We start from the raw sequence: 131,112 nt of genomic DNA on the forward strand, positions 1-131,112 counted from the left end.
GAGAACATGCAATAGAGATGTCCAAGGTAATAAGACAATGGACTAAAGTATTTGTTGCAAATTAAGGTCCCCTCTTTTGAGCCCACATTATGAGATGATGGGTTTTGTTCTGACAAGAAACTGCTAAAAGGCTTCTCTTGATTTATGATGGACAGATGTCAGTGTTGTCATGTTGATGATCTGGGATATGAGCTGAGTCGACAAATGGGGAGTGAGGAGTTACAAGACCTTCCTTCAAGTGAGAAAGGTGGTGTCTAATGAAATGGCTCCAGAAAGAAAGAAAGAAAGAAAAGGCTGAATTTGAACATGTCTGGAGAAATAACTAACCAACAACACAGCTAATGAAATGAATGAGTTATGTGAAGACAGAGATAAGAAAGGTAATTTCTTAGAGGAAGAAAAGATTAGAGATCACACATTTTAGAAGACAAATTGTGTTCAGAAAATCAGTGAGAAAGAAACAATCCTGAACTCTTTAGACAGTGGAGATTTTGATCACAGAGTGCTGAAGCCAAACTTACAGAAAACGTGAAAGTTGTTGTTTATGTATTTTCTTTAGCTGTTTAGTATGTCATTTGAATTTGTCATTTGAAGTTTGTCTGCAGGGGTAAAGCACTGAAATGAAGCACTCATATGATCAGACTCCTACAAAACCTGGACTGCAGAGATGAGACATGGTCCCTGAGTTATGGGGCACCCAGACCATGGAGCCCTGTTAACTAGCCAGGAATTAAAGAATATTCAGAAAAAATTCAGCTCAGAAGTCCCATGAGTCAAGGATCTAGCAGGGGGAACACAGGTTGTCACAATCCTTGCAGCCTTGCCATTTGAGACTGTGAGTAAACAAATGAATTGGGGCAGGTAGTGCCTCACTGGCTTTGGATAGCACAGTAGGTCCCACATCTCAGCTGGAGACTTCAAGCACTACAAAAAAGGCAAATAAAGAAAATTACTTCCTGTACAGTTACAGAATCCCTGACTCTCTTCCAAGGAAGGCACCAGGATTATTAGTTCCTGGCTGGGCAACAAGTACAAACTTTCATCATTTCTTGTGCTCTCTTTTTATTTGTTTATTTTATTTTATCTAGTTATTTTTAAATATAAAGCTGGTCTGTTTTCAGTTAACTAAAATAAACTTCATTTTATTGAAGAACTTTTATGCAAGTAAGTATTGAGTGGAGCTTTTATTAAGAATGAATTAACTAAATCTATCTTTACCTCAGTTATAAATGAATTTATTCAAGGTCAAAAATTCTAAATAACAAAACTTGGCACTTTTTTTTATGAACAGAGAAATGCAAATGACAATCTAGCTGCACATGCCTGAGTGAGGACTGAGCAGACTATTCTGTATCAACATTTTAAGCTATCTGAATCAAAGTGGTTTATCGGCTTACATCCAAGTAAAGGTTGTCATGGATTTTAATGTTATGCACAATTCCTTTTAGTGCTTTAATTTGGAAAGCAATCTGTAGATATTTTTGAAACAGTTATTTTAAAAAGCAGTCTCTTCTTCTGAAGATACGCAGCTTATGGGCTACTAGCTGTTAGCACTATAAAGATAAATGAACTCATTTCTGAAAATTGGGCTATTTATTAAATATCTAAATACGGACTTTGGTGTATGAATGTAAACATACATTTCAAAATCCTAAGCCATTTAGCCTTTTCAGATGCAGATAAAAATTCAGTCATGTCACATGCTTCAATTAAATTCAGCACTACATTTGGGCTTAAATGATCCAGTGTGTACATGGGGAGGGAGGAGAGAGGCTGCACAGGCCTTCGTACCTTGTGTCATAATCTTGTCTCCTGTTAGACTGAGTTGCAAATCTGCAATTAATTCAGTGACTGGGCACGCGTGGAGACTATCTATGGACCTGCCAGTATGACAGTTAAATGCTTCTGAATGGAATCATAGACCTGTAGAATTGAGTCGGAAGGAATCTTTAGAGGTCATCTAATCCAATCCCTCTGCAATGAACAGGGACACCTACAGATACATCAGGTTGCTCAGAGCTCCGTTCACCCTCACTTCAAATGTCTCCAAGGACAGGGCATTCACCACCTCTGTGGTCAACCTGCTCCAGTGCCTCACCACCTTTGTCATGGAAACTTCTTGCTTATATCCAATCTAAATCCCTCATCTTTTAGTTTGAAACCATTTCCTCTGTGCTATTACAACAGACCCTGCTAGAGACTCTGTCCCCATCTTTCTTATAGCTTCCCTCTAGATACCGAAAGACCACTTTCAGGTCTCCCTGGAGCCTTCTCTCCTCTGGGCTGAGCAGCCCCAGCTCTCTAAGCCTTTCCTTGCAGGTTGATGTTCAATCCCTTGGTTCACTTTCTGCGGCCGTCCTCTGGATGTGCTCCAACAGCTCTGTGTCTCTCCTGTACTAAGAGAGTACTTCAGATGAGGTCACACCAGTTCAGAGTAGAGTGGCAGCATCGCTGCCCTCACTCTGCTGGCCACATATCTTTTGATGCAGCCCAAGGTACGGTTAGCTTTCCGGGCTGCAAGGGCACATCATTGGCTCATGTCCAGCATGTTATCCACCAGTACTCCTATGTCATTTTTGGAAGGGCTATGCTTTATTCTTTTGTTCCCAGCTTGCACTAATAGTGGGGGTTGCCACAACCCACATGCAAGACCTCACATTTGGCTTTTATGGACCTCAAGATGCTTGCTTGGATTAGCTGCCTGAGTCTGTCTATTTCTCTGTACAGCATCCCATCACTTGGTTTTGTTGACTGCACCATTTGTTTGCAGCTTGGTGTCACCTGCAAACGTGCTGAGAGTGCACTTGATCCACTGTCAGTGTCACTGGTGAAGATATTGGAGAGCATTGGTCCCAGTACTGATTTCATAGAATTGCTCAGGTTGGAAAAGACCTTAAAGATGTGAGTACTCGTCACTGATTTCCATGTGAATCACAGAGCCACTGACCACCACTCTCTGAGTAGTCGTCCATTCATTTTCTCCACCATCAAGCAGTCCACTGTCGATTTCATTTCTTCCCAATACAGAAAAAAAATTTTAAGTAGGGGACTATGTCATAGATCTTACTAAAGTCCATAGAGATCATATCAGTGGCTCTTCCCATGTCCATTGATGCAGGTTGGTCAGGCAGGACTGGCCTTGGTGAAACCTACAGACTTATAAGTCTCACCTCAGTGCCAGAGAAGGTTATGGAATGGATAATCTTGGGAGCCGCCATGCATCAATAAAAGGTCAACCAAGGGATCAGGCCTAGTCAGCATGGGTTCATGAATAGCAGATCCTGTTTGACAAACCTGACTGTGTTCTATGACAAGGTGACCCGCTTAGTGGATGAAGGTAAGGCTGTCAATGTGATCTACCCGGATTTCAATAAAGCCTTTGATACTGTTCCCAACATAGAGAAGCTGGCTGCCTGTGGTCTGGATGGGCGTATGCTCTGCTGGGTGAAACACTGGCTGGATGACTGGATCCAAAGAGTTGTGGTCAGTGGAATTAAATTCAGTTGATGCTGGTCACAGGCGGTGTTCCCCAAGGCTCCGACTGAATAGACTGGATTGATGGGCCAGGGTAAACTGTATGAATTTCAATAGGGCCAAGTGTTGATTCCTACATTTGGTCACAAGAACCACAGGCAACCCTACAGGCCTGGGGAGGAGTGACTGGCACAAAGGGACCTTGGTGTACTGATGGACAGTCAGCTGAATATGAGCCAGCAGTGTGCCCAGATGGCCAAGAAGGCCAATGGCATCCTGGTTTGTATCAGGAATGGTGTGGTGAGCAGGACTAGAGAAGTAACCCTACCCCTGTACTCAGCATTGATGAGACCTCACCTTGAGTACTGTGTTCAGATTTGGGCACCTCAGTACAGAAAGGACATTGAGATGCTGGAGAAGGTCCAAAGAAGGGCAACAAGACTTGTGAAGGACTTGGAGAACATGCCCTACGAGGAGGGACTGAAGGAAGTGGGGCTGTTTAGTCTGGGGAAAAGTAGGCTGAGGGAGACCTTATTGCTCTCTTCCAGTATCTGAAAGGTGCTTACACTGATAGCTGGGTTGGTCTCTTCTCACAGGTGACAGGATGAGGAGAAATGGTTCAAGTTGTGCCAGGGGAGGTTTAGGTTGGATATCAAGAAAACTTCTTTGCAAGAAAGGTTGTTAAGCACTGGCATAGGCTCCCCAGGGATGTGGTTGAGCCACCATCCCTGGATGTGTTTAAAAACAGTTTGGATGTGGTGCTCAGGGACATGATTTAGTGGAGGGTTGTAAGAGTTAAGTAGTGTCTTAAGTAACAGTCTTCTGCTGTAAGAATTCAAATGTGCTGCACTGTTGCTAGCACATCTCTGGGTGGCAGGTTGAGAACCCACTAGCAATTTGTCCCTTTTGCCATGATGCCATGGGTGTGATTTTGGTGTGATTTATTCTCATGTCATTCCTCATTCCTTAGGACATATCGGAGAATGAACACTTCAGCATCCAGTGCTCTTAAATTCAGAGAGCTGCAAAGCCAGTTTTTCTCATATCATAAATCCAAGAGATAGAAATAGATATTTGCTATTGGGTGCATCTCACTGACAATTTCCAGTTGTCAGAACATCTAGCTGTTGTCTGAAAAACTGCTGTTAAGATGATACCTTTTTGAACTAATATAAAATTTTCAATATTTTTCTGTGGGTGGGGAATTAAAGATGACATTTTGAAAGCCACAACACTGTCTCTATTTTTCATCCTGTGAAAGCTGGAAAGTTGCTTTTTGACGAGCACAAAATAATAACTCATGGTGACTTTTCAGCAACATGTCACTTCTATTACTGGTCAAGCGGTATTATTTTATCCCATTTAATTTTCAAGCACTTGATTTAAGTACTCAGGATGAGTGCAAACTCTGTTTCATGTTTCAAGGCATACAAATACTCTTGGAGAAGAGAAACACAAGGCTGTCTTCATTTTGTGGAGTAGGTTGGCTTGTAGACTTTTAAAGAAATAGTTTTTAAGTTATAATTTACATCACTACAGAATTATTGCTGCAGTTCTTGTAGCATCAGTGGGCCCTGATTTAATGTAAAGATGCAGAAAGACTGGCTTGAAGAAACCCAGATATGTACCTAAAATTTCCACTGCCAGTCACTGCAACAGGAGAAAATTCCTTCATAACATACTTAGACTGTAAAATTTCTTGCTGTAAGTAGATCATTCCTGTCAAAAGAGCTGGACTTAAGTGAAAAGAACAAACATAAAAGTCTTTCATGTTTTGACATCCATGCTAGATTACATTGCTTTCTTATATAATAAAGCATTTAAAATTAATCATAAGAATTGCTTATGGCATGGTTTGTAGTTGTTAAGACTTTTACTACAGGAGCTCTTGTATGACAAGATTCTGACAGCACTTACATTTTTAAAAAGGCCTTGTGTGCGTTCTGTCCGCAGTTTGAAATAATGCTCATTGCTCAATTTCTTTACTAAATTCAGAGAGAGAAAATGTTTAACAGTTTTAACGACATTCTCTGACCAATCAAAAGATGCAAACCTTCAATGGGTATGAATAAAATACACTCTTACATCACTGTCACTTTTCTGTTTTGTTGGGGTTCAAATTTGCTCTCCAAAATGTGGGCAAGAACATCCCAAATTTGGTAAACTTGTGCTTGTTATCAGAGCAAACAAGTATGCAGAAGTGATACATGTAGTCTTATGAAAGGTAAGAATCAAACCTTGAATTTGCCTGCCTTCTGTCTCCAACTGTATATTTTTGTTTAGCTATCTTGGTATTTCGTAATCTCAAAGTCTGCGCTATTTGTGCTGTGTTCTCTCCTTTTCTTTCTCCCCTACATTTTGATTTCATAGAATAGCTTAGGGAGTTGAATGCCTGCAGGTAACTTGTCTAAAGGGAGTATAAGATGAATAGCAGAGCACAGCGCAATCACACAATCCTGCAGCTCAACATAAGCCCCTAGTTTGGAAGGCTAACCTATTTTGTCTGTAATTAGTGCACAGTATCCTACCACTGGTCATGATGCTCTTGCATCAGCCTTGCATCCACAGCATCATACACGTTCATAATCTTGCACATCTTGCACCAGATTTTCTCATGTTCAGGTTCGCAATTCCACAAGAATTTAATCTGAAGTGTAATTTTGTAGTAGATCAAATTGAATGTGCTTCTAGATAATTTTTCATTGCAGAAATTTGTTTTACTCCAAGTGAAATAAAGGGTTAATAATATTTCATCATTCATGCACATGACCCTAACCCTGAGAGCAACTCTGCTCCTCTTGGCTTACAGCTTCTAAAGAGCCTGTTACACATGGGGGCATATGAAGTCCTAAGCTGTGCTTTCATAGGAGCTTCAATCTGGTGAGAGCGATGAGTTGCCTGAAAGATAAAATAGCTTTGAAATACCAACTAACTAAGCAGCCTTCAAATCAAGTTAAAGAAATTCAGATATAATGCATTCTGTAATCTTTCAGGACATGAAAATTTAAGTCCTATCACAGATTCATAGACAATTGTAAAGGTTTTTCAGGGTAATTAAACTCTGCATATGCCTATTTGTTAATTACTTCCTGCAAATAGGAACTTTCACAGCCAGCCAAGTAATCCATCCAATGTTCCTCACACAACAGGACATCAGATGGCATTCAAGTACAGATACGACTATCAGCACCAGCTGGTTTAGCTCTTTCCAACAAAACAGATTAGCGATGAGACCCGCTGTAAACTCCATCAGTATTTTACAAAGTGCATCTTGGGCAAGTGTCAGATTATGAACTTTGCATTCTTTTTTTCAGCCAAGCAGGGTATGTTACATCTTGAACAATTACATTACTATGTAAAGGACTTCTACTTAGATTAAACACCTCTGCCTTCCCTTTGTCTATACTCACTCGTTCCTTCATGTTTTTCAAGGAAGATTACCCACTCTCTGCCTTTAATGTGTCATAAAAATATGTTTTTACACTTGTTCCAATGCATATTTTATTCCAAAGTTTGTAATGAAAATGAATATCCCCTTACCCTTTGTCCATGCCCCAACTGTATCTGGTATATGGTGGAAGAGAAGGGCTGAAGCCAATATAGTCTTCCAATAGCACTCAGTCAAGGCACCCCATGCTGTGCAGCAGCAATACGCTGTAAGAACAGTCTGATCTTATACAAATTGTAAATTCCTTTCCCTAAACATAATGCTTTTTCGTTCATTAAACTGCTGCAAAAAGAAAGTGTTTTTGTGTTGCTCTGGAGGAAAAAAAAAGTCCTTCTTTGATTATTTTATTTTTCTAGACATGAAGATAATTATTCCCACAGTTTTTGGTTGGGGTAATTGTTACAATGAAAAAGAAGTTGAGAAGAAACAGGCATTAAGCCTGAAACATTCCCTGCTATGTCAAAAAGCCATACATGGTTTGGCAGAAAATAAACCACTTAAATTAGGATCCAAGCCTCTTTTTCATAAAGTTGTTTCAGCCTTTAATAAAAGTACTCTGTTGATGCTACGACTGGAGCAACTATGGCACTCCCTTATCTAAGTGGTACACAGCAGGTTAGATGACAGTAAGTACCAGTTTCTGAATACAGTGCTACTGATGATACCGCTTCCTGCACTCGTGTCCCATATAGAAAGACTGCCTCTGCTCATGACCATTCCTTGGCCTCAGTCTGCCAGGTTCAATACCTTTTACTTTGTATTTTCAGAAATAGTTATCACTGACTTTTCTCTAAAGTTTTACTTAATTGACCATCCATGTATGAAGATAAAAAAAGAAGAACATCAATAGTTATTTAAATGAATCTGTAAAATGCTTTTTAATAATTTTCCCTGTTTTTCTTACCTGTGTTATTCAGCATGTCTCTTTCATAGTTTCTGAATAGGTCATAAAAATGTACAGAGCTTTGAATGCTGAAAATAAGTGAAATCAAAAGAAAACTCAGCCTTTGTGTCAATAATCTTCCCTTCGGTTTTAGAGAAATGTGATGCTACAGACATATTCTGATCACTGGCACAGGTTTCCTGGAGAGACGGATGGGCCTTGCACCCGCCAGCATTCAAGAGGCATGAATATACTCAACCTTATGAGGACAGGAAGCCGGATTTGGTGATCTCTGAAAGTCTCTTGCAACTGAAATATTCCATTCCATTCCATTCCATTCCATTCCATTCCATTCCATTCCATTCCATTCCACTCTACTCTACTCCATTCCACTCTACTCTACTCTACTCCATTCCATTCCACTCTACTCTACTCTACTCTACTCTACTCTGCTCTGCTCTACTCTACTCTACCCTACCCTACTCTACTCTACTCTACTCTACTCTACTCTAATTTTTCTTATGTTACAGGTTCTGAAAGCATATTGATGAATCATAACTGAAAGAATAATTGAACTCTGAGTGTCCAATTTGCATCTATGAAAGTCAAATCTTTAAGTGCTAGGTATGTGAAGCACTGCATCTATATGGTCATGATGCATCTTCTCTTTCTTCATCAGCTGTTGAGTCCCTGCCAAATTTCTCTGCTGGCAGTTTTACATTAAAAAAAAAGATTTGAAATAAGTATGTGGCTGGCAATAATCACAGAAATAAGTTAAAAGATCCCAGTGTATTATTTATTTTTAAATTGTCTGGACAGTTTTCTTTCTCAAGTTAGTAGCAGAAATCTCCTGTTTTGTTCTTTGGGCTGAGCTTCATCCAACTGCTCTTTCATAACTACAGTTTCACAACATGGAGGTAACAAAGTAGTCTTTCTTGGTGACAGCTGTTGCTGACAGTTTACATTTCATTTTAAATACTGCTGGAAAATTAGGGTGGAAGGAGTTTGCTAAAAAAAATAAAAGAAAAATAGTATAATTATAGTATAATTAGTGTTGAGGTAGAGAGGAGACTAACACTTTGATAATATTGCAAGAAATTAGGACAAGTCATGATCAATAAAGGTTGGTGGTCTTTTAAGCATTTTCTCTGCAAACGCAGGAGATCGCCTTGTGGGTTGCAGGTGGGATAGATCAGGTGATGGGTGCAAGCTTTGCTGACAGTGGCCATATCATTAAGATGAAATTCCAAAGGAAGGCATGTGCTGCTGGAAAACACATATCCTCTTGCTGTTGTATCTGCCCTGCAAGTGGCTGCATTTGTCTCATGGTTTCCAGGAGCAGAAGGCCTGAGGTGGAGAGGTCACCTGTGATGTCAACAGGTACCCATCTCAGTTTGCTATCAGTGCATTAAGTGAAAGGACTTGTCCATCATCTGCCTGTGCCCTGCTGTGAGCTATGCCAGCACTTCTGGCCTTGCTTCTTCTAAGGACAGCCATGCCTGTCTCCCCAGCACAAGCAGGTATGATGATCTGTCTGCAGACATTAAACTGTTTTCTCATTCTTTTTATTTGCAGATAGCAGCATTTTAAGTCACGGATATGAACAAAGCTGTGGTGACACTCATCTGTAGTGCCTTCCTAAAGTCTTTTTGATGTTTCAGTCTCAAATAAATTAATTTCCTCCATGCAACATGTCTTCAAGTCAGTAAGACTCTGAAATACATTTAAATATGTGTAGTTGCAGCATTTATTTATGTGGTTCAGATGACAAGGAAAGAGCAACACTTCTGATTTTGTAGGCTCTGGCACTGTACTGCTGAAACTCTGTACATACAGTATGCACGTGACTGCTTCATAAAATGCAAGCAGATTCTGATTCTCAGTTTCTTAAGCCTGTTTACTGGCCCTTGTGGTAGGCAGAAGTAGATTTAGAAGAGCTTGGGCAGCAATGATGTAACACCTCAGTGTCCCACTGCTCTCTTGCAGGGTGAACTGGGCTGGGCCCAGACCTTCTGCCAGCCAGTGTTGGCTTATGTCTCTACAGAAGCAATAGGCATGGGTACTTAACATGCTCCATGAGAGCACACCCTGCCCACCCAGATTTCCATAGCATGGCAGCCACAGCTGACAGAGCTGGGAATCAACATTTTGAGCTACAGTCTCCCCTGTGAGCATGAAGGCTCACCCTGATGATTTCCTACTGGGCTCCACTGGAATGTGGTTGTGTCAGGGTCTCCTGCATGTATGCCATCCTTTGCACATGTGTGCTGTGGGCCACAATGAGGCTTTCATTGCACAGATCACCCCTGGAGGCTGGAAATGCTTTGTAAAGACCATCTGACTAAAGGTTACATTATCAGGTTTAGGACAGCTGGGTATATCTCCCTGTAGATAGCAATGATTGAGTATGCATATTGGCAATAAATGGCCAAAGAAGTGAGCAGTTGTGATAGAGTGGAGCTGTGGCTATACATCAGGATCTTGTCAAGAGAGAATGCAGCTTTAGAGGTTAGAGGCTATGCCCACTTGTTGCTGCCTCCTGGGCTAGAAGCTGCTATCTCCTCTGTCATGCCAGTAGCTGTTGCTGCAGTTGCTTTTTAAAATCATCATGCTTATGATCTTGCACAGAAAGAGCAAACAAATAAAAAGAATGACCTTTAAAAAGGTTCTGATTCATAAAGGGGAAAAAGCATGCCTAAGGACAGCTGACCAGATGATTATTGAAAATTTTATTTGTTCATTCCCCAGATGCAGGCATGGCTGAGATGTACAGCTGAGGTGCTAAACCAGCGTTATTTACAGCAAAATGCAAAGGTAAATGTCACAGTGTAATCTGCAGTTCTTCAGCAACTGACCTGTGAGCAGCTCAGCTTCTGTGCGTGCAGAGAAGTGCTCTGAGTCACAAGCCTCAGCCATGCCCTGTGTGCTCAGGTGTCGGCACTTTGGCAGAAGCTGTAAGGATTAAAAACAGGGTCACTGCACAGCTTTAGTTTAGGCAAATCATAGAAGATATGGAAAAGACACAATTGTGGGGACAGAAACTTTTTGGATATCAAGACCAAGCTGCTTGGCTCATAAGTTTGGTATTGTTTTGAATGAGTCTGCTCCCAGCAGTGTAGTCTTCTGTAATGCAAATCCAGTTTGCACACAGAAAGTGTGGGATCCAAATGTGACACAGCCTGCAACTCAGAAGGATAAAAAACCAGGAAAATATATGTGTTCTCCAGTGCCACTGTTTGGATCTTTATTCTCCCCAAATTCTGTTGCGGTTAGTTGTGTTTTTTGTGTTTTTTGTGTTGTTTTTTTTGTTTTTTTTGTTTTTTTGTTTTTTTTGTTTTTTATGCAGAGAAAAAAATATTACTGTTCATTAGAAAATGAAAAAAAAAAAAAGAAAAAAAAGAGAAAACTTAAAAACTACTGACAAAAAACACAAGTTTGTTTAATCTAAGATAAAGGCACAGAAGATCTTTGTTCATACACCAGCACTTAAGGAAATGCTAGACGTGAACAGTTATAAACCACCGGCCTATTCCTGTACAAACTGCCTTATAAGGTTTATTTTCATTTCTGGTACTGCATTCTTCTTTAAATAGACATTGTCACATAACCTGTACATCTGTATTCCTTCTGAAATTATTTTGATGTATCTTTCAGAATTTTTAACAAAAATAAGATTATTGAACTTGTAACACAATGTCCGTTTTTCTGGAAGCATCAAGCCCTGTCAGATGCAGGAACTAACAGCTTGCCAGCTATTCTTCATCTGAGGGTACTACATGTAATTACAAAAATTAGCAGGACCCTTAGGGTTTACAGCCTTAAAAAATGCCTAACACATATCTGTTGCTAGACACTTAATTTTATTTTTCAGCACAAAAGTAAAATAACTTTGTGTATGCTTTCTTGTTAACATCTTGCTACTTTTCTATCTGATGTAATAACTTCTAGAGCTGTAAAATAACCTTAATGATTCCACGTTTGAGAAGAACAGCAAAGCAGGCAAGTTGAGGCTGTCTGCTTGTGACTTTCTGTTGATGTATGCATATTTCTTCCAGTAAGATATTCTTCTGTGAATGAGCTTATCAGGAGACACTGAATAAATACTATTGGCTTTCACTTTAAGCAAAATAACTTTGATAGCTTTGATAAATGTCTATCCTAATTTGGCTTTATTTTTGCTCCAGAAACTGTTCATCATGCTGACTAAATTCTCTGGGAAAACTGAGCAACACACGAAGATTGTTTGCAGTTGTACAGCAACAGATAGAAATGTTTGAAACCCAATATATTTTGGGTGTCTCCAAGTAAGTATGCTATTTGCTTAAAAAAAAAAACAAAAATTCTCCCATACGCTATGATTATGTTCAAAGTAAAAACTCCCAGTGACTTAAAGGGAGATGAATTTCCTCATCTGTAGGTGATCTCCAGATGCTTGTGCATGTAACAGATATGAAAAAAGGAATTCTGTCTGGAGGAGGATTTATTTCTTCACTTCAAAATCAGGCTCCCTTATGACTTGGATTTTTTTTTTAAGTGAAAAATCTAAGGAAAAAATTCAGCTGTAATCAACACAAACAATTTTTTCAGAGGAACGTTTTATTTCAAGGGTAATTTCCATGTGACCAGTTTACATACTGTATAATAACATAGTTCAAAATGCACCGGAAAAAAAATTCAGAAAACAGTAGTACATTTAGACATTTAGACCTTATCACAACCCATGTAGATCTGCTTCACTTAAAAAAAAAAAACCAAAACCAAAACCAAAAAAAACAATGAAGTATCTCTATGCTAGACATTGATTTGGATGTGATCATACTTCTCGGTAGAAAATGGTTCCCTTAATTATTTCTGCCTGGCCCTAGTTAGCATAAAGCATGTATATATGTAAAAATGTTAGCATCATATTAGCCATGCCCTACATAGTGTGTAAGATGGATGTTTGTACATTTCTCTTGATCTAGCTTTTCCCGATGACCAAACAGGAAAAAAAAAAAAAGAAGTCTTCCCAGTTCCAGTAAAGGTATTGATGATAAAACGACTCCAAGGTTTCTTTCTCATCTCAGGCTCCTTTTGTCAAACTAGTACTCTTCAAAAGTCCTGGACAAAGGATAAGATAAAGAGTTACAGATCACAGTGCCTGTGCTTATCTGCAATTTTCCCTCAGTTCTTTTCTTTTTTCCTAAGGGAAAGAAGAATGCCAAAATCCAGAAAAGGACTAACTATTATTTGTAACAAGAACACAAATTGTTCATCTGTAAAACTGGGTTAATGACTGTGACCTGTTCATGAACTGCTTCAGCATCTCCTTCTACATAATATTGGAGTTAGCAAATATGAAAAACTGAATGATTTGCCTCCTAATATAACAGACAGCAAACCACAATAAATCAAGTGTTTCTATTTTACCAAGATCAAGAATTTTACTAACTTGGCAATCATGCAGATCATCCACTCTCAGCCTTTTTCAGACACAAGAAGCCAATCCAAATGTAACACTGCTTGCATGCACACCAATTCTAACATTGTAGGGCTGTTGTTTGGAGGGTTCTCTTGAGGTTTTCTCATCCAACCTCCTGCTCACAGCACGACACTTGCCAGCATTAAGCCTGGTCAGCTGTCTGTCTTGCTGTCCTGAAGGATGGAAATTTCAGTGGACCATGCCCTGTTCCACTGACAAAGAGGGTTTAACAGAAAAAAATATATATACCTGCTAGAAGCCCACTGCCTGATAGTTCAGAATTGGGGCTAAAAGTAAACTAAACCTGTCTGGAAGGGAAGCATTCCTACATATTCATTTTTATTGTTTCTTGTTAAATCTCATTCAATTTGTTGTATGCTCATTCTTTTGTTGATTTATATGCTATTACAGTGCTGTAGTTTGGCTTTTAGATGTTTATTCATCATCTGAACATAACTTCAGGGTGAATTTTCTGTGGCCTGAATATGGTGTAGGGAGAGAAGCTCTGGACAGATGCATCCAATACTTGTTACACTGGCAAAAAATAAGTTCTGAGAGATGGAGGCTTTATTAGGAGCCATTGTATAAAAACACTTAAAAGTCCACCAGATAAGACCTATTACGCTGTGTGTGGCTTTTTATTTTCTGAATTGATTCTGACTACTACAAAATTGCTGGTACATCATTACAAGGTTAGCCAAAATGTGATCCTCAAAGCACATCCACAGCAGGGAAGCTTGGAAACCCCACGTGGCTTTGTGGCTGAAGCACTGAAGTGGGGAGAGGCAGGTCTTTATTCCCAGCTTTTGCCCACAGTAGGCAAACTATTTCATCTGTTCCCCATCTGCAAACCAGAGTAAATGGCAGTGACCTACTTTATAAAGTGCTTTGAGATTCACTGATGGAAAGAAAAAAAATAATAAGCAAGAGACTTTGCAAATGCTAAATAAAAGGGTTTATTTCTGGGAAATTCTTGTGCTCCAAGTGTTCATACAAAAGATAGCTCTGATTTAAATATGTCCCTTTAGAAGCCAATTCAGTTAAATAGTGAAACTTTTGGGTACACACAAGCCTAAGGAAAAAGTCTGAAGCAGTAAGTACAGGGAAAAGGGAATGTACTAGTAGGCAGATCCTGCAGAGCAGAGTAAAATCCTCTGAAGTTAGGTTACACTGGCTTTGACCTCCCCATTTAACATTGGATCATGGTAGAGAAATGACTGGAATAGCAAATGAGAGCCAGTCTTTTTACCTGGAGCTCACCCACATTATCCTGTGCTGTACTTGTAACTTTACTCTGTAGACTGTGTGGCCATGGAGGACAAACAACAAAAACTGAGGAACAACCTGCGCCAGACATGGACTTCCTAGCATACTTTAAAGTAGGGATGTTTCTTTTTGGCAGCAGTCCAAAGCCTGCAGGGAACTCAGCCTGAAGGGTGGTGCTGTTGTCATCCTTCCTCATAGTTCCGTCTGGAACAGCTTAAGTGCCTTTTCAGCAGAGCATGCTGAATCAACTCATTTTTGGCCAGTTCAGTTTGGTTTTTGCTGAGCCCAGTGCTGGCAGAGGAGGGTGTGACCACTACAGCCTCTTTATTCTGCAGATTGCCTACCCCATTGTCATGGTTTCTACTTACCTGGATCCAGCTCAAATTGAGCTAGATTCATTGTCCAGTGTGTATTGTACTGGAATTGTAATTTCTGTGTGGGTTCTTGAAGGCTATGTGATTCACTGTGACACAGTCACAAAACTTCTTCTGTAATCATGCTATCAAAAATTATTAGAGGTTAAAACAGGAAGTAAGTGAAGTAGAAATTGATGGACTAGACGAATTAATTTAGTCCTGGGTGATTTTTCTATTAATTTTGGGGGAAAGTACACATATTTGCAGAAAAGGGAGTTAAACACACTCTTCATTACGTGAATCTAAAAAAAAACTTCAGCAAGATTGTCTCAGCACTTGAATCCAAGAGTAAAATATTTAACCAATCTACCTTAATTGTAATCAATGGCATTTTGACCTAAGAAGCACTGCCTAAAACATTAGATCTCTCTCTTCAAAACACTCATCACGAGGGCAAAGAGACAGCCCATGCCACAGCATGGAAGCCCCATCTTTTCTGTCTGCACAAGGGGACATGCATGTGTCTGCTGACCAGAGCAGAAGGTCTCACACTATGCTGAGCTTAGGCCAAAGATTTTCTGTGTGATAGTAAATTGTTTTGTTTGGTTGTGCTTTAGGAATTGTAGTTGTCCACATAAAGCCTGAATATTCAAAGAATAACAGTATTAAAGTTGTGGGGGCAAACTTAATGCTTTTCCTTAAAATGAATATTTTGCTTCAGTAGGTCTTCACAACAGTACTAATATGTAGGCTGCTCTGAAAGTTATGCCTCCTATTTTATTATGTTGATCCATGGTGTTAAAGGGTGGCTTGGTAGTCGGGGTTGAACAGCCTCTATCAATTACATGTTGTTGCTGTGTGACAGTTAGCAGCAGAGGGACACTGACAGAACAGTGCCTGAGGTGGAAGTGGGTATGAAGCAAAAATGTTTCACTGAATTCTGGAAGAATAGCACCCATCGACATGGTGCTTAACATTGGTGGAGCCCAGGCAGTGGATGTGAGCACAGTGAGGTGGTGGGTGGTGTGTTTCAGCACTGGTTAAAGTGACGTGAAAGACAAGTCACATTCCAGACAGTCATGCAGATTTTTTACACTTGTAGCATGAAGGCTTCTGTTCATTACTGGTGAAAATCCACTGCTAATGGTGGTGGTGATGCTGAAAAATATTGTATTGAAAAACTGAGAATTTGCTCTACCAAATAGCGTCATTGTGTTCTTTGTATTTGTTGCAGTCTCCATAGAAGTAAGGTGTTACATTTGAAGCAAACTAGATACAATATGCCACATGCCCTTCACTAGGAACATGGAATGAAACACAGTATTTTGAGTTATCCTGGCCTCATTAGGAAAAATAACTTCCATTTTTGAAGAGGCTTCCCTAAACTTGAACTTACCAAAGGGACGAAATCCAGAACACTTAAATGTGGGGTCTGAGAAAGAGAGGACTTTAGGGAGATGTTGCTATCAGTGATCCCAGGGACTTCAGCAACAAAGGTAGCAGCATTCTTCCCCAAGCATCTGGATCACCAGCTTAGCTGAAGGAGTGCTAAGTAGAACTGGACAGACTTTCTCTCTTCTCTTTAATTTCAAAGCCTTCATCTGTCTTTCTCTAAACCAATGAAAGCCAAAATAAATCATACAGCAGACTTAGGCTTACTACCAAAATTTTCATTCATGCTTTCCCATCTTCTGCAGCTAGACTAGAATGTGAGACATCACTGGAATTCAGACCTATGACCTTCCAAATATTCACAATAAAGCTGCTTTGAAAGCATCATACGCTTCAATCTCAGGACAGCTTTTGTTGTCTTTGGTGTGGTGCAATTACTAAAATAATGTGGTCAGAAAGCCCTTCCATGTACCCTTCCATAGACCACAAACAGTCTCGTGTACTTCTGTAAATTTGACAACATATCTACTTTTGTCTATAGTTTTAATAGAAAATAATTTACTGGCTTGTAAAGGTAGTCTAAATTTCATATATAAATCTTCATTTTTCTAAGTAGCAGCTACTTACCTCACGCTTTATTAGGAGCTGGAGAAATAGAAAGGTTTGCTATTCATAACTACAACTTTGGCTTTCATAACATCATCAAATGAAATTTAGCTCCTCTTCTTTCAGTATATTAAAAAAAAAGAAGGAAGGAGGAAGAAAACTGGAGTTTCTGTTATGTATCATTCAAATATGCCATCATTAGTAATAGATTTAGAATGAAAAGTAAGAACTAAAAATCATTTTAAGGCAGAACAAAAAACAACAACAAAAAAAAAACCATACAAATACACTGCTCACACAAGTGAGAGAAATACATGTTTTATTTTAGTTGCTTTACGCATTCATATTAGGGTAAATGCTAGGTTTAGAAAGCAGGATCTTTGTTTTCTGTGGGCACTTCCAATTGATCATGCTTTTCCTTCGCAGTTTTTCTGAAGCGTTACTTTTCTGCATCTTGCTTCATACACTGAATAGGATGGAAAAATATCAGCTGTGATGTTCTGGGGTATATTTATTATGCAAACCTTTTAGCATAATAAGAGAGAGAAGCTTCACATGCACACATGTAGTGGTATCGCAGAAGCATGCGTCTGCCCAGCGTTTGAGGCTGAAGATTTTCCTAACCAAAGTTGAGGATTGAAAATCTCAGGAGATTTTTGGAAATGAATAAGAATTGAGACTCTACTAGCCAGGGAGCTAAGAAAAATGGCTGTTGATTAATGATGCAATGAGTGGCAATCTATTAAAATCTAACTAGTATAATAAAAAAGGATTAAAATGAACTACAAGACTGCTCCAATACACAAATATAAAAGTATCTTCCCTTAGGACATAGGGAGTTTAATGACTGTCTGTAGCTTAACTGATATGAGAGCTGAGCTTTCCTGACACTGAAAATAAAATACTATCTCAATTATAGGTGAATGCTTTTACTGGACTAAAGCCAAATAAATCTGAGTTAACTGCAGTAAAAGGGTGAAGGAATATATACTGCTACAACTGATAGTAAACATAAGAAGTTATAATATACTAAGGACTTTGGGAATAAATCAGTTCTTTTAGGAAACTGAAAATAAGAGGAGATGCTATTTTCTTTATTTAACTTCTTTACACCGTATTTTATTTATACAATTGATATTTTTTCCTTTTTTTAAAATGCACATGGGCATGACCCACAGGGTGCAAGAAGTTATTTGAAGAAGTCCTGCATTTGGTTCTCACTGTAGGTTCAAAGGTATGTTATTGTCATGAGCAGGATCATTTGTTCTGGTTAAAACAAGCAGTTTTAGAAATTAAAAGGCAGATGGTTCATGCAGCTTTCTGATTAGGATGTTGGAGACTACATTAGTATAATGAAATTGGTGTTAACATCAGTAAATAAAATCACCTCCAGATTTCATGTCTACAGGATTTCATGTCTACAGGAGAACCTAAAAGTGGCAGCTCAGTTGCGTTCATTTGCTAACAAAGCTCAAGAGAAAGTAGTGCCATGTATTTTTGAAATGATCCAACTCACACTGTCCATCAGTAATATGCATGATAAACTTGATTAGGGAACCATTCTTGAAAAGCTGTTACATAACTCACAGGAAGTGGTTTGCACGCTCAATACATTCAACAGTAAACTATTACGTTCTTTGCAAGCTTTTGTTCATAACTTGAGAAGTTCTGGTTTAAACCACAAGGAATGTGGAAGAGAGGCAGTAAGTAAAAGATGTATCCCCCTGTGTCATGAGCTAAATGAACGCCCTCCCCCACATTCACACAAACAGTATCTATCAAGGTCATTCCAGGATTTTCAAGGCCCTTCCATAGTCAAAATATGCAGAAAGTGAAGTCAGCTCAGTTTTATACTCTGACAGTGTTCTGAGGTTTTATCAGCAGGATGAAATGAAATCAAAAGAATTAAAATTGTAAAGTATAAAATGATCTATCAGAGAAGAAGTATATATTACACGTGTATTTATATAGACTTACATATATATACATACATTTACAATACGTAACCGTATTTCCCTCATACGCCAGCTACCTCTGTGGATGCCAAAGATGATCAACTAGTACAACATCTATTTTCTGTGATTTTGAAAGCAAAGTGGATTTATTTACTTAGCATTTATTGATAGGTGATATTGATAGGTTCATTAGTTCCTCTAATTAGAAAAAATGTAGATGAACTGAGTATAACAAAGGAAGCTATAGCATAGAATGGCAGGAGCCCAAAGAATGATAAATGAATTGTATGAACAGAAAAAAAATTCAGAAATTAGTCTTAAACTGTGCAATCACTGAATCATAGAACGGGTTAAGTTGGAATACACATTATATTTTTTGAAACATCTTTTTATCAATAAATCAGATCTCAAAATTCATTTGTCCTGCGAAGATATATTTCATTACGTTATATTAATTTTGGAGGTAGCTACTCATTCAATGAAAAGATAAGATGTTTAGTTTTAATAACAATGAAACAAATTCTTCAAAATTCTTTAATGCATATTTCTTCTTCCAGAAACTTCCTGGGAAATTTCTCATGACTTCTGGGCTGTTGCCTTAGAATAGGCAAATGCCTACAACTCATGTCCAGATCACCTTTGGCTTTCAAGGATGTTTAATATAGATAATAGCTTGGGACACGTAATAAAGTGGTGTTGAAAACATTCTCAGGACTGCACCTGGCACAAAAGCAAGAAAGTAGTCTTGTACCTACTATAATTGCTGGAGGGAATACCTTAATTAATAGCTTGAGATAAATACCAAGCTGCTTTTTTTCTAAAAAAGGGGCAGTAATAAAGATTTGACTGTTCAGACATAACAGATCCCATATAACTATTTTTAAGGTCTGTAGACTCCCTGACACCATCAAAGCAAAAGGCTGTTTGATTTGATTTTGCCAGTGCCAGAAAATGGACAGGCTTGGCAGGAAAGGATCACATGATGAACCAAGCACTAGTGTCACTGCTGAGTTTTGTTATTCTCTCTGACAGCTTTGAGGACCTTGGCAAAGCATGCCTGCTGGATTTAAGAGGAACAGCACTGCCATCATGCTAGGCATCATGAATGAAAGCATACAGATAGCATTACTAGAGGGGCTGGGTGGAATGGACGGAAATAAATAGGAGGAAAATAATGTTTCAGGCAGGATGCCATTCCTGTACCCAGAAATGATTATTCAAGTTATGCCCTGGCTCTGGAGAAAACAAGTAAGGTACTCTACAGAGGGTGTTCTTGCCAATTCCTTCCCTGTCTGATGATTATTAAAGGAGGCAACTACCCAGACAGAAGGTAGCTGTCAAGCTGTGTCTCTCCAGTCTGCTTCTCTTCTACAGCTGATCCTTGAACAGCTTTTGTGGTATGTGCTGAATATTCCCATCATGCTAGACTGTTGGTTTGCAGCCCACATTCTGCGACACACTCATTTCTGTTTTTGCCAGTAGTTGGATGTTTTTCCTGTTGTCCTGTTACTGTCCTTTAGTAACTGCAGCTTATTGTTGGTGCTGTACAATTATGCTGTTGGCAGAAGAAAGATGAAAGAACTGCAGGCAGAGAGGAAGAATAACCATGGGGTCCTCTTTGGTAGGAGTGAGGAAGTGGTCCTTCTTCTATCCTGACCCTTCACACTCCCTTTCAGTAGGTAGCTATACTGATCTTAAAGAGAAAAACAAGAGTGAAGCTCTTGCAACTATTGCCTTAAAATTTGGAAATCTATAGCTTCCAATAGAGAACAGCTTTTTTGGTAAATTAGTAGCTGTGTTTATTCTCTGTGCCTTTGTGTTACAGAATAGAACAGTAAGGAAGTAGACTGGAAGCGATGTAACCACCAATAGCAGCAGTAGGGTAAAGAAAAACTAAGCTATTGCCAGTCTCCTGAGTCTAAAATGATACATTTGATCTACTCTACTGAGGGAATAGATAGTAGTGCTTAAAAGAGATGTAAGTGCTGATTAGGGTGAGAGTTACATTGTCAATTCAGTGGTAGGGAAAAAATATAAGAAAAGGAGCTGCTGGCTGCAATGATTTTGGTAGTTCTACTCAAGTGATGTATGAGGTTTAACAGGTGTTGCCTATTTCATTGCTGTATTTCCTTAGAGCAAAGAATCACCTGGAAACTCTGTAATAATCCCTCACCCTTTTGTCAGGTAGATGAATGTTCTTGTTAGTTTCTTATAGTTGGGGAAAAAAATATAGCCGTTGAAGGATAATGATTTAAGGTAAAAAAAAATCCTCAGTAGCACAACCAAAAAGAATATCCAAATCAGGTGTCAAATTGTTAATATTTCAAAAACTATTTGAGATGACAAACTGATTTTAGTAAAAGGTACTAATTAGTGACAAAAAAATGTACAAGGCAACAGACAGACTACAGCTGCATGAAGACAGCAATCTAGCTTGCTGATTACTCCATTTCTTGTCTGCCTTTCACACTTAAATTGAACACACTTAATGAACAGTTCTCCTTTTTACTTTGGACAGCATGGTTCACAAACTAAAAAGTGCACTTGATCATGACTACAACTACAGGAAGAAAACCAATAATTGTGATGAATGTGACTAGACACTACACAGCAAAATATCCTTATTAATTCATCGAAAGAAACAGGGAATTGTGAATATGTACTTTGGCAGAAAAGGAAGGCTGTATGTACAGCTATTTTCTTATAGAATGTGTGTGGCACCTAGGTCAAGACGTAATCTTAGGTTTTGTGGATCCAAAGTACATTTTTAACAGTTGTTTCTGAGCTGAAATGTGACACAAAATCTTTAAACACATTTTTGCACAGAAATCAATGTGAAAATTAATAGGTAAACTACACATAAAAATAACAGTAAGGCTAGATATTCTTGCTGTCCAAAATAAAGCCAGACATGCCTATAACAGATTCTGTTTCTCCTCAGCTTTCTCTCACTTGAAAAGTGATATAGCGTCCTGATCTAGAGGTAGAATTAGTTCTAAAAAGCACACTTATTACACTCTGAAGTAAAAGCTGAGCATCTGCAAGATGGCAAAGCATTTCTAAAGGCAACAGAGATGCCAGCAGATTCTCAGCAGGTCCATGGAAACAATGGAAAGGACATCAGCCTCTATGTCCTCATTTAGTTGCTTGACTTCTCCATTACACATAGAAGTAAACAGAAAAGGATTGCAGCTTGGGAGGAGGTTTGCTTTCTCTTTCTTGCAGTGGGAAGAATGAATGGAAGACTGAGGTAGCAATATGTTTTTTCTAAACAGAAGAATAATGCAGGTACTACAGCACTTTTTGCGTGTTTAGTCAAGACCAGAAGCTATGGACTGTGTTATCTTTCAGATTAATTTTGTTTGTGGATGACTATGCCTACTTTATACATTCAGAGGCATGGAAGATTCCTATCTCTAGCATGTTGAAAATTGTTGGTTATTCATGACACAGTTACAGGTTTTGTGCAACAAGGAAACTCCTTGGCTTGCAAAAACTTAGTGCATTCCCAAACAGAACTTTCTTTGTGTTCAACAGTTGATGTTCCAAATGTTGCACGATGCTAATTCGAGGCCAAAGGCTTCTGTTTCATAACAAACACTGAGTGCCACTACTTACAGCTGAGGGCAAACTGGCTCACTGAAAACTGCTACGAGTCTCATATTACCCTCCAGAACTGTATTTTCAACTGGAACACTGAAACTCAGCAGTTTGATGAACTGAGAAAGAATATGTGCAAGAGGTAACTCAACAACTCTCTTGGTTCCTCACTAAGTTTTATGTTTTTTACAGTCAGGTCAACTGGTGTTCTTAAATATAAAAGGGTATTTAAGAGCTGATCACAAGAAAACACAGACCGCTGAATATTCAATCAATGATTTCAGAATTTGAAGGCTTCTAAGAGAGCCTTTGCCATGCAGTGTCTCTGTCTTGTGCATAAATCCACATTGCATACAGGCACACCATTATCTAGCACTCTCGGATGAGGCATGGCAAGTGTCTTCTCATTTGCTGCTGCATCCCTCTGGTTAAGGCAGAGTGAAGAGACATTCGTTTGCAACAGCTGGTAAATGTAAGTATAATTGGCAACAAGCATTTCATTAATTAGATTTAACCATAATAAGGGGATAAACCCTCATAAGGCAAGACATGTATTGATGAGTAAATAGTAAGCTTCCCATCTTAACCAAAAAGTAATTCAAAATCTTGCTGGTGCAGACCTTCCTCAAATGGCAAAGCAAGGCCTGAAGATGGATAGTGACAGCACTTGTCCACACACTGGTGGCTTCCGCTGCCTCTTATTTCATGTTTTGCCCTGTTTTTCCTAGCTGCTTTCCAGAAACTGTTTCACCTCACTGCACATGCACATTCTTCAGCACCTCATGACCACTCTGACATTTTGCCTCAGGTTTCCTCCTCCTTTAAGCCATGTTGGAGCTTTGGCACTCTGGGAGAACTGTCCCTTCAGATTCTGTCAGAACAAAAGGATGTGCGTTGCACTGTTACCTCCTAGATTTAGTGCTATCAGAAATTTACTCTTTTCCTTTTCCACGTTCCTTTCTAACAAAGAGATTACTATTCAAGGCTGTTATTCTTCTTGTGATGAATGTTTAGTAAATTCATAAAGCTTTTTGCTTTTTCCTTTTCAGAACACCGTAAAATCAGATTTTTTTGTCAATGTGATTTTATGGCACAGAGGAATACATAGGTATAATTAGGAACTGTTCTTTTTTTATGTTGAAGAGTAGAGCACATGCAGGTCACAATACCAACAATTGGTAATAATTTGGGTTCATTTCAGTCACCTGCTTCAAAATTTACATGCAGCTAAACACCTGCTTCTGCAAAACAAATTCTGTTCTCTGTTCTTTACCACACTCACTGACACTCTCCTCAGTTCGATAATAAGGCTTCATTTAGGAATCTCACAGAAAACTGTTCCTCCTTTACTTACAATTGAGACTTTAAATAAGAGAAGTGTCAAAAAATATTGTATTTATAAAATGCAGAATGATTTTCTCTTTACCTGTACATCTCTAAGTTGTACATTATTTAGGACATTTAGATGAACATTCATCCTTGTGAGAAGTGCCCTGCTTAAAAGTTGACAGTGAATGCTGTTAGCTTTCTCACGGTATCTTTCACTGGAAAATTTTCACACAGATGGTGTGGCATCTTGGTCGACCATCTAAGTGACTCACATAGCGTGACCTTGAGGCCATGACCATGTTGATACTATGTTGCAATTACATGAAGTACCATTTGAAACTTTTTCTTGGAGTTGTCCTTCTGCAAGTCTAAATAGAAGTAATTTCCAATTTGTCCATCGTGTCGTTAAGTAACGACTCAGTTAGGTCAGCATCCAATCATAGACATTAAGGAAGGGAAGAGCATGTTTCTGTTAGAGGGCGTTTCTCATTCTACTGGTACTTCAGTGTAAAGCAACAATCCAAGCAAAATGACCATACAAAATACCACTGTCAAGCTGAATGGTGTGATATTTGGAGGATGCACAGCAAATTCTGTGAAGCAAGTCTAAGATGCTCAGCTATGAAAAACTGGTTAAAATTTGGCCCAGTGGGCTCAGCAGAAGCTGAACCATTTGTTGAACCATGAGATTCAACAAATCCAAGCACAAGGTCTTGTACCTGCGTCACGGCAACCCCCAATATCAACACAAGCTGGAGGATGTAAGGATATAGCATGGCCCTGCTGAAAAGCACTAGGGGTTGTTGTGGATACTGGTGGATGGGAAGGTAAACATGTGCTAGCAGTGAGCTCTTGCAGTCCAACTGTATCCTGGGCTGCACCAAAGAAAGCATGGCAAGCATGGTGAAGGTGATCCTTCCCTCTGCTCTGCACTGGTGAAGCCTTACCTGAAGCAATGTGTTCAGATGTGGAACCCTCACTATAGGATGGACACAGACCTGTTGGAGCACATCCAGAGGGGGGACACAAAAGTAATCCAAGGGATGGAACACCTCTCCTTCAAGGACAGGCTGAGAGAGCTGGGGTTGCTCAGCCTGTAGAAGAGAATGCTCTGGAGAGACCTTTGAGCAGCCCTTCAGTATCTAAAGGGAGGCTGTAAGAAAGAATGGCACAGGGCCTGTTGTAATAGGACAAGGGAAAATTGTTTCAAACTAAAAGGGGAGATTTATATTGGATATAAGAAAAAAGTTATTAACGATAAAATTGATGAGGCACTGGAACAGGTTGCCCAGAGTTAATGGGTGTCCAATCACTGGAGATGCTCAAGGCCAGGCTAGGTGAGGCTCTGAGCAACCCGATCGACCTGTAGGTGATGCTGTTCATTGCAGGAGTTGAACGAGGTGACCTTTAAAGGTGCCTTCCAACTCAGACAATTCTATGATTCAATGAAATTGTATGTCCTGCTGTATCCAAAGTGACAGCAAACTGAAAACGGCCAGGTATGCACAGTGACACTCAGGTTTCCTTTCCTCATCTCAGATTATATCAGCACCCTGACAGGCAGGAGTGCTTAATGACAGAAAATAGCACGTTTGTGAGAGCGATGCATGCCATTCCGATCTTGCAAAACTTGAGTCCCCGCTGCACAGCTCGGAGGCTGAAAGAAAAAACTTCCAATGGCGGAGGCATCCGAGACCAGGCTGGATTTGCTCGGGCCTCCCCAGGCACGCACGGCCCATGTGATGCCTGCCGCCCGCCTGCCCCGTCCCACCCCTGGGAGCCGCGGCAGGAGGTGCGCGGGGCGGGCTGCGGCGCAGCGCATGGGCGGGCGAGCGAGCACATGGAGGCGGGTGCGCCGCCAGCCTCTCAGTAGCTGCGGACATGGAGTGGATGGGTGAGGCGGCGCCCGCCGCGTGAGGCGGCACGCAGGACGCTGACATCCCGCCGCGCGTTGGACTGCGGAGAACGAGCAGGTAAACGGGGCGGGCTGGGGCACCGGGCACACGCCGCGGCGCGGCGACTTTCTCCTCCCCTGCCGCTCGCGGACAGCTGCGCGGCGCGGCTCGGAGGAAACGAGGGGCTCCGCGCCCCTCGGCTTCTCCCCGCGGGGCGGCTCCCGCTCCCGAGGAGGGCCGCCTGGGGGCGGGGACGCCCTCGCGCCCGCGCCTCTGGGGCGCGGCCCCCCTCGGCTCTCCGAAGCGCGGGCGGGCGGCCGTGCTCTGCCTCTCGTTCTGCCCGGCCCCGCCGGGCGGGCGCGGCCCTCCAACGGCCGACACCTGCGCGGGGGCGGGCGGGCGGGGCGGGACGGCGGCGGGCCCCGCCCCGCCGCACCTACAGGCGCTTGCCCCGCCCCGCGCCGCCCGTTCCTCCAATGGGCGCCCGCCGCCCGTCCCCCTCCCTACGCCGTTTGCGCAGGCAGCGCCGTTTCCGCAGCGGGCGGGAGAGCCGGCTCCCTCCTTCTTCCCTCCCTCCGCCCCCGCCCGAGTCCCGGGAGCCCGATGTGACCCGCCAGAGAAAATGGCGGCGGCGGCGGGGAATCGCACCTCGTCGTCGGGATTATCCTCGGGCGGTGGCGCGGAAGGGGCCGCCGCCGCCGCATGCGGGAGCCCGAAGGGCGGCGCGGGCGAGGGAAGCGGCGCCGGGAGCGGCGGGCTGCTGCGGGAGGCGGGCGGCGGCGTCCGGGAGCAGCGCTCCGACTGGCGGCGGAAGCAGCTGCGCAAAGTGCGGAGTGTGGAGCTGGACCGGCTGCCCGAGGCGCCCCTCTTCCTCGCAGCCACCCCGGCCGCCACCTCCTCCTCGTCGTCCTCCTCCCCTTCGCCGGAGCCCCCCGAGGCGCTGCTGCTGCACTACCTGCCCGGACCCCGCTCCGGCCCCGCCAGCCCCGCCGCCTCCCCCGGCCGCGGCGCCGAGCTCCTGGAGCTGCCGGTGGGCAGCCCCGCGGCCGCCGACCCCACCGCCGAGAGGAGGATGGAGCCGTCCCCTGCCGCGAGGTGAGCGCGGCGCCGCCGCGGGACCGGGGCAGCTGTCAGCGCGGGGCCGGGAGCGCCGCGGGGCGCAGGAAGCTCGCTGCCCGCGGGGCTGGGAGCGGGCGGGCCGGGCGGCTGCGGGCTTCTTGGGCTGGGGCTGTCCCTGCCTTGCTCCAGGGCGGCCGGGCATCCCGCAGCTTCCCGTGCTGTCCCGGCTGCGCCGAGCTTTTATTTGTTTGTTTTGTTTTTATTAAAAAAAAAAAAAAAAAAGTCTTGTGTAGCCGGTTCCGGTCTGCACTGTTCACAGTACTGCAGAATGCGTTTCTCTCGTTCTCATTGAGAGAGGAGAGAATGGCTCTGGAGCGGAAATGTTCGATCTCTTGTTTCAGAGAGAAATCAAAGTTGTTCTGTAGTGGTTACTGTAGGTAATACATCTGAGTGACTTCATTTAGCCCCCGTGAGCTTGTAGCTTTGGCTTGCTGTCTCTGTGCTTGGATTGGTAAATCCAGTATATTGAGGTGTTATAGAACTGCTCACATGCATGTTTTGCCGATTTATGTGCAGACTTTCCGAGTGCAAGCAGTTTAATTGCCTCCGACTTACGCTGGGTAGGGTGGTACACGGAGCATTGCAGTGTGCGGGCAGGAGGGCACAGCAGTGCCGTGATGATGTGCAACTGAGCTCCTGCGGGTATCTGACTGTGCAGGGAAGTGCATCTGCACTTCTCCTTTAATGCTGCCTCTCTGTTTATTTGGCTAATTGAACCTTCTGAGAGATCTGTTCCCTGTTTAAGTGGTGACATGTATGCGTTTTAGCTGTGCCCTATACCAGTTAAACCTCACTGATTCTGTTTTCAACTTTAGCTTACCTTGGGAGTACTGTGTTGAGAGTTGGCTCCTAAAGCTATGTCCTGTTTGTGTGAGTTCTGAGAAATCGTAATGGGTTTGGGGCTGTTTCTAGGGCAGTGCAGAGACACTTGAGATGGTCTGGTCCCAGCAGATAAGAAATCCTCTGTTAGTTACAGAAGGATTAGCAGAAATCTGAAGTATTCAGGAAGGGAAGAAAATCATGTGGGTATAAATTCTCTGACTCTTAGCACCATCATCTCTGTCAACCAGGAAAGTGCAATGTGCTGTGTCTTTTAATGCAACTGTAGCTAGATCTGTAGCTTTCAAAGAAAATGAAGAATTAGTGTCAGAACACAGAATAGGCTGGTGTCTCATGATGATATTAAATGTGATTTAGGCTGGGTATCAGGCTCAGGAAGTTCTGTGTACATCACATAAGTGCTGAAGCACTGACTGTCCATGCTGGCCTGTCCCACGGCAGCAATGACAGAGCAGCTATGGAATTTTTTCCCTTTACATGGACAGATTGCTTACTTGTTAAGTACCTGCACTCACAAGTTGCTGTTCTGAGTGCGTGTATGGGTTAAAGCCCTTCTGCCCCCCACAAATTCTTTCTGGTAAATGAACACAAAATGTTCACAAATAATGGAGAAAGTTATGTGGCAACTGCTCATCTCCTCACTGTATCACTATGATGAACTCTAAATAGCCTATCATGAAGTATCTGGCAGCTTTAATTGTAACTGTCCTTTGGAAATACTCTAGCATATCTCAGCAATTCTGCAGGTCCTGTTACTAGTTAGCAGATGTGGTCTAGCAGAGGAATAGATATCCAACATCAAGAAACATCTCTTCTGTCACTGTGATAATAACTTTCTCTAGCGGGAGGGAGCTCTTTGTACTTGAGTAGCAGTGAGCATGTTATATGTTAAATATTAAGTCATTGTGTGGAGTTGTTGCCCAGACGTTTATTAAAAAGCAGGCTGAAGGATGCAATATGCAGAGTTTTTCTTTTTTGTTCTTAAACAGTAGTTATGCTTTCCCATAAGATCTACTACTCATTAAACGGTACTGTACTTGCTCCAAAGTCCCCCTGTCAGTCTCCTTGGTATTACAGTCTCTCTCTAAACAGACCTTCTATTTATGCTGGAAGACATGCACAAGCTTTAGAATGAAGCTGTAAAGTGATTTTGACTCTTCTGTGAAGTTGTAAATATCACCCTTTTCATTTACTCTTTTAAGCATTGTACTTGTCACAGGAGCAGATAACGTTTTTGCTAAAAGCTGTGACACTTTTATCTCTTTTTATAACACTGTAAGGGAAGGGAGTTGTGCTACTGGGAAATACAGCTGTGGCATAAAACACTTCAGACTTTTTATTCCTTCTCTGTACTGACTGTATATCAGTTTGGTTTATATCAAAAGATCATAGCACTGAGGTCAGTGGTAACTGTATTATGATTTCTTCTTGTTGTACTGTAACATCTGATTTGGGCAGAAATCCACAACAGGAATATGCACCTCTTTTAACAAAGTTTTAAAACACTGAAAGTTTAAGTGATGTTTGTTTGTGTCTGAAATTGGTGTGGCTAACGTACTGCATTCCTGACTGCAGAATGAGTTGTACTGCCATAACTCCTCTTTTAAAGAAACAAGCAGGAAGTGCTCTGATTTGTCTGCTCTGTATACAGTGACGTATGACGTGCATGAAAATGCAGCGTTCCAATTTAAAAATGAGTGTGCAAATACAGCAAACGTGTCAGTTCAGCTGCAGGAAAACCAGTGAAGGTATCTGTACTGTTTTCTGCAATTCCTCTTTGGCGCCTGCTAGAGACAGTAAAAACACACTGTGAAACCTGAGTTCTGACTACGTACGTGTGAGTACTTGATAAAGCTTGTTAGTTTGGGATCTGCTTGTAAATTCTAGCACCTTTGGTGACTTCTAAATGAGTGCATGACTACATTAACAATCTGGATTTGGGGCAGTGGACTGGGGACAGCGAGAGCAAGTACAGTTACAACACAGCCAACGTCTGACTTGTGGTTTTTTCTTTCCTCTGAAATGACAACATTCTTGTTTCATATTCTCGAAATGTACCTTCAGTAAATATATATATATATAGAGAGAGAGAGAGAGCGAGAGAGAGAGAGCTTTTTTAACTTGACTATTTTCAACTAAGGTGAAATAAAATTATGTGTGTTTAACTGCAGTTTGTAGTGCTAGGTATTTTTCACTGTTTGCTTAAGTAAGCCAGCACGTTCTCTGCTTCTGATTTAAGCTGAATCATACAGTGAGTGGAATTTCACCTCCTATCTCTACAGCTCTGAGCTTGAAAGTATTTCGGGAAGAGGGTCACCCTCACCCATGTCTGATTTTTATCACTCTTAGTTATTGCAAGTGGTGGGGTTCTGCTTAAATGGCTTGATCTGCTATGGCAGTTTCTTTGTTCCTATGCAAAGTAAATAGATTGTAACTAACTAATCTGGAGCTTTCTGTCTGGTTGGATTTAGTGATGCTGTAGGTTCAGTCTTTGCTGTCATTGGTGGAGTCCAGGTACTGTTACGGAGATACCTGAGTGTAGATGTATGCACCTCACCTGAAGTTTCAGCACCCCAATGATCCCTTTTTTTTTCTGCAGATGAAGATCTGACTGTGCTGAAATACTTGTTTTGTTTGAGGTCAGAGTGAAGGCGGCAATGCAGCTGTGCCGGAGCATATCCTGGAGTGTGGAGGTGGAAGCGAGCAGCTGGGGTGGGGTGGTGCTAGGAAGGCTGCTGTTAGCTTTTGCTGCCTTCCAGTATCTGTGAAATTTGGCTCCAGTTTGTTTAAAATAGAAATTATACATTGCCACATAATTGCCTTTCAAACAAGCTTTCAAAGCTTGTACTTAGCAGTGATGATAAGAGAATGGATCTGCTGTGAGCTCTGGAGTTCCTAATGCTAATATTGGTGTTCTCTGAGAGCTCTCTGTGAAAACCCAAGGGTCATCTTATTTTACTTTGTCGACTCTGCTCTCACTTGAAACTGAAATAACAGTTTATTCTTCTGCTTGAGGCATAGTGGACAGAAACCCTTTAAGGAGGGCTTCATTACTTGTCTCTAGGTGACTGCGAAAAGGCTGTTAAATGGTACATCGTTTCCTGTTGCTTCCGTCCCATTTCATCTCAAACTTAGCATCTGCATATTGCCTCAAATGCTTCCTAGTTCCTGCCTGATCAGAACTTGAAAACCCTGCTCTGTGGTGAATCTTGTTGGGCTTTTTTCCCATAAGATAAGCTTGAGGATTCTCTGGGGTTTTGGGTATGTAGTGTTTCATTTGTTCGGTTTTTGAAAGATCTGTTCTGTTAGATCTTGACTGAAAAATGTCCTAAACCCTACCCAGTATCTCTAATGGTTAAGAATCATCTTGAAATTGGTATTTTTTTTTACCCTTTGTCCGGGGTCTGAAAGAACTTTTGAATTGTTTTAATAACAGGTATTTTTTTGCAGAAACATTTTCTCATTTTTCAGTGCTGCTTAGCATCTGACTTCAAGGTGTTTGCAAAATGTTTTTTCCTCCTTTTTCTATGAACTTAAAATGTCACTGAGTATTTCCATTTTTTTGCTATGAGGTGAAACAGGAATAGCAGTATGAGTATGAGGTGAAACACGAATTACCGTGTCTCGTAGTATCTGAGCATATCTTTTGTGAAGTGTGAACTGTTTGCATAATTCATGTATATTTTTCATTTGCCTTGTCCTAATATTCTGGATTGTAATGGAACGGCCATTATTGCACCAGGGGACTTCAGTTCATTCCTAGTGCCTCACCCATGTTTTTGTGCAGCTTTTATTACTGACCTTCTGCTGTTGATGCCTGACCCACCTGCCCCTTAACATATTGGGGTCATTGTGGAAGGTGGCACTGGAGCACTGGAGAGGTGCATTGTCTCCTAGACTGGACTGACATCAGACCAAATCTGATGTCTTGTTTTCTGAGCTCTCCTCATCCTTTTTTGAACATCCTGTCATTTTTCTTTTGAGCAAACTGAACTGATCCTTTGCTCAGCTGTCAGCAGTGATGATGAGGGCCCTTTGTGAGCTGTTAGTTAAAGCTCAAAGGAATGCAACTAATATTCCTCACTTTAACCACAAATATGCATTGCATCTCACTAGTCATTTCTGTCAAATACTCTCTTACGCCCTGAAGGCTTTTTTTTGAATATCCTATATGACCATCATGCTTTGTCTGCAAGATTTTTCCTCTTGGATACTGAAAGGAATTGGAAGTACTGAAGGAAATAAATCAAAATTGTGAAAATAGTATTTTGAGAAATGAATTTATTGAGTTTTAAAACAAATTATTAGTGCTACCTCCCATTCTGCTAATAATAAATGCGTATAGAATTTTGTTTTCATAGTTCTTTAAACATGGAACTTCATAAGCTACTGAATAATACAGTCTCCCCAGTACCTTCAGGTAATATTTGTCTGAATCTGAAGAGTCATAAAATGCAAATATCTGCAGTGTGTGATGATTCGTGCCATGACCTCCCATTTGTGGTTCATATAGAGTTTACTGACCTTGTCAGATTAATACACTGTAGCAGGCAAGTGTTTGTTTATTGTCATGGCCAAGACAATATTCTAATTGCTTTGAATCATGACAGAGTAATTTCTGTTCACTAAATGTTGTACTTTGAAAGCTCATTTGTAGTCAGGGACAGCTCTATCAATGTATTACACTATTCTTTTGTAATTTTTTCCTGTTTTTAGACTGCTGAGTTGTAATGTCTGGCACTAATATTCAATTTTTTTTTTCTCTTGTTGCAAGTTAAGTTTGCCACCAGATATGTAATCAGAATTGTAAATGTTCCTGTAAAATACATCTGAAATGTTTTTTCACTAAAGTAAATATCGATACAGATGCCTAGCTCCTGACTAAGGATTTGTTTGCTTGATCTGTGAAAATATTGCAGTTGTGATTAGCGTGGAAATTCACTTTAATAGTGTTAATGTGTTCTTAAAAATTTGGGAAGTATATCTGCCGTCTTAAGGATCTGTAGTTCTTGCAAATTATGCTGATTTTTGATAGAAATAAAATGTGTGATGGTGCCTATGATTGTGTGAGGTTCTTTCTGAGGAATTTCGATCCTGAGATGGAAATGCGAACAACTGGCTTTTAAACAGCGGGCCTGGATGGAGTTTTCCTTAGAACTCCAATGTAAATATGAATATGCGTAAGTTAATTTTTAAAAAGCTCTATCAACAGCATCTTGTAGTTCTGGAAAACAAGCCTTTCTGTGCGGAGCAGGCATGACATTGCTGTGGTATATTTAGCTGTAAGCCGTGCGTTCATTTGCAGTGAACGGTTCGATGCACGCTGCACTCTGTGGGAACACCAGGTGCCCCAGCCTGCAGGGAGCGCAGGGCTTCCAACCAAAGTGTGGAAACACGTTCTTCCATCCTGCAGAGCTGCCTGCCCTGCAGCTGTGCCTGCTGGAACATGCTGAGCAGGCTTTCTCTTCATCTCAAGGATCTTCCTCTCCCACTTCTCCCACTCCATGTTGCCTTGTTCACGCCACCAGGCCTCTTCCTAAAATTAACTGGGATCTCCTGTGGTCCCCTGACAAAAACTTGTTCAGAGCTAGAGCTGTGTGTTTCGTGTTCCTGAAGAACAAGGGTATGGTAGGAAGAAGTCTTGAAGCCACACAGATTGTTTTCTGTATTTGTTTTAAATCTGCATTACAGGAAGGAGGGGAAGGAGCTCTCTCCCTGCCTTGTGTATGAAAGCACAAGACAAATCTCCTTAAGCCACGCAGATCTCTGGCAGACAGTAGTGTAGATAATCCGCAGGGCTGTCATTGTAGGAATGTGTTGTGCCAAAACTGATACAGAAAAGATGGAATGACTGATGGTTTTCAGTTCTCTCACTGTGAAATTTGATGTGCAGACTGACACTGAAACTGCCCTTTTTTTTTGGGGGGGGGGGGGGGAGCAGACACTCAGTCCATATCAGTGAATTGAGTAGTAAAACATTTTAGATTAAACTAAGAAGCCTCCCATCTGTGCAAAGTAGGAAAGTGCCTTCATGTAGGAATGTGTTAAGTATCGTAAACAGACATTCACTGACATCCTTAGCTTGCTGAGGGGAGAGAAATGTTAAGGACTGGCAAAGTGTTTAGTTCAGGTGACACAGATTCAGAATTGGTGATGTGCCTGGTCATCTGGCTTCTGCTGGAGGTTGATGTGCCTTTCTGTGAGGGAACAGCAGGTATTAAGAAAGCTCTCCACTTCTAACTCAACTTGGAAATTCTATCGTCTGGTTGCTGTCTCAGATGCCAGAGAACTTCTTGGCTCCACTGAAAAATGTTACTGCTCATTTCAGCTTTACTGTTTGCAGTGAAAGATTTGATTCCTAGCAGAAGAAAGCTTTTTCCTTGTACAGGTATTACAAGGGCAGATATGTCCAAGTGACTGTCTTGGAACTGGAGAGCATGGCAGAAGAATTCAGAGGGAGCAGAGAAGTAATAAACAGGAGCTAGTTCCACGCACCTGAGACCCATACTACTTTATGCCAAGTTTTTTTTCTGTCCAAATGAGAAGTAAGTCAAGGTTTGCTGACTGCAGTCCTAATCTATCCTTCAAATCCTGTTTCACCACCTCAGAGGGAGATACACTTCCCTTTCTGAAAGGAAACAGAAATGTGAAAGCTTTTAGCTGAAAGCTGCCCAATGAGATGTCTATGACAGAGGTCTTGATGCCATCTTGTTCAAGTGCTTGCACTTTGTACTCTCATACTGATGCTAGTGATTTTCCCTGCCCATTATTCTGTCTATAAAGCAGTTTTAGTAAGAATGTTATGGGCCTTTAGGAAGGCTGATGTTCCTCAAAAGGGCACTGTCTTTACACAGATCTGTTCTATTTTCTCAAATTAAATGAAATGAAACTAATTACATTGTTTGATAGTCATCTTTTAAACTCATTTGAGGTATAATTACACTTGGCCTTGAAATTACCAAATATAATTGGTAATTTACATTGCAAAATTCTGAAGTATAGATTAGCTCTGTACAGTATGCTTGCATATTATAAGAAGAGCAGGATTGCTGAATCTTCACTCATCTCTTCTATGCATGTAGCTTAGTTCCTGCATGTTCAGGTACAATGGTAAACCGTCTTGTCCCAGCAAATATGCTGAAGCATATCATTCCCCTTAGTACCTCAGCAGAAAATTAGTATGCTGTGCTGTTTGCTTGTTCTAACTTGTGTGTGTGTGATGGTATTTTAGTTCTGCTACCAGTAAAGGTGCTCAGTGAAGCCAAGTGGGGAAAAACAATGGCTTCAGTATTTTGAAATCAGCTATGTATGAATTGCATTGATATATTTTAAAAGTTACTGCAAGTGGAATAAATATCCAGTGCCAGGGCAGGCCACTTGCAGACCCTGGGAATCAAGACTGCTGGGAAGAGCACAGTCAGAGATTTTAGGCTTTTGGCTTCCTTTCAGCCCACAGAGTAGACTGCTGAGAAGCTAGAAAGGGTAACCAGCAGGAAATCTGCCAGCTTCTGCCATGTCAACTAAGTTCCTATGGAACTTCATCAAATTGGATATCTGACTTTTTTGTTACTTGATAAATATCTTTTTAAAAAGGAAGTATTTCTTTCCAGGCTGCAACTTAGCTGTTCTCATAAGTATTGCCATTGCCTTTAGCAATACTCATGAATGTAGAAATATATTAAGAGCTAAATAACTGTATGCAGCTGGGACTCGAAGAAAAACACAGGTTTTTATCTTATGATCAACCTCCTAGTTAAACCCCGATGCAATTGTGGTGCCCTAGAGGCCCATGTGGGATTCATTGTAAGCAAGTGTCCTTGTGTTGTGTATCTAAGTGGTTTGTGATACTGGTGCACTAGGCAGAGGTAAAGCAGTGTTTGTCACATAGTAGGTGATGCTTCTTTAATCTGGGTTTCACTCAAAACTTGAATCCCAACTCAGGGAAACCAGGACCCAGGTTATCACCGTGTCCACCATGGAGTTGCATTTGATGCTTGCAGTGCTCTAAGTGAAACTTCTCCGCTCATCAGCGCCATCAAGCTACTGTCAGCAGGGCTCTGCTAGCATGACGCTTATTGTGTTTGCAGTAACCGCTGTTCATGTTGTGCTCCCCAGCTGCATAAAAGCTTTGTATGGAGTTTATAAGATTTATCAGAGGTGCCTTTTTATGGCTTATCAGAGGTGACAGAACTTTGATGCTTCAGGTGTCTTTCAGATGTTTCTTGGTGGCTGCTATCTGAAAGTGAGAACTTACGGTGGTAAGAGCTTTGTGTGCTCTGTCTGTGGTTCAGACAAGAATAGCTCCAAAGAGCAGAGAAGCAAAGGCTTGAGTACAGAAGCGTGCCTGAAAGAAAATGAAAGGAAGTGGAGGAGGTAACACGTCAGTTAATGGGATACTAGCATGAAGAAAAAAAGGGACTGAAAAAGGAGAAGCTGTTAACTGAAAGCCAGGGAATAAAGGAGTGTATAAGTAAGCTGAAAAACAGCAAAGTAGTGAGTTAGAGAGAGGTGGCAGTAGCACAGTTGGTTATCCTGAGAGGAACTGAAAGTGGAGGAAAGGAGCTAGAGGATATGGAGTGAAGGCTTAAGGACTGAGAACACAAGTACGCAGAGTCTTAGAGGAGATGGAAGTACACACAAAGCCTTGTGCATCTATGACTGGGGAGCTGGGAGAGTTTTCAAAGGGTGCTTGAAATAAGAAAATCTGAGAGGAAAGCACCTACAGAGCTTGAAGGAAGGAAGGATGCAAGATGTTGCTGCAGCATGTATTACGAAAGCAAGCCCTCCTTGTCTAGCAGAATCTCTGTGAGTAAATGAGTATTTAAATTTGAGTGTATTTAGCACTTACAGATGGCTGTCTAGTTTTTGTTAGTAGTGTTTGGATACATGGTGATTTGAGAACAATCTATAAATTGTGTATTTGTATCACAGTTAAAAACCTGAATTCAAAAGTTTTCAAGTTTTAGAATTTCAAAAAGTTTAAAAACTTTTTTTAAGTTTGATATGCCTACAGCTTCTTTAACTACTAGTAATTATACTTTAGGAGTCATAGGATTTTTGAGAAAACACTCTATTCCAGTTCAGGACTGTAAGGGAAAGACCACTGAACACACTAATTTTCCCGTTTACTGTTTTTACAAAATATATACTGAGTTTCTCTGATCTTAAAGCTGAAGCACCTACACATCTCTTTGATTTGCACATCTGGTGAATTGGCTTAAAACAAAGCCGGAAATAGCTGGGAGCCCAATATAAGCAAGTGCTGCATGTTCAGGTCAGAGAAACCGTCTAGGCAGAAGAGCTGTGCTGGTTCTACTGGTGGGACCAGCTGAGCTTTGTCTCCCCTCCGTGGGGAGAAATACAGCTCGTGTTACAGGAGCTGGTACTTCAACAGGGCATGCCTTTTTAATTTCTGTTTAATCTTTGGGACAGAAGATGCCATTGTCTCTGGATTTCAAAATACTTTTATGTAGCCACTGCGATGACAAATTTATGACTTGATGGAGGCACAAAGCAGGCCAATGGATCTTGCCCTGAAGAAATGCTTAAAACTAGATTTTCTTGTTTGAAGCCGCAAGTATCTAGCAGGTAAGCATAAATGCAGTTGAATTTCTCATTGCAGTTATTATTAGCCAATTTAGATGGTTATTTTGCTGTTTTTCAGGGACAGTGTGTCTGTCCGATCTTTTCGTTCTTTACAAACAGTTTTAGATAATAGAACAGTCATGGATGTGGCTCTGGGCAGCCCGGTTTAATGGTTGGCGATCCTGCACATGGCAGGGTGATTGAAACTAGATGATCTTTGAGATCCTTTTCAACCTGGGCCATTCTGTGATTCTATGAAGACTTGGTCTTTCTTTCTTGTGAGCTCCCTTTGGAGAGCCAATATGTCACTTTTGCTCCTGAATGTTCACTGTCTGCTTTGTTGCATTTCTGAGCCTTATTGTGGTGAGGTTGGCATTTTGATACCTAAGAGGAAGTAGAAAATGATACAATCTAGGTCTAGCACTGTTACTCCTTTCCATGTTCAAATAAATGGCATGTTTTTATAACTGGGAGGGGAGAAATTTTGCTCTTAAGCAGGAAGTGGCCAGTATAAATAGTTCTTACCATTTCAATTTTTGATAAGGATTTGTTGGGATACTGTATGTTTCTTTGCAGTCACTAAAGTAATCTGTAATTATGTGATTTACAACGCTTAACTCTTCTGGTTTCAGAAGTTATGAATGGACATCGGTATAAGTTGTGAGGACTGTGCTATTCTGTAATCATATGGTATCTTGCGTTAATTTTTTTGTAGATGAGTGGCTGGCTGGCTAATGTTTAATCCAGACATCCTCAGCAAGTAGATGGAAAAGCTCTCTTTTGAAGGTGTTGGCCTTTCCTGTTTGCAGTGGTCAGAGATGCAGCTTGGGTCTTGTTTGTTGTTAGAAATATAACTCAAGCTGTCTGTGCTGTTGTTTTCCAGCACATAATTGTTTGACAATGCAACCTTCATTTTTTTTGTATGATCTGGACTGAAGTCAGCCTCGCTCCAGTTCAGTTTCAAAGACTACTTCTTCCTTCTGGTATCTGAGTGGGCTTGGGGTCAGTCACATTAGTCTTAGATTTAGTGTAGCAGTTAATCCAGTCGGTGACATCAGTCTTCAGCTTCTAGCTCACGGTCAGGCCACTTTCAGCAACTAGTGTAAGATTAACCTTTGGAGGAAAGGTATTTCTGTAAACAATCCACTGTCGAGACACCGGAGCATGACTTTGCTTCATGCACAGACTTCCTCAACTCTGGCTCCAGTAGTATTTCCTGGAAACTAGCTTTTATTTCTGCTCTTATATATGTGGTGTAGTTTTGCGTTGATCTGGAAAGTTCTTGTGCACCTGTTAAGAGAAATGAGCCTGCTGCTTTCTCAATTATTATCCCATTTTTGAGAGGCTGCTGTTGTGGTACAAGTCCTCAAGATAAGTAGTAAAGTGAGTTAAAGCTGTCTTTAGTCATAAGAATGGTTGCATTAGCTTTGAAACCTTTACTAAATCCTAACAAATAATCTACTTTGTATCAAAGAAATGTTTTTGTATCTTTTTTTGTACACTTTTCTCATTTAAATGTCTTTCAGAATAGTATGTTTTTGAGTGATTTTATTATCAGCATATTTCAGAGGTGCTTTGGTGACAGTAAATGTTTCCATGTTCTATTCATGCATTGATTTATCAAAATTCTTCCTGTAGTTGCTTAATACTAAAGCACCTTCCAAAGTTGTAAGAGATGTTTATTTTTTGCACTTCTTTTAACAACTTCTGATATAGAACTTTTGTTTCGTAGCAAAGTATAGAAAATGAATAATGACATTCTAATAAGAGCCTTGGACAAATGATGGGGTAAATCTCTTGATATATCATGATAACATGAGTTGCTTTTTTAACTCTAAGTTTGAAAGTCCTTTCAGAAGAGTCATAACACAGCAGGGTGGTCACAGACAGAACTACAGTAATAGAGCTGCGAACACCCCAGAGCGCTCCGTAATCCAATGTTTGGTTTGTTGCTTCTTTATCCTTTCATATGCTGAAGCACAGCTGAGTAAAAGCTGTCTTTATGGCACCTCTGGAAATTACTTCAGATTCAGTTGTTGGTATTAATTTCTTTCTTTGTCTCCCCCAAAAATCAGATAGTATACTTCATAATTGTAAAAGCAGAGAAGGACCATCTGCGTAACGTCTCATAGTCTTTTGCACTGTTTCAACAGGTAATGAGCAATTCATGCTTAAAATTTTTGTTCTCTGTTCCCAGGTTAATATGTTATGTACCTGTGGCACCACTGAAAATCATGGCAAAACCACTGGTGATCCCTCTCTGTTTGGAAAACTTGCCCCAAAGAATATTAATAGCCAGTTTGATTTCAGTGGAACATGAAGCAGTATCGCATTTAAAAAAATAATTTAAATGCTCCACAATGTGTAACTTCGGAATGAGAACAGCTACAATAGATTTTTCATCTTTGCTATGTTTTCTTTGAGTGGTTGCACTGAAGCTAGTTTATGGTTTTAGTTGATGTTTATTAAGGAAATGTAATAGATAACTACCTAAGAAGTCTTCTCCTATATTGTGGAAGTGTCTGTGTGACATATTAAAGAAACTTTCTGGCTAACTTCTAATCTTCAGTCTGCTACTGAGTTTTACATGGGTTCTCACATAGATTGTCCAAGAGTGGGCAGCATGCTATGCACTGAGATACTTCAGTTCTGTTCCCTCAAGAAATGCTTATGAAACTTCTGGAGGAAAGCTTATAAGGCAAATCTGAAAACTTAATCTTTCCAAACAAGAGTGCACGTTCTTGAAAATAAGTAGCTTCTATCTCCATTTTCCTTAAGTAAAATAGCTATGGCTGTTTGCTGCTGGCCACTAAAATCTGGGTGTTGACTTCAGGGTAGAGTGAGCTGGATGTTGTGAAAGATAATTTTTTGTAACAGATTTGTTGTTTTGGTAATGGTGGAGGTCCACAGTATTTCTTCTCCCTAAGAAGTGGTAAAAATGTTTTGCTTTCATGTTACTCCCTAATAAATATAACTTCTATGAGTTAATGCTCCGTGTTTCATTTTATTCATATCCAGTTGGATTTTTATGCACTGCAATGTCATTTACTCAGTATCTCAGCTTTTTGCCAAGTACCTGTCATGTTCTCCCCCACATCAGTACTGTCATTTTTAAAGGCGGGTGTCATCCTGGAAGATGGCAGTCAAGGATATAGCTAAAGGCTCATGCAAAATAAATTGCTCAATTTACATTTGGTTTGAACTTAGGTTTATAGTTCTGCAGTTCTGTTGCTGATAATTGAGCTATACGTTTTTCTCGAGATGAATGAATTTTCCAATGTTTTCTTTTTTGAGCACTATTTAGAATTGCTTATGCAGAAGGTGAAGGTTAAGATTTCAAGTACATCTGAATGGTACAGTTAGTTACTTAAACCTGATAGAGATTTCAAAAGCTGTTGGTGCTGCTGAGGGTTCCACTGAAGTGACACAGGTTATTCTGGATTTTTGTGCACTCAACTCTAAGAAAATTAATGTGCTTGCACTGAATTTGAAGTTGGAAGTGATTAAGAGCCTTCCAAGAATAATGGCAGAATCGTACTTGTCTCAAAATGCGTAACTTGCTTGAGATGCCTTCTGCTAACCTTCTGTATTTGGAAAGGGACTAGATAGCTTTTTGTTCACATGCCAGATTATTAAAAAGTTATGACATGGCTTTGAACAGACATACAAGATTCAATCAGCATTAGTTTAATTTCTGTTAGACCACTGAATTAAGATTAATCAGAGTAATTTCAGAAGGCAGACTAAGACACACTTAGAAGCACAGATTTCAGTCTTTCTAGTTTTATGATACCATGATGTTTAAACTACTAGGAGTTTTGATGATAATTTGTTATTAAGTGGAAACAGGAACGTACTGCAGGAGCATATGCACTAGCTTCAGAAAATCCTCTTAAAACAGCAGTACAGAAAATGAATTATTTCATGAGTTTTATGTTGTGAAGTGGTTGAGGAACTCTTTCAGCATACTAACAAAGTGAAATGTCAAAATCTACAAATTACCAGGCTAATGTACTTCCTGTATGAGATAGTGGTTTCACAGACAGCCTCTGAACGTATACTATGCAGTTATGCGTTTCTTTCTGACAGCAGGATGTGGAATCACAGAATCACCCGGGTTGGAAGGGACCCCAAGGATCATGTAGTTCCAACCCCCCTGCCTAGCAGGGCCACCAAACATACACATTCAGATCAGGTTGCCCAGGACCCCGTCCAACCTGGCCTTAAACACGTCCAAGGACGGGGCATCCACAACCTCCCTGGGCAGCCTGTTCCAGGGCCTAACCACTCTCCTAGTAAAGAACTTGACTCTCTCAAGAACTTCTCTCTTGTGGAGAGAGAAAGAAAAAGGTCTTGGCTTTACTGAAACTCTGGAGCTAGATCAGCATTGTCCTTTATGCTCTATTCTCTTTTTGCCTTTATTGTAGGCACACATTTCAAGTGTGTTCCATCTGTTATTCTTCTTATGTGAAACAGTAGGGTGAAAGTTGAGGGTAGATATTTCTGTAATTGGGATCTGTATTAGATTTTCAGAGGATAGTGTTTTTTCATGTTTTTTTCCATTTCCTTTTAACTGGAAGTACAGACCCTTAAGGAATACATTTTTTTAATTAATTCTGTAGTTGCAAGATGTAATTAAATCTTATTTTGTGAATGCAGTCAAAATAAACTGAAAACTTCCTTCTAATAAATGAAGCCCCTAGATGGAACCCATCTTTATTATTTTGAAATGTGAGATTTAAAAAAAAAAAAAATTTTCTTCCTTAATTCTATTAATTTCTAGGCTTAGTACCTGTCATTTTTAATCCCTTACCCTTGAAAATATTTTTAATAGTATCTGCTGCCAGGAGATGTTATAAAGTATCTGGGTTTATTTTCGGGGGTGAGTTCTTAAATTTTTAGAGTTGAAAAAATTGTGGGATCATAGTTTGCTTTCATTATAGATGTAGAACTGTTAGCCTCCAGGTTGCTGTGTGACTTTGATCAGATACCATTTGCACTGTATTTCATGTCTGAGTTAGAAGGGTGTCCTGGCTATACAAGCATGAAAACACAGCATTTGCCATTAAATGAAAATTCTAGAGGCCACTTTTAAACAGTAAAGGTTAAAAAGAAAAGTGGGAAAGAAAAACAGTTTTTAATTTCCATTGCTCAGTGGATTCAGCATTGTAGTTCCTCTTTTTTTTTTTTTAATCTTTGAGAAGTTTAATTGCAATCAAAATGGCTAGAGAGGAATCAGAGTGGATCTCTTGTTCCTGAGCAATGACATAGTTGATATCTATCAAGAAAATTTCAGGCTCAGTTAAGTAAGGATTGTCTTTTAAACCTGTGGAGTAGGTTGTTTTCACAAGTGGTTCAGCTCCAGTTCAGAGGAGTGAATGAAGTTGTAAGAACGATGATAGGGTGGCATACTTGCCTGTATTGGCAATTAACTTCACACCAAAAAAAGCTTCTATGCTTCTGTCTCCTACCTCAGCTTATTTCATTGCGTTATTAACAAGCACGAAGCTTACCGTCCAGCTTGGGCATGCATCGCTATGGAACTAGTGACAGTAACAAGATAGTTCAATAATTTGAAGACCATTTATTGTAACCTACTATAAGTTAGAAAGTGTGGGTGCACTTTCATGGAATAACATGCAGAGGAAGAATCTGTATAGGATTTTGAACAAACTGATTTGACTGATTTCCTTTAACTTTCTCTGGTATTTTTCCATATTTAGTGTTTTAGTATAACATATTTAGTGTTAGTATATTTAGTTTAGTATAACATATTTAGTGTTAGCATATTTAGTTTAGTATAACATATTTAGTGTTAATTGTTTGCTTAGAAAATTGCTTAATTGCTTTGCAGGGTGTATTAGGATAGCTCTGTCTTTTGATTTCATTACAAGTCCTATATATGTTTTATATTAGAAGACTTGCTTTTGATGAAGAAATCAGTTTGTGAAGTGCTGAAGGAAATGATAATTAATTTATCGTATTGATCACTGTTTTTGTTGCTTTGGCTAAATTTCATCCTGCTTTGTTTGTGATAATATTGAATTTAAGTTGATGCTGTTACGTAGATATGAATGCTTCTGTTTGCTTATGGGGTCTTGGAATGAGGATGGGGAGTGGGGGATCAGTGTGTGTAGTTTGCTCTGCATGTGATGTCCAATGAACCTAAAGGTGGTGGTTAGCACATGGAAGCCTGCTGCTCCTTGCACTGTAACTCGCATCTCTCAGATTAGCTAGTGTTTTCCTTTGCCATTTTTGTCTGGATGCTTTGGACACTAGATTTCTTCTGTAAAGAGGGTAATTTTGTAAGGTAAATGTTTGCATTTTATGAACAGTGAAATAAGTCATCCTTCTCCACTGAAAAAAAAGCAGATCTGAATTTCTTGTTCCTAAATGAGCTATTAAGAAAAAAAAAAAAAAAAAACACAAACACTCTAAGTCTCACAAGATAAACTGCAGACAAGAAGTGCCTTGTACTTTGAGCTCTCCTCATGCAGCTGAATCTTTTAGTTCCTGTTGAGTTTGCCATGGAGTTGATGCAAGGGGACTGAAGGCTTACTGTAAAGAACACTTTCCTATGAATGTACTCTGTGAGAGAAAACAAAGAGCGGATCTCCATCCTAATATTTCCTGCTGTTTTCTTAATATCTCTGCTCTAGTAAACTGTTCATCACTTAAGCAGGTCTTCAAGGAGAAGCTGGAGTGCAACAGATTGTGCCGTATAGCAAAACACAGGTCTGTGCTGATCGTATGTATTAACTTTATTAAACTGGTTTGTACTTCGAGTCAGCTGTGTACTGTGCAGTTCATAACAATTCAGTGTAAAAGTCACGTAATGCTGTTTGTCACACACATTTCCCTTCTTATAGTTGTTAAAACAAACAGCTGTATTTCTGCATTGTCCAGACCAACCACTTTGTTGTTTTGTTTTCTGTTGTTGTAGTTTGAATGTAAGAATCCATAGAAAGGGCACTGCTGCGTAAAATGTGCTCGGGCATCAAGGCAGCCGATAAAAATAATGACTGTTTCCCAGATTTCTGCCTCCCATAAGCTGAGATCTTGTGTTACACAGGAATGAGAGGGGGGTTTTCTTAGTCAGGAGAATCTGAATGAGTGCAGCTGACTCCTGCACAGTGAGCTTTCATTTCCCACTTCCACAAGGTGGGAATTCCTTCTGAAGCCTTCATTAACTTCCACTAGTAAATCTGTCTTCATGCTTTCTGTATCTGAAGTACAACTTTCGTAGGTCTATCAAACCTTCTGCATTTGTCCTTTCAATATTTATGTTTCACAGAGAGAATTGACATTCACCAGGAAAGATGCATTTAATCTATTCTGTTCAGGCCTTGGGAACAGACTGCTTTTTGTTATTTATGCTTTCAGGAACTTGGGTTATGTTTTTGATTATCTTTAATTCTGATGTACACTTTACTTCATAATTGTGGTACCATTTTCAGGGTGATAATGAAACAATATCAACATCCAGGTACATTAATCTATTCCTGTCAGCCTATTACATGTTGAGAAAGTGACTTAATAGTTTAGATAGTTTTGCAAGGCAGGAAATTACAGAGCTCTTATGCTTTGTCAGTAACTTCAATGCCTACAGCAGGAAGAATTGCTAAGATCCCTAAGAATGTGTTCCAAGGGAAAAACACATGGTGTCTCTCTTCTAGTTTCAACACTTGTAAGGAAACTGGTTTAAGTGGCTTAAAAATGCAGTAAACTTAGCAGCTCCTGTAAGCTGTCAAAAATACACATCTTCTGATTAGTTCAGGTATGATGTCTTTTCAGAAGCCATGGAGCAATGAAACCTTCTTTTGAAGACTACATTGCTATAGTATAGTTACCATAGAGAAAAGCCTTCATGAACTAAAACTTGTGTTCCTTGCTCTGCTGTTTGGAGCTGTACATATTTGCTCCCCAAAAAGTAAGGAGAATTCCTCACTGCGAGTTTGATCTGTTTTGTGAAACATTCATTGGATTCAGAATGTATGAGATGCCCTAAGTGTAAGTTCTGTGTGTCTCTTCATCCACCTCTGCTTTACAGGGAAAAAAACTTGGAGGAAAACTAAGGTGGTCAGATATGCGTGTGTGTGTGTATATATATATATGTATATATATGTGTATATATGTGTATGTATATATATATATATATATGCACACATATTTCTGGGTAGTGCTGTCTGTATGTCTTCTGGTAATATAGTGTGGAGGACTACCAACTCCAATGAGTTAACTATGTTGTGGGTTGGTTTTATTTGTTATTTTGGGATAGTTGGTTCTTTGGTTGTTTTTTTTGTTTGTTTGTTTGTTTTTGTAGTTTAAATGTATTTGTGCTTAATAGCTTTTCTGAGCATTGAGGAAAGCAGAGCCTGTACCTTATGTTTTCCTCCCCAGAGCTATCTGGGAGCTAAGCTGTATGTGTCTGTGGAAATTCTTCAAAGTTACTGCATCTGCAGATCTCCCATTTTCTGTTTTCTGTCTGTGGGGTTTTGTTCTCCAGCCTTCACTTGAATGCAAACCATTGTGTAAACTGTGTGAAATAATAAACAGTGTGCATACGTATCTAACATATCTTTATGTACTACAATTAATCTTGGCTAACAGCAATCTTTGTGTTCTATGGTGTGCGAAGTAAACTTTTTTTTTTCCCCTGAGGTCAGCTTAATCTTTTAACATCTTGGGTCATCACATGTGATGTGCTGTGGGTTTTTAGCATACAGCCTACATACATACAAGGAGGTGAAAGTTTATAGCAGATCGGAGATCAACTGGGCAAACTCATGCGGAGGCATCCTCCTCTGATTCCCCTCTGGAGCCACCAATTGTTGGTAAAGGGGGCGATTGCTCCAAATTTTCGTGATTTTAGCATTCTGTGCACAGGTAGCTGCTCTTTGATGTAGGATATTGGGCTGAGGGACTTTGTTGGCTCTTATAGAATAGTTTTAGTAAAAATGCTGTCATGGGAGGCCCTGTGAAGTCACAGGCTGCAGCTGTAAGCCCTGTGAATTTGCAATAACTATAATTGCATGTAAGCAGATTCCTATGTTTGTCTTTAGATCATACTATCACGCTTCCTTTCTGCCCTGAGAAGGAGTTCTTCCTACAGTTCTTCCCTTGCATTGAGCAAAGAAAAGAGATATTTTTAGGGGTGATCTGTTGAATAGAAATGTAAGAAATAAATAAATAATAAATTATATTTTAAAAATATCTGCTTTCAGAATGTTTTTCACACTCCGGGGCCTCAGTGTCTTTCTTGTATTATTGTCTTAGAATACACCTAACTTCCTGACTGCAGGTTGCAATCCTGCTGTCTTGTGCAATAAAGACAGGCTGAAAGACCAGTTTTTGGGAGGGGCTGTTATATCTGTTTTTACAGTTTCTCTATTGTAATAAGACTTTCTCCATCCAATGAGAAGAGTGTTCTCCAATTTGCTAAATTCAGTTGCTGTGTTTGGGGCATGTTATCTACTAGAAAGTGCATCACGGTGTGTACATACTATGTGAAAACAGAAGAGTAAGAGATTGTATCTGCAGGTATAACTGAAGCTTGTTGATCGGAAACAACATTGTTTTCCTGGGAAATACTTACAGGTAAATTACTTGGGAGAGTAAATGATGTTCAATGCTATACATTTTTCCTTTTCCCACTCCATCTTCAAGTTTGAATGTTTTTTAAAGTCTTATCCACAGCAGTGGAAAGGAATATAAATGAATAATTGAGATGGGGAGCAGGAAGTGCTTAAACTGATATTGCTGTTGAGAAGATGGTGTAAGATTGGTCATTATGTTACCTGCCCATGTTAGGACAGCTTCAGACCCCTTCTTCCTCTGTTTATTCTGAGCCTAGGTATTTAATTACCTGGTATGTTTCCATGGTTATTATCACTCATTCTGACTTTGGTACTTGATTTAAGTATTCTGGCAGATATACAAGCAGCAAATTTCTACCAGCAAAGATACTACTTATGTACGGTATTTTATGGACACTCTACTGTTTGATCTTTAAAAAAAATACTCTTGTTGCTTTTTGTATTTAAAAGCATCTTAAACACTTCTAAGTTTTGTAGACTGTAGCTGACATTGAGATCTGTAACGAAACTGAAAAACCTAGAGTACCCATAGCAACAGTATATTTTCTTCAGTGGATATGGTATTGCAGATATGGGAGTGATAAAAGATGAAATGTAAGTCCCTTGGTTAGGATATTAAAGTGAGATGAAATAAAATCAAATCCAAGATGAAGCAGACTTGATGGAATTGATCTTGCTATTTGAGTCTGCCAATAACATTTCACTACAAATGAGAATTTACCAGTCCAGATCATCTCAGTCCCCTGTGGTGCATGCAGCCACTAAATGCATGTTTTGTTTAAGCCAATTCTGTTTAAAGGTCATAACTGACTTATTTTGTTCATCTGCTGAAGTACAGATAGACTTGTCTGACATCCCTTTTGTTGTAACACCCATTAGGATTATATGGCAAATAATGTCTGCTTTATTTTAGAGGCAGAGTTAAAATTCAGTATTTCTATTCAGCTATTTTTGTATTTTCTAATGTGCTGAGTAGGGAAAATATTACATCTTTGGTTAAGCTTTGAATGGCAGATTTCTTGAAACGTGTGTTATACAGAGATTCTTCTTTAACTGTACATTAATATTTCTTAATAAATTGATCTTTATGAAATCAAATTTAAAAACTGTCATCAGGAAAGTAGTTTTCTTGAACTGAACTGTGTAGAAAGCAGTTATCACTTGAAGATTCTCTTTGAAATCTACTTGCTTGTACTAAGCTGACTGCCTAAAATGTATCACAGAGCCCCACACCTGGAAGGAACAGAGCACTCCTCATCCCTCTGAGTGCCTGATGGGCTCCACTGCAACTGTATTTTGTCATTTCATTAAGGCATTTCACAGAAGCAGGGACCCATAGCATTGGCAGCTTCTCTAAGAGGAGGTCATGCAAAGGCTGCAGTGGTATTTCCCTGCAGATCACGTATGTGCGGCTGTAAGCAATACGCAATTTTCTTATCTTTTGTCCTTCTATAAATAGGATTTGTAGCATTGATTTGTGTGTATTCAAACTCACTGAAATCCTGTGCTGTTGCAGTGTTGTAGCATTAAAGTTGAATATGTGGGCAATTCTATGAGCAGAGTGTATCTGTTAGTGTGTTGTTCGTGTCTGAGCAAAGTCTGTTCATCAGGAGGGATACACACAGTGTATGATGCTGCTTTACAGCAGCATCTCTGATTCTTCTGTCTTTTTGGGGAGCTTGCAGAGTAAGGGGCAGAGTAAGAAAATATTGGCCTTTACACTGAATTTTGTGTAGCAGGCATGCTTCTTCGTGATCCCTGGGTAAACAAAACGTGCATCATACAGAGACTGACATTGTCAGCTTACTCACTGCATGTAGCTTTAACTTGCCCTGTAAGCTGCTGCTTTAAAAACAAAAAGTAAAAAAAATCAAAAAAGGCTGTGCATGCGAAACTGAAAGTCAAAGCTGATGCTTTATAAGGATAAAAGCATGCAGGGATAATTTGAATAAAATGTCAGGATCTAAGTTTCTCTAAAGCTTTTTAAGTATAATACAAGAATATCTGTATTTTGGTTTTACGTCTTTATCACATGATTCCACAAAGACAGTAATTGAGAAGGCTGTTTTTTAGGGAGGCGCAGTGAGAAGTGGGAAAAAATTATAACAGGAACGAAGATGTGCTTCCAGTTGAGTGTGTTGTTAACAGTGGACATCTGTGCTAAAGGCTTCAGGTGTCAAATACAAATGAGCAAAATGAACCACAGAAGCAAAACTCCTACTTACTGATGGAAAATGCCTTTTTTTTTTTTTTTTTTTTTTTAGATAAAGGATAGATGTGAGGTAGGGGGAGCTTTGTGTAAGAGCCGTTTAAAAATCTGAAAGCACATCTGTGTTCATACCTTTTCTTTGATGCTGTGGACTTCGCTACTTCACTGAATGCTGCTGCTGTCACAGCTGAAGTAATGTTTGAGGACGCTGTGTGGTTTATAGCTATTTCTTATCCAAACCTTATCGTGGGTTGGCTGCATGGCCATTCTTAAAACCATTTTGTTTTCCTGATAATGTCACTGGTCTTAAATGATAATTGATAATTAAGCAATAACATACTGGATATTAGCTTGAATGCTGATAAGTATCTGACTAAGGGTAAGAATTCTAAGTATCTTTGCAATATATTCTTTAAACATGGACACTTTTCTCAATTCAGTGTAAAGCCTTGGTATTATGTTCACAGTTGTGAACTGTTGAACCATGCATGTAAAACACAGGACGTAATAAATCCACTGGATAGCTGACAATATTTCAGAATGGACAAAGAAAATACATTCCCAAAAGATGTTCTGCAGAGGTATAAATGGTGATTTGAGAAATTCTGAATAGGGAAGTTTTATTTTACTGCTTTATCAGAAGTTTGGGTTTGCTCCTTTATGTTTCTGTGGGAGTGTGAATGGGCTCTAGTAGGCAGCTTTGCTTACGATGTCCCCATGTGTGTCTGCCAGCACTGGAGGCTGTCATCAGCCCATGGCAGCATGAATGGGAAAGGAAGCACATTTATTGGATTATCCCAGTTTACCCCTATCTAATATCCTTCTTTTACTTGCCAGTTAAAATTGATTTTGTATTGTTAATTGTCCAAAACAAACTATCTGTTCTATTGAAGTTATGTGACTGCATCATAAATACAAGTACAGGTATGAAGTAGTACATGTTATGAGGAGAGAAGGTAAATGTAATAAAAAACTGACAAAGGCAATTATAATGAAAGCATTTATGCATTTGTAGTGGAAGCCAAAGATATGTGACAGTACAGCAGCAAAATGGATAAAAAGTAATGCTGGAGACAGATATACAGTCATCACTTGCCCTGAATATCTTTTCTAGTACTAATGAATCAGGATCTCCTGAAATTTAAGATATGGGATTTCATTATAAGATGGAATAACGCTCTGTGAATCTTAAAATATGAGGTTGCTTACAGAATGATTGAAAATAGTCTATCATACTCTATATATGAGTTTATGGGCAGGTAATTTGAGGTAAGAATCTCACAAATGTTTCTGTACCAGTGCTCCAAATGTCTTAGACACTTGGTGTGTATCTCACTGAAAATACCCTTGCTGCTTATCTTATAAACAGTTCTCTCAATAAGCAAGTAAATGCTTTTTTTTTTTTTTAAGTTATACATGGATGTAGTTTCAGCTTCTTTTTCTAAGACAGAACAGTCATTTCTTTTTTTCAGTTGTGGGTTAGGCTGTAAGAAAAAGCTTCCATACAAGTCACTTTACTGCTGTAAATTAGTATCAGATTCAAAAAAACTACCTGAATGCTGCAGGTGAAATAAGTGTTTTTGAGATTTCTGTCAAAAATATTACTTGCAATTATTTGACTGTTTTCCAGTTACACAGTTTTCTGAACACTCTTGTATGTCCAGAGAACCTATGTTCTTTGCTTGCCTGCTTGTTTAAAAACTTCATTTTTTTCACAACTCTCTTTTTTTGAATCAGTAAAAAGGTAACATCTGTAAATTCAACTACTCTGATTTTATTTAACAGTAAAGTATCTGAAAGTTTGAGTCACTGCCAATACTCTCCAGTTCTGAAATACTTTCCTCCATTCCTATTCAAAGAGTTTTTTGGGTAGCCATAAGAAATTGCTCATGGTTCTGCCAAATGTTTCTGCAGTGGTCACAATCTGAAGTTTATTACTTATTTACATCAGTATTATTTTCAGTATATTTTATCGCCTTAAAATTCCAGATGAAATTAGGGACAGATCTGATCCAACTTTCGTGTAGATATATACACCAGAATATTTGGGTAATATAGCAGCTGGGAGGCAGCATTTTGCTCCACATCATGGTTTGTGTTGTTGCACTGGTCATGTATATCTGTACTTCCTTAGATACAGAATTGTTTTCAGTGTTCAGAATAGTGTGGTGGCTTAATCAGAGTGGTGATCCTTCACAAGATCTTACAAAATGAACACTACTCACTGTTGATGGAAAGATTTCTTGTAGCTGGAAAGCATGGAAATCTTGAAAAAGCCATCTTTAAATTAGAAATTGCTGTTTCAAAAAGCTTCAAAAAGAAAAGCAAGAAGTGAGAAGCAGCCAAAGTGTTTTCTGGTAGACAGACAGAACTGAAAACAGTACTGCACGGCTCAGATCATTGCTTGAGTCCAACCTGTTATCTGACTTCTTGCAGCACATGTAGGCTTGCTTTTTCTGTTTGTTTGTTTGCTTGTTTGTTTTGTTGTTGTTGTTTTTCCCCCATGTACAACTTTCCCTTAGTTCACAAGCCTTTGGTCTGGACAAACACAGAGTGTAGAGCCAGCATCAAGAACCATACCTCTACTGAGCAGAGTGTCAGGAAGCAAAGGGATGATGAGGCAATTGATTGCTCACAAGACTTCTTGAATGTTGGCAGTTATCCATTGCAAGTCACTGTCTTAACCTAAATCTGAAGGTAATGAGGGCATTTTTACTTACAGAAATTCGACTAATATCTTCTTTTAAACAGAGGCATGACACTTTCATGTCGAGTACTAATGCTTTGTCATGAATGTAGATGTAGTATACATTTTGCTAGATAAAGAAATTGTGCTTGCTGCATTTACTAATGTTGTGTCACAGCTAAGAAAAAAAAATTGCAGTCAGCTGACCGAATGCCTCTGACTTCTTAAATCCTCTATCAATTTCTCTGAAAGTTTAATACTGTTTCTAGTTACTGTTGCACAGTATGTCTTCAGGGAGCTAGACTATTCTTCATCTGTTAGTGTGCTTTTCGTAAGTGCAGTGTATGTCTGGGCTCATGCATCTTTCTAGATGTATGTAATGTTACTTCCATAGTGAAGTGCCCGTCATTTGTGAAAGTTTTCCCAGGTGCTTAACTTGCAAGAAGATGTATTATGTTTGGCATCCTGGAAGGGAGTGGCTTTTCTGAAAACTGCATATAGGGCCTTTCTGATCAAGTTTTCTTATATGGATCACTGTGTTGCTCCTCAAGTTGCTGGAACCATTGTAAAATGATGTTTCTATAGTGGTATGCTTTCACGCCATTTTATGAATGCTTTGGCAATTTTCTGTCAATTTTTAAGCAAGTCCTGAAGATACACATTTGTGCAAGCCTTTGTGGAAGGGATGTGAACTCACTGCATTTTTTAACTCTGACAGTATGTTATTTACTCTCAAGAGTTATATTTCTAAAGAAGTCTGCATACAAAAAAAAATTAAAAACATAAATACATTGCATTCCTATGCCATTTTAATAGCAAAGTTTCTAAATAAAAACCTCTGTCAGAAATGCACTGAGGATAAGAAAAAGCAGTGTGTTTTTGGTGAGGAATGGTCCAAGTACTTGCTGTCTCATAGTTGACTTCCTTGGTTTATTGTCATTGGTGTATTTGGTTATTGCTCTTTTCTTTATTTCAGTTGCTTGAGTTAACCTTGCTAAGTATTCTCATCCATCATCTGGTAATGTTCACGTTCTTATTTTCTTTTTATATTCTGGATTTTAAAGAAGCTGAGGAGTTACGGAGACCATAACCATTTTTAGCCATAAGCCTGCAGAAGCTTTGAATGCCTTTTCCGGTCATTTTTTGTCATGCTTGCTTGTTGTTATCTTACCAAAATAAACATTTTTAATAGCAGCTGCCATTGTTAGAATGGGTGTAGTTACTGTGTGCTTGGCCTGTGTCTAGACTGGTTGACAGACACCCCCAAATTGTCCCTCCCTGTTGCATAGCAAGGTAGTGCTCTTCTCATATAGCACATGGTATTTTGTAGAGCATGCAGGATTTTCAGAACTGAAGATCCTCAGTCTTCATGGCAGGAGCGCATTTTACCTGTGACTTTTTGCTGATCAGAAATAAGAGGTCTGTGATGGATTGAGCATAAGGATGTTCAGTTTCCACAGGCATGCCAGTGTTTCTTCACCTAACAGTTACCCAGAATAAACTGGCAGGGAATTTTGTAATTTACTTCTGTGCTCCAGGAAAGCTTTTTATGCCAGAGTCAGAAACATGTAGTACTGTCTAGTGTGCTTTAGATATTGGAGGAAAGTTCAGCGTATGCACAAGTCTTTGCAAGACAAGAACATTTGAGTAGCCTCTGATGGTAGGTGTTGGTAACACAGGCAGCTCTTGGCAAGTTTTAGGGCTTATTTAATGGAAATTAATACTGAATTCTTGTATAAAATAGAAATAAACTCAGTGATAGTAATTCCAGTGTAACTCATGTTTTTTTCTTCTCTTTCGTATTTCTTGTCCCTATTCTACACAGACTAGAGCATAAGCTTGAAAAAGATGAATATCAAGAAACGAAAGCAGCACAGGCAAATTATGTAAATAAGAAAGTGGGGCGATTAGCATAATGGAGTTCTTCATGCCTCCCAAATACTGCTTTAGACAAACTAGTAGATAACAATTTGTTACGACCGCCAGGAGAATGTAACCATGAAACAAATATGACTGGATAGAAACCTCATTTTTGCTCTGGAATCATGGAGTTCAGATTTTTCTTCATGGAAAAAAACAAACAAGAGTGAACTTGTTTAGGTCTTTCAAAGTATATTGCCTCCTTCAGCAAGGCCTGGGTTAGGTTTTTTAACTTCATGAACTTAGCTTAAAGTCATTTGAAGATTTGTTGTTTTTCTTCGGTTCTCCATTTGCCTAGCTTACCATTCACAGCCTAACTAGCCATTAAGACTTATAAAAGTTAGACTGTTACATTTCTTTGCTAGATATAACATGTTTACATGCTTTTTTTTTTTTTTTTTTTTAATTATTTGCTGTCTCACATGATTTATTTTTATGATCTTTTGCTGAGAGAACCTTAAAATTCTCGTTGTAGCAAAATCTTGGAATAACTGATACCATCTGATAATTCTGCAGTGCCAGAATGGTCTGAATGCCCTTTCTTGTTTATAACTCCTCCAGAAATGATTTAATAGGTTATATCTTTGGAAAAATCTGTGAAGCTCATCCTATCCAAGTTACTTACACGAATGCTTTATTTTCCCAAAACATTTGGAGGTGGGAATGTATTATTTTCCTACCCCTATTATCTTAAACTGATTCAAAGTATAGCTTTTCTTTAAAAAGTCTGATTTTGTTGTCTGTTGGGGTAGGGATGCAAGGTTATCCACTAAACTTTGTACAGAATGCATGGGATAGCCATCAAACTCACAATAAACAATCTCAGCTCCAAAGCAGGACCAGTATGGACTCAAAACAGAGTGAATGTTCCCATGAACTTCATATATAGACATGTAATAAATGATGTGCATCGAGAACTTTGATGTCTGTTTTCAGTTTTCATACCTTTTGTGCCATCTTTCCGCTAATGATTTCAGACTTCTACATTAACAAGGACCATATATGCTCTGAGCTGATGTTTTCTATGTCCTAGCCAATTACATTTCACCAAATGCATTTCTTGGTTAGAATATGATGGATTTAAATAATTTGAAGCTGAAGTTCACTTTAGTGTTTAAGAGATTAAACTGTAACATGAGCAAATAACCTGATAGTCAAAAGTGGATTGGTGATGAGCAAATACTTGGTTGTATTCAGCAAGAGAGGCTCTGGAGGACCGACATAGGGGAGAATCCCTTTCTGATACTCTACGCTTGCAAACCTATAACTGTATATAGATGGGTCAATTGCATAGCTGACTGTAAACTTCATATTATGATCTTTGTTCTCAGTGTTTCTGGGGTAATGCCTGCTAATATGTTCTGCAGGACTCACTCCAACCTAAACCATTCTATGATTTCATGATTCTCTTTTGCTGCCCCAATATGAACTAGGCATGAACTGGATCTTTCTTGCTAAGCATCTGGAGTTTGTTGTATAATTATGTCCAAATATATACTTTTAAGTAAAGAATTAAGCTGCACAATCTAGTGGCCTTGCATCTTGACCAGTATACATAATTGTGTGTTTCCCACTACAATTGTGTGTAGGTTCTAGAAATTGTGTTCAATCATGGAATAAGCTTTTTGTTGTAGAGACTAAATTTGCTCTGCAAACCCACTGGTATGAAAGCAAAAAGTTTTAGAGATAATGTAACAGAACTGCTATTTTTACATTTTGAAATTAGCACAGCATATGCCTTCATGTGTCCGAGTTGGTATTGTGAGATTGAATAACTGCAGAAGGGATGAGAGACCTTTGAGCTTGTCATATTCACATCAGAAGTTGGTGGCTTTCTTAGGAAGCCTGCAGAAGAGGAGCCCATTTCATTACCTTTGTGGCAAGCGTCTGTTTGAAATAGAGGCCAGTATTTCCTGGCTTGTTTTGTAGGATTTGTTTTCAGTGATTCTGAATAGTTCCTATGACTAGGTGGCTTCAGAACATGCAGTCCAGCCATTTTTTTTTTGTCCTCTCAACACATAGATTTGACTTTCCACAAGTTAGAAAATGTAGGCAGATAGCATACCTCCATAGCTTTAGACATCTGAAGATCTGAGTCTTCATCACTGATTCTTCTTGAAGAGGCCTTGTGAAACTCAGCTGAAGTTGATGGCTCAGCTGTAGAGTTCTGTTGTGAATAGTATCCTATCGGCAGTGAAATGTCTTCTTCAAGAGATGCGTGTTTTTGACATGTCAATCAGAGATATGTTTGGCTGTAGTTCCCTTTGAGAGCAAGTGGATTTGGGGGGGGAGAAGATGAGGGTCTTGTGAAACTGAGTAAATCATGAGTATTGCCAGACTAGGGGAGGCTTAGCAAAATATTCATCAGTGATTCACACAAACAACAAGAAGAAGAGACATTCTTGCTAATGTGAGAGGAAGGCAAACCTTAGATACAGCATACCACTCAATACATTCTTCTTGTGTACTTCAGAGGACAGTGTGTTGGCCAAATGAAGAGAGTCTGTATTGTTCTCAAGGGAGAACAGCTATTGGAAAGGCCAAGGCAGATAGGGGGAAAAAAATAATAAAAAAAAATTATTGTTTTTCCTTCTGTGTTTGTCAGCTACGCTAAGAGAAGAATAGAAGTTAATTTCACGCTTAAATAACATTTGGCTGAAATCCCCATAGCTATTCTCGGAAGCCAGATTCATTAGTCTCTGTGACGTAGTGTGTTTATTGGTGTCTTGTGGCAGTTGTCCTTTAGTGTCAGGTTGAAAAAGTTCCCTGTGAAGTTTTTCAGTTCAGTGCAATGTGCCATACTTCATTTTTTCCTTTGTTTAGATTGCTCTCTGGTAGAGATGCTGCACGACCACTTCTTTTCTTAAATATTTTACTACAGCTGTGGTCATCCATCATTTGGCTGTGCTGGTATGCAAGTTATATTTGATAATTTACTTCAGACAAATATTAAAATAAAAAAAAAGTTACCAGCTTGTTTTTTTTTGTTGTTTTTTTTTTGTTGTTTGTTTGTTTGTTTTTCCCTCCCTGCAATTTAGATTTGTGGATACAGCAGACAGATCTTTCCTTCCAGACCTCTTTCCTGTTTCACGAGTACTGCTGATGAGAAAATCTGGTCCAGTGTGGTTTCTGGATAAAGTCTCACAAACAAGATAGCAGGGAAGCTACGGCTTTTCTAAGTATTGAGAAGCCCAGGAAAATTTACTTGAGTGACAGTTCAGCTGGTTGGGTTTTTTTGTTTTGTTCCTTTGTTTTTTGTTTGTTTGTTTGTTTTGCATTTTCATATATGCCCTTTGCAAGAAAAATACTTGCAAAGAATTAGTGTGAAATTCACTGATCTGTTCAGAAGTAAAACTTGTGTATTTCACAACAGTTTGCTGAATAGCATGTGCTGCATACTTTGTGTTAAAATACTGAATCATTGATCCATAGAGATCTACTTGTTAATAATAATCTAACTGTTCAATTAGTGTTTGCAAGGCTTCAAAATCAAGATGGCAGCGAAGGACAAAGTTTTGCCTCCTGTGCTGCACAAAGCGTTACATTAGTCTGTTCCCTTACAGTGCATTAATCTCACTGTCAAGAAATGTCAGGCTCCCCAGAGCAACATTTCTTGTAAAATGAAGATTTACTTTTTGACTGCTCCCTTGTTTGTCCTAGCTATTCAAATCAAGTACCACCTGGCAGTCAGGTTTTGTTGTTTTCTTGTATCAAGAATGGGTTTTTCTATATGAAGATCAGGGTACCCTGTGCCTTGAAGTCCTCTGTGCTGTATATAGTGTGGTTTTTTTTACTGTTTGTATTTTGTGCTAATATGCATTGATTTGGGGACTGACAACCTGAGTAACTGTCAGGTTCAGCTGGACTGGAATAGATGAGGTTTTGTGTTAGGTTTGAAAATAAATAAAAGAAAAACAACAACAGGAAAAAAAACAAAACAAAACAACCCTGTACGTTCAAGCTGCAAAATGAGGATGTGCTGCAGTATGCAATGGGACTTTATGAAATAAGTATTTTTTTCCCTATGACTGCACAGATGCAAAAGTGTAAGAATATTTAAATGATAATATTAGCCAAGCTTGAGTTAAAATATGAATACTTTCCAGAACACTTTGTAAACTGCCAAAAGATAATCTCAGTTTGCTAAGCAAGGGCTCTCAGACTCTGTTGGTCTTTCCCACCTGCGTGGAGGAAAAGCACAAGAGGTCTTTGTGCAGACAAGAGCAGATTGGTTTAGCTGTCACATGAGAGGAAGATAGCTGCTTCTGCTTTTGGAGAACAAGTGCAGATTGTGAGGCCTTCACTGTTGTGTTACATTGTTCATGAATTCGAGTCCAAGGGCCTCTAAAAGACTTTTTTTGTATCTGTTGGGAAGTTAATCGTGCCTATATAGACAAATGAAATACTGTGCCATTCTTTCACTGCTGCAGTAGTGTTTTCTCTCTTGTATACAGTGTATTCATGCAAGTGAAATGGTCTCCAGCTCATAGAAAAAAAACAGACTATATGTTTTAAATTTGTAGATATATATGTGTGCATATTACACGTATAAATAAATATATGTGTGTATATATTCACGTTTGGTTTTTTTTAGCTTTGCTTTGGACTTTATTTATTTACTTATTAGGTGAAGATAAAAATGTGAAATCAGCCCTATGAAAGATGAGACAACAGTTGTTTTTTCCCCTGTTCTAAGCTTTTAGGCACATTTGGACTCTTCCTTCTGCTGTGATATCTCTCTTGTTAATCATGAATCACTTCTTATGCCTCTTTCTTGAAAACAGTAGCATTATTTCAGTGCAGGAACAAACATAATTTGTATGTCACTTGCTTTAGTTTTGAATGTAAGGCTTGCCACTTGTCTTGGGGATGGGGAGTGGATTCTTTGGCGGATTGTTTTCCTACTTATAAATACTTTTAAGTCTTTAATCATTAGACACAGTTCTGTGTCTAAAATCAGTTTTTAATGGCAGATTGAGGTGCTGCTTGAAAGCAAATGTACTTTGTTTACAGTATCCATCTGCTTATTACATTTCAGCACTGAACAGGAAGAGTTATTTCCTGTCTCAGAATACTTTGTTTCCTTTGTCTCTACAATAAGAGGAGAAAAAACAAGAGGGTTCTCTTTCTCACCAATAAAACATTCTCATTCTTCTAAGTCCAAATTTATAATAAATGAAGCTCATAATGTACTGCTTGTGAACACATCTTTTGATTCCAGGGAATGTCGTAGGGAATGTGCTGTAGGTCACGCGTTATGCAGTACATAAATGTAGTTTTGGCTGCACAGCTAATTATTTTAGATGTTGAAGACTGCAGGTGTGAAAGCAGCAGTTGTAAATATGCAGCTGCTTCTCACTGCAGCTAAATTATCTAGGGCTATCTTCCTCTTCAAGTTGACTTTATTTTTTGAAATGAAACTTCATCCTGAGAATTGGCTTAATAAAGCTTGCATAAAAACAATCTAACATCAAGAAGGTGGGCAGGGATCATGTGCTACTGCTTAACAGTGTGGTTTTCTGGGTGATTTAGCAGATAGCTCAACAGAATCAGGAAATCTTCTAGACTGCTCGTGTTTGTTTTTCAGTGGCTGAGATAATTTTTTTTGCTTCTTTGTTGTTGCAATCACAAGTAACTACGTTGCTGTAGGTCAAAAAAGTACAATCCAGATGAATTACGCTTTCATTTTACAGATACGAACTTGTTGTGAATTTTGTTGTAATTATAGTTGACTGGCAGCACTTTTGAGTCATTAGTCACTGAGAGCAACACTCAGGGGCAGTAGCCTTACTTTCATGACTTCTGTGCCTGGCTTAAACATACTTTGTGTATTGCTTCACAAGCTCTTTTTTTGAGGAGGTGTTTATGTATGGGAAGAGGCACTATGAATTGCATGCTAGCACACCAAGTGAGGATGTAAGTTTGTCAGTATTCACTTATATCTGTTTTGTAAGCCATTTTAAAAATAGAAGTGGCAAGTTTTGAATTGTCAGTGCATGCAAGAACCATCACAACACTTCTGAAACAGTTGCATAATAATCTGCAGGGTTGAAAATAATGTTTTAGAAGGTGTGTTGAAAGGAGATGGAGAATAGGATGGCACAATATTTAAGAATGCTATGGTATTATAACTTAAATAAAAATAACTGTATGACTGTAATTTTTTTTCTTTGCTGTAGTCGTGACATGGAGAATAAAGAAACCCTCAGGGGTTTGCAGAAGATGGATGACCGCCCAGAAGAGCGCATGATCAGGGAGAAACTCAAGGCAACGTGTATGCCAGCTTGGAAGCATGAATGGCTGGAAAGAAGAAGCAGGAGAGGGCCTGTGGTAAGTGATGCTGAAGGAGGGACATTGTCTGTAACTTACAAATAAGAGTTCCTGAAGTTTTTCTTTTAGAAACCTCTTTATCGTGAGAATTTGCAGCTCTTAATAGTGATTTTCCTATTCATTTTTTTCTTTGATAGGAAACTGTGGCTGACTTTCTGAAATGTACATGTTTTTAAACTATTAAAAAACAACAAAAATAAAAACCACAACATACAGCTGTGCTGCTGATTCTGTAGTGTAAAAGTCCTGTGGCAGTACTGCCCTCTAATGTCAGCAGCTGTTGTAGCTGCTGATTCTGTACTATAAAATTGCTGTGGCAGTACTGCTCTCTAATGTCAGCAGCTGTTGTAGCTTTTTCTCCTTATGTGAAAACATCAGTGTAGAACTGCACAATAGTGTTTTGCACTCCATTCCTTTTTGAAGATTTAATTAATTTGTATTTCTATAGCTTAAAAATGTTAAATAGAAATTTTCAAGGTGTTGTAATGTAATTGTATAGAATTTTTGATACATGAAAACACAAACCACCCTGCAAGTGTACTGAAAACAAACAAAAAAAGCAAACAAACCTGAGTAACTCCTTTACGTAAGTCTCAACTCAGCTAAATTTTGTTTGCCAGAGCATCTGTATTAGCTTCTTTCAGTATTACTTACTGTATTAATAGCTCAGAAGTAATTTCAGAATGATAAAACCATAGATAGATAAAAATCTATCAACTAACAAATTGCAGGCAAATCAAACTCAGTAATCATAATGGTAATTCTGAAACTAACTAATGCTGGCTAGCTTATAGTAATTAGTTGCATATGAATGTAGTTGCATTAATGTGACTTCCACTGCAACTTGGTGGGAATGCACAGTTGAAGGCCATCTTGTACATTACCCAAGTTTACTGTATTGGTAACTTTCTGTAATAAGAGTGCTAAAAATACTTAACGTCAAAAAAAAAAAAAAAAAAAAGAAGTAATATCTCAACTTCTTATAGAAAATAATTTTTAATTTGGATTTTTTCTTTGTGTCATGGTTACTGCAATGCTTGAAATGGATTCACTATTTAACCTGCTTCCTTTGAGGCATCTCTTTTTTCACTTTAACTTTCTAGCTCCAGATTCTGTTACTACCACTTTAATATTTAGGGTTTTTTTCAGATTGTAGCTGTTGATAATAGTAATTTGTCCATATGCCCATGAATTACATTCTGACCTTCCAGGAAGGGAAAAACGTGGTAATCTATAGGAAAAGTTTGCTTTTTGAATACTTCTCCTATGTGCTGTTTACTTCCATAATCCAATTGCAATATATTTAAAAACAGCACAAAAGAGGTTTCTAAAAAGTCCTGATTTGCAAGCAGTACACATTCAATATGATGACATTTTAAAGTGTATTGGCAGATCAGATCAGGGGTATAAACGTAGGCCTTTACTCTCTCAGGCAGCACAAGGCCACTAATTGTATAATGCTAGCAAAATAAGTTTTGATGTATTTGTACTGTTTCAATGTAATTAAATAATTCTAACCTTACGGTTTAATTCCTGCAAGGTGGTGAAACCTATCCCTGTGAAGGGAGATGGATCTGAAATGAACAAGCTATCTTTAGAACCTCAATCTGAAGGACAAAGCACTGCTTCTTCACCTACGCAGAAAGGACGGCGTAGTCCTTCTCCTAGCAGTTCTTCTTCATCATCCTCTCGGACTGTTAAATCTGAGTCACCGGGTGTTAGAAGAAAAAGGGTATCTCCAGTACCTGTAAGTTGCAAGTGTGATGTAATGACTGAATTGAGTATATTCTGCAACCTTATGCATAAAAAGAGGCAGTTAGTACATCATCCTCAGTGATTAGGACAAGATGCTGATGTAATGGAGTTATGACACAGCATCACTTGAGAGAGAGATACACAGAGCATGTATCATGTTACATTTCTCTTATGTGTGGAATTTTATTCTCTGCTCTTAAGGTGTGTTTCTTCTTTTTAGTTCTGTCATCCTCTAAGGACTTTTTCTGTAGGAAATAAATAAGGAAATGCAGATATTCTTTTTCTCTTAGCTTGATTTGAGCAAGGAGGTACCATGAGTTTGTTCTTTCTCTAGTTTTTCTTCAGCTTTCCAGATAGGAATATTCCTTTGAGGGTAGAATTGTTGGTTAGAGTTCTGTAGAAAAGAGTTACCAGTATGCTACTTGTGATCCTTTGTTTGGGGACTGATGTTTACACAGAGGTTGGGGAAGTTTTAGGTGTGCATTCTTAGAAAATAAAATCTGTTATGTTAATGAAAATATGGAATTGAATGTTTCAAGAACTAAAAGCTCACTTTATTAGAGAAGCTTGAGAATATAATATTTTGAGGAATAGTGTTTAACAGATAATACTAGCATACTTGTCCACAGCTGAATGTGCTGACTCATGCAATTAGAGAAGGAACAATAGCTTTCACTGTCCAATTGCTCTAAACAAGGTTTCCAAAATCGCTAAAATGTGTACTGCTATTCCATTCAATTTAGAGATGAAGATCACACAGCACAGCACTGTAGAACAACTTCTTTCCTTTTGATGAGAGAAGTTCAGATGCTAAGTTGTTCATCTTCTTGTTATTAACCCTTCACATGAAAGAAACTTGAAGATATCTTTTACTTCATTCAGTCAGTTGTGACCTTCTGCATTGTAACTTATAATTCAGATTGGATCTATATCAAAGCAGAAATTTAGAAATTGGATAGAATCATGAAAGCATTCATAATTTTAGAAACGTGAAGAGCTTAAATGAAGACACTTTTAATTAAAAAATTTTGACCAGTGATTTTTTTTTTCCATAATCAAAAATAATCTTTTGAGCCAATAGTTGCACCAGTGTTGTAAAGAATAGGGAGCTGCACTCCTTTTCTTTTTCTTTGGCATTTCTTAAAGTCAACTCCTCATTGGCTGAATATTTGTTTTGTACACTGTACTCATATGACTTCATTACCTATTAAATATATTAGCATTATGAACTTATTCAGTAACTTGTTTATATTGAGTCGCAAACCTAAGATGTTCCAGTTGAATTATACCTGACAATTTAGTAGTAATAATGTAAGTCTACCGGTGAAAACATATGTTGAAGCATCTTGAGATTCCTATTCTGACATAATGCCAAACAAAATTTCAGTTACAAAATTTTAGTTTTTCTTCTGTGCTCTATTTCTATTCAGAAGAAGATTGCCCTCTTTAAATCCCTGTAATCTGATCAGGTTGTTTTTTCAGTCTAGAGGGACTCATTCTGAAAAATACATAGCTAAACTTTCAGTTGTCATGAATATGATGGAACCACTTGTGTAGTTTCAGAGTGGACGAATAACACCACCGCGAAGAGCGCCATCTCCAGATGGCTTCTCTCCATACAGCCCTGAGGAAACAAGTCGTCGTGTCAACAAAGTTATGCGAGCCAGGCTGTATTTGCTGCAGCAGATAGGACCCAACTCTTTCTTAATTGGAGGAGATAGCCCTGATAATAAATACAGAGTGTTTATTGGACCTCAGGTAAACAATGTCTGTGCTGTCTGTAGCTTCTACTAATTTATAGTTTATATTGAAAAACTGTACAAAAGCAAGTTAAATTAGTCACCAATCCATGCTAATTGTTCTGTCAAATAATGTTTGAAAATTGTAATCTGTGCTTGTGTAATGTAATGATCAGCTTGCATTTTTGTTAAACCTGTGCCAAGCACTATTTTTGTTCAGAATCCTCTTTAAAAAAAAGCCTAGTTAAAAAGTCTTCACTAATGTAGGAATAAGAAATATATAGGGCAAGTGGCTTATTAAATGTCTTATTAAACATTTTTTGTTAAAATGTGGCCACTTAATTTCCTTTTAGTTTCTCAAAGTGAAAAGCATTCTTTCCTTTATTTGTGGAGTACATATTAATGACAAGCAATATCACAGTTCCTCTAGTGGAGTGATGGTATTGTTAATATCCATAAAGAGGTTCTTTTTAGAGACTTTCATAGTACCACTGTGATTCTGCATTGGAGACATATAGGTTTTTGTGTAAACAGAAGAATCTGATGTAAGTTTTCTGTTACATTAGAGGTCTGTGTTATGACTATATGCATAAGCTCCTTTTTGTATGAAGAGCAGTAAAAGTAGTATTTTTAGTTCATTTTAAAAAAAAAGAAAGAAAGAAAGAACAGATACTATAATTGTCTTGAATGTTTCGGGAATTCTGTAAGGCCATGTATGACGATATTTGTGTCCATATATAAAATACTATTTTGCAGTAAATTATCTGTTTTTAAAACAACAACAACAACAACAACCAAAAAAAAGGGGTTAATGGGCCTTCCTAATGTAATATACACCTCCATTATGCACCTCAGTGTGGAAGAATGACCCATCTAACTATAAGGTGAAGTCCTAGCACGTGCTTCTCTTTGCAGACATGTAGCTGTGGCCGTGGAACATTTTGTATTCATCTGCTCTTCGTTATGCTGCGAGTGTTCCAGCTTGAGCCCTCAGACCCAATGCTGTGGAGAAAGACACTGAAAAACTTTGAGGTAATCAATGTCATAAAGATTAATGGCAGATATAAAATATTGCTCCAGTTAAAAGTCTTTAGGATGCTATCCTAAAAATACTAAAAACTGTTGTATTTCTAAGCAACAAGATTGTGTTTTTACTTGTTTTTAATTTAGTCTTAAGTCTGGGTAGAAAAAGAATCTACAAATTAAAGGTGTAATTAAACATGTTAGTAGAGACTGTAGTTCAGTGAATTATTCATATCTCAGATTTTCTAGTCAAGCTTACTTATATCTATCTCTGATTAGCTGAAATGTAAACAGAGCAGGGATCTGTATAGATGTGTGTATCCTTAAAGCTTTCAGTTACTCTTAACAAGTAAATGGATTTTTGCTGTAAACCATGTTTCTTGTGAACTATGTAAGACTTAGAAATTTCCTTATACTTCTGCTGCTAATGCGTTATTGTGGAAGTCGGTAGATCTCTTGCAGCTGTAGTTAAGCTTCCATAATGTTGCCTTTAAATACAAGCTATTCATAGCATAAATACGACTGTTGCTATCTTTTTCTGATGTTAGGTTGAGAGTTTGTTCCAGAAATATCACAGTAGGCGTAGCTCGAGGATCAAAGCTCCATCTCGTAACACCATCCAGAAGTTTGTCTCACGCATGTCAAATTCTCATACATTGTCATCTAGTACTTCTACATCTAGTTCAGAAAACAGGTTAGTATTTTTCTAAAGGAATTAAAAGCTTCAATTCTGTAGTGTTTTGGGTTTTTTTTTTTCCTGATTTTGCAGGTTTAGAATCACATACATTCTTTTTGTTCAAAGCTGCTTTCATTCCAGGCCATGTTAAATCTTTATATTTGCAAACTTAAGCATGTGTTTGTCACTGCAGTACCAAATGGGAATATTTGCTTTATATCTTTCTGTTTGAAAGTTGCTGACTTGAGAAGAGTTACTTTTACCCTTCATTGGTTTGGGAAACAAACTTGAAAAATGTTTTTATATGTAAGACTGATTTTATTTGTTTTTATTTGACACTTTTATTTGTTCACATATAGCAGTTTGCAGATGTTGACAAATCAAGACACAGGATTTCACTTTTTTCTCTTTTCCTAATAAATTGATACTACTTTTGAGATATTGTGCACATGCGAATGCACTGAAAATTTTCTGGGTGTACACTGTGCATGTAAACACATAATAAAAGATGTATGCTCACATGTTCAAGCATGTTTTGAAGAAAACTCTTCATGAAAAGTGAATGGTTATAGTGAAGGGAGTTACTAACTAGTATGATTTTTCTATTTATGTTTTTCTATTTTTCTATATTTCTATGTTAAAATGACTTTATTTCAGTTTTAAGTGATTATTATTTTTTTTTCAGCCTGTACAGTTTGGGTGCTCTTGCTTGTCCTTTTCTTGATTTTGCAGAGATCTTACTTCTTAAACAAGTAATTTGTGGTTTGATTTAGTGGGTTGAGTGAACTAGACATCCTCTAGAGATGCCAAACTACAGACGGCGGTCAGAACTGAGGCTTTCTTATGTGTGAAGTGAAACCTAATATAAGGACTACCGTGATATGTTAGTGATCATTCTCATGGTGCTAGCTGAATATATTCAGACGGGTTTATAATTCTGATTTATAGACTACGACCTTAGTTTCCCACTATCTATTTTTCCAAATTATGTCATTATAGATAAATAAGATAAATAAACCAGTTAAATTACTCTAGAACCATTTATCTTGTCAGTTCCTTTAATTCTGTACCTTGTCTGGAAAGATGTATTTCTTTCATTGGATTGTGAACTTCACTAATTCTCTTTATTGACAGGAAAAAACATTTTTCAGCTGCTTGCCAGTATACCTCCTAGCCATCAGGTAGCTCCTACCACTACTGGTGCAGTGAGATAGGCTGCCATTTTGTGTGTCTGTGTTTGTATTATACTGGAGAACACTGAGCATCAGATTCATTTAAGATAAAACTTCATTCAGTTCTGATGTTTGCTATGATTTGAGTTAAATTTAGTTTAGTACTAGGTCTTCAAAAATACGTTTTAAATTAGTGCATGTGTTGTTCTGTAGAGGTTATTTTTTTCCTTGAAAAATCACAAAAATAACCTTACACTGGAAAAAAAATTATGTCACCAGTTTGCAAAGAAATAGAAACAAATACGTACAATATAGTTTTGTTTTAAGAACCACTGCTGCTGAACAAATACAGGATTTCTGCAAACTTCTAGACATACACCAACTATAACTTAAATCAGTAGTATGGATAATCAGCTTAGTACATTCAAGAAATATTACAGAATATTAAAACCGTTTTCCACTAAATGTTATCTAAGTTTAAAATATCCTTTTCTTTCGAAATCTCTGATTACATTAACTTAAAAGAAGGGGTAAATAAAATGTAATTAACATGCAGAATAGGTGATTTTTTTACTGATCTACAGTGTTGGTATGTTAGCATTTATGCAAATCTACTACATTGTTTTCTGTCAGAAGACTCAAATGGCTTTATTATTTTTTACGTATGTTTATCACGTAGTCTTTAGCCCAATACAGAAATCTGTAAATACTATCTTACAACTCAATGTTATGATGGGAGTAATGATGGGAAAAAGATGTATGCAGATTTCAAAATCAAGAACTTTCTTAATTTTTCAAAACTGATAATAATAATTGAAAAAGCAAACTTAGTTTGTTTGAAGAAGCCTTTAAAGAGATAAAAATGTAAGTGCTGGACCTTTCTGTCTCTTAATTAATATCTGACCTAGTTTGAAAAGACGTCATACATTTTGTGACTTTCCATTTCAGCAAGCTGTTGTCTTTTCTTTGCACATTCAAAATTGAGTTTGCTTATTTACTGATACCAAGGATTAGGAAAATTATTCTGAATAGCGCATAGTCACTTAGAAGTAGTTGTAAATTAATCTTTCTAACTGCTAAAACCTGTTCTGAATTCCGATATGCTGTTTTAAAATCACAAATACATATATATTCTTTTCAATAGTATGAAAGATGAAGAAGAGCAGATGTGCCCCATTTGTTTGTTAGGCATGCTGGATGAAGAGAGCCTGACTGTGTGTGAAGATGGCTGCAGGAACAAATTACACCACCACTGCATGTCAATATGTATGTTTTCATATTTGTCTCATTAAATTCTTGTGACTCTGCAAAAGTACTACAATTTAGTGTAATCCAGTGTGGGTTTTGTAGATTTTTTTTATTTAAAAGCGGAGAAAAAATACTCACAAAACCAGAGACTTGCTCCTAGATGGTGACTGTAGAATTTTGTGACACCTTGTTAGCGTTCAGATACCACCGATACACCTGTTTTTATCAGTTATTCACAAATCAGGCTTGTAGTTTAGTGCTTTGAGAAAAAAGTTAACTGCAGGGCTAAAAGTTAGAACTTTTTTTTTAACCTGATTGAAAAGACTGTTAAACAATTAGAATAAGGTTAGGCGCAGATTTACTGTGACTTGTCATGAGAGTACATGAAAGTTGTCTACTCTAACCTTGGATTATGTAGTGAATTAAGAGTACTTGTACAAGCTACATTAAATAAAGTGTGTAAATACTTTCAACAAATAACTTCAACAAATAAAGCTCAGTCTCCTGTGTTTTTGTACACAAAGAAGATATTACTTCTATTAGAGGCATAAAAAGAATCATATTTCAGTTCATGTCTTTCAGTGTCAATTACAGAGCCAAAGTGAAGCACTTCTGTGTGAAGAAATGTTTAAATGCACATATTTGTCAGAATGCTTCACATGGTTCAGTCTAGAAGTTTCAGTTAGAAACTGAATTTTTTTCAGTGTAACTTAAGACATATTAGTTCTTAGACATCTGGTCTATGCACTGGAAAGCTGGAAAATGTTCTCCTGTTGCTTTTATCCAGGGGCAGAAGAGTGTAGAAGAAACAGAGAGCCACTTATATGTCCTCTGTGTAGATCTAAATGGAGGTCTCATGATTTCTACAGGTAGGCATTCAGTCTGAATGTAAGTGTATCTTTCTGGCTCTGAAGAGACATTCTTGAATGTGGTAAAATATTTAACTTGGTCAGTGTTTCATTTCTTAATCTTTGTTCTTTGCTGTTAATCTGTAGTCATGAATTGCCAAGCCCTGTGGATTCTTCTGTTCTCCATGTGGTTCAACAACAAACTCAACAGCAGTCAACAGTTGGATCACAGAGGAGAACCCAGGATACTAATTTTAACCTTACTCATTATGGGGTCCAGCAGATTCCTTCTGCCTATAAAGATTTAGCTGAGCCATGGATTCAGGTAATTTTTACAGTGTAAAAGAAGCTTCTCTGGTCAGCCAGTTCTAGTTCCTCATCATTCAGACTTCATCCGGGCCTCCTACTGAAGATTCTTGTAACAAAATTCATATTCTTAATTTTAGTCTAGTCATAGAATCACCAAAGTTAGAAAAGACCTACAAGATCATCCAATCCAGCCACTCACCAATCAGCAATAGTTCTTGTTATGCCATGTCCGTCTACATAGTGTTTTGTGCAATTTATTGTGCAAGTGTCATATAAAAACCAAGTTGGCACTTATTGTTACTTAAGTTGGGTTGCAAGAGACAAACAGCCTAAATACTCCTTAGGCTGAAGTTGGATTCAACTGAGTAGGGATCTTGTGCTGAAAAGAAGAATGGGATAACTTGTTGCCTGTATTTCTGCTGTCAATTTTTGTCAAAAATAGCTGGACCTAGTTTTCAGCTTTGTTTGAACTATTGTCTAAAACCTGCATTACTGAGTAACTGAAGTATAGTGAATGAAATTATCCACCCCCACTTGGCCTAGCAGAGTTTCTGAAGAGCTGAAGACTTGTTATTTATGACAGTTAATTTATATCATAGATTTTTTAAAATTATTTATTTATTTTAAGATAGTATAACCTCTAGCATATAACTTCTGGCTGACAGATGTCTTAGGGTGGTTTTTCATCAGTTGTGATGTTATTCAACTTGACTCATGTAAGGTTTCTATTTGGCAGGTCTTTGGAATGGAGTTAGTTGGCTGCTTGTTTTCTCGAAACTGGAATATACGAGAGATGGCACTTAGACGTCTTTCCCATGATGTTAGTGGTGCTCTATTACTGGCTAATGGAGAAAGCACTGGAAATTCTGGAAATGGCAATGGACACAATACAAGTGCTGGAGCTCTGGGAGTAGCGAGTGGGTCATCTCAGGCCACTGTCTCAGGAGATGTTGTGGTGGAATCTTGCTGCAGTGTGCTATCCATGGTCTGTGCTGACCCTGTCTACAAAGTGTATGTTGCTGCTTTAGTAAGTAGTTGTTTACTCATTGTATTCTAGTTACTTCGTTTTTTTTTTAAGGGATAGGAGAAGGAGATGTGTAAGGTCAGGAATCCTAATTATTGTTGTTAAGAATTACTCATGACTTGACTATTAATTATCGTCTAAAAGCAGAATGGATAATCTTTAGCAAGGGTGAATTGGCATGTATCCACTGGCCAAATACAGGGAAATGGTTATTATTAGCAGTAATGGTATGACTGTGTTCTTTTCACTATATTAATTTCCTTTCTTGTCCTTTCCACATGCATTACTACTTTTCACTGTGGATACCTGATTAGCTCCTTATCCTTTTAACATTTCTATAATATTTTTAATGCAATTTATGTGAAGTTATTCACATTAATTAAAAAATTCTATAACTAACCTAATTTATATTTACTGATTTTCCTCATTTCTCTTAGAAAACCTTAAGAGCCATGCTGGTCTATACTCCTTGTCATAGCTTGGCAGAAAAGACTAAGCTACAGCGACTTCTGAAGCCAGTTGTAGAGACAATATTAGTTAAATGTGCAGATGCCAACAGGTATGGCCTCATTAACTTCAAATTTATTTTGGGTTGTTACTGAAATATCTTGAATCTTCATTTGTTGATATTTTGTGTGAAACAATAAGAGCATTTATAAGATGTGGTGAAGTAAAATGTGTGGATAAGTGTAAGTGTGCCATGATATATGGTTTTGTTAGTTTAGTTGCTACAACCAACTTCAGTCTTGAAGGATGTAGGTTTTGAGCGCCTCTGATTATGTATGTCCAGCATTTAGATATCTTAAATGATGCTTTGCTTTCATAAAGACCTTTTCCTTTAAAATTAAGGAAGATACGTTGGGTGAAATCATCAGCCAGGCTTTGTCTTCCTGTCCTGAACTATCCTATATGCTCTGCCAGGCCAAACATTTTTTCAGCTGTAGAGTGAACTGTTTGCAGAACATAATCACCATGATCACTGTCTCTTTCATTTTAATTTATCATAAGCAGCATTTCTTCTAAAACCAGCTAGCAATGGTCCCTTCCCCTGCCAGCAATTGTCTAATGATAAAACATGTAAAATTTAAGAAAAGAAATTGAACTGTTTCTTTTGCTGCTGGATTTCTGAATTTAGCCTGTGCTTACAAGAGGAGAAGGTCCTAATGTGCACCTGAGTGATTTCTTCTGTAAGAGATTGTTGCCTAAGGTTTCTAAGAACTTGGGAAATAGGAATGTACTGAGAAACAAGGAAGCTGCTTCCTATCTGTTTTATTTATTTGTTGGTGATATATATGAAGTTTCTGGGAATGTCCTTGTAATTACAACACAACTCTTTGTAGCTTGCAGATACACTATTGTATATAGGTTACTCCAAAACTAATGCCTCCTGTTTATTTCCATGGAAACTACAACAGATAAAAAGAGCATAATAGCTGCATTTCAACAAAATATTATTTTTCAGTATAGTTATCACCATTAACTGTGCATTTTTGCCAGTGATGAACAAATGCCTGCAGGGTGTATTTGTAAAAATCTGTACCAATAGAGGTGACCTGCTGTCTCCACTGCTGATGCACACCACCCACCACCTCACTATGCTCACATTCATAGATCTCCATTAAGTAAGCATCAGTGAATGTCAATGGATACTTTTTTTTCCCCACATGGAAGAACTCAGTGACACCTTTGCTTCATATGCACTTCCATGTCAGACACCATTTTGTCAGGCTGCCCCTGTGTTGCCATCTGTCACACAGCAACAACATATAACAGGATATTGGTGGGAAAGTTCAGCCTCTACTGCTGTACCACCAACATCTGTCTCTGACATCATGGACCAACATAATGAATTAAGAGGCATTATTTTCGGAGCAGCCATTGTACAAATGAATTGGAATAAAGTGAAGGGAAGCCGATATCCAAATACAATTTCCAGCTAATGATTATTGAAACGTTATAAAGTTTTTTCTAAAAACCACCAGCTAAAGGAGTTACTTCTGGTTTGAATTTCTTGTAGTCGAACAAGTCAACTTTCAGTCTCAACGCTATTGGAGATGTGTAAAGGCCAAGCAGGAGAGTTGGCAGTTGGGAGAGAAATACTTAAATCAGGTAATAATAGTTCTTCATATATAAATGGATTATCATTCCAAGCAAATATACTGATTTTTTATTTTTTTTAATTAAGTACAGAATTTATCCAAAACATAAGACAAAATGTTTTTCTTTGGAGTTTGGGGCTGAGGTTATTTTGGGCACAGATATAATTCCATGTAAAACTGTTTTGATCGTTATGGAATTTGAACTATGAATATATCTAATCCTTATTTTTATCACCTTTTTTTTAGGGTCCATTGGTATTGGTCCATTGGATGTTGATTATGTCTTAAATTGTATTCTTGCAACTGAAGTTGAACCTAGCAACTGGCAAGCGCTACTGGGGAGACTTTGTCTTATAGACAGACTTCTGTTGGAATTTCCTGGTGAATTTTATCCTCACATTGTCTGTGGAGATGTTTTACAGGCTGATACCATAGTAGGCAGGTACTTGCTTACACTGTTTAATTAATGCTCTATGTGGTTGATGGTGTCATTGGTGATCTCTTCAAAAAATTGTGGGATGATGCATTCCTGTAAACAAATATTTACATGCAAAAGTGCACCTACTTTAGGGTAACTGGTTGCCATTTTCTGTTTCTGACCTATCAAACAATTCTGAAACAGCAGTGCAAGCAATAAGTCCTTTTGCTACTGCAGAACTAACAGCTAAATACATGGTCTGAAACGGCTTTCTTAGCACAGGCTAACCAGAGCATATCACTTCATAAAACAGATTTTTTAAAAATGTATTTATTTTTAATTACAGGTATAAGAAACTTCTCTCCCTTCTAAATTTCGCCTTGCTGTCAATTGACAATTCCCACTCAATGGTCGGTAAACTATCACGGAGAGTATTTTTGAGTTCAGCAAGAATGGTGGCAAGAGTGCCTCACGTGTTTGTAAAGCTGTTAGAAATGCTGAGTGTGACAAGCTCAACTCATTACACAAGGATGCGTCGACGTCTGATGGCAATAGCAGATGAAATGGAAGTTGCAGAAGCCATCCAGCTAGGCATGGAAGAAATACAGTCTGGGGAATGTCGACATGAAGACTTTCTGCAGCTACCTGTACCAGATAATTCTCCAGAAGCTACAGAAAATAATACTCCTAACAATACTGTCCAGTTATCAGGGAAAAGTGGGAAAGGTTTAAGTGACAAAAAACTGAGTGCCAGTCCAGAGGACATTTCTGAGACACTGGCTGGCCTAGCTGTGGGACTTCCTGTTTCATCAGTAACCACTGAGCAACCAAAGCCAGCTGTTCAAACAAAAGGAAAACCCTACAGTCAGTGTTTGAACTCTTCTCCCTCATCCAGTCATTCCCAGTCACTATTCCCAACTCTTCTCTCTCCTTCAAACCCATCTGTACCAGCTGGCACTGTAACAGATGTCTCTAAACTCAGACCTCAGGGATTCATTCCCTGCAAAATCTCCTCACCTTCTCCTCAAACACAACGGAAGCTTTCCCTCCAGTTTCAGAGAAGCTGCTCTGAAAATAAAGAACCAGATAAGCTTTCTCCAATTTTTACCCAAGCCAGGCCATTGCCATCTAGTCACATACACAGGCCAAAGCCATCACGACCCACTCCAAATGATATGAACAAGCAGGGAGAAACTTCAAAGAACAGTATGACTCTTGACCTGAATGATACTTCTCAGTGTGATGGCAATGGTAGTAACAGTAGTGCAGTTATACCAAGTGAAGAGACGGTGTTCACACCAGTAGATGAGAAATGTCGGTTGGATGTGAGTGCAGAGCTCAACTCTAGTATTGAGGACCTACTTGAGGCCTCCATGCCAACAAGCGATGGCACAGTTACATTCAAGTCCGAAGTTGCAGTTCTTTCTCCTGAGAGGGCAGAAAATGATGATACTTACAAAGATGATGTAAATCATAATCAAAAATGCAAGGAAAAGATGGAAGCTGAAGAAGAGGAAGCTTTAGCTATTGCTATGGCAATGTCAGCATCTCAAGATGCCCTGCCGATAATTCCCCAACTACAGGTCGAAAATGGTGAAGATATCATAATTATTCAGCAGGATGTAAGTATGCACATGGGAATTCAGAATAAACATCTGAATTGAAGTTGCATAGTTTAAGGTGGTGCTGGTGTGTTTTCAGAGTTGTACAAACATGAATTGCCTCAGTGTTCTCTCCTATAAGTTGGAATATAAACAGTCTACAAGTTGAGGGTGCCGCAGAGTCCTTCCATGGTTATTAATGAGTTTAGAGAAGGTGTTTGGAAAGGAGATATGTAGCTCTCCTTAAAATAGCGAAGAAGAAAGTGTAAAGGGGGGGAAGCAGAAAATGAGAGTGAAGTTTTTAGGAATTAAACTGTACTGGGTTTTGGTGTTGATTTATTTTAAAAGCCATCACATGGTATCAAATTAGTTTCTGAAAGAGTAAGCAGAGTAGGAAGAGATCTTCCTTTCAGTACATATTGAGAGGAAAGCTGCAAGATACCTAAGGTACTGCTAAAACCCAAAAGGCCATTGTTTGTACACATGCAGAAGCACAAGAAATAAGAATAGAGAAAGAAGTTATATGGAAGCTCTCAAAATGGTCAAGTATTTTGACTTGAAGGAAGTAAGATGCTGTGAGGCTACATGCCTAGGAAAGGCAGCAGAATTGGTAGTGTTGCTGGAATGAACGAAATAGTTGTTTTTTGTGATTGCTTGCGTAAGACAACAGGTGAAGCAGAAGTAAATTAAATGGAAAGTGTAATTTTGCTTATGTTAGGTTGTTAGAAATGAGATAAGGAATAGAAAAGTCTTGGTCCTATTCATGTTTTTATATCTTGCTTTTCACTTTCAGTTAGTAATGCGGAAGAGCAGCTATGCTCTAACATACAGTAGAAATGTGTGGGTTGTGGAAGGATGTGTTCATCCAAAGTATGTATAATACTGCAATATACGTAACTGTAAGGGAGAGGAGAGGCTTATAAATTTGAGTATTTAATAGTCTTCAAGAACATAAACATTGTAGATGCATGCTAATAAACAAATAAATGATTTGGAATGTAACTTGCAGACACCAGAAACTCTGCCTGGACATACCAAAGCAAAGCATCATTACAGGGAAGATGCAGAATGGCTTAAAGGTCAGCAAATTGGTCTTGGAGCTTTCTCTTCCTGTTACCAAGCTCAAGATGTAGGAACAGGGACATTAATGGCTGTAAAACAGGTAAATATTTCACATTCTTGAACATATTCTGCTTCAGTGTTTCTGTGGGATATTATAGAACCATGGAATCACAAGATTGGAAAGGATCTACAAGAGTCCAACTATCCTCCCATTACCATTGCTACCATAAGCTACTAAACTGTATCGTGTAGCTCCTCATCCAGATGCCTTTGAACACTGCGAGGGACGGCGACTCCACCACCTCCTTGGGCAGCCATTCCAGTGCCTGACCACTCTCTGAGAGAAATAGTTCTTCCTTATGTCTAAACTAAATCTCCTTTGGCACAACTTGTGGCCATTTCCCTGGGTCCTGTTTGTTGCCTGGGAAAAGAGGCCAAACTCCTCTCCATCACAACCTCCCTTCAGGAAGTTGTAGAGTGCAATGAGCAACGAGGTCTCCCCTGAGCCTCCTCTTCTCCAGACTAAACAATCCCAGCTCTCTTGATATAATATTCACCTTATATATTTTAAATCCTTGTCCTCTCACAAACTGCTCGTGTCTTCTGCTGTCATTTGTCACCTAACACATAATACAAACTCTATGCATGGTATTAACGTTTTCATTTTATTATTGTTATTCTTATTTTAAGAAATACAGTACTTTCTAGTACACATTTTGCAATATATAGCTTAGTTTAAGCAGGGATTCTGCTGGTAAGACCAGAAGATTGGTCTTAATTCTCTATGGCTGTCTTGCATGGAGATTTATTCTCAGCTGAAGGGACTGAGCAGAGATGGAAAGACATCCGCTCTCATTGCTTTACCAGTGGGCAGGAGGACGGGCCACAAATACAGAACTGGCGGTTATATAAGATAAATCTTAATGTCGTATTTCAAAACAGGTGACATATGTCAGGAACACATCATCTGAGCAAGAAGAGGTAGTGGAAGCACTCAGGGAGGAGATACGGATGATGAGTCATCTAAACCATCCTAATATTATTCGCATGTTGGGTGCTACATGTGAGAAGAGCAACTATAACCTCTTTATTGAATGGATGGCAGGTAAAAAGCTACATGTGAAAAAATAATGAAAGTATGGATTGGCTTGAAACTAAGTACTTTCATACTGCACAATATTCCATGGATTGCATTAGTTTGCAAAACTATGTTTTCATTACTGATTTAAAGATTTGTGCTGATTGAAAAAGGAAAGTTTGTATAATACAGATTAAGCAGTATTCTTACCGGGAATCTTTTTTTTTAAATTGGGAATTTTCTGTCACTAACTTGCAGTTGAGAGCCCCTAAGAAATATTATTACATTTTCCTTTATTTAAAATTGTGTGAGGAAAATGCAAAGGCATTTGTGAACCTACAGTAAATTTCTGATGGTAGGCAGCAAGTAAATATGCTTCAGAAAAAAGCATTCAAATGTTAAATCTGTTAAGTGTTAATTTAGTAGTATTTTGTTCTTGCTATTGTATATAGCACGGAAAAAGTTTTATATCTTTTTTTTTTTTTTTTTTTTTTTTTTTGAGAAGGAGCTTTATTTTATGACTTCAATTAAATTGTCAAGTCTGGTTATCAAGAATACATTTGCTGTGTTACACATGCTTCTCTCTCATGAAAGAAAGCATTGCTCCTTAACTTACTTTCTTTCACATAAACCACTTAGCAATACCAGAGTGCTAACAAGCAAAAGTCAAGTATGTGTTATTTTCTGCACTGCTGATCGTAAATTTTCTTTCCTGCAATAATATTACTTAGGTAATGAGTTGTCAGGAGCTGTCTTTACATCACTCAGTGCTGAGTTATTTTACATTACTTGGAAGGGCACAGTGGAAAATCCAAATCCTTGATGATCTATATGCCAGTACTTGATAATTAAAGAATTGGTGCATTTCTTAAGAATAAAATTCTTTTTTCAGGAAGTGTAAAAACCTCTATCATAATAGAATGTACAGTTTCAGGCAGAAAGTAATTAAGTCGTCAATCATGTTTCTTTTACCTAGAGAACTCAAATTTTAGGAAGCAGTACCACATTCTTATATCCCGAAATAGAAGTGTTGATATATTCTGTTCTTCTAGGGGGATCAGTTGCTCATTTGTTGAGTAAATATGGAGCCTTCAAAGAATCGGTTATTATTAATTACACAGAACAACTGTTACGTGGCCTTTCTTACCTCCATGAGAATCAGATAATTCACAGAGATGTCAAAGGTAAGATTTACTTAAAACTTTTTTTAAAGCATACTGTTTTGAAAGCAGCTTCTCAAGCAAGTCTCTTGCTTGAGACCTGTTGTTCCTCTTGGATGCCATCTCAAGAGTTGTATCTCTGTTGGGTTTGTCTGATTGTATTTAAAAACTGTAACAGAAATTAATCAGAACATTCACAGCATTCCTAGGGATGCTGGCTATTTGTGCCAATTATTTGGAAGAAATCAGATTTCTGGATATTTGTTCAAATAAAATATAAAGTTGCCATATAGCTTTAGAGATCAGTTAGTTAAATTAATGCAAATATTTACATTACAGTCTGTGAACAAGCCAGAAGAAGTCAGGTTTCAATGTATAAAAACATTCTGGGATCTCTTTCGTCATCCTAATCGAACATAAACATAGTTGTGCTGTTTGAACACAACTTGGAATTTATTGGAAAATCTCAGTTCTATTAAAATTCTGCCTTTCATGTTGCTATAGTTGTCCACAAACAAGAAACAGATCCAGATAGGTAGCAACATAACAATGGTAAACACTCTTGCCTTTTAATATTCTTCCTCGAAACAGGAAAATTTTTATTTGCTGTCTAGTTCTCTTTAAGACATCTCCAATCTAGCTAAGGATGAAATAAGTTAAAATTTCAACAGATAGCTGCAGACAGTGAAAACTTCCAGAGTTCTAAGTTGACATTTTCTTTTGTTGCTTGTGCTCCAGACATTGTTGCAGAATTCTGTGTTTGCCCTACTTTGAAAGTTTGACTGCTTTTCTGAATCTCATCTGGCCTCAAGCTGTGTTCAGCAGTTTTGTGCATAACAAAAAAGTGACAGTATTGCATTTACCCTTGACTGTAAGATTTCCTTGGTTCTGAGGGTGAGGAACATCTGCCTATCCGTAGTCTTGAAATTGGAAAATTGCCTGTGCATGCCTTTGCCTCCTAACAGAAAACCAACTAGCAGTGTTTTTATTATGCTGTTGACAGGTGCCAATTTGCTAATTGACAGCACAGGTCATAGATTAAGAATTGCTGATTTTGGAGCTGCAGCCAGGTTGGCATCAAAAGGAACTGGTGCTGGGGAGTTCCAGGGACAGTTGTTGGGAACTATTGCATTTATGGCCCCAGAGGTAAGAAATCAGTTCTGCAAATTACTTCAAAAAGCTGTTTGAATTCTGTTAGCTGATTCATACAGCCAAGTGCATGGAAACTGCTATAAATGCTTCTAGTTAATTTTAAATATACTAGTTCTAAAGAGTAGGAGTGATTTCAACATAGCAATAGTGATTTCTCCTTCTTATCGAAATCGTTGTAAGTGGTTTGTTGAAAGATATGTCATGATTATTGTTAAGAAAGCACAAATGACCATTTGGTCAGAAGACTGCAAGATTGTTTGATTGGTCCTTCAATCAGGCACTATATTTTTGGCTCTCTGTGTAAGTTTAGTGGCATTTACTGACCACTCTGTTAAAATAAAATGTTGATCAGAATGCATTTGGTTGCTTTTATTTATTTATTTATTTTTCTTGAACTTAGGAGACTTTGCAGTAGATAAACCGGGCTATGATTTCTCTGTGCAGGTTCTGAGAGGTCAGCAGTATGGTAGGAGCTGTGATGTGTGGAGCGTTGGCTGTGTTGTTATAGAAATGGCTTGTGCTAAACCGCCCTGGAACGCAGAGAAACACTCCAATCATCTTGCTCTGATCTTTAAGGTAAGGTTCTTTGTTGCTACAGTGGGCTGAACAATTTGTGTAAAAGCAATACTAACATCATCATACTAATCATTTTGATTAATGACTTTTCTTTCTGAGCCATCTACAATAGTATGTAGAAAAAGCTTTATTCTAATACAACTAATGCAACAGGCAAAGAAAAAATACACATATAGGAGTAGAGTTAATCAAATCTTCCTAGAGTCAAGCGTTTGAACTGTTTCTTACGATCCTACAAAATATGGAAGCAAAATAAGTGTTTCTACTATAGAACATTTGTGCTTATATTCATATTTCATAGTGGGGAAACATCCTTCAGAAAAATGTGTTCCATGACCAGGTTTTGCTGAAAGTTGCCTACCATTATGCCATTCTATAAAAAAATGTTGTCCCTCCCTTTTCTAGTCTATCCACATTTCTTAGTAAAACCAATTAGATATATAGAATCACAGAATGGCCTGGGTTGAAAAGGACCAAAACAATCATCTCGTTTCAACCCCCCTGCTATGTGCAGGTTTGCCAACTAACAAACCAGGCTGCCCAGAGCCAAATAGACATATGTAGACATATACATACATTTGTATATATCATTAGTTAAAAATCTAGTTCAGCTCCAGGCATGAGTGAAGAAAATACTGACACAGGTAAAGAAAGTGATCAGCATCTCCACTGGAATCAGTAAAGAAAGTGTTTCCATGAAGCAGAACTAGTATGGTAGTATTCAAATAAGAGAGATAATCATCTTAACGAGTTGATGTCTGTGAATCTGATGGTGACATTCAAGTGTTCTCCATCATATTTCTCAGTCTGATCTAGAGAAGGTAAAAATCAATATGATAGGGAGCAACTTGCTTCCATCTCAGAAAGATTTAACTGATATTACATAATATGTTAAGCTAGTTATGTTCTCTTTGTCCTTACTGCATTTCTGCTACCACCCTGAAGGACAATCTGTCTCCATGCTGGCTTCTGCTATGCCAGTTAACACCAATGGCAAGGAGCAGACTTCAGAATACCCACACCCGTGGCCTGAGAGCCACTTCTTATGTACTGCCCTGCAATTGGTTGCTGCAGAATATTGCTAGAAGAAAAATGAGAGAAGAGTACAAGGAGAGAGGCAGTCTGTGACAAGCACATGTTGTTGGGGAAAGAGTCATAAAGGAACTTGAGACCCATTTTATAGAGAGGCAGAAATTAATGTAGCCCTATAAACTGCAGTGGGAACTGTGCTGAGCGGATAAAAGCGTGTAGCATAACAGCTGAAAATGATCAGCTTTTTACTGCTTGGGGAAGAGGGGGGGCTCTGAAGAGTCACTGGCTTGAAAGAAGTTTTCTCTCTGTTCAGATTGCTAGTGCAACCACTGCTCCATCAATCCCTTCGCACCTGTCTCCTGGCTTGAGGGATGTGACTCTTCGGTGTTTAGAACTTCAACCTCAGGACAGACCCCCATCTCGGGAGCTGCTGAAACACCCAGTCTTCCGTACTACATGGTAGCTACTTATGTGTAAGGCGGACACACCGAAGATGCTACTGTATATAGGATAACTGTCTTGCAGTGCAGCTAAGCACAGCAACTTGTATCTGCTGGCCTTGATGACAGATACATCCCGGACTTAAGGCCAGTGGAGGACCCTACCTAAGTATGTGATTGACAAATGGAGATCTTTACCTAAACTCAGTATGCAACATTTCACAACTTTGCAGAGATTTGTAAACTGTGCCTTTTCAAACACGTGGCTCTGTGTCAATGTAAAAGCATTTTTCTTTAAGTCTGCATGATTATTTAGCAACTTAAGTGATTTTTATTTTATTTGGAGCACTTTTTCAGCAATATTAGCAGCTGAAGGGCTCAGGATCTATTTTAATATAACAATCACTGTTCCGCTTCACATCATGTAGATGTAAGCAGAGGATTCTGCAAATAGGAAGTTCTGTATCTGTCTCTTTGACTATACAAATCTCTGTGTAAAAATCAAAATGTTGATGGATACTTTAAAAAAGAAAAAAAGCCTTCCTTAAAGTAAGAGCAGGCAGTTGTCGTTCACTGTGCATTTACTGCTGGCTGTGTAATTTCTTTTGAAATTAAAGTTTTCTGTTTTCATTGTATTTTTAACTTTCAGGTAATGGGGATATTTTAAAATAGTCTTTAGAAAGATGCAAACTGTCACTGAACATCTTGCTGACACAAGTTTTAAAACCAGATTTGCTGGAAATCTGAAATGCCATCCTCAAGTCAGTGTTTAAGGCTCTGACGGTATAGCTCATTAAAAAATAATAAAGATTGTTCTGCGTGAAACAATTTAGATTCTGAATCATGTGAAAAGTCGTTGAGCCTTCTTTTCATATGGCAAATTATGCAGAAGTTATGTCAAAGGTGCCAGACTCAGTTTCCACTGAGGTTTGCAGATGTTCTGTACTTCGGTGGGAGCAGGCGCCAGCTATCACTAGATCTCATTCTTTCTGTAACAACCTTGAGGTCAAGTTCTTCAATGATAACAAGTTTTACCTGCTGTTTTCCTTCTGCCATACATCATCTATTTACTGTAGCTGTTAGTGATAATTTTATTTCAAAATGTTGGAAAAAAAATATTACCCTAAGAAAGGTATTTATTTTATCAAGAAATGATCTTGGACTTGAAAAGCAAGATAAAGTAAAATGTGAAGTAAAGCTTCACCTGTAGTGCAAAACTTGTGTTTTTAGCAGGTGTGTTTTTAAAACAGATTTTTAAAACTATTTTTAAGGCAGGTTTTTAGATTCTGATGCATGTAATTCTGAAGGAAAATGGCAGCTTTTCTTTTGCTTTTTTATGATGGGGATCTTTTTAAATCGAATATTGATTGTGTTTAATTCTTTAAAAATACTGTTCGTGTTTTAACTCTTCAGAAGCCAGTTAAGTTGTTGGACTGAAACAGAATTGGTTATTTTTCAAAGACTCAGGATAAACTAAATAAGCTACAGTACATTTAAAAATGTACGATACAAATTGGAAGTGAAACATCTTAAAGATAAGTTTACAGGAATGATAGTGCTCATTCTAAATAGTAAAAAAAGAAAGCAGTGTCATTAGTTGTGATTGTGTTCCTTTTGGAAATTTTACATTCCTTTGTTTTGGAAGATTGGCAGACTTTGAAGAGTTAAAAAAATAATACCGAAATGTGAAGTTTGGTAGCTCTAACTGTTTTGTACTTGACTTTTTTTTTTTGACCACTTTAGAATTTCTCATTCTAATAAGATTGTTTCCAAGTCTTTCTTACGTGCAAGCTTTAAAGGATGCACTCTTGCCAATTCATGTACTGGAAGATCAGTTGTCAGATTAATACTGTTTCTGGCAGATCTGTAAACTGTATAAACTGATGAACCTCAGCTAATCAGTATTACTTTGTAGATCACCATGCCTACCACATTTCAAACTCAAACTGCCTCTAGCTGTCCAAATGCATTTTGTTTGAGTTTGTTTGCGTTTCCCTCAGCTTGCTGGTAACTGTGGTGTTTTTAAAATGCAGATGTGATGTAATATTCTTATTTTCTTTGGATCAAAGCTGGACTGAAAATTGTATTGTGTAATTATTTTTTGTGTTCTTAATGTTATTTGGTACTTAAGTTGTAAATAACGTCTACTGCTGTTTATTCCATTTTCTACTACCTCAGGTGTCCTATAGATTTTCTTCTACCAAAGTTCACTTTCACAATGAAATTATATTTGCTATGTGTCTGATTCCTAAGATTTCCAGGGCTTAAGGGCTAACTTCTATTAGCACCTTACTGTGCAAGCAAATTTTACAGAAATCTCTGGGTTAAGAAATTTGGCTTCATTGTATCCTTTGTTATTTTAAATATATCAAGATATTTTAATTAAAAGTTTTTACCCCATTGAACCAATTTTATATAGTATAATTTGTACCTATTTTGGTGTTCTTGTCTTTATAGTAAATAAAAGTTTTTGAACAAATTTTGTCTTTCGTTGTTTGTAATTTAACTAATTTGAGTTTACCAGTATGAATAAAGTGCTTCTGGTCCATCTGTTTATACACACATCTCCTGTACAATGCCTAGTATTAAATTAAGCATATGAACGAGTATGGGCTGATATGTATGTATGACAATGCATTACAACGCTAAGGCTTGTTTCAGCTGCCTTTTTTTCTCCCCCAGGTATTTTTAATTTGATCAGTATGATCAGTCTCTGTTCCTCATCACTTGTGTGGTTTCCAGAAAAACCCGGCAGTCGTCTTCTGTTAAATTATGGTTTTTGAAAGCTGGAAAATGCATTAAATGATGTGTCAAGAAAGAAAATATATGACAAAAGTGGAGTAACAGGTAAGTTTTGAGTGTTACGCATTCCTTTTCACGGACAGGGAGCGGCAGAGATTGCCTGCTGCCAACAACTTCAGCAGGGAGCTGAAGCAGCATTTACGGCCAGGAAACGTCTTCGTTTGCAAAAGCTGTATTCAGCTCTTCCAGCAGCAAATAGTAGGTTATGCTCGTTGTGGTTTATCTGCTGAGAATAACGCTAGAATTGCTGTTTTACAGACGGCTGCAGGTAGGCAGGGCTGTTCAGCACACACGCCTCCCCTTACCGCCTGCTCAGCGGGCAGCATTCCTTGCTAAGCGAATCGACCATCTTCCTTTTTTAGGAGCCGCAGCATACTGTGTCCATGTATTATTCTCCCATTAAGGCACACGGCTTTGAATTTCAGGGGGCGAGAGGTGTTTTCAGCGTCGTTGCCGAGGAAGCCCAGAAGATGGCAGAGAAGCGCTCGGCGCAGACAACGAGGGCGGCTCTCGCAGCGCTTGGCCGCCTCGTTTCAGCCCGCGTAATGCCCTCGCGCGGTTTCTGCGCTCGAAGAGACGTGCAGCGCCAGAAACAGAACTGAAGGCCATGCGGAGTAAAGCAAGAGGTGATGTATTTATGTATGCAAACTTCTGACATGGGAAGCGGGTTCTGCCTGTCTCTTGCTGGGCCTGGCAGCACCCCGACCTCGGGCGTGGGGGCTGCGTGTCCCGGCAGCCTTTCTTCTCTCTGCAGTGCCCAAAAGCAATTCCCAACGCCAGCTCCTCGTCAGCGTTCTCTGGACGGCAGCAGCCCACAGCTACAGCTGCAGGGGGGAAGCAGCATCCGAAGACAGGTCTCGGGGCAGCAGACCCCCAGCGAGAGAAGGGAGGCCGAGCCCGCGTGCCGCTGCAGGAGGAGGCGGAGGCAGCGCAGCCCCGGAGCGGCAGAGCCCCGCAGGAGCCACCGTGCGCAACCCGGGCACGGAGATCGGTTCCAGAGGAAGGCCTTCGTGCTTTACGAGGCAGCAAAGAGCACGGCGCTGTCTTCTCGTGACTCGCATTCCCCTGAGGACAGGCCATTCCACCCCTTACGCTAGCCGTACGCTCCGTCTGCCCGCCCTCCCTTCGCGCACCGCGCCGAGATCTTCCGGCACACGCACGTCCCGCCCCGCGCCAGGCCGCGCTCAGCGCGCTGACCGTCCCGCACCACCGCCAATAGCAGCTCCGCATGCAAATAACGCCGCGCTGCAGGGCGCCGCCGGCAGAGCGCGGATGTGGGAGGCGTGGGGAGCGGCATGGTGGTGCTGCGCGGCCTGCGGCGGCGTTGGAACGCCTACAAGTACCGCTTCGTGCCCTGGCTGGCCTTCAATGTCCGCCGCCAGCGCAGGTGAGGAGGGGCGGGGTGCGGCCGAGGCGGTGCTGCCCGGGGCCGCCGGTCAGCAGCTGTGCGGACAGCCGTTCTGCATCCTATTTAAGAGAAGCGCAGTCTCGTAAGGTTTTCGTTTTCTTTGTTTCTTTACAGGACGCTTCGGTACGTTCCTGAAAGCTCCCAGGACAAAATAATCCCCGATGAAGACGTCTTAGAAACGCTGCTGAAAGTATTTACAGCGCTGTTTGTGAATGACTTCGGCAGGCAGGTGCCGGCGCTGTCCCTGCTGCCCGCCGTTAGGCGGAGGTACGAGCAGTTACGGTCCGACGAGCTGCAGCCGGACGCTGGGAGTTCGCGGAGCCGCCAGAGCCGGCAGGCGCTGCTCGGCCCGCAGGAGGTCCTGTTTCGGACGCTGGGGTTCAGCGTCACTCGGGACCGCAGCTCCCTGCTTTCTGCCGGGACCGGAGTCTTCGTTAGCAAGGGCTTTGTGCCGAAAGGGGCGGTTGTGGCCATGTATCCCGGTAATGAGGCTTTCTGGTTGATTGAGTTCACGTCATTTCCAGCCGTCTCACCAGAATGCCGAAGTTCTGTACTGACTTTTATTTCACAGGTTTTGTTTCTGTAACAACAGCGCAGGTTGGGATGGGTGAGGGTATTTCCGTGTACGTTTTTGAAGAAAGCAAAGTGTGTCGGGTGGGAGGGAATCTTATAGGAAAATCAAACGGCCTTTTGTTGTTCCAGGTCGTAACGTTGCTGGAGAAGTTGTTCAAGATTCTTTAAACACAAACGGGTGGGAACAGCTTGAGCAGTGTAGGTTAATTCCTTGGGGTTTCTGTTTTGTATGCATGTCTGAAAAAGACGGCTCAGAGGTGTCCTGACAGGTGAGCAGACATGTACCTTCTGGAGAGTGAAACTGAAGCTCTCGTTTACTGGAGCTCCGCCATAAGCATCATTACAAACATGCACTCCTCTGCTCCTGCTGCTCATTCCTTGGAACTTTATTTGCTTACATTTCTGAAAATGATCTGTAATTCTGTCATTACCCTCTGAAGCAGGTCGCTTGGCCGTGGTGCTTTATCTGCCACTCACAGATACTGTGCACAGTCCTCCTTCATGCTTTCCCACAGCGCCTTCCCTTTGGATTATCTCCTCTGACGCAGGTCTTCCTTATTGCAGAAAGGCATATCTAAATGCTTGGAGGCTTTGAGTCAATGTCTTAGAGTCTCAGCTGGGAGAATTGATCTCACGCTCCTCTTGAAGTGTCTCTTGAGTTTCTGTACAGAGGAGGCTGGAAGACGTTTGGGTCTGTTCTTATTTTCTTCTGAAATAATCATATCTGTCTTGCAACAGGTACAGTGTACAGAAAGCATGAGCCCATCTTTTTCCAGTCGCTTGGCAATCCATTTATTTTTAGGTGTATAGATGGTATTCTTATTGATGGGAATGATAAAGGACTGTCAAGATCAGTGTACAGGTAAGCACTCAAATAGGGGAATGAAAGGTAGTGCAGATAGTGTCCGTTCTCTTGGCGTACCCTAGTTTGAGTTTTATTTGAAATGTTATCCAGTTCTGTGTATCTCTTGAAACAAACAGCACAAGGGTAAGGACTGCTGCTTGTGATGTTATGTACCTGGGTCCCATCTGTAATGCCAACAAGTAGCATTTTGATGAAAGGGGTCTTAAAAAGGCAGTTTCTTATAATGAAAAGAGTTAATAGAAACAGAACATAGCATAATTTTTTTTAAAATTCTCTTCAATAAAATCTGCTTAGTGGATGGAGAAAAATAGCTTCTGTATGGACTTGGTAACAACAGAAGGGTGAATCTGGCAACTCCACGTTGGGGCTGCAGATGGACAGCACGTTGAGGGAGCAGCAGCCTTTGGAGTAAGCATGAAGCTGACTGGACTGCTCTATCTTATCTTAAATGCAACTTGCAGAATTCTTGTGGAGCAGTTTTTGTGTTCTAATACAGCATGCAGATAAACTTAGTCACAAGCAAAAAAAGACCTAAAATAAGGGCTAGCTGATAGCGGCTTTGAAAGCCAAGAACAAATTTGTTGTTGATACTGTAATGAGTCTTCACAACTTTGGAGATCAGCAATATGTATTGCTGTTCCTGTGATGATGAAGTGTGATGTGCATTTCTGGTATGGTGTTTTCACACTTGTTCTGCTGCCATCTGAGAGTCGCTGTGTGCTGGTGGGAGGTTTAAATGTACCTTAAGGGTGTGACCAAGGCGTTGCTCTCCCTTGCTTCCAGATGGCTGTTTGTACAGGTGGAAGCACATATTCTGTGGTAAGGAAGGAGTGGTGAAACATGTTAACGCTGTGGGTCCTTTCAGGTCTTGCAGCTGGAGGGATCAGCTTGGCCCCTTTCAGATGAGCGACGTAAGTTGGCTCACAGCTGCTCCACAAAACCCACTGGCGGTGGGACAGTATGTGAACAACTGCTCCTATGGTAAGTTACTGCAAGGGTTGGCTTTGTGTGCGTGGGAATAGATTATTTTGCAATTGGCGCACAGAATCAGATACTGATGGGTGATGGGGTGCAGAAATGCTGCTTAAGATTCAGGAAATTGTTTAGGAGGTCTTTTGTGAGATCTGGGCATCAGAATCCCTCAGTGCAGCAACCCTTCAAATATCCGTGAGCTTTTCTTGCTGACTCCCCTAATGTCTCCATAAGGATAAGCAGAGTGGAAGGCATGCATCCCAAAATGCAACTCAGTGAGAAAGGGTATCTGGCAAAAAAGTTCTGGACTGAGGCAGTACACAGAGTTACAGATGGAGTTCCTCAGTACCGTTCCATCAGACTGACTGAGAAAACCACACATGAAGTGACATCTTTTGTCACTGTACAGTTTGGCCTAGGATAATATAAGAAATAGATTAAGAAGAACAGCATAAGAAAGGAGTGTACAAGTTCTAATAGTAAGTGTTACAGGAGTGGGACGTGAAGAGAGCTTTTATGTTGTTTTTTCTGCCTTGCAGTATGTGTTGGCCCTTACATGTTTGGGGGTTTGAAACAACTGACTCATGCAGATGATCAAGGGGTACAGAAAGTTTAATGGCTGCTATCCCTAGTCTGTGAGAGGCTTTCAAAGCTTGCATTATAACTGCTGCCCATGCAACAGAGAGAAGGGTTTCTGGGCTATGAACCACAGACTAACTGGCATGAAGACAAAGCTCTCACATTAACACGTTCCTTCTGTGCCCCGTGTTCGTGTAAGGAAAATTCCCTTTTTGCTGCTGCACAGGTAGTGATTTTCTCCATGACTGTCTTTGCAACATAATTTGTCAAAATAATCGTCATCTCCTAGATACTTTTTGTTTTTTTAACATTATCAGTAAATATTGTCATAGATATCATCAACACTGTAAACTGTCCCTGGTGCTGTGTGTGCTTTACCCCCTCACCTCTATCCTTATAGTCAGTCATCCTGTTTATTGTGGTGAGAATAAGGCAACCTTCAATAGCTGGTTGTGTATCTTTTGTGCAAATTCAGAGCAGGACTCCAGATGAGTGTAGTAGCTCTTGTCAGGGGCGTGCTTTTCAGATGTTGTGAAGCATCTGGTATCTTTGCAGTATTTACTTATCTCTCACTCCTATCTAAGACTTACTGAGCATTATAAAATCAATTTTTTCTTTTTTTTTCTAGAAAAAGCAGCCAATGTATGTTATCAGGAGTTTGATGTGCCAAGACATTTTCCTGTAGAACTGAAACAGTACCTTCCAAACATCCTCTACAGCCACGAGATAGAGAGGTTAGCAGTGAGTCAAAGAGCTCGTAGATTTGTGTGATAGAAAGCATACTGCATGTGTGAAAAAGGAAAATGTGTTTGAAGGGAATATTAGACCATGAGAAGATGGTAAGGAAGATTTAGCTCTTTGAATAGATGCATTCAAAGTAACTTACAAGGCTGTTCCTTCTGTTCTTTTCTTTCTATGTGTTCGCAGAAGAGACCAATATAGCTCTGACTGCACTATTTTACAAGCAGTGATCTTACCACTACAGTGGGATTTTCCAGAATCCCATTAAGCTCTACTTATATTTCATTTATGTAACAGAAATGAGGCTTTTCAGTATGTGTTTCAAGTTTAGTTAGTAACTTGCAACCAGTCAAAGCTCTTCTAAGGCTGCTGAGACTTGAGCTTCTCACTCCTGTTCTCCAGGTCTTCTGCTTATGGAACAGCTGAGGAATCTAAAAGGAATTTGTAGTGAGACAAATTAAATGCTGTGCAGCATAAAGGCATATGCCTTCTGGTTATATTATGCAATTAAGGCATTCTTGTTATAAACTGAAATCCCATCGCTTTTGGAACTTAAAATATTTTGAAAGCTTTGACAGATTTTTGGTTGGAGCTGTGAGGAAAAAGTGACAATTAGATATGGAGCTCTGTGGAAGAGAGTGTCCTATACAATGACACAGTCAAGAATATCTTTCAAGCTGTGAAGAATTGAGTCATAATGTTGGTTCTGAATTTGAACACTAAAGAATTTGCCCTTTTTGGTCCAGTTGCTCCTATGGGAACCACAGTTCTCTTTATCTAAAGATTGTGTAAGGACTTCATGGGCATTTCAGCCTTTTAATCTAATTCTGTTTCTATTTTAAAACTCTGAAATTTGGTTGTTGAGAGTTATGGTGCATATTGGAAAAATGGTTCTTCTGACTGATCATAGACTTTATTGAGCCAAGGTTAAATATGCACTTGTAAACTGCAGATAAATAAAGAAATGCCAGTAAAAGAAGAGGTGATATGAACTTTAAGAAACCATGGGTTTTGTACTTAAAGTGTGAAAGCACAGTGAGGAAAATTAAGCTATTGGGCTGCTTCATGATGGGGAAATTTGCTGTCCTCCTTGTGATCTGTCCAAGAAAATATTGTCTTATCAGTTCTGCTGGTGCCCAGCTACTAGGGAAGTGATCCCATCCTCTCCTCTGTGCATTCTTCCATCTGATGCTGATAAATACAGTTCTAATGACATTGCTAATCTAATTTCTAAACCATTCCCTATTGTAGAAGAGTTCTTAGCACTTGTTTATCTTCGATGTTGGTTAATTTGTTTCAGAATGGTCTCACTAACTTTTTTAACAGTGGAGATTATTTGGAATGAAGCTGTTCTTTGCTTTAATGTTCCTCAGAAGAATGTACCCTCTTTCCTAGAACAGATTTTTCAGCTCCAGGACATAATCATTTTCTTAATGAGTCTTGCAGGAAATTACAGACAGATTTCTAACTTGTTCTATGAGAAGACTGTTTAGCAGCCATTGATTTCATCTTGGGGTTTTTGGAAAGTTCACTCATTGCTGTGCATCCCAGCAGGTTATTTGTTGTAGTTCAGAGCTGTCTTTCTGGGTTTTGTTTCAGTGAGAGTGGCTTTAGCTGACTGGTACATGTGAGTGTGCACATCTAAAGGAGTGTTTTCTGCTCCGTTAACCTTGGTGCATAATGTTTTCCTCTGTCTTAATTAATTCATTTTTTTTCTGAGCAATTGTGCAAATGGAAACTTTACTTGCATACCCACACTGACTGCACTTTTTCTTGGCATTGGTTTTGAATCTGTTTGCCTACATTTCAGAGTTGTTTTCATACCCTCCTTGGTATCTAATTGTGTATTTCCATGTTTTGCTTTTCAGTCACCTGAGGTGCGTAGTGCTTGTCACTCTCAGAGACATCAAGCAAGGAGAAGAACTTTTTTCTAATTACTACACTATTGTCAATTGAAGTAATAAATTTTAAATAGTCAGTAAAATACCATTTGTGTACCTCAAGTTCGTAAGCATTTTCACACAATGAGCTGTAATTTCAACATTTAGAAATCAGGCTGCAGGCCTATGTTTCCCTGAGTTTCTCCACACTGATGCCGTGGTGGAGGCTCATCTTGTTGGATTTGCAGCGAACCTGTATGTTTATTGCTTTCAACTGTCTGTACAATAGCTTCAGCAAGTGAAAATGTTAAGTTAATGGCATTTAATCTCGTGTTTTACACAGTTGTCTCTAACTGCGCTGTGGTTCCGTGCTGCAGACTCCACAACAGGATCAGGGAAAGAATGGGGGAAAAAGCTAAAATCTGTGGGTTGAGATAAATACCATACAGTAAGACCGAACAAGAATGGGGGGAAAAAAAAAAAAAAAAAAAAATAGAAACTGATATACAAAATGAGTAATGCACAGTCAGTTACTCACCACCTGCTGATGGATGCCCAATCACTGGCCAACCAGCAGTTGCCTCCCAGCCAAGTCCTCTGGAGCTGTTGTTCAGTGGGACATCGCAGGGTATTGGGCCAGTTTGGGTCAGCTGTGTGGGTTCTGTCTCTTCCCAGGTCGTTGCTGAGGCTGAGGAGTGCTTGGCTCTGTCTTAGCACCACTCTGCAACAGTCGAAACATCAGTGTGTTACCAGTGGTGTTCTCATGGTCATCCAAATACAGCATCATGTCACCTACTAGGAAGAAGATAGACCACTGCGGTGCTCACCATGACACAGTTTTGATATTTCTCTGTTTTGTTTCCCATGCTTACAATGGGCACAATTTCTGAAAATTATTCTTCTCAAGAAGCGTTCCCCAAATAATTCTCAGTAGTTTCTTGTTCTGGTTTTCATGGAGTTGATTTCACTCCCTTTGGTGCATGTCTCCTTTCAGAAAGTGTTTCAGTGCAGGCAGTTTCCTTTTATGAAACCTTTCAGAACTGTTAATATATAGTTGTGGTGCTGTCATGAAGAGCCTCTCCCTTCAGCCGTGCCTGCTTTGAGATACAGTGGTGGCTCTTACTGTGACTTTGTGGTGTGGTAGCAAGTCAGAGCTATTGGTGAACTCCAGTCTGCAGCTCATTGCTCATCGCTCGGAAGATCCCTTCTCTGCTGAACAGGGCCCCTTCCTCATCTCAGTCTGTAGAGCTCTGCAGTGCTGCAGAGCTGAGCAGGTTCATGGTTACGTGGGGAGCAGTGCTCTGCGTATACTAGAAATGCAGCTCTCTTCATGTTTCTCCAGGCTGAGATGCTGTTTCTCAAGGGCGCAGGTTAGTTTAGCTCTCTCAATCCACACCTGTTAATAATTTTAAAATTATCTAAAGGTATGCTCCTATGTGATCACTGTGGAACTTAGGTTTACAACTATTTTGTTTAGAGTGCTTTCTTGAAGTGGCTGCCCTCTGGATGTGAACAAAGCAGTGGAGGATTGCAGAGATGAAGTGCAGACTGCACGGCACCTAACAGGATGTGTGGCACTGGTTTCTCCTTGCTCAAATACTGAAACCTGGCAGCCTGCTTTAAGGATGGATCATACACATGAGAAAGCATAATCTGGCCTGAAACTGGCATCAGCTATCGTTATCTGCCTGCTGGTGGTTGTAGAATAGAATTGAATAGTTAAGTTGGAAGGGGTCTTCAGAGATTTCCTGCCCATCTGGCTGTGCACCGCAAGATGCAGTTTACCCCTTGGCTGCCAGGGCACACTGCAGGCTCACGCTGAGCTACTGGCAACAGCTCCTGCAGATACTTTCCTGCTGTCCCCCAGCTCAGCCTCCCATCAGTGCCTGTGTCCAGCATTGTTCCATCTCAGGTACAGCACCAGCACTTTCCGAGTGGCCACTCACCAGCCAATACCCTGTTATTAGAGTGAGCTCTATCTCTTGAAAGATTATTTTAATCTCATTGGAATTCCTAACAGGGCATTACCAGCAAGAGGCACGCAGCCAGTCTCAGCAGGACCTTTGGAGGAAGGTCAGCCAGCACAGCTCTGACTTTTGACTTCTTAACTCCAAAGGTGAAGCTTGTAACAGCTGCAGTGGTAATTCTCCAAGAGCTTAAGTTGCTCCCTGGATTCCCTGTTGATTTGGGATGGCAGAAAAGTTCAAATGCTTGGAAAATCGGAGGAGCTGAGCTGACAAACCCAGCAGGAGAGCTGCAGGTGCTCTGGAGAAACAGGCCCACAGAAGAGGGGAACATGCCTGCCAGAGTGAGCAGCTGCCTAGGATCAGAAACTCACTTTAAGGACAGCAATAGTTCACAGCCAAGCTATTGCAGCCAGAGCAGGGACCAGCATGCGACTGTGCAGCAAGTGGGGAAGGAGCTGCAGAGCTGCCCAGGGCCTTGCACAAGGTTATACCCACCTCTGTGGCTCTAGCACCCCGGCAGCCTGCTTGAGCATGGGTGTGTGAAAGTAGAGAAGTGGATCAGTTACACACTGACACTGGAGGAACTGCTGGCAAAAAGGGAAGGACGAAGAACAAGTTTATAAGCACTGAAAGTAATGATTTGTTGCACTACTGAAGGGTGTATATGTGTGTGTACAGTGATGAATACATTCATATGCACTTGTATTTACATAATAAATGTGCTGGGAATATGTGTGCGTGTACAAATATGTGAGAACAGCCAGCTGGGACTTGTACAGGGGCTGCAAGCAGCTTGCACAGCGCTCTCGAAGGGGAGGGCTGTCACTGTGGTGAACACTGGCACTCATCCATCCTTCCTCCCTTGCCCTCAAAGCTTTCAGTCCTTCCTGCTGTTTCTGGTCTGACCCTGCCATGAGCCATGTTTTGCCAAATGTGGTAACAAAAAAAAACAACAAAAAAGAGGATTTTCCCTTGTTTTGTTTTCTGCTGTTGCAGCAATTCACATAAGGCACAGGAGCCAGCGAGCAGGCAGCTGTGTTTGGTGGCTTTGAGTTGCAGTGTGACTCACTGTACCTTGCAAAGCCACACTGCAAGATGCATTCATTTTTTTTGTGTTCAGGAGATGCTGTACTTACAGCAGGTCCTTTTGGCTATGGAGAAGCTCTGCTCCTGGCTGCCTCATCCTTCCCTGTGCTGGTTCTGGGTCTCAGCTAATGACACTGACAGGAGCCAGTACTTCACCACACCAAAAGGAAGTGGTTTTCTTCTGTGGGGTTCGTTAATTGAATCAAATGTCCCCACCTGACAGCAGGTGAGTGACAAAGGGGAGAGTGTAGGCATTATGGGTTTGGTTTTGTTGCCCCTCTCCCAGTTTAATGGCACTGATCTTATGCCAAATCACTAGAAGGGAGGTTCATCCTGTCACCAAAGAGTTTTAGGGTACTTTGTTTTGCACTTTCTAACAATTATCATTAGAAAAGACACAATTCACATCTCTTGGTCTTAGCTCATGGAGAAAGGAAAGCGCAGCTCATTAAATTACTTGGCAAGTTAACTCTTTTGCTGGTTTGATTTATAATCAGCTTGCACTCCAGGCAGTTATACTTTACTTTACTAAAAAAATCCTTTCTTTACCTGAAGCTATATTGTTCCAATCATTGCAGAAATATGCATATTGGGCCTACGAAGCCTCAGCACTAATTCTGGTGCTTGATGGAACAGCCATTACTCAGAAGTAACACAGTGCTTTTCAGAGTTCACCATCATTTTCTTGAGGACAATACGTAAAATGCATTTCAGACAGATAGTTCAACTTAAGCATGCAGAGTAGAATTTTTCTTATCCACAGTTGTAACTGAGCCAGCTAAATGGATCTAATTTGTGGATTCGAGGATTTGAGCAAGTTTTCTTATACAGAGAACAGGAATGTATTCTGCACAGCTTACCACACACTTTGAATATGGGGTTAAGCTGCTGTGGTGTTCCTTGGAAGTTATGTTTAAGTCCCATCTAAGATTTCACTGTGCTTAAGGCATAAGGTTTGAGGGAAATCACTGCTTACTGTTTTACCTGCAAATCTGCTTGTTATCTTTTTCACTCCTACATTAGTGTTACAGTATCTGAGAATACATGCAGAGTTAGTGCTAAGCACGTCTGAAAATGAAATAGCAAACACAGTGCAGATGCATGAAAAGCTTTACAAGTAAAGAAAGGTCTCCAGACATTTATTTCTGGAACTGTACACCAGGTATTAAAATACAACAAATACAAAATAATGCTCAAAAAAATCAGTGTTTATGTACAAATATTAAAACCAATGCAACGATAGCGACTTCCTCTTGAACATCTGACTGATACTACAGCATGTTCCGATTGTCACTAAGTTTACTGTTATGCACAGGGTACTCACTTTGAGAATAACTGGGATCTCTGCTTTATCATAGAGGACTATGACCAGACTCTCTTTTACAACTGATAGCATTTTCCTTTTTCCAGTGAAGAATAGGAATGAAAGAAAAAAAAAATAGTAACCTGGTAATCATTTTATAAATTATACTGTATTTAGTTTCCCCATCTGTAGGCAATGTGCTTGTGATGCTGGGCAAGCAGTGACCCCGTTGGTCAGTTGATCCATTATGTTACATTCAAAGCTAAAGTATTCTCTAGAGACTTTGGTTAAATTACGTAGTATCGTTATGTTCTACTGAATCTGAATTTCTCATACATTTTTGACCCTTGGCTTTAAAAATTAAAACAAAACAATTGCACAATTCATTGACCTAATTGTACACAATTTAGTATTCTTCAGACAGTATTGTACATCCTTCAAGTAATTCAGCAGTTTGTCCGTGACAAGAGAAAAACTAAACGTTTAAAAATCTATCGTGAGAAGACGATGCATGAGTAACAAAAGTAAAGGTATTGCTATAATCATAGCACCAGTTACACTTCTAAATGAATCAGCTATCCTCGTCAGGCTCCCTGTATGTAAAAAGGATACATTTACCAATACTGCAGTTGGCCATTATGGATTTTTGGTTTGTTTGTACGAAGACAGAGTGTGGCAAAGGACAAGGAATTTATCACAGTTTGTTATAAGAATTGTGCTCCACCATCCAAGAAACAAGGCAACACAATTTCTTCCTATGCCTGCAATTCAGGTATCTTTGTGCTGACTTCCAAAACACAATTCTTTTAATAAACAGTAACAAGTTCTCCATTTAAATGTTTAAACTGAGAGAAAAATAAGTAAGTCCAGCTTTTAAAAGAAAATTTCAATAAATAGCTATTTTACATGGATAAAGTCATAGTGGTACAAATTTATGAATGTCACATCAAGCATGCACAAAAATGTTCCTATACACAGAAGTAGTCGAAAATATTGAAATAGATATCTAAAAAGATATGAAGAATTTACATATTTACAAACTCTTGCAAATTATTGCCTCATTTTAACAAGGAATTAAAAGTAAACGATACCAGCTAGCTAGCCAACAGGCTAAAAAAGATCAGCATTTAAAAACCTATCAGACTAGCTGGAATTCATTTTTCTCTCATATCATTTTCTGAATTTTGGTCAAAAGTCTTTATTTAAATAACTAAAGTGTCCATTCAACTCGCTGACAATCCATACCTTAGACAAGTCTCTGTCTACATTAAGATCCCAGCAATGCATAGATAAACTGAATATATTACTGCATCAGCTAATGAGAATGGGCATGTTCATTTAAGTGCAACTGGTATAAGCATTCAGTCATCTCTCTATAATGATTTTTATACACACCAGCCACTCACTGTAAACCCATACATGAAACTTGAATGTATAACAACAAAGGATTATGGGGAGTATTTTCCAAAATTACATAAAATGTGTTGATTCATCAACAGAAGGAAACAAGGTACAAGGTTCAGCACAAAACACAGCAACAAGAAGCTGACAACTTGGCTAAAAAATGTCAGAGTACAACACAGGGCCCGGGCTACCTATTAGTTACTGTGTACTCACCAGAATTACATACTCCAGATGTGTCAGTTAAAAACGGATTACAACATTTTCTATACTTTTGTCCACTGTGCTAAACTAATTTGTTTTTAATATGGTAAATGTGCTATTGTGTAAACACTTCAAAGCAATCTTCATTACAATGCTGTAAAGAGAACTCCATGCTCTGCATCCAAAACTCCGGATGTCAATGCAGTTCACAGTATGCATAATAAATACCCTCTTCCCTTTCAAATATTAAAGTCACTATTTTCTAGTTACTCAGTGTGACCTTGAAGCAACTATTACAAATATCAACAAGGCAAACTTAACCACTTGAATAATGAAAACAAGTTAGTGGCAATTAAATTTGTAACGAGGAAAAACGGCCATCTTACTGAAATAAGGTTCTGAGCTTCATTAAAACTTCATGTTTTTTATGCTACAAATATCTTACTTGGTTTGGTTCAACTCCACCTCAAGAATTAGAACAAGCTGCTGCAAGATAAACTTTCTGGATGGTGAATCACACTCCATGATGAAAACAAAAAATTACTGAAGTAAAACAGCTGCTTTTTCCTCATCCTTTCCTATTTAACCAGAGTAGAAAAGTGCCTTTTTTCAGCCCATGACCTTGCCAAAACAAACAAATGAAATCCACACTAAAGAAAGGCTTTTAAATATACACTTCAAGGTTCTAATACTTCTACACAAACTAGACAGTTCCTCTAACACTTTGAACTGCAGTGCTCCAAATAGTTTGTCTTCCAAAACAGACTGCTCAGTGGTAAATCCTAAGCTGTGCAGACTGTAGCATTATGCAACATCAGCTGCCTCAGGAAAGTTATACAATTACACTATTCTTCAAAGTTGTGGACAAAACACACCAGAAAACAACAGCCTAAAACACATTCTCTGTTTAAGCCAGTAAGTTTAAAGTACACAGACACTCCTGGCAGTATAATTACTTGTGTATGGTAGCCATGGCCTGTAATTTTGCAACAGCATCCAAGTGTAGGTCTTCATACTTTACTAATGGTAAGTTCCTTGTGCTAGCTTCCACCAAGATGAACTTGCTGCTTTGTAAACTGAAGTGCTCTAGTTTAGTATCACATGAGAGAAGGTTCCATTTAAAAAACATCCTTGTGTGTTTGTGCAGTTTAAATTAAAGAAGCCTATCCCTGCCTTTATAAGAAAAAAAATGCTACATTGCACAGGGATCAGGATAGGTACCTGTAAACATTGTTATTCCACTGTATTTGTTACAGCAAAAGTAACTTAGGCTAAAAAGCCACTCCAATCAGTTCAGAACTTCTGTGCTGGTTTTGAATTGGTGGCCTCTGTCTACAGGCTTAAAAAAAAATAATAATAAAATAAAATTGAAGCAGAGCTTAAAGCTGCACCACAGAGTTCTCTTAGTCCCAAACTCTGCCAAATATCATACAACATTTCCACATTTATGGACTGAAAAAAGAAATTACTCTTGATAAATCAAGATATAGTTCTATACATACAAAGACATCACTGATGTCATAAAGTTCAAACTTCCAGTGAAAGACTAAGCAAACCTGATAGCTCCCATCAAGTTTACTACTACTGCATAATGTACCCACTGTTTGTTTCACAGTCACTCTGAATGAAGGGCAGTGTGTTGGTGAAGAGTGTGGGTGTTGATAAAACCATTTGTCTCGTTTGAAGATAGACTGCTGAAGTCAGCCACTGAAACAGCCATTTTGGCACTGGTAATATGATGTGTGTGGTTTTCAAAGTCCACACCAAGGTTATTTACAGAGACATCATTCATGAAAGAATCTGGGACAGCAAGTCCCATTTTCAATCTCTTCGCAGGTCTCTCTGTCTCTTCACTGCACATGTTCATTGGGTTTAGCTCTGAATGATAAAAGCCAGTCTCAAATAAATTAAAACAATCGCTTTCACCATTGCTTGGCAAGTTAAGCAGTTCTTCTGTTCCAACAGGCACGTGATTAACTGGTGCTCGAGGTAAGCTGTCCATAGAAGGAAAAGCATCATCCAGGCAGTTCACATCTGAAGTGTGGCAGACTGTTGCTACACTATTTGTCAATGCTGGGGAAAAAAATGAAACCAATGTAAATGAAATAGTACCTCATGAAATCACAAGATAAAAGATTTTGGTTTTTTTGTCCTTGGTTTACCTGTCAGCTCATTGGCAGTGATGGAGTTCAGAATGCTTAGCTGCTGATCAGGAATGGTTTCTGTTCGACTATTAGATGTTAGGGCTGAAGAATGCACTGCTCCACCCAGGGCTTCTGCTTCATCTACCAAACGATCCATGTAATCTCTAGAACAATAATACATTCACCATGGGTTATTTAACATGTCAAGGCCTAGAATGAGGATTTCATTTCAGTTATCATAGCTACTGCAACATCACACTACAATGATGGGAGGGGAAAAAATCTTCTACATTCAAGATTTGCAACAGCTACATATTCCAAAAACACGTTACTTACGTAACTCCCGGATGATGGTTATATCTCTTCTTTCCAAATCTTGTTTGCTGAGCAAAGTAATCGTAACGTTCCGACTTTTTCCACATGTAATAGAAAGCCACACACTCAGCAACCGTTCTGGTTCTTACCTGAAGGGAGGCAAGAAAAATTGACAAGACTAATGTACAGCCGTTCTCTCATCTGCCCAGTTCCCATTTCCCTGAAATGCTGTTAGCTTTACTTATTGTCTGGAACATACCAACTAAGAGATCTTACAGAGACCTGCAGCTTCAAATAACTGTTTATCTGTTCTACTGCATTACATTGTCATGTGCTGGCTTTTTTTTAATAGACTGAAGCCACAAGTAAATATGAAGCATTTCATTTCACAACCAATTCAACAATTTTTAAACTGTAAGACAGACTCTCTTAAGATGGAAAAAGCTCATCAGATCAATGACTTAAGAGAACTGACATAGGAATGACTTTGGGTACTAATTCCTCTTAGGAAAATCAGGAACTGCGGAAGCCTTGAAAAGTGGAATGCACAACAGTAAATACTTAAGCAACAACAAAAATTCTTTCCTTGATGAAAAGATATTAAGGACTTGCAAAACTCATTTTGATCTATGTTAACCATTCATCTTATTCACCAAAATAGGCAACTGCTATGCAAAGTCAGATTCTCAAAGAAATTGCTACTTCTATCAATATTCTTACAAAATATAGAATCATTTAGGCTGGACATGACCTCTGAGATCATCAAATCCAATTGTTAACCTAGCACTAACAAATCTACCACTAAATCATGTACCTAAGCACCACATCTACATTTCACTTAAATGCCTCCCAGAATGGTAAGAATTACTTCCCCAGGCAGTCAGTTCTGATGCTTCATAACCTTTTCACTGAAGAAATTTTTAATATCCAGCATTGGTGCAACTTGAGACCATTTCTTCTTGTCCTCATTTGTTGTTAGGGAGAAAAGACCAACTCCAACCTCATAACAACCTCCTCTGAAGTAGCTGTTGAGAGTGATGAGCTTGCTCTGGAACCTCCTTTTCTCCAGCTCCCTCAACTGCTCTTTGTAAGACTTGTGCTCCAAACCCTTTGCCAGCTTCACTGCCCTTCTTTGGACACTCTCCAGCACCTCAATGTCTTTATTGTAGTGAGGGACCCAAAACTAAACGTAGAACCTGAGGTTCTTTCTCACCACGGCTGAGTCTGAAAGGACAGTCACTTCTACAGGCCTACTGGCCACACAGTTTCTGAAACCTGGGCACGTAGCTGCTACATATTCAGCTGGCTGTCAAACAGTATACCAGGTCTTTTTTTTGCCACACAGCTCTACAGTCAAATCTCTTCAAACCTGCATTGCTGCATAGGGTTGTTATTTTAATCTGAGTACAGCACACAGCATTTCACCTTGTTTAATGCCATACAACTGGATGTTCCCCTCAATGCAGCCAATCCAGATCCCTCTGCAGATCTTTCCTACCCTTAAGCAAATGAACACTCATGGGCGGCATTATCTGCACCACAACTCTTTGGGGCCAGCCTCTCAGACAGTTTTACACCCAATGAAGTGTGCACACATCAAAGCCATGAGCAGACATTTTCTCCAGAAGAGTTCTTCAAATCATGTGCCCTGCTACATGTTGTAAAAATCATTAGAAATATATGTTTTTAAATGATTTCTTCGTATCTCTAGTGAATTACTATTTATTGATAAGGTGCACTTAAAGTCTGAACTGCCCAAATGTTTGTCACAGGACAGGTGAAGACAGATACTGAGCAGGACTAGCTGATTATTGTTCAACAGCAACCACAATGCTGTAAAGTTTACCTAAGATATTGCAAACACCCCAGCCTATTAAAAAAAAATATCCTCGAGATAGTATCAAACTATAAAGGAGGTACACATAAAGTTTGGAAATATCCTGTACCACAAAATACTATTTTTTTATTTAAAAAAAATCTCATCCTTATTCTTCATGTACAGAAAAGTCAATTATAAGTAATCCAAATCAAGATTCAAGCTCCTTCATTAGCCAGAAAACAGAGTCCTGATGGATGATGCCTTCACTTTCTTCAGAAAACACAGAGAGCTAAGCCTGTTGCTGTGCAGTTACACCTTCCTGAGGATAAAGAGAGTTAAGTAAAGACGCAGTTTCCCCTCTCACGGCCTTAATACAGAAGTACTATGCTTCTAGAAGAGAGAAGACATTTTAACTAAAATATAATGTAAATGCGTAAATATAAGTGATGTCAGTGTAAGTCAACTTCAGAGATACACTGACTCATTCAGCTTTTCCAATGATAGTTGCTGTAAAGCTAAAACAAAAAAGTCAAGCTGGTTGTAACATGGTACTTCTTCACACTCCTGCATGAATGTCACAGATGGTCAGCATCATATCATCTCCCAACTCTTTCACTTAACTGTAAAACACTAACCTTGTTCTTTTGGATGAGATGAAAGTCTTTACCATAAATCAGAAGTGCATGTTCAAAACTTCTGCATTCTTCTTCTGTCCATGCTGTCATCTCTTCTAGTCAGTAACAAAAATAACACAAAGAATTTATTTTTGCTCAAAAAACTTTTTACAGAGATCAAAATAACTGCTTTGATAATGCACAAATGCACTCTAAAACTATAGGTCAGTTCTCTGGATTCATTTTTTAACATGCTGTTTAGATATCCTCTCTGAAATCTAACATTCTTTTTTTTACAAAGACTCATGAAAGTTTGATTTCTAAAATCTTTCATCCTTGATGGCAAAGGACATTCAAAAATTCTGATATGTTATTTCTTAAGAAATGTGTTACCAAAAAAACCAAAAACTTTGAAGTATCACTAAGATATCAGTGAGATTATTCCTCTGAAGTACTTCTTTTGCATAGAACACAAAAAGCAGTGATTGTTGGAAAAAATGGGAACAATTTTTTTGTTTCAAAAACTTGCAGACTGTAAAACTGAACTTAGTTTTAAAAGTAAAAATAAAATTGCTAAAAAAAAAAAAAGCACATAAGCAAAGGGTTAATATGGTTTTCTATATTTTTCCTAATATATGATCTAAGCAAGGTTGTTCTGATTTGAGTACATCAGTTTCAAATATTGTTGCCTTCCTATCTTGATTATGGCTTTGGATCTAGGTAAATAAAAGTAGAAAAATAGGAGAGATTTTCATAATGATAATTCAGAAAGCTTCAGTTCGGCTGTCCTTTAAAGTCAATCGGGGAAAAAATCACATCTCAAAACATTTCTGGAAGCAAACACTAAAACAAAGACCTTTCTGCTCCCACATGAAGGTTGTAAGTATATGACTACAAAGTTGTTTTCTTTCTTTCTCACCCCATTAATTTTGCACTACTTTCTACAGAGTTCTCAGTCTTCAAAGAGAAGAGAAAATCCCCATGTAAAGTCTCAAAGTTAAGAAAACATCTCGGGAGATGTGGATTTTAACTCTAATCAGGAGAACAAGCAGTGAACATCAGCAAGTAGTACAGGTCATACCATGATGCTAACCCTAAAAGACAGGAAACTAAGAGTGTTATCATTCTTTGCTATTTTTAATGAGGGCACTCTTAAGTCCCATTTGACCTGGGTGGGGGTGAGGAGTGTGAGTACTAGTCCTTACAAAACAGAGCTTCTGAATCACGAGGAGGCAGAGCTGTATTTCAGTCCCAGAAGAGGAAATTAAATCCTGGAGAGGTGGGGGATGACATTGTTTAGCACTCTTCTTGTACATGAGCTTTCTGAAGCAGTGCTCTCATATTCCTTATAGTCCCATTCAGTTGTGCCTTATCTGGTATAAACGACATCAGATTATAGTTGACCATGATCTCAAAAAGGTACTATCATAAGAGTGAGAATAGCCTCATGGAAGAAAAATCGCAGCTTCCTGCCCATCCCTCAGCCTGTGCTGTTCTTCCAATAGGAGCAGAGGAAAGAGAAATAGAAGGTGTAAAAACTGATCTTGCAAACTTGTACAAAGTTGCAAACTTCTCTAGTAGAAATTTCCAGATGACCAGTCAGAATACACCTGTCTGTGCTAAATATATCATGGGAATAAAAACGCCTGTTAATCTGTTTCTTCCTCCACGTTTGTCTACACAGCTTTTAAAATTCTTTCTTTCAAATACACTTTTCTGAAAAATCAGGAACTCTCTCTCACCTTGGGATGCCTTTCCATTCGAGCAGTATCTCTCAATTGCTTCCTTAACATTATGGCTACTCTTGAGAAGTTCATACAATGCCTATAAAATAAAAGAAGTAAAAGTTTGCAAACATTGAATCTAAACTCACAAAACTAGTTTTTCAGTGAGCACATCTCATGTCAAAGAGAATCTGTCTTTATAGATGATAAAAACATTAAAATAACAGCCAAAAACAAAACCTTCCAAGAGTTGAAGCAAATACAAGATGTTGGAAGCAATTATTAGAAAATCTGAATTTGTCAAAAGCATGGCAATCAGAAACATTACAACACCGCCAACATAATTTGTGTAATTACACATTTTTAAAATGACAAACAAGATCCTGATAACATCTAACTAAAATAAAACACAGAAACAAAGCATCAAAGAAACTGAATACTATACCTTTACAATACAGACAGATAAAGAAAAGCAGGTTAATTACAAAGCAACGTGTCACAAATAGAACAGGATACAAAACATACTTGTTCGTTGTCCCGTGTATGTAGTCCTTCAGGAATTCTGCCAATTAATTTTTCATTTCCTGTTCTTACGGAGGTTTCAAAAAGGTATTCTTTAACTTTGCTTTCTGAGATCACATCAGGTTTCCAAAGTAAATGGTCTTCATTTTCATACGCTGCTAAAACAGAAATCCATTAACACCAAGTATGACATTTCAAAGACTGTAACATAAAAAGCTATTTTGCAAAGACAGAGAATACAGAAGAAACCAAGTATCACATTGCTTGTAAATCACGGATTTCTTTTTGCCCAAAAGCCTCCGTTAAGAGACAGTCGCAGAATGGTATGGTGAAGTGATTCAGGTTCTATGAAAATCAGATAATGGGCAAAACTCTTCAGTCTACAGAGGCCTCGCTTATTGACTGACAGATGATCAAGTCAAATTATACAAGCGTATACATCATCTTCATACAAATCAGCAAGCCTGCCCTGTTTTATTCAGCTGTATATTGGGCTTACATGGCAAGCTTTTAGTAGTGAGGGGCTGCAGGGGTGGCTTCTATGAGCAGAGCCCTGCAGCTGCCCCATGGTAGATCAGAGCCAGCTCTAGTTGTTCCAAAGGGGTCCCATCGCTGCCACAGCTGAGACATAAGTGACGCTGGGTGCACACAAAGTGCACTGGGTGCACTTGGGGGGAAGATTTAAGAAAGGTAAAACAGTATGCAGTACCTGAGAAAGAGTACTGATAAAATGTGAGACAAATAGTCCTACAGACTGAAGAAGGGATGCTCCATGTGTAGAGGAGAAGTTCCTCTGCAGCCCGCGGAGGGCCACATGGTGGATCAGGAGATCCTGGGGAGCTGCTGCCCAAGGAGACCTATGCTGGAGTAGCACTCTGCTGAAGGATGAACCCCACATTGGAAGTACAGGCCAGTACTGGAACAGTACTTGGAGAGCTGCAGCCTGCGGGAAGTCCCAGAGGGACCCCATGTGGAGAAGTGGCAGGCAGTGGCAGAGACAAAGCATTATATACTAATCACAGCCCCACTGTCCATTCCCTTATTCCAATTGCAGGGATGAGGTAGAACAGGGTGGATAGGAGGAAGGCATCTGCTTTTAATTCTTACTCTTCAAGGAATGTGAGGTAAGGAGGGACTAGAAAGCAAGATATATAAGGAGTTACTGAGACAGCTGGGGCTGTTTCAAAGTTAAGGGAGACTTCATTGCTCTTCACAACTTCCAGAAAGATCAGTATAGTGAGGTAGGTGCTGGTCTCTTTCTCAGGCAACAAGTGAAAGAATGTGAAGAAATGGACTCGAGTAATTCTAGGGAGCTTTAAATTGGACATTGAGAAGAATTTCTTCATAGAAAGGCTATTTAGGCATTACAACAGGCTGCCCAAGAAAGGGTGGAGTTACCATCCCTGGAGGCAATGGAGATCTGTGGATATGGCACTTAGAGACACAATTTAGTGGGACTAGATAGTTCTAAGCTGATGGGTGGATTTCATGATTTCAGTCTTCTCTAATCTAAACAACTCTACGACAGTTGAGAGCTAGCAGGCAAAACTGACTGGCTATTGTCTGAGAATTGCTGTGAAGAATTTATTCTTCAAAACTTTTATGTGATATCTGTTGTAATGGGGTAAAGGAGCAATGGGTGGGCTGCGTGTAAACTGTTCACCTTGTTGGTGTTGTGAAGATATTATGCTCGTTTTCTGTGTGGGGAATTATTTTTACTGGTGAAGGTGGAGTCTCTGAGAGGACCCTGCCCTAGGACAGGAAAGCTGGGGAACCGCTGTTCCTGGAGACTTGTGCTGGAGCACTGCAGTCCTGAAGGATAGGCCTTGTACAAGCAGTGCTGGAACAGTGCTTGGAGAGCTGCAGCCAGCTGGGGAAGAACAGCATCTCTCTGGAGAGACCCAAGTGGAACAGGGTCAGAGAGTGAATTACAATAAAGTGTTCCGGGCTCACTGATGCCCCTAGTCCCCATTCCCCTGTGCTACTCAGGAGAAGGAGGAGGCAGCAGGACAGCATGCAGGGAAGTAGAAGGTTTCTGTAGCTTGCTTTTAATCCTCACTGCTCTAGTCTGTTAGTAACAAGCAATAAATAATATTCATCTTACCATGCTGGGTCTGTTTTGCCTGCAGTGGCAATTGCTGAATGATCTCCCTATCTTATCACAATTCTTAAGCCCTTTTTCATCCTATTTTCTTCCCCTCATCCTTTGAGGAGGGGAAATGAGAGAACATTGAAGTAAAATTTAGCTAGCCATCAGTGCAAAGCACTGTTTCCAACAAGCTGTTTCCAACGAGTAATCTGTATTTAATAATAAAAGGATGTAGCATAATACTTTAACATTTTGAATGTTATATGGTAGGGGGAAAAAGAGAGAAGGAGGTAACAAACTAGTCATTTTTAACTAAAATTTGTCAAAGTATATTTAGTAGAATGGAATTCAGGTCTAAAGACCGTAATTTCTTTTTCTGTTTACTAACAACCAAATACTGTAAACAGCTTTTACAAGCAAACAATAGCAGTCCTCCTTCGTAGTACACTGAAATCAGATAAGCACTTCTTAAGTAGCACATTTGACAGAGAGTAGCTTAATGGCCATATGAAAGAGTTGCCCTGAAACTGTGCCAGTCTGTGCACACATTTAAATTCTAGATTAAGCTATAAATCTTATACTCCATATGACTAACATTGCACTTAATGCTTCATGCATTCTCTTAGCAATGCAAAATCAGAGTTATTCAAACAAAAGTACAGTGGCTGTTACTACGGAAGAGGCAATGAGGATTCTCAAACCTCTCATAAAACTGCAGGAAACAAGACAATGCAAAGGTGAGAAACAGAATCACCCCAGCTCAGAAAGTGCTGTTATAGTGTAAGAATACAAAAAGCTTTCACAGAGATATGTTACAAGTGTAATGTTCACAGAAGAACCAAACTTCTATTTATTGACCCCACCAGCTGGGATGACGAAACAAAGACATAATCCCACTTGTCACAATATTACCACTTCTTCATGGAGTACAGACGGGGCTTTTACAGACTGACTTTTTACACAGTGGGGAACAATTTCTGAATTACTGCAGTATTCCAAAACTCTGAAGCCTATTTATTACAGTACATGCAATGTTCCAGAGCACTTCCAGCCAGACCATAGTCAAGTCCAACCCCTCAGAATTCTGCTGATGCTCAGTTTCAACCTCTTTTTTAAATCAGCCACAATAATGCAGCATTTTCATGTGTAATATTCTCAGGAGACAGCCCTTACGCTCTCCAATCTGAGCGCTACTTCATTGCTGGCCATGTAACACAAGACAAATAACAAACCACCAACCACCTTCCATTTATCATCGTACCTACTAAATGGTTACTTAATTTCACAACTGTTTCACACATGAGTTAACTTATTTCAAAACCTACAGGTTTGTTTTTATTTTTAATTTCACAGCTGCATTTGCTGCATTTTTCTCACAGGGAAGACTTTAACAGATACCAAATAAAAGTCTTCATTACTTTTTTTTTATTCTAGCACAACTACAGTTTTTAACCTAAACATGCAAAGAATAGCATCATACTGAAAACATCACATCTCACTGATGGCAAAATATATCACAACCTACATTGTTTTCTTATTCTATTGGCCACATTATTTTTCTTATCAAAACAACACAAGTGAAGAAAAACAACATTTGAAACATATAAAATGTTAATTAAATTACACACTCATGGCCCAATTAGGATAATCTGAGGAAAGTATTTCATTCCTGACCTAGTGTTTGCTGTTTCCTCCACTTACTAGATATTTCAGAACAAACACTGTAATACACCTTCCTGTATACTCTCGAGAATGTCATCTTGGAGTTGTAAAATCACACATCTGAGAAATCAATATGTGGCTGCATAACCTCCGTTTTTCAGTACTTTTAATATCTCTGAGATTTTAACTAAGACGTTAACTACATTCAAAACGTAAATTCTATTTTTTCCATCAACTGCTGTACATAAGCATATGATAAAAAATAGTACAGTAAGAAAAACACACCTTTCTCATTATCACTGTGTCTGCCAAGGTAAGGTGGAATTTCAGCCTGATACTGTGAACCAACCATTATTTCCTGAAGATGTAACAAAAGAAAAGGAGAAAAATATTAGCTTAACATTTTTCATATGGAAGCATAAAAAAAGCTATTAACTTGGCATTCAGCAGAGAATTCCAGAGTTAATGCATTACTTTAGGCATGTACTAAAAATCTTAACATTTTTCTTAATAATAAAGTTTTTATTTTAACTTCTTGTTTGCTTGAAGAAATAGTTATTACCTTTCTCAGATCTTCAGATGAGTTACCATTGTCTGCTTCTACATCTTCACCATCTGATTCTTTATCTCCATCACATGTAGTGTTTGCTTCAAGCAGAAAAAAAAAAAAGTTTGGTTTTAGCTAGGCAAGTATCCATTACCTAGCAAAGTCTATGATGAGAAGTTTAATTGAACTGCACACTCAAAATATTCTTTTAAACAAAACAACAAAACTGTCACAACAAGTAGTGAAGATGGAGCAGCAATACACAAAATAGAATAAGCAAAAAAAAAAAAAAAGCCAGCTCTGATTATTGTTTTGTACTTCCCCCCCTTCCCGGGAAGAACAACAGCAGAGCATTTTATATAATTCAAATACAGTACTCTGATGAACAAATCATATTTTAGGATCTGGAAAAGATCCTGGTACTGAGTTCTGAAGTAATTCTTTTTTTATGGCTGTATAACCGTTGGTAGAATGGAAGCTACCATTATAAAACAAAAGCTGCTTTTGTCTTCTCAAAGTACAACGTTCTCTAAAACAGGTCTGTAATTTTAACTTCATCATACATAACTAGAATCATCAGCAGAGACCATATCTGACAACGTACAGACTGAGGCTCATCTTCGGTCATTATTACTATCACGAGTCTACTTCCTTTTACTGTTAGAAATAGTGATATGCCTAGATGATCACTTGAAATCATTTGCTTCCATTTGATCCAAATTAGGTGTTAGGAATGTTAAATTAATATTATCTTACTATTAGAGAAATGGGCAGAAAACAGAAGAAAAGACGAAACTTTCCATTGTACAGAAAACTAGTGCTTCCCATCCTGAATAGAGGGCATTTGATTTTAAAATGTCCAATCAAAAAATTCAAATACAGAAAGAGTAACATCCTCTTGTTGGTAGCTGAAAACAAAGATGACTGCTTTTTAATCCTGAGCAAGATGATCATTATTCTTTCCCACAAGGCTGCCATATTTCCAGTATCATACTCATTAACAGTTCACAAGTAACCTTACTGCCTACGTTTAAATGCTAGCAAATTTGGGCTTTGTTTAATTTTAGAAGGGTTTTATAATTTTTAAGGTTTTATTATCTCTCTTCCAACATGAGTATCCTACGGTGCTGTTGATGCTATAGTTTAAGAACCACAACTGCAAGTGACTGAGCAAGCACATCACCGTCCCCTAGAAAGATGAACTCTTCCAGAAATAGCTTAAGATAGCTAAATTAAAACCATGATAAAATTCTTCACATTGTTCTAACTCCAGAACACCACCAAACAAACAAACTGCAGTAAGCAGTGAAGAATACCTGGGTCAGGCTGGATAACTGAATCACTGGTTCTCAAATCTTTTCCATCACTGCTCAATAGGTAATGCAGTGTTGGTGGTCAAGCGTTCAAAGGCCCCATCCCATATAAAACCACTTTCACTCACCCTATGAAGTCCTATAGAAATGTGCTGTTATGTGTGAAAGGAAATAATAACAAAGAAATCATAGCCTTACTCACATCCTTAGGCTGAATGGAAGACTCAGTTTAAAAACAGCAGCTAAATTTTAGTAGAGAAAGACTAACTTAAGAGAATTGGTACTATATTCATGTTATTCATTAAAATGGTGAAAAACCACAGAGCTCTTCAACATCACTTTAATAAGTATTTGCAAAAAGTTACGGCATTTTTAGAGCTATTAGTTGGTCTTTCTTGCTTTGAGCAAAAAAAGAGTATCAAATACAGTATCAAGTACAGGTCTTTCAAGTAATTAGTAATAACAACCAAAGATAGCATTCATGTACAACATCCTACAAAGCATTGTTTCTCAACTTCCAGTAAAATCAGTGGTACTCCACAATTTTTATACTTTAAGTTAGTAAGCTGTATACAATACTTGGACTGTTTTGAGTGCTATCATAAAATCAGTTTTCCTACATCGCAGTGGCCGAGGAAAGAAGTCAGTAGCCTCATGGGAAGTAACCGATGGTGTCAAGTCATCAGCAGAGGACTGTGTTTCTTCATCATCACCCGACAAGAGGTCTTTAGCTATTTCTTCCTGTATCATTAAAAGAAAAATAAAATTAAAGATAAATAACCCAAAATTTGAAATGTCTATAAGCATAGACAGGTAAGCATCTAGATTCATCTCAGATGTCTCTCCAACTGCTTCCAATGGAAAACACCAAAATTGCCTCAAAAAAACTTCAGAATTTTGACATTCTTTACGTCACAATGAAACTCAGAGAGGTTGATATCTCTTGAACTCTGAAAAAAGAAAAAAGCTGACAGGCACTTTTGCATACTTTACAGAAAATAGACAATCTGTTATCTTCTCAAAAATACAACCAAAAAAAATTGAAGTATCCATCAGTTAAAAAAGACCAAAAAAGAAGAAAAGGAAGGAAAAGCTCACTTCCTCCACCAGCAGACATGTTTGAACCACTCTGAATAGAAGTTAGAAAGGGAAAGAACTGCATTTGACAACAAGTGCATTTTTTAGCTTCAACACAATTCTGAATCCTGATGAGAATCCAATGCACAGAGCCATCATTACACCCTACTTTCTGTGGAGTTTACCATTACATCACATTTACAAAAAGTAAGCCAAGAAGCTGAGATCTGTCTGAATGATACACATCTCAAAGGGATACTCCAAAGCATCCATAAGTGTGTTGTCAAGTTATCCACGTATATTTTGATACAGCATACGTATGCTGGAATCCAGAATTATTATTTCTGCATGTTGCATACATTAAAATAAAACGCATGAGGGCTGCTCCAAAACTAATTGCCTCCTATTTCATTACGTTGGCCCATGATGTCAGAGGTCAAAATCTGTGGTATGGCAGCAGATGTCGAACCTTACCACCGCTTTTGTTGCCATGCAACAGATTTCAGCAGAGAGGCAGTCTGACAAAGTGATCAGTCTGACATGAAGTGCATCTGAAACAAAAGTATTCACTGAATTTCTCCACGTGGAAAAAATGGCACCCACTGACACTCATCAACACTTGCTGAACATTTATGATGACCAAAGAGTGGATGTGAGCACCACAAGGCAGAGGCTGGTGCATTTCAGCAGTGGTGGCAGCAATGTGAAAGATAAGCTGCATTATGGATGGCTGTGCAGATTTTTATTTGCAGCATGCAGGCATTTGCTCATTGCTGGAGAAAATGCACAGCTAATGGTGGTGACTGAGTTGAAAAACAGTGTTTTCTAGGTGGGAATTTGCTCTATCATATAGTATTATCACTCTCTCTGTATCTGTTCTCATTTCCGTGGAAATAAATAGGAGCCTTAGCTTTCAGAGCAACTTACATGATCTCTGCAGAAAAAAATCCACTTCTATATTGAAAAAAAAAAAATCACAAAATCCCTTCTCTTCCCCATAAAATATAAACAAAAACACACACAAATGCAGCCTTTTTGATGTGTTATAAAGTAATAGTTAACTTATTTTTAATTTGAATACGCTACCACTGAAGTTGCTGTGCATTTCTAAGTGCAATAAGTACAAAAGATTTTCAACATCCTTGAAAATTAGTAAATTCAGAATAATATAGTAATTATTGATTGTATACAGAAATTGACAAAGATACACATTTTATAGCATCAAGAGATAGTGAAACATAATCGGAGGTCACCAGGATTTCTGCTTTTGTACTGTAATATTGGGGAAGATCGTTCTGACTTACTTTATCTAGAGTCATATCTGGAAGTTCATCTGCAAGTTCACTCGGAGAGCTATCCGCATTGGAACCTGCCATAACTGGAATTGTCGGTTCATAGCCATAAAATGCCAGCAAATCTTCCAACGGCATGTTTCCTTCCTAATACAAGAGGATTTACAAACATTTCAACATGTTACCAAATACCTCTGAACAGTTCAGACCTGCAAGGAAAAGATGTATTCTGATAGATTCAGGATTTAAAATATTTTCAGGCACAGTACTGAAATAATTATCACTGTTTCTCTGTTGGGACTTCACTATTTGCCATCAAGCTATCCAATAAAACATGTTTAGTAGATGAAACTAAACAATATTTGATTATTAAACATTTGCTCCAAACTTGACTCGTACTGCACAGCATGATTTACCTGTATTTCTTCAAGATACTAGATGCAGAACAACTCCCATAGAAGAGACAACTGCTGTAAAACTCACACACTTTAGTACTACAAACTGCTTACAGATGCATGTGTGCATTCAAAACCCCACAAAAGTAAAACAAAATACCAATCTTTTACTCTTCATTTCCTATATGACATATTTTATAGTGACTGCTACTGAGAAGGTAATAGGAGAAACGCAGTTAACAATTCAGAAGGCAAAAAATGTCCAGAGAAAGGCTGGATTTACAATGTTGTGTTTTTTTACATGCGCTTCCTAAGACAATAAAACAATGAATTGTAGACAGTTGCCTTATCAAAGCCATTAAAGAATTAGAAATATTTTCTGATATTCATATACCTTTAAAAGTTGAATTACCTTAAAAATTTTCTTGGTGAACTCATACAGTGATTAAGTTACTTTCTTTAGTCAGTTTAGGTTTTAGTCCTGCAAAGACTTTTCACAAGAGACACACATAAACACACGTCCAAGTCTTTCGGGATCCACACTTACAGTAATGGTGTTTAAAATGAGTCGTTCTTGATTCTTTTTCCTTCTATTACAGAGGCAATAAGACCATTTTGTGGAGCAGTAACTCCAGTTTAACTGTTAGACTTGGCAAGCTGCTTAGTTATCTTAATTGCAAGCTCACAGTAAGTAAGAATATAATTATAAAGGTATCACAACAAAAACCAAGTAATATAAAGACTGTTAACTCTAAGTTGGGAAAAAAAAACTAGTACAGCTTTGTATTTGAACCCAGAAAATACACTGTTTCAGAGTTCTTTATCAAAATCTGCAGTTATGTTGAGTGATTTAAGTGGGTCACTGAATGACAATGCAAGTAGCATCAATTTGTGGGTGTTCAGCACTCAGGAGACACTTAAAACAGGTGACCCACTGATGCAGATGAACAAGAGGTATAAACAGGAAAAATACATAATTCAACAGCATAAAATACAACAGGAAAAGCAAACGTGCGTGTTGGTTACTCTGTACAACACTGAACACCAAACCGATGAAACTGAGGCAGAAATTTACATAGCAGGCAAACACGATCTATCATGCCTGAAACATGAATGTTTTCCAGACCAAAAAAACACAACTGAGCAGCAAAATGAAATACAGCCACTTGTCACTTATTACTACTCAAAATGCATCCAACTTCTAAAATTACAAGTAATAAAATGTGTTAATAAATAATATGACTCCAAAACCAGTTCCAGTAATTTCCCTCTAAAGTTTAAGCATTCTTAAAAGAAGAACTTGAATTTAACACAAAACTTTTGAAAAACTAGTTCAGCCTTTTTGTGAGGATACACTGCCACATCCTAACTATGATTTCCTTTTCTTATTTTTTTTTAAACAAGCTGCAGATAAACTCTGCAGGACACTACATTACACAACCCAAACTGAGGAATTGACTGATTGTTCTTTTAAGTTAAAAAAAAAAAAAAAAGCACAACACACCATGACATTTGAAAATGTTACTCTTACCTTTTCTAAATCTTCAATTTCAGAACCGAAATTTTTACTTTCTTCCATCATTTCCTCTTCTTCAAGAGTTCGTTCATCATCATAATCATGTACCAGCATTTCAGCAGAAGGGTCAAAGTCATGATCTTCAGATGATAAAGAGCCAACTATCAAAAAAGCCTAATATGAGACATATCTTCTACAACATACAAAGTTACATCACAGAAAAAAATTAAGGTTACATAAGCACTTTTATATGCAAGGTCAGAATTCTCAGTAAAATAATTAGAGCAAACTCCTAATTGCCTTACAAATTCAGCTGCTTTAGCTGGCATTCCCTCCTCATATTTACAAGGAACAGGTACCTTTTTTCCTCTAGCAATACTGAGTGAATATTTGGAAAAACTATCCAAATAACTGAACCAAACTTTCAAAAAATATAGAAGAGACTGTTCAGAGCATCCTTGAAGTTATCCTAAAAGATTCCAGATTCTGCAAGCATGTCAGCTGTATTTCACAAATCGAAGACACTGATATTTAATTTCTGGTTCTGTTTATCATGATTTGACTAGTCTAGTTTTTCATTGGTACATGGCTAACTTAGCCTCCAAATCAACTTCCTACTAACAGCAAAATAAAGACTGAGATTCACTTCAAGTTAATTAAGCTCAACTCTTAGCACTTGATCTAGAAAGAAATAACAAGCATGTCAGAATCTCAGGAAATATAATGTAAAATATAATGGATATAACAAAGTGTTTCTGATAGATTCCAATATCCAACCAGTCACTGTGATATTTCTGTGGTCAGTACTCAACAGGACATTCATAAATCAAAAAAAAAAAGCACTGCTATCATTTGTAATGCCTTTTGTCAACTGCTGAAAAACTTCACAGAACACTCAAGTTTTATAGATGTGCATATTCTAGACCACAAAGTCAGTGTTCTGCAGTAAAAACTACCGAAATATAAGGTTGTCTTTTTCTTTAACATTCACTTGCTTATAGCTTTAGGGCTGGAGAAAACAAAATTATTGGGATATTGGTCTTTCACTTCTAGTTTCCTCCTCTAGTTTTTACACATTAGTGCTCTGCTGCAATCTTCAGCTTAAGAGCAGCGGGAAAAAAATAGTAAGAATTATTCCTATAGAAGATCTTTAGAGAATCAAGGAAATATTAATAAATATTCAATCTTCTTGTTCAAAAAATTTAAGCAGTATTTCTCAGTGCATTGCTTCTGGCCTTCAAAGAGATTCTTGAATACACTAACACTTCTGAGTCTTACAGCATTTAATTAATTTTTCAGTAATTATGCTAAGCACACGTTGCTTACATGCAAGTAATTAATATACGCTTTGTCAGTTTAGCTTGATCAAGACCATACTGTGCAAGTTCATAATACCATGCCATAAGGAAATTCAAGCCCCAAATGCTTGTTATTCACATGCAATTCATATTATGGCCTCATGGATCACTCAGCACAGCTGATAGTAGTAATGCAATTACAGTAAATACATTACATGTTGGATATTTCTGCAGGCTCTTACATCCTGATCCCGCAGCTTTTCAAGAACTGACAGCTATCTTTATCTAGTATTCAAATATATTTACCCATACATACATATATGCTCATGATTGCTCTTTCTAATTGCTGTTCTAACTCATTTTATGTTTGAATAACTGAAATGGAACGTTGACACAACTCTCAGACTTCAGATAAAAAACTCCCACTCAGCAGCTCTAACACTCAATATCCAATTTAAGAACATACTCAAGTAACATTAAGTCATTAAATTAAGCTAGAGTAGTTAAACAGAAAAAAAAGAACTAATGTGGAAAGCAGTTAGATGCAAACAAATGCACTCCCCACGTAAGGATTCATGAAAAGCCCAGCTGACATTACACATATTCACTTGCGGAAAGGAAAGTATTCCAAAGAACCTAGAAGGTGGTTCCAGCTTCAATAATTGTGTGCAATTATGGTTTTAAACATTTTCTGATATTACAAAGAAGGCAAAAATTCACATAAACTCGCAGTTATCAGTGAGAAGCACTAGCTCTATCAGTCTCTCATGACTGCACAGCTTTCTAAGATGCTGACTGAAAAGAGCATAAAACTTTGTTTTCATTTTGGGCCCCAAGCAGCCAATTACTAACTGCGACTGGAGTTACGGGAAGAACTCCACAGCGCGCATCCCTCTCCTTAAAACCAGGCAGACGATTAGTTACGTGAACGTGAAGCGCTAGAAAGGCTAGGAGGCAAGAGGGGATGGTTGCGGGAAGGAGCATGAGGAGCGCACGGCGTGTGGCGGCGGGCGGGGTGCCGGGCCGGGGCTGGCGAGGACGAACCTGGGCTCGAACTCCCAAAGGAAGCCTGCGGGGAGAGCAGACGGGCGAGCGGGTGAGAACGGGTCCGCATCCCATACAGCAGGTCGAGCTCTCCATTCCACGCCCCAGCGTCGCTCCTCTCCGCCCCGCGCTCCCCTCTCCCCTCCGTCCCCTTCTGCCACTCTCCCCGCGCAGGCCGCCGACCTTTGCCTCCCACCCGCGGTCCCTGCATCCCACCGCCCGCAGCCCTCCCTCCATCGCTCGCCCGCGCCCCACCTGCCTCTCTCCATCCCTCCACCCCCAGGCCAGAGCCGCCCAGCACGACACCCGGCTCGGCGCTCCGGCCGCCCGCGTCCCCAGCCCGGGCGGGACGTGACAGCGGCAGGCGGCGGCGGAGACAGCCGGACCGGCCGCCGCCTCTCCCCGGCTCACAGCCCGGGGCTCGCTCCTCCTCCCTCCCGCCGGGCATTTCTCCTCCGCCCGCGCTGCGGCCGCTCCGGCCGGTCCCGCTTCCTCCCCCGGGGCCCCACCGCAGCGGCCGCGCATCTCTAGGGGCCGGGCCCCGCCGGCCTCCCGCGGGCTGCGAACCCGGCACGGAGCAGCGCCGCCCGCCGCGCGGCCTACTCGCGCAGCCTCCCGCTGCCCCGGCGCCGGCCGCCCCAAGGGCCGCCCCCTCGGCCCGCCGGGCCCCCCCGCGCCGCCGGGCTGCCCCGGAGCCTCCTCGCAGGGATGGCCGGGCGGACGCGGGGGGCCGGGCGGACGCGGAGCCCTGCGGGGAGCCGGCCGAACCCCGGCGCCCCGGCCCGCTTTCCCCGCTCACCTCCGCCATATTGGGACGATCGGGCCGAGCGACGGCGCCGCGCCGAGTGCCCGGATGGGGCCGCTAAGCCAATGGCAGCCGCCGAGCCCCGGCCGAAGCCGGCCGGGAGGGAGCGGAGAGACCGGCGGGACCGGGCTGGGACGGAGGAGGCGGCGCCGGGGCCGCAGCAGCCCCGGGACCCCACCTCCGGCGGTGCCGCGGCGCTCCCGCCCCGACCGCCGAGAGCGCTCCGCCCGCCGCGCCCCGGCCCTGCCCCGCCGAAGGGGGGCGCTGGGCGCCTGTCGCAGCCCGGGGCGTGAGAGGCGCGGCCGTGCGGGGCTCCCGCCGCCTCCCGGCAGGTGTCCGCGCTCGGTTCGAGCCGGGGCGCGGCTGCGGGGGCGCGGCACCTTGTGCGGGGCTCTCCCCTTCCGCGGGCGGCGGGATCCCGACAGCCGCCCCGGCTTCTGTTCCCGTTTGGTACCCGTCTGCGTTACCTGCTGCTGTCTCCGTGTCCGGCCCAACGGAGGATGAGTGGTTATTCATGCATCTTCTGTTCAAACGTTCAAATTAGGAAGCAAGGCATCGAAGCCTCCACACCGTGCTCTTGTTTGTGTGCTGAGACTTAAAAAGATACAACGTGATTTACTGTACGGTGCGTTTTCCATATTTAAAAGTGGATGTATTTTATGTGCAAAGAAATATCTACTCCATTCTTAGTGATATGTTTTGTCCTGTTACACAAGAAGTGAGAATCTGACCACCCTCAGCTTGACTGTGGATCCCCAGCTGCAGAGAGAAATGTTTTAACTTTGGAATTACACGTCTCTGCTACCAGCCAGGACAGTGCCTGCCCACACCAGTACTGAGCAACGGTCTGCCTGAGGGCTGCAGGAGAGCTCCAGGTCTCAATCCCATCCTGAGCACACAGGAGGCCCTGAGGTGAACCTCCTACTCACAGAGGCCTCCCCACAGCCCCACTAAACCCAATTTAACCCAATATGTTCCACCCTTAGCCTTGTGCCATTTAACCCAATACATTGCACCCTTATCCTTGTGGTAAGATTGTTTAAGAATCAAAAGATACATTCATCACAACCTTCGCTCACGTTAACCAAAAAGAATTCCTAGACACAGAGGCCCCCCTACAGCCCCATGCCACCAAAACCTCACCATGTAACCCAATACATTCCACCCTCAACCTTGTGGTAAGATTATTTAAGAGTTATCATTAAAAGATGCATTCATCACAACCTTCACTCACGTCAACAAAAAAGAATTCCTCACACCAAAATCACTGTAAGATCACAAACTCTAGCCCATGTCCCTTCACCAAAGAAATGACAAATGTTCAACTCTTAGATGATAAATTCTTTAGAACTGTTTAATTCTCAGTGTCCAGTCCATGTTTTACCAATTTCCTCTCCCAATTATCATCCTAATCTCAAACTGAGTCCCACACTGGGCGCTGAAAAGGACTGTGCAGTTTCACACTGATGAGATGCTGAGCTTCACCGCCTGGCTCTCTCACTCCCTTTCCTCAAAGGAACAGGGAAGAAAAGACAATGGGAAAAGGGCTCAAGATTTGAAATAAGGACATGGAGATCACTCACCAACTGCCATCACTACCAAAACAAGACTTAGCATTGGGAAACGAATATATTCTATTGCTTATTACTGACAGACTAGAGCAGTGAGAGCTGGGCTTGCAAACTGCAGAGAACCCAAACAAAATCAAGTATTTAAGTAGTGGAATTCTGTGTGGCTTTATTTATTCTGCTGGTACCTGTTGCTCCCACAAAAAGTGTGAATAAACTTCTGTCATATGCCACACTGCTGAGTCTCCTCCAATTCAATTATATAAACAACTCAGATATCTCCAGACTATACAACAGCTCAAGGTGTAGTCACATCTATTCCTGATGTACTAGCGGGAATGATGTTTGCAACAAAAATTGCAGCAGAAAGGCCTTCTGTTAGGACATTGTTGTCAGTTTCCTGAAAAGAGTTCAAAAAGTTAGTAGCTTTCAGTTCCATGTCTTCTTTTTCCAGTCAGACAGCTTGGTATTTCAGCGTTCTGCTGGGGGAAAAAAATGGCCTCCTTTTTTCAGGACAGCTGTCACCATGTGTGGCATAAATACTGTCATCTTTTCTCCTGGAGTCAGCTTCCAGCTTCCTTTATCAACAGTAGGTCACTGACTGCCACTGCCCTAACACATGATGGTCATCCTTTGCTGACACCAAGTTGCTTTAAAAAGTACCCTACTGGTCTCTTTCAAGGTCCTAATATCTGTGCCAGGACTCCTAGGGCAATGTGCTGCTTTTCATGCACAAACAATTCAATTTTTTTTTTCTTAACAGTCAGGCTTTTGGCTTCAGATATATAGTGACTGGTTTGGCCTTCCTTGTTTGTCTGAGGGCTCCTGCAGCCCACATTAATGGTGTTACCATGTTCTCTACCTCTTCAATTATTTCAAATTCCAGAGATGATTCCTGCAACACAATGACCTGGGCCTCCATGGCCTTATCCTCTGGAATATGTACTTGAATTTTTCCAACTACAAATGTAATTTGAGCATTTATCTTACTTAGTACAACTCTACCTACAGACAGCACAGAGCATTCAGGCATATACAAAAACTGATAAGCCAATAACCTCTCCCTGATCCTGAATTTTAAAAGTTGAAAGATTGGCACCCTGTGGCACCATCAACAACTGTGGCTTCTCTGATTAATTAAATGCCCTTTACAAGTATTAATAACTGAGTACATTGCTCCTGTATCTATAAGAAATTTTAAATCTGCTTTCCCCATCCTTCCTGTACCCAGGGGCTCTTTGGGGATAACTTCAAATCCATCCCCAGCCCCCTTCAATCTTCATCTGAAGACAATATTTTTTTCTGCTTTGCCCCATGAAACTTCTTCATGTCTGCTGCTCTATTTGCTGATTGGGTAGTTCCTTTACCAGTGACCCCAATTCCTGCATCTAGCACATTAATCCCTTTCTAAGTGCTGTCTCAGTGGTTGTCCCTGCTCATTGTCTCACATATTTCCTTGTGGTCTTCATCTCTACATCTTTTGTGATAAAGCTATCACTATAATTTTTTTTCCAGATCTTACTTTCATTTTCCTCTCTTTATTACATTCCTTGCATGCAGCTTCCAGTAACTTATTAAGAGATTGGGAATTCTCTCCTATTTTCTTTAAGTTACACCTAACATCTGAATTCCACTGCCCCACAGAAACAGGTGCTGGTTGCACCATATCTCTTCCTTTTTCCATGTTCTTATCAGTGTATTTCCTAACATGGTAACTAATCTACTGAGAAAGACTGATGGGATCTCATTCCTGTCCTGCACCACTTGTTATACTTTAGACATATTCTTTGCTTTAGGAATGGTAGGCCTCACCCTGAATGAGATCAATCTCTGATATTTGGTTAGTAATTCTCATTGACTCTGATTATTTGAGTGCCACTTAGGATCAGCTGAGGGAAAATGACTGTCCATTGCTCTTCGATCTGCTCTCTGAGCATAGATTCTTTCTCCTTCTTTCTTTGCCTTTGCCAAAACTACTTCTTTCCTCAGATGTCAGCAGCACATTCAATAACAGCAAATCACTCCAATCTTGAGTTCTAATGACAGTGTTCATCATCTTATCTAGCTTATCTGGATCCTCTGTGTACTCTCCTGCCAACTCTTTCCATGCTTATAAATCTGTCACTGAAAATAACACTCTTACCATTACTGGTCTGCTGGGTCCTCCCACCTGCCTCAAAGGCGTCTTTACAATCCTTAGAGCCCTCCTCCATGTTTGTCCTGCTGTGGGACTTAAATAACCTCTTTCTTGATGACTTACTTCATCTTCTTGCTGACTATCATCATCCCCTGAACCTAGAATTCGTTTAGAAACTATTTCATCTGTGCTTGTCTGCCCCAAACATGAACTAAGTTCACTTCTCTGTATTTCTCTTTATCTTGCCCCTCTTTGCTTCTGTCTGGCCTTGACTGCAGGACCCATGAACCTCTTCTTTTTCCCCTTGCATGATTTACCAATGCTGCAGGGTGAGCAGCAGTGCTTATGGAGCTTCTCGCCATCCTTTTCTAAGACTGGCACTATATGATGCCTCAGGCAGGGCTGCCACCACCAGCTCAAGCTGCCCAGGGGCCCATCCAGTCTGCCTTTGAACACCTCCTAGGATGTTCGTCCACGCCTTCTCTGGGCATCCACAGATCCTCTGGACAGCCTGTGCCAGTGCATACCACAGTATGAGTAAAGAATTTTCTGCAAATATCTGATCTAAATATCCATGCTTTTAGTTTAAAATCGTTCCCTCTTGTTGTATCACTATCAGACCACATAAAATGTCAGTCTCCCTCCTGTTTATTAGCTCCACTCAAATACTGGAAGGCTACAGTGAGGTCTCTCTGGATCCTTCTATTCTCTAGGCTGGACAAGCCCAGTTCCCTCTGCCTTTCTTCACAGATGTGCTCCTGCCCTCTGATCATCACTGTGGGGCCACTCCACCAGCTTTCCTGTGCTAGGGCCCCAAGCCTGGATGCAGTACTCCAGGTGGGGCCATATGAGGGCAGAGCAGAGTGGGAAAGTCTCTCCCTCACCCTGCTGACCGCTCTTTTTTTTTTTAATAAAACCTGGGATACAGTTGGCCTTCCAGGCCACAGGCAGACACTGCTGGCTCATGTCCAGCTTTTCATCTACCAGGAGGCCCCCCAGGTCCTTCTGGCAGCACGGCTGTTAATGAGTTCTTCTCCTAGTCTGTTCATGTATCTGGGATTGCTCAAAACGGAAAAATCTTCCCCATCTTCTCCCAGGATCTGTGATGAGACTCTTCATTCTCCATGGGGGGATGAGCATAGGGATGAGCCTCATGCATCCCAAGAGCCTTGATCTCCCCAAAAAAGCCACCCTTCTTAATAAGGCAGCTTTCTGATTTTGTGGTCAGCCCAACATGTCTGCATGCTGGCATATGACTTCACTTGTGAACTAACTGAAAACAAATCTTAGCCAGCTACGTGTAGAAAAACATGACTAAGTACTTCCCCTATATACCTTACTGCTGGGCAAGGAGGAGATTTTTAAGGAGAAGGTAAGGATGTGGTTAAGTTGTAAACAATTAAAAGCATGACAGAAGACAATTCCTGGTAAGTACAGTATTGCACCTTGCTGATTTTCATTCCATAGCATCAGCTGATTTGTCACATTACAAGAAGAAATAACACATTTTGTTTTTTTCAGTATCTCACAGAATATTTTAAGCAAAGCCATAACAGACACCATGATTTTAACAACATTTGCAGGAAACTTGATTTTATTTATGAAAGTAATGCTACTAGGCATTCTGGCAAAGTTATTCTTGTTTTGGAAGGAATAGGAAGGAATGTTTCTTATGCAGGAAGCACAGTACTTTTGTTCTGCCGATTTCGTTTAAGAGACAATAATTACCAAATTTATGAGAAACTGCATCACTATCTTTCAAAAAGTTCACAAAGATAAACAAGTAATTGTATCCTGCAAATATGTGAATTAAGGTACAGAAAGGTTAAAAAATCCAGCCAAAGCCTGATGCATGATTAATGGCAGAAGTGAAAACCAAACCAAGAAAATGCTGATGTAAAACAATAGCGTGATCTCTGTAGATTGAAGTTTGCGTCTCAGCAGTTCTACATTCTGACTCATTCTCCCCTTTTTTTACTATACCAGGAATTTCTGATAGTGGTATGCGAAAATGCCACTGTGTAAGAGTGTGAGTATTGCTTATGTTGGTCAAGTGTCCGGTCAGAACTCTCTTAATTTCCAATTCTGAAGGAGCAAAATAAAAGTCTGTGAAGCTTGTTCAGTGGGATCTGGAAAAGAGCATTAGATACTCCAGAAGATAAGTCTGGGAAAATATTTCAGTTGTGCTTGACTTTGTTTCCCAGTCTTTAGCACCATCAATCTCCTTGTACTTTTTTTAAACATTTAAGATGAGAGAACCATGCAAGAGACAGGAGAACCACAGAATCACAGAATGGCCAAATGCAGACAAAAGATCATCTGAAAAAGTGGTAGATTTTAGTCTCCTTAAGCTTTTGCATTTAGCATTAGAATATTTCAGCTTTGCTGGGACATTTCATCAAATGAGCAAACTGAAATGCTTCAAATCTCTCTTACAAATACACACAGATGAATCTTAGGTTGGTTATATGTGGTGCAATTTCCTCTCTCCAAGGATGACTGGTAGTAAAGGAAAGGAATTGCAAAAGCTGAGCCAGCTGCATCATTCTTTCTGGGGATCACATCACAAAACTCTGAAGACCTTTGAACTGTAAATTAAATCCCACAGTGTTTGATATACATGACAGTATCCAGACTTCTACCAAACAAATCTAACAGTGGTGTATGTCTGTGTTGTATGTACGTATGTATTTATGGGTAGGAAAATTTATTCTATTGATTAAAGCAGCTAAGATAGATGAGAAGATACTGACAGATGTTTGTACATACAATTTCCTTATCAGGTTTGTCTATGGAAAGAAATTATACCTACATTGGGAAAGTTTCCTAAAAGTAGCATCTGTGGAAACTACACTTTTGTTAAAAAACACAATAATTTGTGTGTTGAATTTGGGTAAAGCTTGCAGAAAGTTGTTATATTCACTTTATAGTATTTGAAAATTTCTAAAATGAAGTTAGTCATTAAAAATTGAGGGAAATAAAATGTTAAGTTGGCTTCCACACTGATTTTAAAAGAAAAATAAATAAATAAATAAAGCATATATTTCAGTGAAATGAACCTACATCAAAACATGAGATTTGTTCAAGTTTAATTACATGCAAGATCATGCTGGTCATTTGGTCTCTTTATGCCAAAATTAATGTGCTCTAAGTTCACAAATGAACTAGCTGCATTTTAGGGAAAACAGGATTTTCATTTTGTAAAAGAAAAAAACAGAAGGCAAAGATAAGTATCGATTGAAAAATAGTAATTTAGTATCTTATGTCCTATTTATAATTGTTTCAACTTGTTCCTTTTCATCTAAATCGTATTTTGGTATTAATAGTTCCTAATTTGAGTTATTTGTGAAATTCAGAACAGTGGTATTCGTTAGCTGCTACTTTGCTTTCCTGGAAGAACCAGGGCAAAAGCTGAATATATTTGTGATTTACTTGCTTGTTATTTTTAGCAAAGGTTTGAGTATGACTTTATCCTTAAACAGAATAAGTATCATGTAGACAGCATTCAGTCAGGGCATATTTGAAGAACCCTTTTGACCTCTGTCTAATAGCTCAGTCATTTGCTAGGAAGATAATGCTGCTTAATGTAGAAAACCATTACAAATAGTTTTATTAAGCCCTTGGTTTAATACTACCCAGTGTTATTTGAAACAGTACTAGAGATGGATGTTTTTACTGACACAAAGAGAAGGTTACTGGTGAGGCTATTTTTGATTGCACCATAGGTGGAAAAAAATAATAATAATAATAATACATAATTCATTTAAAGTCTTGACTCTTAGTAGCATTTTTACCTTGCAATTAATATAGCAAAAGGATGTTCTCTGGGTTCTGACTTTTAAAACACTTTGATTATTCCAAGTAGAAACAATCATCTGTAGAAAGATAAAATGATAAATGTATCATTCAAAATATGTACCTCACTATTGCTTCAAATTATGTATTCAGTTATCTATAGCTTTGCTGAAGTCTCTGCACAGACTGAATGCTGATCCCATCAAAGTCAGTGCTAGTTTTTATATTAAAGTTCTTGATAAAAGAACAAATCAGCAAACTCTTATATTCTAATTTTTGGACATGTTTAGCACTTGCTGGCTGTACCGAAGCGCACTGAGATGCTTGAAACTCTTGAAAAATTAAACAATTAGAGGCTATGAATACTCTGATGCAAATAATAATGTTTATTAAATATGTTTAAATCCCAATATCTTACGTGTAAACAGACTCACTGAAATTCTGAACTGGAAAATCATCTTATCTTCCTTTCCTTCAAGGGATAAGAGATATAAATAGATAACACAAATTCTTTCATTCAAACACAAATCTTCCATTCATCCTATCAATGCAAACAATAACGACTGGATATTGCTATGTATGTTTGTACAATGCTTACATTCCTCGATTTTGTTCCTTAAAATGTTTACTATTGTGAACACCGTACCTGAAAGATATTTGAATATTGGAGACAAACGCTGTTCACTGACCTGTGTTTGTCATGACAAATTCTTGCTGAGCTTGGAATCTCATTTACTCTCCTGTGGAGAAAAATACACATTAGGACAAGGTTTTGCTATTGATATCAGGCAGAAATTTTCCGTCTAGTTCTTAAATCTTGGGCTCACTACATCTGAAACTTCCTGGATTGAATCTGTTTTTCTAAGGTTTCAAACCTGTTACATGAATATTTTATTTTATCTGTCTGCCTAAATCTTTGGTTGAGACTGACTGTGTACTTAGCACACTGAGTTTTTAGTACAAACTTAATTATTCTGTTTATACACAATAAAATGTGTAACAGTAAATAACAAAATATATTTTCATGCTTTGTTCTTATTATTTGCCATATTAAGTTTTTGAATGCATGTTTTCATATGTATCTTGTGTTCTACAATCAGAACAAACTAAAAGCAAAGATATTTCTAGTGCTTGACAAAATATGCTTTTAAACTTTCGGTCCAATACTTCATCCCAACAATAAAATTTCTGAGCAAGCGATTTAATTTTAAACCTGTGACAATTTTTTTCATATTAAAATGAGCTTAAATGAGAATTAAAAAAACCTGTACACCTGTATTTAGGTATAAGTGCCTGTTACTTGGTGGGAATTCAATTTTTTCTGTTTTCATTTCTGAGCATTTCTAGTAGATTTCTGTTTCATTGGTTTTACTGAATACTTTTACACACCAATAAAGACAATACCTAATCGTGGCATTAACCTACACTATCTATCTCTTCACTTATCTCTGAGTATATCATTTGATCTACACCAACCTGAACCTTAAATTACATTTAGTATTGAGAATATTAATTTTGAATGGAAGTGTAAAATGCATTTTTCACTCATCATATTACCAGAGGTATCTTATGCATTCCAAACCAGTGATTCTTAGCTTTGTTATCCCACTCAGCCATTGTCTAAATACCACATTAGTTAAGATACCCTTTGCTTGTATTAGGATTTAGATTTACAAACATGTGTATCTGTGTTAAAAATCTGGGCCTACTATTGCAAGTTTGAGGTTGGATATTAGAAGAAATTTTTTTTTCTCAGAAAGAGTGGTGAGGCAGTAACACAGGCTGCCCAGGCAGGTGGTGGAGGCACTGTCCCAGGAGATGTTCAAGAATCACATAGATGTGGCACTGGGAGACATGGTCCGTGGGCATGATGGGGATGGCTTGATGACTGGAATTGATGATGTTAGGGGTCTTCTCCAACCTTAATAATTTTATGATTCTGTCAGTTTGCTCAACAAAAGAGAATTGTCCATACAGAGATACTGCTCTTTCTTTTTTTCTCTCTCCATCACTCTCTTCATTTACATCTTAAATGTCATCCTAACTACCTACAGTGGTTTCCACAACAGAAGGGTTCTGTTCAGCTTGCCTAGTTTCAGAAACTGTTTTCATTAAAGCTAAGTCTTTAATTCTTTAACTTTTAGTGTCTGATATTAAATGTCTATTGCTTGAAGCGAGATGTTTGTTAGTATGGTGCATTATGTTAGTGTGCAAACAGCACCAGATTTGCCTCCCACTCTGTCCAAGTCTTTGCAGATTTCCTTGGCCTGGATGACACCAAGGCCTTTATCTGTTTTCTCTTACTAATTGCAAGTAACACAGAGCAGTTTTGATTTCTATGTTCTGAGTAACCATGGAGGCATCACAGTCAGAAGCAACAGTGCTGTGATGATAGATCTGGAATGCTGATTTATACTTTTACATGAAAGAAATAGAAAAGTTGTACAAAAACCCAAGCTACAAATTCCTTTTATTTGCATTATTTGAATTCACACAATGTGTTTTCTGTAAGTGATCACCAGTTTAGGCAGTGGCTTTTTAATATTTGTCATGGGTTGATGCAGTATCTGAAATGCTAATAGCAAGCAATGGGATGGAGTGGAGAACAGTTGGCAAGAGGCAAACACTGGAGGGAGCAGTCCGTGCATTATGAGTCTCCTGGTACAGCAGGTCTCAGGGATCTGGAAAATTAAGTGGGTACTGGAGAGCCTCAAGCCTGCAATTCAGTGTCATCTGTGAGGTAAAGTCTGTAAAATGGATTTCTTTCTAAATCTGTGGTCTGAGTTATCCCACACTCCTTTATGATTTCTGTTCCCTAGCCCTCCCTCGGCTGGGGTAAGCAGAATAAAAGCACATGCTGCATTCAAATTAGAATCATAGAATCATAGAATCATAGAATCACTAAGGTTGGAAAAGACCTTCAAGATCACCCAGTCCAACCGTTCACCTATTCCCAATAGCTCCCACTAAACCATGTCCCTCAACACAACATCCAGTCTTTCCTTGAACACTCCCAGGGTCGGTGACTCCACCACCTCCCTGGGCAGTCCATTCCAGTGCCTGACCACCCTTTCTGAAAAGTAATACTTCCTAATGTCCAGCCTGAATCTCCCCTGGCGTAGCTTGAAACCATTCCCCCTGGTCCTATCACTAATGACACGAGAGAAGAGGCCGACCCCCAGCTCACTACAACCTCCCTTCAGGAAGTTATAGAGAGCCATGAGGTCTCCCCTGAGCCTCCTCTTCTCCAGGCTGAACATTCCCAGCTCCTTCAGCCTCTCCTCATATGGCCTGTGTTCCAGACCCCTCACCAGCTTCGTTGCCCTTCTTTGAACACGTTCCAGGGCCTCAATATCTTTCTTGCAGTGAGGGGCCCAAAACTGGACACAGTACTCGAGGTGCGGCCTCACGAGTGCTGAATATAGGGGAACAATCACCTCTCTGCTCCTGCTTGCAACACTGTTTCTGATGCAAGCCAGGATGCCATTGGCCTTCTTGGCCACCTGGGCACACTGTCGGCTCATGTTCAGCCGAGCATCAATCAATACCCCCAGGTCCATTTCCTCTACGCAGTCCTCCAGCCACACCGCCCCAAGCCTGTAGCGTCGCCTGGGGTTGTTGTAGCCGAAGTGCAGGACCCGGCATTTGGCCTTGTTGAAACTCATCCCATTGGCTCCAGCCCAGCTCTCCAGCCTGTCCAGATCCCTCTGTAGGGCCTCGCTACCCCCAGGCAGATCCACACTTCCAGCCAATTTGGTGTCATCTGCAAATTTACTGAGGGTGCACTCGATGCCCTCATCCAGGTCATCAATAAAGATATTGAAGAGGACAGGCCCCAGCACCGACCCCTGCGGAACACCACTCACGACCGGTCGCCAGCTGGATTTGACTCCATTCACCACCACTCTCTGTGCCCGGCCCTCCAGCCAGCTCCTTACCCAGCCAAGAGCATACCCATCCAAGCCTCTGGCTGCCAGCTTCTGCAGGAGAATGCAGAATTATCTTTGATGCTTTAAAGTGTTCTCAGGTGCAAAACCACATTGGCCTGATGACTATTCTGAGGCTGTTACCCTCTTCTGTGCTATACAAACTTCCAGGTACAACTTGGCTTCAGAAGTTTAAAAAACATATTTTATTACAGAAATTGCTAAAAACGTTGCTTGATAAATTTACCTATCTGGTGATCATCTGTGTCATGGTTTTGTGATTTTTGGTTCTTGGTATCATAAAATCACGTGGGGCACTGGGAGTTTAACTGTAAATGCTCAAGTCCTGGGTACCTGCCCAGAAGAGAAGAACTACATTCCCCAGGGGACTTTGTGGTCACAGAGAGGAGATACAACTCCTGGCAAGGTCACTTGATGGGCTCTTCTTCGTCTGCTCTTCTTCGCCTGCTCTTCTTTTGTCTCCCTGCTGCTCAACTGGACTGCACATCTCACCTCAGTGTTATGGTGAGGCCTTTTTACCTTTCAGACATTCTCTCATTATATTTGATTTATTAGCTTCAATTCTAATTATATTGTATTATGGTGTGTTATCTTGCATTCTGAAACTCTATTTAGTAAATTAATTTGTTTCTCCTCAGATTGTTGCCACTGTTTTTAATTATTTTGGGGACCCTTTTTCCCTGTTCCCTTTTTCCAGAGGCACAGATTTTGCAAAATCCCTCTGCCCTGCTGGTCATGGAACTGGGCCGAACCAGCCCGTAAAACGTTGACGATCTGTCTCTCCTCTTGCTCTTCATGACCAATTGTGACTATGCTTACACCAGGATTTCTTCATTGGTGAACAAATACATATGGGTTCTATCAGTACAGCTTGATTATTCCTCATAGAACCATGACTGGCTGTATTAGTAGAATCGTGCATCTGGCGGTGTAACGTCTGCCCATAGCAGGAGAGCCAGCTGGTACAGCTACACTGAGTATGGCAGAAATACCAACATTCACACTGCTGTATCCACAGACTTACAAATAATTCTGTTAAACTCATCTTCAGCTTTGAGGAATGGTCTTGCAGACTTCACTGAAACAACACACAAACTGATGTGTTGAGAGAGGAGAAACCTGGCTTGAGTTTTCCCATTGATGTATCAGGACATCTGCTTGCACGTGAAGTCGCACTGGCATTATGTGTTCTGCTACAGAACAAAAAGAGACAAGAATCAAACCCATTTTCCACTACTGTTTTAAGGCTGTTCTCCCAATGGCTATCAAGAGTTTGCTGTGGATACTGATATTGATGTGGATATAGTCCCAAGAAGGAAATAGGAGGCTCACAAATGAGCATCTCAAACTGAAACCTATTAGTGACAGTCGATACAGGTGGATCTGTAGTCTCCTGCTGATTGTCACAGCGCTCTCCTGGCACCTGCAGTGTGTAACAGGCTGTGAAGCCAGAGGATGCTGTGCAGAGTGAAGACATCAGCCATAACTCACCTGAATGAATGGAAAGATCATTTCAGATCATTAGTAGTGCCTCTGGTGCATGTTGCCAGGGTGCACTGACAGTGCTTTATTGACTCTGAGTGCTTCAGGGTTACCTCTCAGCTCGATTTCCTAATCACCATTACCCATCTACCCATAGGATCGCATGTCCCTTTGGGTCTCAAATATAAACCTTTGATTAGAACTCTTCTGGTATTATTATTTTTGAAGCACTCACACCACAAGCCCTAAGGTGCACAGGTTATGCTCCCACGCCCTGCCTGCAGCTCTAGTCAAACGTCTGAACAATTTAAAGGATGAGGAAGAAGACTGCAACACAGATGGAACTGTGATGGGCACTGAAAAGCTCCACCTCTGCTCTTGGAAATTGGAGCTGAGGCAGACTGATGAGAACTGACTGTTGGGTAAATGAGTCTATAACGCTTTCTGAAGTTTTGTTTTTTTAAGGGTAGAATTTTCATGCATCTCTCTACTTTCCCATTTTCTCAGTTATTTTTGCTTTTTAATGATTTTATTTTTGGGAGCGTGGGCATGTCTGTGGTGCCATCCAGAACCCCGCGGTCTGCCCCGTGCCTTCAGCCGGCCACCAGTTCCATTCCTACAGTAATTTGAATCGAGTAGAGGAAGCTGCTAATAAAAATAATTACAGAATCGAGCGCAGGCTCTGAAATTGCTCGCCAGCATCCTTCCTAATGACTTTAAGCCCAATTTTCAGTGTTTAGTTTTTCAATTTTTCATTTAATTAATTGAAAAATGATTTGAATCTCATCGCAATGGCAATGAGATTTCCAAGCCGCTGGGCGCGATCTGAGGCACTGAGTGCAGCCCCGCCGGGGAAGGCAGGCGCCTTCAATCGGCTGCGATCCACAGGACGCGCGCTCCCTCCCTCCCGCGCTCCGGGTACCGTTCTCCGCTCAGCGACGGCCCCGGTCGCGGCTGCCGCTCTCGGCGCGGTGCCGTGACGGCGGCGCCGGGAACTCCCGCGGGCGGGGGGGAAGGGGCGGGGCACGGCGCAGGGGATTCCCCCGCCACCCCTCGCGGAACGTTCGGGATTCTTCCCGCGACGTCACCGCACGGGAGCTCCCGCCGGCGGAGCGGAGTGGGGTCGCACCCCTCGGCGGCAGTCGGCGAGCCCCGCCCCGGGCTCCCGCGGGGTCGCGCGACGGCTCTCGCGAGGTTTGGTCGCGCGGAGCGTTGCGGCTCGGAGCGGCGCCATTTTGGGAGCGAGGCGAGCGGTGTGTGTGGCTGCGAGCGTGCGGGCGCCGCGCGCTCAGTCCGGGGACCCGCGGCTCTCGGGGCGGAGGGCGCGGGACTTGGGGCCCGGGGCGGCCCAGCGGCGGGGGCGGGCAGCAGGCCTCCAGGGAGGGAAGGAGAAAGAGGAGGAGGCGGCTGAGGAGGCGGCGCGGAGGGGCTGGGGCGGTACTGCTGCGAGGGGCTCGGAGCCGCCCTGCTCCCTCCCCCGCCGCGGGGCCCCGGGGAAGGAGGGGGGGGCGGTTGCAGGGAGCGCGGGAACCGCAGAGCCCGTCCCGTCTCCTACCCGCCACAAAGGGCTTGGCGGAGCTGGAGTGTCCCGATCCGGGCTGAGCCGTGGCCGGGAATCCCCCGCCGCTCCCTCGGGACCGCGGAGTGCCCCGCTCTGGGCAGTGCCTCCTCTCGGGCGTCTCCCGCAGTTCGGTTCGTCCCCAATAAAATGAGGAATGCCCCTTCCTTCTGGGTTGGCGTCTGTTTCTCGGAGCGGAGGAGATGCCCGCGCCTCGCAGAAGGGCAGCGGAGCGTTAGAGCTGCTGTGTGCTCCGTTGAATGAATGCCCGCAGCCTGTGCGGGCTGTGAGAGCCGCGCTCAGCCC

General features: G+C 39.8%; 3 protein-coding genes across 12 annotated transcripts; 2 read left to right on the plus strand and 1 right to left on the minus strand.

The window, feature by feature from the left end:
- The first annotated feature begins 26,141 nt into the window (after window positions 1–26,141).
- MAP3K1 (mitogen-activated protein kinase kinase kinase 1) lies at window positions 26,142–82,781 on the plus strand. Its single transcript, XM_048930485.1, is given in 21 exon segments — window positions 26,142–26,226; window positions 26,229–26,760; window positions 59,800–59,950; window positions 61,491–61,697; window positions 63,263–63,463; window positions 64,360–64,476; window positions 65,016–65,161; window positions 67,460–67,581; window positions 68,351–68,432; window positions 68,559–68,736; window positions 69,457–69,747; window positions 70,182–70,303; window positions 71,762–71,853; window positions 72,090–72,285; window positions 72,608–73,883; window positions 74,872–75,024; window positions 75,867–76,029; window positions 77,055–77,186; window positions 78,166–78,308; window positions 78,759–78,890; window positions 80,236–82,781. Coding segments are annotated over 21 exon segments (4,671 nt in total). The 3' UTR covers window positions 80,386–82,781.
- A 137-nt stretch (window positions 82,782–82,918) lies between these two features.
- On the plus strand, window positions 82,919–95,989 carry SETD9 (SET domain containing 9). 5 transcript variants are annotated; one of them, XM_048930497.1, is made up of 7 exons: window positions 82,919–83,790; window positions 83,919–84,561; window positions 84,687–85,054; window positions 85,884–86,007; window positions 86,876–86,991; window positions 88,190–88,295; window positions 90,171–90,851. In XM_048930497.1, the coding sequence occupies exons 1-7, from the start codon at window positions 83,772–83,774 to the stop codon at window positions 90,256–90,258; spliced, it is 1,464 nt and encodes a 487-aa protein (XP_048786454.1). In that variant the 5' UTR covers window positions 82,919–83,771; the 3' UTR covers window positions 90,259–90,851. The 5 variants fall into 5 exon arrangements, with proteins under 5 accessions (XP_048786454.1, XP_048786450.1, XP_048786452.1 ...); XM_048930493.1 differs by having other exon boundaries at window positions 83,919–84,551; window positions 84,687–84,695; XM_048930495.1 differs by lacking the exons at window positions 88,190–88,295; window positions 90,171–90,851 and adding an exon at window positions 91,660–95,989 and having other exon boundaries at window positions 83,919–84,551; window positions 84,687–84,695.
- Window positions 95,990–96,103: 114 nt separating this feature from the next.
- Window positions 96,104–116,536, minus strand: MIER3 (MIER family member 3). 6 transcript variants are annotated; one of them, XM_048930490.1, is made up of 13 exons: window positions 116,314–116,536; window positions 115,515–115,539; window positions 113,188–113,312; window positions 111,274–111,408; window positions 109,513–109,633; window positions 107,595–107,680; window positions 107,318–107,390; window positions 103,285–103,439; window positions 102,778–102,859; window positions 101,057–101,151; window positions 98,624–98,751; window positions 98,306–98,451; window positions 96,104–98,216 (listed from the first exon to the last, which is right to left on the minus strand). In XM_048930490.1, exons 1-13 carry the CDS (start codon window positions 116,320–116,322, stop codon window positions 97,759–97,761), a joined length of 1,638 nt encoding a protein of 545 aa, XP_048786447.1. In that variant the 5' UTR covers window positions 116,323–116,536; the 3' UTR covers window positions 96,104–97,758. The 6 variants fall into 6 exon arrangements, with proteins under 6 accessions (XP_048786447.1, XP_048786446.1, XP_048786444.1 ...); XM_048930489.1 differs by having other exon boundaries at window positions 101,057–101,148; window positions 103,285–103,436; window positions 113,188–113,333; XM_048930487.1 differs by having other exon boundaries at window positions 103,285–103,436; window positions 113,188–113,333.
- Between the last annotated feature and the right edge of the window lie 14,576 nt (window positions 116,537–131,112).

The sequence above is a fragment of the Lagopus muta genome, chromosome Z (assembly GCF_023343835.1).
Source record: "Lagopus muta isolate bLagMut1 chromosome Z, bLagMut1 primary, whole genome shotgun sequence".
NCBI lineage: Eukaryota > Metazoa > Chordata > Aves > Galliformes > Phasianidae > Lagopus > Lagopus muta.

Coding starts and splice junctions, on each gene's coding strand:
- SETD9 (XM_048930497.1), top strand. Junction 85,055..85,883: donor GGTTGTGGCCATGTATCCCG/GTAATGAGGCTT, acceptor GTCTTGCAACAG/GTACAGTGTACAGAAAGCAT. Junction 86,008..86,875: donor CTGTCAAGATCAGTGTACAG/GTAAGCACTCAA, acceptor GGGTCCTTTCAG/GTCTTGCAGCTGGAGGGATC.
- MIER3 (XM_048930486.1), bottom strand. Junction 107,391..107,594: donor CATCTGAAGATCTGAGAAAG/GTAATAACTATT, acceptor TTACATCTTCAG/GAAATAATGGTTGGTTCACA. Junction 98,452..98,623: donor AACCATCATCCGGGAGTTAC/GTAAGTAACGTG, acceptor TTATTGTTCTAG/AGATTACATGGATCGTTTGG.